Here is a 144,179-nt window from a genome sequence, read left to right as displayed (position 1 = left end):
GGTTCTGCCTTTGGGCTACACAACCCTAGTCATGTGGGGGTAATACATGACAATAGCCAGCTAACCTACCATGAATGTTTTTTTATTATTATTGTTAAATAAGATGAGATATGTTTATGAAAATGCAGTATGTTCTGCAATGTTTTGATGATATATATATATATATATATATATATATATATATGTTTTCCTAGATTTGACAAAATAGTTACTGGAAATGTTATGTATGGTATATGTATAACATGAAATACTCATGTTGCCACACACTGGTATTAGTTTATTTCCCTTACTAAGAGGTCTCACCCCAAAATTCTATAAACTTTTCAGGAGCCCTAATAAGAGAGCGGGTAAAGCCCCACTAGTCTAATACGGTAGAGCTGCCCTTCTAGAAGGGTAAGTATTTTGATAAGGTCAGATGTATTTTTGTGGAAATGGCCCTAAAACATCTTTTTGGGTTGAGTGTTGTGTATATATGCATACAATGATTGTAATAACTCTGGTATTGTGATGTATGATATATATTGAGATGCTTATGATTGTATGTTTCCTACTGGTTAGGCTTCTGTTTTGTGTTCTAGTGTATCCCTAATACCCACTGGTCCAGGTGGATTGTGATCTACTGAGCTGAGATTGGTGATATTGATTTTATTATATATAAAAAATGTGAAAATTAAGTAGGTCATCACAGTGTGGTATTAGATCCTAGGTTGTTAGGTTCTGTAGACTTTAGAATGCAGCAGAAACAATACCAGAGTTTAGGAAATGATTTAAGGTTTTGTTCTATATTCTAGAAGCAGAACTTCTATGATAGTTTCTGTGTTTTTCCTGGGGTGACGATTTCAGGACTTCTGTGGAGCCGTTTCAAGGAGGTGTTCTTCGATAGATACTTCCCAACTTCTGTACGTGATGCGAAGGCAGGTGAGTTTTCTGCTCTGACTCAGGGGAGTATGACGGTGCAGGGGTATGCGGCTCGGTACATAGAGCTATCCCACTTTGCACCATGTTTGATCTCGAGCGAGTATAAGAAGACTCGGAGGTTTGAGAAGGGTTTGAGGAAGGATATCCGCAGACTGGTGGGTATGCTTCAGATCCGCGAGTTCTCAGTGTTGGTGGATAAAGCCATGGTGATTGAGACCGGTATCCGAGAGGACGAGGTGGATCAGGAATCAAGGAACAGGACACTACCTTCTAGTTCTCATACAGGATCTCGTCAGGGATCGTGGAAGAAGAGAAGCAAGGGCTCGGGTTACCATCAGAATACCGAGTGCTAGGATTCTCAGATGAGCCAGACTAGTGGTTGTTGTACCAGATGCCACAGTTGGCACGAGGGTGAGTGCTGGTCATTTGGAGGTAACTGCTACAACTATGGCTAGCCAGGCCACATGTCTCGTGATTGTCGAGCACTGAAGTGAGATGTTCCTGCATTTAGTGGGAACTGAGGGAGCAATCAGATACCTCGGGGAACCATTCAGACGAATACAGTTCTGGCCAGAGTATACTCTCTTACTCCAGCGGACGCTGAGCAGGAAGGGAACATGGTGACAGGTACCTTATTATTGCTTCGAATAAGGCTTCTGTTTTATTTGATTCGCGTGCAACCCACTCCTTCGTATCTGTGAACTTTGTTGGACGGTGTGGGGTTGAGACCCGACACATGAATGAGGTGTTATCCATTACTACGCCATCTAGGAGTGTATCTTTCTGGAGGAAAATGTTGGTAGACTGCCCAGCGGAAATTCAAGGAAAGCTGCTACTGGTAAATCTTATTGTATATGACATGTCGGGGTTCGATGTCATTATGGGGATGGATTGGTTGTTCTCCAGTTATACTGTGATCGATTTTCGTAGGAAATTGGTAGTTTTCAGACCTTTTGGGGAGCTGGAGTACGAATTCTTGGGATCATGTGTGTGTCTAGCACCACAGATTCTATCGGCACTACAGGCGAGGAGGCTACTCTTGAACGGATGTTAGGGGTACCTAGCTTGTATAAAGGAACCGCCATGGGATCAGTTGAGGCTCGAGGACATTCGGGTAGTTAACGAGTTCCTGGATGTATTTCCAGATGATTTACCTGGTTTACCTCTAGATCGTGAGGTGGAGTTTGCGATAGAGTTGTTGCATGGTAAGGCACCGATCTCTAAAGCTCTGTACCGGATGGCTCCAATAGAACTTTGAGAGTTGAAGGATAAATTACAAGAATTTCTGAATAGGGGATTCATTCGACGTAGTGTTTTGCCCTAAGGAGCTCTAGTATTGTTTGTAAAGAAGAAGGACGAGTCGATGCGGATGTGCATTGATTACCGTGAGATTAACAAGGTAACTGTGAAGAATCGCTATCCTTTACCTCGTATAGATGATCTCTTTGACCAGTTGCAGGGAATGCAGATCTTTTCGAATATAGACTTGCGGTCAAGGTATCATCAGGTGAGGGTTAGAGTACAGGATGTAGTGAAGACTGTTTTTCGAACTAGATATGGCCACTATGAGTTTTTGGTCATGCCTTTTGGATTGATGAATACTCTAGCGGTGTTCATGGATCTGATGAACAGGGTTTTCCATGAGTACCTGGATCAGTTCATAGTGGTATTCATTAATGACATTCTGGTATACTCGAGAAGTACGGAAGAGCACGTGGAACATTTTAGGTTAGTGTTACAGATTCTGTGGGAGAAGAAGCTGTATGCTAAACTGAAGAAGTGTGAATTCTGGTTGAGTCAGATTGCGTTCTTAGGCCATGTGGTTACTGGGGATGGTATATCAGTTGATCCTAGTAAGATTGAAGTTGTGGTCGACTGGGTAAGGCCGAAGAATGTGCAGGAGGTTCGGAGTTTTCTGGGACTGGCAGGTTACTATCGTCGCTTCGTATAAGGTTTCTCTAAACTGTCTAGACCTTTAAAATGAAAGAAAAGTTCTCTTTTATACCTAAGGATTCATTGACGAGTCCTGTACACAGTTCGTCGATGAGGAAACCAACTCGTCGAAGAATTTCAATCTATAAAAACCCCTCTCTGTAATTCCTCATCGATGAGACACGTAACCTCGTCGACGAGCTAAGTAGAACATTCGTCGACGATACCAATCCATTCGTCGATGAATGCTTGCTACCACACCCTTTTTCCAACTTATTCCTCCTCCCCTTTTATCTTCTTATAATTTTAAATTATTTAAAATTTCCCAAGTTGTTACACATGTGCCCTCGTCGACAAGACAAAGTAGAATTATGCACAGTATAACTCACACCTATGTGACTTAAAAATATATTTGTAATATCTGAGCTTTCTATTTAATCATACTTCTAGTATTATAATATATATCTTTTATTATCTTGTAAATCTATATATATATATATATATATATATATATATATATCTGTGAAAACTACCCTAAAAAACTGTATATCATGATTTAACCCATCATGATAAGGTTGTGCGGCCCGTAGGCGGGACTTAACTCTGATTGGCCCACCAGGATAAGTCAACTGAAACTATATCAATCATCTACTACAATCCCTCCAAAGGCTCGGTATCTAACCTCTCCCTTGTCAAACCGGCCACCTCAACCCTAATTTCTGGAGAGTCTGCCATCCCTCCAAGGCACTGTTGATGGAAATCCACACACTATCTAAGATATGTGGTTGCACTCTAATATGAAATAGCAATGGTACCGTGCTCTGCTGACTGAATCTAACTGAAATAATTCAATAGAGATCTGATACTGTATAATAATATTCTTTATATATATCTTACTATTTCATTATGATTCCAAAATAATCATAACACTATAAAACTAATATGAAAATACTGTAATATCTTATCTGTAGTATCTAACTGAATAAATTGAAATATTTGATTTGTAATATCTGACTGAATAAACTGTAATATTTAAGTGTTATAGTTTTCAAATTTTGGAAATCATGGTATTCTGCAAATACTTAAAAATATCTGTCTGTAAAATATTAGTATGTAAAATATATGTTTGCATATACACTATAATTCATAATTCTATAAAATCTGGTAAAGCATATTTTTGTGCAAAAACATTGTAAATCATGATATTCTAAAGAACTGTATAAATTCTGACCTGTTCTGATATTAACTCATGCCACACAACTAAATAAATAAAAACCCCTGATAATGAAGATAATTTATACTCTATAGAATTTATCCCAACACACATATATATATTACTAATAAAATTTTAAAAATTCCTAGCATAGCATATTTCCCCTACCTGACAAATTAGGCTCGTTTACTGATTTCTAACTTACGCTGACGGTGTTCATAATTTCACAATCCTGGATTTATACGCATACATATTTTCCTATTAATCAACTGAATTTTTATAATAATTTCCATACATTTAATAAATTTATAAATTATTTATCATTTACCTAGGTTCCTAAGCACACCCACTAAGTTCCCTAACCTGCCTACAATATAAGCCCCAAAACCCTAAATTCACAACACCCAAATTTAATCATCCCAAACATCAGTATAATAACATCTATAACCAAATCTGGATTCAGAAAAACCTACAAGCCAAACAACCCTTAAATAACCTACTTACCCTAATTTTTAAAATGGTTCCCAAACTTCTCAAATCAAAATTCTATTCCAACTAAGTTGTAGAGAATCTCCCCAAGATCATCGTGGTAACTTCTTATCGTCGAACCAGGGAGAAATAGAGCCAGAAATCTATAGAGAAGTGAGAGAAACCGAAAATCTAGTGAGAGAAAGGAGGAAAAATTGTTTCTGCTTGCAGAAATCCCAATTTTGCATATTTATAGGTGACTTGACACGTGGCTTCGTTGACGAGCCATGTATACTCATCGACGAAGGTAAATAACTCATCAATGAACCAATGGGTCTGAAATACACCCTCTTAGTATCTCTTCGTCGATGAGACACTGAACTTCATCCACGAACCGTATAAGGGAGTCGTCGATGAAACCAGGGCATTCGTCAACGAACCCTGCTTTACCTCATTTAAATTTTCCTTTTTCCTCTTTATTTAATTACTATTATTTTTCGGGTCTTTACATTCTCCCCTCCTTATAAAATTTCATCCTAGAAATTTGCTATCTGTTTTGTACACCGTCCTCTGCAGAAAATTGGCTACTTATTTTATTACTTACCCTCACTTATGGCGGAGGAATACCGTGGTTACAACTAGAGTTTTGGGAGATTACAAATATATACCTAAAAAGAAAATTCTCCCAAAACCAAAAACATTACTTATCCTATAGCTTAATATACAACTTGTACATACATCATTATGCTCTACATAAAATAAAACCCAAACTACATAACTAAATTTACTTTACCTGAATTGTTATTGTTCTTTTTGTCTAATACTAGTCCCCACTGAATAGATGTTGGGTATCTCTATCATATCTCTTCCTCTTGCTCCTACGAAGCCTCCTCCACTACGTGATTTCTCCACATGACTTTTACTAATGGAATTCTTTTACTATGTAACTCCTATTCTTTTCTATCTAGAATTTGTACTGCTGTTTTCTCATATGCTAGTGTATCTCTGAGCTCTATCTCCTCATAGTTGATCACATGGGAGGAATTAGAGACATATTTTCTCAACATGGAAACATGAAATACGTCGTGTACCATGGATAGTATTGGTGGTAACCCTAGCTTGTAGACCCCACTCTCTCGAGTATCTTGAATGGACCAATAAACCTAGGGTTCAACTTACCCTTCCTCCCAAAGCTCATTATTCCTCTCAGTGGTACTACTTTCAAAAACACCTGATCTCCTACATCAAACTCTAACTTTCGGTGATGAGTATCTGCGTAGCTTTTCTGTCGACTATGAGCTACACTGATCCTGTCTTTAATTAGTCAGACTATATCGTACGCCTACTGCACTAATTCTAGTTCCAAAACTCGCCTCTTACCCATGTCATCCCAGTATAACGGAGAACAGAACCTCCTACCATACAATGCCTCATAAGTTGCCATCCCGATGGTGGCCTGATAGCTATTATTATACGCAAACTCAACCAACAGCATATATTGGGTCCAACTACCCCCAAAATTCAGAACACATACTCGTAGCATATCTTCAAGTATCTGGATCGTCCTCTTTGCCTACCCATTAGTCTAAGGATGAAAATTTGTTCTGAATGATAAATGAGACCCTAAAGCCTTTTGTAAGCTCTTCTAAAATCATGATGTGAAACGTGGGTCACGAACTGAAACTATGGATACTGGCACTCCAAAGGGTCGTACTATCTCCTAGATGTATATCTCTGCTAGTCTGTTCATAGTATAGCTAACTTTAATAGGTAGGAAGTGGGTAGTCTTCGTCATCCGGTCTACAATCACCCAAATGGCATTCTGTCTAAGTAGCGCCGGTGGTAACCCTCTAACAAAGTCCATAGATATATGGTCCTACTTCCACTCAGGGATATGGAGTGGTTGTAACTGCCCTACTGGCTTCTGGTGCTCAGCCTTTACCTGCTGGCATATCAAACACTACTCCACAAATTTTGCTATCTCTCTCTTCATGCCACTCCACCAGAAGGATTCCCGGAGATCTTGATACATTTTAGTATTGCCAGGATGAAATGTGTATAGGGATCTATGTGCCTCCTCTAAGATAGCCCTTCTAATCTCAACATCTGCAGGTACGCACAGTCTGGTACAAAACTGTAGAGCTCCATCATCTGATATACTAAACTCCTCTCCCTGTCTATCTTGCACCTTCTCTATCAACTCTACTAACTCTACGTCATTTCTCTGAGCAGCTTTAATTCTTTCTTGCAAGGTAGGTCGTATCAACAGATTGGCAATAAATGCCTGGTGACCACTCTCCACTAACTCTACATCGAGCCTCTCTAGGTCCATCTGAATCGGATGTTGTACCTCTACTGCTGAAATTGGTGCTCCCACTAACTTTCGACTTAGCTCATCAACCACCACGTTTGCTTTCCCTGTATAGTAGCTGATCGTACAATCGTAACATTTAATGAGCTCTAACCATCTTATTTGCCTCATATACAATTCTTTCTGGGTAAAGAAATACTTCAAACTTTTATGATCTGTGAAGATTTCGCATTTCCTACCATAAAGGTAGTGCCTTCATATCTTTAGAGCATACACTACGGTAGCTAACTCTAAATCATGTACTAGGTAGTTCTTTTCGTATTATTTAAGCTTCCGAGAAGCATAGGCAATAACTTTCCCATGCTGCATTAACACACACCCGATTCTCTTCTGGGACGCGTCACTATATATCACAAACCCATCCTCTCCTAGTGGTATAGATAACACTGGTGTCGAGACCAACCGCCGCTTTAACTCCTAGAAGCTCTGCTCGCAATCATTGGCCCATTCAAACCTCACATTCTTTCTCGTGAGTCATGTCAATGGATCTGATAATTTGGAAAAACCATCTACAAAGCGTCGGTAGTACCCTGCCAGACCTAGAAAGCTCCTGATCTCTTGAACATTTCCCGGTCCCACCCAATTCACCACTGCTTCTATTTTATTTGGATCAACAGATATGCCATCCCGAAAGATCACATGCCCAAGGAAAGTGACCTGCCTAAGCCAGAATTCACATTTCTTGAATTTAGTATACAAATTCTTTTCTCTCAGCACCTGCAAAACCAACCTTAAATGATTCTCGTGCTCCTCAAAACTCTTCAAGTGGACCAGTATATCATCAATAAATACTACAAAAAACTGATCCAAATACTGATGGAACACCTAATTCATTGAATCCATAAACACAGCCGGTGCATTAGTCAATCCGAATGGCATTACTAGAAACTCGTAGTGCCCATATTTGGTTCAGAATGATGTCTTTGAAATGTCCTCTACTCTAACTTTCACCTAGTGGTAACCCAACCAAAGGTTAATCTTAAATTATACTTGGGTCCCCTAGAGTTGATCAAATAAATCATTAATTTTGGGAAAATGATATTTATTCTTGACTGTCAGTTTGTTTATTTCTCTATATCAATACGCATCCTCATAGTCTCATCTTTCTTTTTCACAAACAGGACTGGTGCTCCCCAAGGTGACACACTAGGTCTGATAAACCCTTTATCCATCAACTCCTGCAATTGATCTTTCAACTCTTTCAGTTCGACTGGAGCCATTCAGTCTGTTTCAATTCTTCTTCTAGCATCTCCTTTATATATGCAACATAACCCTGGCAACCACCCTGAAGTAGCCTCCTTGCCTGAATAGCTGACACCAACTGTGGTGAGGCGTGCACACATGAAACCATAATTATGAATTCTTGCTCACCTAGGGGGGTCTGAAAATCATTTCTTTTCAATAACAATCTATGCTGGCATGGTTAGTAACCAGCCAGTCCATACCCAATATCACATCGAATCTCTGCATATCTAGTAACACGAGATCGGTGGGTAGTACTTTCCCTTGAATGCCCACTGGAAAATTTTTAAGTATCCTTCTACACCTTATTACTGATCCAGTTGGCGTGGCTACTGACAATTCAACATCTAACAATTGTGCCTCAACCCCAACTAATTTAGCATATCCCAATGACACGAAAGAATGAGTGGCACCTGTGTCAAACAAAATAACAACTTTATATGATAAAATAGTAAGAATACCTATCACGACGTCTCCAGCAGCCTCAACATCTCCTAGCATCAATGCATAGACTCTCTCTGGTGCTATGTTCCTCTACTGGCCTCCACGAGGCGCCTGGTAACCACCACGGAACGGTCTGTGAACTGGTGCCTGGGCCAACAGTCTCTGACATGACCAAGCCCTATGACTGGATCTCCCACACCGATAGCAGACGTTCTCTCCCATCCTACATTCACCTAGATGCCTCCGGCCACATCTAGGGCGGATGGGGTAAGCCTGCTTACCTTGAAACCCTCAGTGTCCTGTCAACTGTCTCTGGCCTCCTCTAAACCGGTCTCCTCTCCATGGGCTCTAGCTGGGATCTGAATGGAAATCTGGAGGCATAGGCCTCTTCCTCTGGTTCAATACTCCAATATCTGTCTATTCGTTCTCCTATGCTACTGTGGCTCTATCTACTAACTTAGAGAAGTCATGTATCTTTATAACTACCACCTGCTTATATATATCATGCCTCAGACCTCTTTTAAACTTCCTTTCCTTCTTAACTTCATCTGGCACTATGTATGGAGCAAATCGTGGCAGCTCTATAAATTTTGCTGCAAACTGCTGGACCGTCAGTGGCCCCTAAGTCAAACTTAGAAACTCCTGCACTTTAGCCTCTCTCATAATAGTAGGAAAATATATGTCAAAGAATATCTCTCTGAATCGGCTCCAAGTCATAGGCACTGGTATAGATCTCTACTGCTCCAGTAATCTAGTAGTTATCCACCATATTTCGGCCTCTCCTATCAACTTATTCGTGGAATAGAGGACCCTCTGCTCGTTGGTGCAGTGAAGCATCGTCAGTACTTTCTCTATCTCTTGCATCTAGTTCTTAGCAACTGCAGGATCAGCTGCTCTTGAAAACACTAAAGGGTTCATTTTAGTAAACTTCTCTATCATATAACCTTGGGCTGCAAACAGGCCTCCTTGCTCCATGGAGCTTCATGCAATCTTAGCCATGACTTGCTGAGCTACGCTGCGTAAAACAGCATCTGAGTCTCTGTCGCCCATATTAGAGGGCCCTGCTCCATCATCGCTACTAGTGTGAGCACTACTACCTCCAAGGTCCATCCTGCAATAACACCAAATTATTTTGAGAATCCAAACCTCATAATACTATCCTTACTTCCATCTAAATAAAATACCCTTATACTGCCTATTACTAATCTAAGGTCTAGTCCTACCATATAGAAAAGAAACTAACGATAGTTTATTGTGGTTTTCTTGAATCGTCACCCCAGGAAAAACACAGAAACCACCCCGAAGTTCTTGCTTCCAAACTGCAGAACAGAACCCTAAATTCTCATCTTAATTTCCCAACATTATCTCACTGATATTCTATTCTATGCTTCTCCAAAATTCTATTCCTATATTCAGGTATTATTTTCTGCTATACTCTAGAGTCTTCAAAACTTAGCAACCTAGGTTGAGATACCAAAATGTAACGACCTCAAAATTCATACCATTTTTTAAATAAAATATAAATAGACTGATAATTGTTTCCTCTAATACCTCTGTAATGACTACTGAAATACACCTATGCAGTGGAAAACATAAAGCTGCACAACCATATACACAATACCAAAATTCAGTATCTCCCCAAAATATACATACAAAAAACATAACTCTCCAGTATCATTTATCAAAACTCATGATATCTACCCAAAAATACTTTTCTCCTAGAAACACTTACCCTACAAACAGGGCAATGCAACCGACCTCCCTATCTCCGAGCCTGCTCGTCTAGCTGGATTACCTGAAAAATGTTAAATTATTGGGATGAGACAATGCTCAGTAAGACAAAATATTCTAATACCAGTGCGTGGCAACTGAGTTACATAAATAATTTACTATTAAATAACTAAAACTAAGATAGCCTGTAAAATTATACATTGTATAACTCATACCTATGTGGCTTAAAAATATATCTATAATATCTGAGCTTTCTATTTAATCATACTTCTAGTATTATAATATATATCTGTTGTTATCTTGTAAATCCGTATATATAGCTGGATTACCTGAAAAATGTTAACTTATATTGGGATGAGACAACGCTCAATAAGATGAAATATTCTAATACCAGTGTGTGGCAACTGAGTTACATAAATAATTTACTATTAAATAACTAAAACTAAGATAGCCTATAAAATTATACATTGTATAACTCAAACCTATGTGGCTTAAAAATATATCTATAATATCTGAGCTTTCTATTTAATCATACTTCTAGTATTATAATATATATCTGTTGTTATCTTGTAAATCTGTATATATATACGGATTTACAAGATAACAACAGATATATATTATAATACTAGAAGTATGATTAAACTACCCTAAAAAACTGTATATCATGATTTAATCCCTCATTATAGGGTTGTGTGGCCCCTAGGCGAGACTTAACTCCAATTGGCCCACCAGAATAAGTCAATTGAAACTCTATCAATCATCAGACCGACCATACTGTAATCCCTCTAAAGGCTTGGTATCTGACCTCTCCCTCGTCAAACCAACCACCTCAACCCATATTTCTGGGGAGCCTGCAATCACTCCAAGGCATGGTTGACGGAAATTCACACACTATTTGAGATATATGGTTGCACTCTGATCTAAAATAGCAATGGTACCATACTCTGCTGACTGAATGTGACTGAAATAATTCATCAAGGATCTGATACTGTATAATAATATTCTATATATATATATCTTACTATTTCATCATGATTCCAAAATAACCATAACACTGTAAAACTGATCTTAAAATACTGTAATACCTTATTGAAATAACTGTGATATCTAATTTGTAGTATCTGACTGAATAAACTAAAATATCTTATCTATAATATCTGACTAAATAAACTGTAATATCTGAGTGTTATGGTTTTGAAATTTTGGAAATCATGGTATTCTGTAAATACTGTAAAATATGTTTGTAAAATATCAATCTTTAAAATATCTATTTGCATATACACTGTAATTCATAATTCTGTAAAACCTGGTAAAGCATATTTTTGTGCAAAAATACTGTAAATCATGATATTCTGAAAAAACTATATAAATTTTGAACTGTTTTGATATTAACTCATCTCACACAACTAAATAAATAAAAACCCCTATACTGAAATCTGTATTTTCTAATAATGAAGATAATTTATACTCTATAGAATTTACCCCTAAACACATATATATTACTGATTAAATTTCTAAAATTCCTAACATAGCATATTTCTCTTACTTTATAAACTAGGCTCATCTACTGATTTCTAACTTACACCCACGGCGTTCATAATTTCACAATCCTAAATTTATACACACATATTTTACTGTTAATCAACTGAACTTTTAGAATAATTTCCATACTCATATTTTTTGAATTTATAAATTATTTATCATTTACCTGGGTTCTTGAGCATACCCACTAAGTTCCCTAACCTGCCTGCAGTATAAGCCCCAAAACCCTGAATTCACAACACCTAAATTTAATCATCCCAAACACAAGTATAATAACATCTAACACCAAATTTGGGTTCAAAAAAACCTACAAGACAAATAACCCTTAAATAACCTACTTACCCTGAATTTGGGATGGTTCCCAAACTTCTCAAATTGAAATTCTACTCCAATTAAGTTGCAGAGAAAGATCATTGTGTTAGCTTCTGATCGTTGAACTAGGGAGAAATGGAGCTAGAAATCTAGAGAGAAATGAGAGAAACAGAAAATCTAGTGAGAGAAAGGAGGAAAATTTGTTTATGTTCACTGAAATCCCCATTTTGCATATTTATAGGTGACTTGACACGTAGCTTTGTTGACGAGCCACGTGTACTCATCAACGAGGCGAAGAAGGTAGTTCATCGACAAAGGTAAATAACTCGTCGACGAACCAATGGGTCTAAAATACACCCTCTCGGTATCTCTTCATCAACGAGACACTAAACTTCATCCATGAACTGTATAAGGGAGTTTGTCGACGAAGCCAAGGCATTCGTCAACGAACCCTGCTTTACCTCCTTTAAATTTTCTTTTTTCCTCTTTATTTAATTATTATTATTTTCTAGTTCTTTACATTGTGCGTCAAGGTAGAATTAGCAGTGGGAAGAACCTCTCAAGGCATACATTATTTAAGTTGGAGAAGTCAATACATAGTTGTCATTTCCCTTTTTCTTAAACAACACGACATTGGCTAACCTCTTGGGATAACTTACTTACTTCTTATATAAGCCCAACTCCTATAATATTTTGCCTTATTAGTTTTTCAAGTTAGATCAACTCAATGAGTTGATAATGATCCTTGGGTATATCTTGAACATCTCTTCAGTGGCTCATGCAAAGATATCAGCATTGCTCCATTGGAACCTTATTAACTAGTCCCATACCTCTACCTTTAAGGTCCTTATATGGATCATCTTTCTAAGGATCGACTACTTCATCCAATATGAAGTTTTCTAATATTTTGGTGACTTGAAGTTCATCCTTTTAAGAGGGGGGTTGGAGCTCTTCACGATCATCATCACATCTAGATTTCCTTTCCTTTTCAATGCTATGAAACAACATCAGAAGAAGGCCATGTCTTAGTCTCCATGGAGTTTGCCTATCCCATGAAGAATGGGGAATTTTGTCATCAAGTTGTATATGAAGGCCATAACCTTGACCTGATTTAGGCAAGGTCTATCAATAATAACCTTTTAAGCTAAGGGGATTTTTACCATAAAGAAGTCTACCACTGCAGTAGCTTAGGGCAAGGTTTATCAAGAATAACCTTTTACACTAAAGGGCAAAGAATTCTACCACTGCAGTAGCTCAGGTCAAGGTCTATCAAGAATAACCTTTTACGATAAGGGGATTTTTGCCACAAAGAAGTCTACCACTACAATAACTTTCCATGATTTATTTCCTAAAGATATAGAAGGAATTATCATTTTTCAGGGTTATATAATGTCCCTTGCGAATCTAATCAAAGGCAATTTTACTATTTTTTATTGATTAGAAGTTGTTTTCATCTACTAGAATATGTCCTAGTAGAGGATATCTATTGAGCTCCTATAACAACTAGGATATATTTGATGTTGTGGTTAGGGATGTTATTTGCGACTACCAAGGCATAACCTCATTGCTATTGCAAATAACCTAAGTCCTTGTTGAAAAAAGAGATGTCTAGGTCAGAAAATGAAGGCCTTGTTCTATCTTTTTGGTGCTCATTAACTTTGGAGGTTCTTGAGCAAGTGCCATTCGTATCAAGGTCAAATCCTCTAGAGATCATATGAATAACCTTGTTTTACCTCCTTAGTGTTACAAGCCTTCAGGCTTCTTCGGTTGCTTGGGCAACCTCTCCAAAGTTTGACATCTCTAGCATTCTAAAGTTCTTGTTTAAGGTAGTCCCTTGAGGACTCTCTCATCTTTTTTCAAATCTCCATGAGGCTTATTAGGTCTTCCTTATCCTTTTACCACTGCTAGTGTGACCCATAATTTGGTCACTGACATCCTTGAAGATTGAGATGGAGCTTGCTTTTAGTCCTAAGTGCCAAGTTCAACTTGGCTTCTTTAGGGTGGTGGCAAAGGCTTGACACATAATGGCATTAGAAGCTTCATGGAGAACCATGGTGGCTTGGAAATTCTCCAAGTGACCCAAGGTATCTATTAGTTGTCATATGATTTGATGACTTATGTTTGGAACCTTGTAGGCAAATGCTTATTCATAACTTCTCTGGTCAAAAGAGTTTAATTGTTTTCTTCTTTCCTTTTTTGGTTTCTTGAGGGGTTTGGAATTTATTGGAGCTTTTTGACTACCTTTGATGTTGTCTTCTTCAATAGGGGTCTCAAATGCTCAGTTACGCCATAACATGGTAGGTCTATAGGAGCCAACAAGCTGCCTTGAGCTTCTAGGGTTTAGCTTTTTCATTGAGGTGGAAAGTCTATGGATTATGAGTTGCTTCCTCCCTTGTTGGAGGGTTGTGCTTAATCAGAGTTTGGGCATTCTTCACCAAAGTATTCATCTAATCTTGCATGGCTTGGAACTATTGTTACATTTGGAGAATGTGCCCCAATAGAGCTTAGGGCACATGCTTCTCTAGTTGAACAAGGCGGCCGAGGTAAAAGAACACATAGATATGGTCTTGATTGTCCTCTTGACTGACCTTTGAATTTTTTGCATGGCAAGTGTATATCTACACCATGAATTTTTTACGACTTCTCATAGATGACACCAAAATGGTGAGGCACTTTTAATTCTATATGCCCCAATGGGTGGTTCAAGCTCTCCAAAGGATCTCTTAAGGTATTCCTAGATAACAAGTAAAAAGCACACAAGAGTGTCTAAGGTCATTGTACGAGTCACCGGAAAGACTTCTAAAGCCTAAGTTTGTAAGGGAATATAGATAGCGGAAAAGCTTAGAAATAATGTAGCAAAATGATCTTTTACCTATTCTATTGCCCTTCTTCACTACTTATAAGGAGAATTCAATTACCCCTTTTGGTGGGAAATTATGGATTCTCCCGAGAACGCAGTTGTGCAATTGATCATGTCAAATTGCGGGAGGCTACTATACTTAATTCCTAAGATCTGCCCTTGTTAGGTCAATTGTGATAACGATTACCTTTTTCGGGGTAGGATGTGGTTGACCACATGATCACATTATCAAACATGTGAGATTACATATATTAAACTCATTATAGTTGTTATTGGTGACTTAGGAATAGTTGCATTCTTACCCCCATCATGTTGGGGTTGTCCCACATTGGTTGTGGAAGGGGCTTGGTGGTCAGTTATTAAGTGTGAAGGAAAGCCTCACCCCATGAGCTAACTTTTGGGGTTGAGAAGGGTCAAGACCACCTAACACTAGTATCAAAGCCCATGGTTTCTCCCTGAGATGCCGGGCATGTGGTGCTACCGATTTGGAGCTCGATTCGTAAGGAGTTTGGAGCCTGATGTTTGAGGGAGAGATTGTTGGGGTTGTCCCACATCGGTTGTGGAATGAGCTTAGTAATCATTTAAGTATGAGGGAAAGCCTCACCCCATGAACTAGCTTTTGGGGTTAAGAAGGCCTAAGACCACCCAACACATCACATGTAAAGACATTTAAATTTTAGTATTTTGTAAATTGTAATAAAATCATAAATTGAAAATGATAAATTAAAAATGACTTCATTAAAACCTTTTTTTACCCCCATCAATTTTTTGCATTTTAAAGAAGGAAAATAAGTTGTAATGCCTCGGTCCTTTTTACGAACCTAGAGTGCTACTACACATACTCTGTTATACCAGTATTTGATAAGCATATATTAATAACCCACCCTAAACAGGGACAAACAGGTGTATCTCATACACACACACACACACACACACACACACACATATATATATATATATATATATTTATGCACAGCAGAAAACATAAACATTCTCATTTGGGGTTCTATTAGACATACACCAAAGCTCTATCTGTATTTTTCAGTACACAATATCCATGTTTAAAACATAAACAAATTACATCCTCTTACATTCCACCAAACTAACAACCCATTACTGATACAAAACTTACGTTTACTAACAAGACTTTACGCACCAAAGTCCCTCTAAAAGAACTAAGACCAACGTCCTGTAGGACCTACAACAAAGGTTGTAAGATTGGGGTGAGACACTTCTCAGTAAGGTGGAAGATATTACATCAACACGTGACTACATGAGTTTATTCCAGTTAAAAATAGTTGCATAGTATTACATACACAATACAGTACTATCAGAGATATATAAACATAATACGACATCATTACAAGCGAGAGTCCTTGAGGTTAGGGTAAGGTATAGGCTCATACACTGTACGATTCCCTCCACAATGTACTCAACCTTGTGACTTTGCCCATTTCAGTTTTTAAATCATTTATATAAAAATTTAGGACAATAACCAGCTTTGGAACTTTCAGTAATATGCCTAACTACCCCGTGGCACGGGTTGCGCACTAATAACTCTGATAGAGCCCTGTTCGTGCAGGCACTGTCAAGCATCACAGATATAGTCCAGCTGCCCCACCTGATCAATTATTTCACTAGTGGCCCTATACACTCCTGCAAGCTAACTATCTCAATACCCACACTGATTCACATATGTGGTTGCATTGTACCTCAGTCAGCAACGGAACCGCGCCTCTAGTTCTTTAAAGCCTCAAATAACCTGAAGTATCTTTCAACTCCTTCAGAGTGTCTTTCAACTCCTTTAGTAACAAGTTGTGGTCCCAATCAACCATATATATAATTTACAATAAAACATAACAACCTATGCAGTTCCAATACTTCAACAACCGTAATTATGCAAACTTTCATGCATTTTTCTTTTCTATCAGTCAGTGGTGTTAATCGGCACAAACGCTCTTGGTTCAACCCTTTTTACATTTTAAAACTCAGTGATTAACCAGCACCTGTTTTCCACATTTTCAGATAAAATAATGGAATTTTAGTTTTCACAGTTCATTCACAAATATAACAATTCAGTATGTTCTAGTTCATATCACATGTCACATTCGTTTTGTCAAAAATCGCTTTAATCAGTGTATAACTCGAAAAATACCATTTGAACCGCAAACATGGGTATCAAGCAGTTCCTACTTTAGTTTTAACGCAGTTAGAGTAATTTTGGAAAATTTGGAGTTCATATACCAAAATCCCTATTTTTGCAAAAAACAGTAAAATTGTAAAATCGTAAGAAACAGCATTTATACCCGGTAAAATTTTGCAGATAAGCAGTCAAAATGTACATAAAGGCATAAGTCATCTTTCTAGTTGGTCAGTTTTCTAAAAATACTGATGTAAACAAATTCCCTTACCTTAATCCCGAAAATAGAAATACGAGCGGATCGATAAAAAACAACGACCCGAGATCCCCGAAACCTAAAAATTGAAGAACAATACTTAACTATAATCTCAACCACTACATAACAACCGAATTAGAAACGAAATCAAACCCTTACCTCAATTTTAGGGAAAAACCCAAAAATCCTCATATCGAAAATCTGATCCGCTATAACTATAGAGATTCTCCTCCTAATCCACGTAGTGATGTCAGATTATTGATTCCGAAAATAGACGGCATGGAATCCTAGAGAGAGAGAGTTGGTTCGAGTTCCAGAGAGAGAGAGAGAGAATGAGATAACTTAGCATGGAAGTAATGAATATTCCATTTATAATTAGGTTGACCCGACCAACCTCGTTGATGAGTTGGAGTTCTCGTCGACAAGCCAAAGAAGGTCGCTCATGGCCAAGTAAGTGACCTCGTCAATAAGCATGAGATTTTAGAATCTCTAAAAATCCCTCGGTATCTCCTCGTTGACAAGCAATAGAAGAGACTTCATTGACGAGAAATGGAGCCTCATCGACGAGCTCTACTATTTTATCCTTTTTAATGTCCCTTCTCTTTTCTTTATTTGTTTTCCTGATTTGGGTCCCTACATAAGTAGTAAGCTCCAAAGGATTTTATTTTTCTTTTTTCCTTTTGATCTTCTGAATCTAATAGGCTATATATTTGTTAGTTGTGGCTCTTATACTTCTGTTTTGGTAAAAAAACAAGGAAGAAGGAAAAACATGAAGGGGGCAGCATAGCAAGACTCGTCGACGAAGGGCCTATGCTCATCGATGAGGGAACAACAAAGGTTCATTGACGAAGGTTCTGAAGCTCGTCGACGAATAATTACCGAGAGTAGGAAATTTCAGACTTCTAACTTCGTCAAAGAGAGCCATGTATTCGTCAACCAAGGTTCTTCTTGGTCTCGTTGATGAAGCTCCTATGTTCGTCAATGAGGGGTGCCTGGGCTGCAATAGTTTGTCTGAATTTTTGAATTTTGAACGTTGGGTGGTTGGGCAAATGGGGGCAAACCTCCGAGGAAACTCTATATATTTCATTTGGGCATATTTTTTAAGAGAGAGAGAGAGAGAGAGAGAGAGAGAGAGAGAGAGAGAGAGAGAGATTGTGTGATCATTATTGAAGTGTATTGTGTACATTGTGATTTCCATAGTGAAATTTGTGTGCATTTTACTTCCGTGGATGTAGGCTTTGCTGAACCACATAAATCTTTGTGTTGATGTGCTTATTGGTTGTGTTATTTATTTCATGTTGTTGGTTCCGTTGTGCAATTTCATTATATGATCCATATCTCAACAAAGTGGAATCAAAGCGATTGTTGTTATGGCATCGGGATTGTCTTCTGCAAGATTTAACATTATCAAATTCGATGGAATCGGAAACTTCGATCCATGGAAAATGAGAGTGAAAGACAACCTTGTACAATGAGAAATGGCTAAGGCTCTACTTGATACTCAACTAAAAGGAATGGATGAGGCAACATAGCTAGATTTGAAAGCAAAGGCAACGTCAACAATACGCTTGTGTTTGGCCGACAAAGTTCTCTATTGGGTGATGGAGGAAGATTCTCCAGCGACTATCTAGTGAAAGTTAGAAAGTTGGTACATGTCTAAATCCCTCAATAACAAACTTTTTCTTAAGCAGCATTTATATTGGCTTAAGATGGTAGAAGGATCTAATCTAGATCAACACATCAATGAGTTTAATCAAATCATAAGTGATCTTATGAGAGTTGATGTGAAGTTTGATGAGGATGATAAGGCTTTGATGCTGTCAAATTCTTTGCCTTCAACTTGTACCTATGAAAATCTTGTGACCACTCTTATGTGGGGAAAAGAAACACTTGATTTAGAAGAGTTAACAAGTGCTTTGTTAAATTTTCATCAAAGGTTGAAAATTCATGATAATGGAGAAGGACTTGTGGTAAAGGGTTGTAATCAGCGAGGCAAAGGAAATTTTAAAAATGGGTCTAACCAGAATCCCAGAATCAATCCAAGAAGAAGAAGAAAATTCGGTGTTATAAATGCGTAAAAGGGGGCATGTGAAACCGGAGTGTCTGGATTGGAAGAAAGGAAATGCTAATAAGCATGAGGAGATTTCTAAATCTGTGAATATTGTTCAAGAAGAGGATTCGGAAGATGGTGATGTTCTATCAATATCAGTGGAGTTGGATAATCTAACGAACTTTTGGATACTTGACTCGGCAAGTTCTTATCACATGACTCCAAACAAGGAGTGGTTCAACACTTACAGGTTAGTAAATTCTAGATCAGTTCTTATGGGTAATAATGCTTCTTGTAAGATCGTTGGCATAGGAAATGTAATGATAAAAATGTTTGATGGTGCTGTAAAAACATTGTGTAATGTAAGACATATACCTGAATTGAGAAAGAGTTTGATATCTCTTGGCACTTTGGATTGTAATGGCTTCAATTACAAGTCCAAAGGTGGAATCTTGACGATATGGAAAGGTAATCTGACTGTAATGAAAGGGTAGAAATTGGATGGAAATATTTACACGTTGCAGGGAACTACCGTTGTAGGTGGAGTTGCAGTCGTGGATGCTAAATTTGATGAGACCGTCTTGTGGCATATGTGTCTTGGGCATATGGGAGAACATGGCATGAAAGAACTACACAAGAGAAAATTGTTGAAAGGTTGAAAATGCATCATTTGGAATTTTGTAGGTTTTGTGTTCTTGGAAAACATAACAAAGCAAACTTCATATCAGTTACTCACAATACGAAAGGAATTTTTGACTATGTACATTAAAATGTTTGGGGCCCAATTAAAGTTGCATCAAAGGGTGGACATGTGTACTATGTGAGTTTCATTGATGATTACTCGAGGAAGGTTTGAGTTTACTTCATGCGTCACAAATCTAGTATGTTTGCTAAGTTTAAGATTTGGAAGGCTCAAGTGGAAAACCTAACAGGTAGGAGAATCAAATACTTTAGGTCGAATAATGGAACTGAGTATGCTAATTCTCGATTTATGAAGTTTTGTGTGGAGCAGGGTATCAAGAGACATTCTACTGTTCGTGGGACACCTTAACAAAATGGTGTGGCAAAACAGATGAACTGAACTCTTGCTGATAAGGCTTGGTGTCTCAAATTGAATGCAAGACTACCGAAGAACTTCTGGGCCGAAGCAATTAGTATGACTTGTTTTCTGATTAACTGATCACCAAGGGCATTACTAGCCAATAAAGTGGCAGAAGAGGTTTGGATGGGAAATGCAGTAGACTACTTCGAATTAAAGGTATTTGAGTGTCCAGCCTATGTCCACGTGTCTAGTGAGGAGAGGTCTAAGCTTGACCTGAAGTCTCGTCGTTGCATCTTCTTAGGATATCCAGAGGGTGTAAAGGGGTTTAAGTTGTGGGACCCAGTCGCAAACAAAGTGGTGATCAGTAGAGATGTAGTCTTTGATGAGAAGGCTATGGTGAAGCGTACTCAAGAGTTTGATGAATAGAAACAGGAGCCAAAAAGTTAGGGCAGTGATGAACATGTTGTGCAGGTGGAGTCGGAAGCTCAGGACAACGAAAATGATCATAGTCTTGTGGTTGCAGGGAGCTTTAGCTCGGGAAACCAACAAGTCGATGATATTCCTATACCGAGATCCGAACACACTATCAGGCCTCCATCAAGGTATGGTTTTGATGAGTTAGTATCTTATTCTTATTTTTTGCAACGATCCAACTTCTTTTCAAGAGACAGTGCACGGTCAGGAGAAAGATAGGTAGATGGGAGCAATAATTGAGGAAATGGAATCACTACATAAGAACAAAACTTGGGAGTTGGTGGAGCTTCCAGATGGGAAGAGACTGATAGGTTGCAAATGGGTGTATAGGAAGAAGGAGGAAATTTCAAAAAAGGAAGGAGAGAAATTCAAGGCACGATTGGTGGCAAAAGGATACTCACAAAAGAAGGGGATAGATTATAATGAGATTTTTTTCTCCAGTGGTCCGACATACTTTTATCAAAATTGTGTTCTGGTTGGTAGCTTATTACGATCTTCATTTGGAACAAATGGATGTGAAGACGGCGTTTCTTAATGGTGACTTGGATGAACAAATCTACATGGTACAGCCGGAGGGATTCATTGAACCAAGAAAAGAAAATTTTGTTTACAGGTTAAAGAAATCTCTTTATGGGCTGAATTAGTCTCCAAGGCAATAGTATAAACGGTTTGATTCGTACATGATGAAGATTGGCTACAAACGGTGTGAGTATGATTACTGTGTTTATGTGAATAAACTTAAGGATGGTTATCTTGTTTTCTTGTTATTGTACATCAATAACATGTTGATAGCTACAAAGGATTTAACTAAGGTGAATCAGTTAAAGGACCTGTTGCATAAGGAATTTGACATAAAGGATCTTGGTTCAGCCAAGAAAATACTTGGGATGGAGATTTGCCATGACAGGACAGCAGGGAGATTATGGTTATCTCAGGGCAGTTATGTTCAGAAGGTATTGGAGAGGTTTAGCATGACTGATGCAAGACCAATGTGTACACCTCTAGCAAATCATTTCAAATTGTCTACTGCAGATTGCCCAAGTTCGGATAAAGAAATCTGGGACATGTCAAAGGTCCCCTATGCCAATGTTGTGGGGAGTTTAATGTATGTCATGATATGTACGAGACCAAATTTAGCTCATGTAGTGAACTTGGTGAGCAAGTTCCTCTCTAATCTAGGAAGGCAGCATTGGGAAGCTATAAAATGGATACTTAGATACTTGCGGGGTACATCGGGATATGGCATCATGTTCGGCAAACAACAGGGTTATCCTTTAGTTATGAGATTTGTTGATGTAGATCATACTGGAAATATGGATGACATAAGGTCTACAATAGGATATGTTTACCCTTGTAGGAGAACCGGTATGTTGGAGATCCATGGTACAGTCACTGGTTACATTGTCCACGACTGAGGCGGAATATATGGCAGTTGTCGAAACTGCAAAGGAAGCATTATGAGTTACTGGTTTAATCAGAGAGCTGAGGTTACAACAAGATGGTGTGGTGCTGCATTGTGATAGTCAGAGTGTCATTTACTTGGTGAAAGATCAGGTATACCATGCTAGGACCAAGCACATTGATGTGAGGTTCCATAGGGTTCGGGAATTGATTGCTTCGGGTGAACTTGTGTTGGAGAAAGTTCACACATCTGAAAATACAACGGATATTCTGACGAAATCAATTACTTCAGAGAAGTTCAAGCATTACTTGTACTTACTCTATGTTTCCAAGTGATAGAGGGAAGACATACCCAACCAAGCCTTTTTTTTTTTTTGAATTCAAAATGAAGCAATTCATGTTTTTGAGATTCTTCTAAGGGACGTATAATTGCTAAGGTGGAGATTGCTATTTGAGGTTCTTAAACTTCTGTTTTGATAAGCAAAGAAGGAATGAGGAAAAACATGAAGGGGGCAGCACAGCAAGACTCGTCAAGGCCTTATGCTCGTCGATGAGGGAACAACAGAGGTTCGTCAACGAAGGCTCTGAAGCTCGTCAACGAATAATTACCGAGAGCAGAAAATTTCATATTTCTGGCTTCGTCGACGAGAGCCCTATATTCGTCAACAAAGGATCTTCTTGGTCTCGTTGACAAAGCTCCTATGTTCGTCGACGAGGGGCGCCAGGGTTGCGGCAATTTGTCTGAATTTTTGCATTTTGAACATTGGGTGGTTGGGCAAGTGGGGGGAAACCTCCGAGAAAACTCTATATATGTCATCTGAGCATATTTTGAGAGAGAGAGAGAGAGTGATCATTATTGAAGTGTATTGTATACATTATGATTTTCATAGTGAAATTTGTTTATCTTTTGCTTCCGTGGATGTAAACTTTGTCGAATCACGTAAATCTTTGTGTTGCTGTGTTTATTGATTGTGTTATTTATTTCTTGCTATTGATTCCGCTGTGCAATTTCATTATACGATCCATATCTCAACAATATATTATATTCGTTAATGATATGAAAGAAAAAGATAAAAGAAACATTTTGTGCTCCTTTATCTGGTATTTTATTCTGTACATCATCGTGCATTTATGCAAAGCATACCACATCAGAGTATTAGTTTCTAAACAGAACCTCCTCTGTTCTCAATTATTATTTCTATAAGTGTTAAAACTATTAATGGATCGATAAGCAGGAAGCAATGGTCCCCAGAGGAGGACGTGGTCATTATTCATTCTGTAGGAAGTCCAATCTGAGTCCAGGCTGCATATCCCCCAGCCATGTCAGTTATGCCTGTAAAACCCTGCAGTAAACCATATATGAATCATCAGCTGTCCAGTGTGGTTGGGATGAATTCAAGCTTTGCATGTTTAATTTATGTACATATATTTGATGAAAATACTAAAGTAAACCTTATTAGAGTTGACCTAGTTCCCCAAAAATTCAATTTCAAGCTTATTTCCATAATTAAGCTTGCCTATGCTTAAGGTCCGTTACAGCAGATCTTCAATGTTCTGTAGTTTTCTCAAAGAGTTCCCAACAAAATACATCCGATATTATGAATTTTCCAGGTGTTTTTGAGATGGGAAGTCTGAAGAACACAAGTAGTAAATTGAAGAAAATGCTTCTATGATTTGAATCACATCATATATATACATAATGCTTTCTACTGTTCAAAAAGTATATACACTCACAGCAGATAAAAGATCAGCTGCAGCCATGAGTGATCTTTTCCCACTCTGACATGCCTGCAAATCCAGGAAATGAAACAGCAATTACTACGAAAATCTATCCCTCTAGAAAGCAGGATAAGTGTGATTTCGGAAACAGGCGCTCACAACAATAATCTCATCATCTTTTCCAAATTGCAATAATGTTTCCTCCAAAAAGTGAGGGTTCTTAGTCATCCCTGCATCGGCAAACAAAAGAATAACTACAGCAACAAAGAGAAAAAAATTGATCATTGATATCATCAACATAAAAACCCAAAACAAAAAACAATTAACCTGATCGAGTTTTGAACATGTAAGGAACATTGATAGCGCCAGAGGCATGTCCGGCGCTGAACTCTTCGGCAGTCCTGCAGAACAGAACAACCCCGAATCCAAAGCCAAGAAAATGAATCAAACATACAAAATCACTAAAATATATATATAAATTGTGTCGCAGATAATCAATCAGTCGTACCTGACGTCCAAATATCTGTGCCCAGCTTGTAGAAGCTCACGCGCCACACGCACTGGCACTGACGTCGGATTAACACCTGTCGTCAGAACCTTCTCCTCCACAGCACCCAGTCGACTTCCATATACACATAAACAGAGTCACCATCTTAAAATCGTAAGGCAAATGGCTAACACTTTCTTTGAAAATAATCATATTGGTTTGGGTGATGTACGAGAGAAAAACGCAGTACAGGTTTTGCTTTCGACAAAAATAAAAAGAACTCCGAAAATTTTCTTTGAAGTAAATTAAGTAATTAATTCATACGAACCCCAAATTGTGGAAGTTTGAACTTCTGGTTCTGGCCCCAACGCCACGTCTCTGGGGATTTGTTGTTGACAGCGATTCATAACTGCAAATTAGATTCTACAGATTTTAGCTGGGGAGGAAACTTAATTACCAGAGCGCGCAATAGCTAGAGATCAACTAAGAAGTGACCTGAAATTGACGTTTTGAGGACCAAGAAGTGGGGGAGATAGGCTGTGGTTGAAGCAGGCAGAGGGGGACGCCATGGAAGAAGATGCAGCTGCCATCTCTCTCTCTCTCTCTCTCTCTCTCTCTCTCGTGCTGCGCTATTCTATAAATTTGGTTCAAGGGTGGGGGTGATGGCATGCATGCTTTCTGTTTTTAATGTGTGATCCTCTGCTTCGACCAGTTCGTTTGAGGATAAGCAAGGGGAATCATTTGGGGATGGTGACATGGGTACACGTTTACTGGATAGGGATACAGTTTAATTGGAAGTGAACAACCAGGTTTGAACAGTTGGACTTCTATGGTTCTCATTTCTCCAGTTTCGCTTGGTGGGCTACGAGTGTTTGGATCTAGTGGAAATGGGTTCATTGTAATTCCAACCCCACCGCGGGGGCAACTTTAGGGGTGCTTGAATGGGTTCTTTGTATTGGAATTACACAAAGGGTTAAAGCATTTTGTTGGGCTACCATTACCAATGTTCGGGTCAGTTCCAAATGGGTTCATTATATATACATTCCTTTTTGCTTTAGGGGCTGCTTGAATGGGTTCCTTGTATTGAGGCTTCATAAATGGTTAAGGAATAGATTTTAACAAATTTTATTTTAGGTCCCTCGGTAACTTACTTACAATAAATTAATGCAAGAAGTATAGTCCAAAGAATATGGTTCATTCATTAACTCGGTGGAGTCTTGAACGAGGAAACGATTGAAAAATATTTTTCTTCATTGCATTGTTCTTCTGTACAATCCAATATATAATACAATTACCTAATCTAAATAAGGAAACAATTTCCTATTGAATAATATCAAATCCTCCATAATTACCCACTTTCCTAATTTGTATTTTATTTACAAAGATATTCACGATTGATATTTTAACACTCCCCCTCAAGTTGGATCATAAATATTAATCATCTCCAACTTGCTAATAAGATCATCAAAGCTCTATCGTCCCAACCCTTTAGTGAGGATATCTGTAGTTTGTTTCTTGGTTGGCACATAGGTCATGCATATAATTCTTTCTTCAATTTTTTCTTTGATGAAGTGTCTGTCTACCTCCACATGTTTAGTCCTGTCATGTTGGACCGGATTAAGAGAGATGCTAATAGTTGCCTTATTGTCACTGTAGAGTTTGTAGGAAGGTTCACCGATACTCGTAATTCCTCCAATAGTTTTCGTAACCACAATCCTTCACAAATCCCTTGAGCGACTGCCCTGAATTTAGCTTCAGCACTACTACGAGCCACCACATTCTGTTTTTGCTTCTCCAAGTTATGAGATTTCCCCAGACGAATGTACAATATCCTGTGGTGGACCTTCTATCTTCCACTGATCCTGCCCAATCTGCATCTGTAAAGATCTCTACTTCCTTACTTTCACATTTCTTAAAGAAGAGTCCTCTTCCCGGGGATCCCTTGAGATATCTAAGGATCTTGTATACAGCATCTAAGTGAACTTCCTTTGGTGAATGCATGTGTTGACTTACTACACTGACTGCAAATGCAATGTCTGGTTTAGTATGTGATAGGTAGATCAGCTTGCCAACCAATCTCTAATACCTCTCATTTTCTACTGGTTTTCCACAATCTTCAACCCTCTTTACTGTTTCTATTGGGGTTTCGCTGGGTTTGCACCCTAGCATGCCAGTTTCAACTAGGAGATCGGTAACATACTTTCGCTGAGAAACACTAATTCCCTTTTTCGTTCTTGCCACTTCCATGCCCAAAAAATAGCGCATCTGTCCCAAGTCTTTAACCTCAAATTCAGTAGCTAGAACCTTCTTCAATTTCTCCATTTCTACAGTATCATCACCAGTAAGAATTATATCATCGACATACACTATTAGGATTGTTCTCTTACCTCCTTCAGATTTGTTCGAAGAATAGTGTATGGTCTGATTGTCCTTGTCAATACCCTTGATTCTTTAGTACCTTTACAAATCTGTCGAACCACGCTCTAGGAGATTGTTTGAGGCCATATAACGATTTCTTTAAATTACACACTTTGTTTTCTTCACCTGTTCTACTGAATCCTAGTGGTATAGTCATGTAAACTTCCTCTTCCAATTCTCTATTTAAGAAAGCATTTTAAATATCAAGTTGTTGTAGTGGCCAATCTAAATTGGCTACCAGGCACAAGAGAACCCGAATTGTATTTAAGTTTGCCACTGGTACGAATGTTTCAGTATAGTCAATGCAGTAGGTCTGTGTAAAGCCTTTTGCAACAAGTCTGACTTTATATCTTTCAACTGTTCCATCAGATTTACATTTCACTGTGAAGACCCATTTACAACCCACTAGCTTCTTCCCTTTCGGTAGATCTGTCAACTGCCAAGTTCCATTTTTTTCTAGGGCTCACATTTCTTCCATGACTGCCTCTCTCCATTTTGGTATTTCTAGAGCCTCCTGAATGTTTTTTGGTATTTGCATCCTGTCAAGATTAGAGACAAACGCACGATATCTTGTAGACAAGCTTTTATAAGACATATATTTCGACCAAGGGTATTGAGTACATGACCTGGTTTGTTTTCTAATTGCAATAAGTAAATTGATATCATCAGGTGCAGAATTATCAGAGGAAGAATCAATTACCAGATCAGGATAAGGTGAGGGCTCATGATTATTCAGAGCCATCACCGGTTCCAACGCTCTTGGTGCCTCAGGTATGAGATTCTCCCTCTTCTTTGTTTTTCGCTTTCTTAAGTAAATCAGTATGTCTGCGTTGTTTTGCTCTCTTGCATCTCCCCCTAAGGGTAAGTGTTCAGTTGTGTTTGGCAAGTCGGGAAGTAATGTAATGGAGGACTTAATGGAAGACTCAATAGATGGGTCAGGGAATGGAGTAATTGGAGTAACCGCAGATTCAGTAGTAAAAGGATCAAAGAATCGATCTTCACTCCATGTCTCCCCCTGAAGAGAGGGCTTTGGGAAGTAAGGAGTGGTTTCAAAGAAAGTGACATCAAGACTAACGAACAGTCATTTTGAGATCGGATCATAGCATTTATAGCCTTTTTGTGTAGGTGAATAACCAAGGAAGACACATTTAATGACACGAGGATCCAATTTATCACGATGGTGTGCATGGACATAAACAAAGGTAGTATAACCAAAAATTTTCAGTAGGAGACTGGAAGGAAGTCGAGAGGCAGGAAAGTGTTCTTGAAATTTCTGAAGAGGGGTGACAAATGAGAGTGTTTGACTTGGCATTCGATTAATGAGATGTGTGGTTGTTAAGATGACATCGCCCCAAAAAAATGTTTCATGTGGGTAGTGAACATTAATGCCCGGGCTACTTCAAGTATATGTCTATTTTTTCGTTTAGCAACCCCATTTTGTTGAGGGGTATCCACACAAGAACTTTGATGAACAATCCCATTATCTTGAAGATAAGTTCCCAAGATGGTATTAAAATATTTCGTACCATTATCAGTACGTAGGATCTGAATATGAGTCTGGAATTGTGTATGAATCATGGTATGAAAATTGATGAAAGTGGAGCGGACTTCAGTTTTGTCTTTCAGTTGTAGACCCAACAAAGACGAGTATGGTCATCGATAAAGGTCACAAACCATTTTGTATTGGTGCGATTTAGGGAACGTGAGGGACCCCATACATCATTGAGAAACATACCAAATGGGCGAGATGGTTTGTATATGGATGATGGAAAAGAAGTACGAGGATGTTTAGCAAGCTCACATACTTCACATTGAAACTCAGAAGCCATTTTATTTGAACAAAGAGAAGGAAACAAACGTTTTAAATAGTGGAAATTGGGATGACCCATCCGTGAATGCCATAACAAAAGTTCACTATTTCTAGAAGTAGATGCAGAATCACAAATTGCAGTATTACATAGTTCACTCAAACTTGCCTCCTCAAAGTAGTAGAGTCCCTCATACGCTTTAACAGTGCCAATCGTCTTCCCCGATGATAGGTCCTGAAAAACACAATGAGAGGAAAAAAATTTAGCAGAACAATTCGAATCTTTTGTTAACTGACTGATAGACAACAGATTGCACGATAACTTGGGGACATGTAAGACTGATTGTAAAGTTAAGGAATTAGATATGCAAATACTTCCTTTTCCAGCAACTGGTGAGAGAGAACCATCTACAATTTTTACCCTCAAATTCTCGGCATATGGTGAGTAAGATGAAAAATATTAATAAGACCCAGTCATATGATCGGATGCACCCGAATCAATTATCCAGGGACATTTGGAACAAGATGTGGTTTTTAAAGCTAACAGATGATTACCTCGGTGAGCCAGGGAACTAGAGGAGGACTGACCCGATGTTTGCATTGATGAAATCATCTTATATAACTGATCCAATTGTTCAGGACTGAATGCACTGCTGGACGGGGTATTGTTGTTCGCTCCTTGTGATCTTTCAGTTGATCCGTCAATGCTGGCCTGGTACCCACGATTTTTTTGGTATTTTCTCGTTTCCAATCTGCTGGTTTTCCATGAATCTCCCAGCAGGTATTTTTTGAATGACCTGTTTTTCGGCAATGTTCGCACCATATTTTTCCTCTTTGCGGTCATTGACTAGGTCCCGCTAGGCCTTTTAATATAAAAGCTGAGGACTCCGACCCAGCGTGTAGCCCATCTAATTTTTGGGCAGATACAGGTATAGTTGGGTCCAGCCCAGCAGATCCATTTTGAGGCCACAGCATCACCTGCCTCCTGTTCTCTTCCCTCCTGACCTCTGCGAAGACTTCTCGGATTGAAGGGAGAGGTCACTGACCAAGGATCCGTCCCCTCACGTCATCAAGCTCTCGATTCAGGTCGGCAAGAAACTTGAAGACCCTCTCGTTTTCGAGCCTCCTTCGGTATCGAGTGCTATCGCCGAAGCACTCCCACTCCTCATCGATGCTCAGATCAAGCTCCTTCCAGAGATGACTCATCTCCATGAAATACTAGGTAACACCTCTCTCGCCTTGCCTCATCTGCCACAATCGGGTCTTGAGGTCGAAGATTTGTGAATAGCTTTTGACATCGGAGTACGTCTCACGTACGGCTTCTCAGACTTCCTTCGCTGTCGGCAAGAACAAGTAAATTTTTCCCATTGATGGTTGCATCGAGTTGACGAGCCAGGCCGTGACCATGGAGTTTTCGAACCTCCATCTTTGCAAGGCTATAGCGTCGGAAGGGTTTGGCTTCCTCTGCTCACCGGTAAGATATTCAAGCTTTCCTTTTCCCTCAATCACCAGTTTCATGGACTGAGCCCATTCACAGAAATTTTTTCCGTTTAGTTTTTCCAATGAGAGGGGAAAGACTGTGTTATCCAGTCCTTTTGTAACCCCACCGAACGTAGCCTCTAAGTCACCGATGATGTTTGCAGAGAAGGTAGAGCCTTTGCTGTTAGCCATTGTTTAGGTGGGTTTAAGAAACCCTAACTCTGATACCATGAACGAAGAAACGATTGAAAAATATTTTTCTTCATTGCATTGTTCTTCTGTACAATCTAATATATAATACAATTACCTAATCTAAACAAGGAAACAATTTCCTATTGAATAATATCAAATCCCCCATAATTACCCACTTTCCTAATTTGTATTTTATTTACAAAGATATTCAGGATTGATATTTTAACAAGTCTTAACATGCTCTTCATTCTTCACCGGTGGTTATTAAGATGGCTTTAAAAATCAGAAGTAGATGGGTGGTCCAAGTGGGTTCAACTAGAGTCTATCACTAAACCAGGACAAGTAACACCTGAGCTTCCAAGTGATGTAAATCAAGGTTGATATAACCCATTCAATTGAGACCAAACTAAGTTGGGTTCATTGGTGAATCAATTGATCCCTCAACTCAAAAATGTTTAAGCTGCCCCTGCTTAATCGTATTCAAACTTCATAGGGGATCGGGCAATTAATTATCACTAATAGTGGTAGTTATTTTTTAAAGGCAAAAGACGCTGATTTTCTCTGAAATTTGATAAAAAGACACTGACCTACTCTGAGGTTTCAAAATTTTAGGAATCTCTCTTGAGATTTCAAAATTCCAAGAATATTCCTTAAGATTTTGATAATTCCACAAATCTCCTTTAAAATTTGTCAAAAATTACTAACCTCTCCTTACATTTTTTTAAAAAAAGACAAAAGTCTTGAGGGGTGAAAGTGTCCCAAAAGTCATGTTTATGGAGGTTTGTTGAAAATTTAAAACCTCAAGACAAATTCACGAAATTTTCGAAACCTTGGCGAGGTTAATGTTTTTTTTACTAAACCTCAACAAAGGTTAGTGTGTTTTACCTTTTTTCTTTTCTTTTTCTTTTTTATCGAGCAAATAACATATGTAAATAATAAATAAATAAAGAAGACACGTGCATACCAAAATAAATTTTTAATAGTAAACCCTTCTTTTCTTGAATTTAATATATGTTTGTCTAATAATAATAATAATAATAATAATAAATAAATAAAAACTTCAAGAACAATATTTTTTTAAAATAAAGTAGAACAAAACTCATTTACGTTGTTACCAGTAATTATTTGGTTCTAATTGATTAACTAAGTATTTTAACCAATATTTTTGTACTATTATCTCAAATTAATATATTGTTCTTGTTGTTGCTATTATGTCACGTTAATGTTACTATCAATTCCACTCATAGAGTATTAAGTCACTCTAACCTACCTGATACCTTTATTGACTTAATTGGTTAGTAATCAAAATTTTAAACATTAAAACTATACTTTATAGAATTGGATGTTCAAGCTTTATAAATAAATAAATAAAAGGCAATAATGCAATATTGCATTGATCCCATTTTATATTTTATGAACTCATAGCCCAGAAAAAGGTTGTGTGCTAAGTTTGAGGTAAGAAGCAAGTAGATGGATAACAACATGGTTGGGCCATGCACTCAACCCCAAGCAAGCCAAAGAGTAGAGTAGACAACTCAAGGCTAGGGGAATCTGTAATGGCAGGGTTTTAAGGTTAGTGTGGTGGCTAGTGCTAATAGGGACAGCACAAAAGCACTTGGGAGATAATAACAAATATTAGAATTGACCTTGGCCCTAAACTCCAAAAAAGTTATGAACAGATAATGCCTTAAACTCTTTTATTTATTTTTAAAATTTTTATATACCTCTATTTAAATTTATATTGGACATGTGAAAGCCATAAGAATCTAAGCATGTGGAGCAAGAAAATCAGAGAGAGCAGTGGCTACTATTCAATTATTTTTTGAAAATTCAATGAAAAGGAGCCACAAAAAGAAGAATTTGAACTATTCACACGTGACACAATAATAATAAACAAATTAATAAGAGTTGTCACGATAGTTTGAAGAATTATTGATTTCGAATTTCACATAAATAAGACAAGCAATGTCAAGAGGCAAGATGGTTTGAACATTAAATTTTTAAATTTTTTATCATAAATTTATCCTAATAGTTATGAGCATTAAATTGGGTGTAGCATTGTGAAAGTAGAATGTGAATCTCTCTTGTGATTTGAAAAATATAAAAGAGCTCATTTTTTTTCTTTTTTTCATACTTGGTTATTAAGGAAAGTGGGAAAAAAAATCATTTAGTATATTAAAGTAACACTAATTAGATTTTGCACATAGTTAACATTTGATTTTTAATTTTAAATTATATTGTAATACTTATTATTTTTAATAATATTTGAGATAGTAAAAAAAATAATGAAGTATGTACTTTTTACTTATTTTCCTTTTTTTTTTTGTTTGCCAAAATCTTTCTTGATCTAAATGGAGTTGGAAAGATCTAAATTTGCTTCCGCAGTTATAATATCACTTGTTTAAAGTTTAAGTAACCCTCTTCTTAATTTAAGTAATAGTAAGCCCACTTTTTGGGTCTAAATAAGTTGTAGCCAACTGATGCAAATTCAATTATATTGTGAACCCATAGTTACTTATTTCCATAGCTTCAAGTGATTGAAACATCATTGCTTGTGGAAAAGTGATGTAGGACAGAAATGGTTGACCTATGTCCTACGATTCAACCCTCATACAAGCACATATACTTAAACACTTTAACTTAAGAATTTAATTATCCAAACATAAACACAATAAATCATGTTTCATTTCACATGTTCAAGGATTTTGAAAAGGTGCATGACTTGTCCAACAATTAAGTCTCAATTTTTTTTTCACAAATGAATCAAGTTATATGATGAAAAGTTGTTATTTCAAGATTCAAGAATAAAAGTTCTATGTTATCAAACTAATATTCATACAATTGATTTTAACAAGCAAGTACCAATATTGCAATCTATAAATCAAATAGAATATACAAAGATCTAATTTTAATCTACTAGCAAGGGTTCACAAGATATAGCAAAGGATTCAAACATAAGTACTGAAGTTACTAAAGGATTGATTTAGATGACTTGACGTTGTTCCACACGTACTTAGGTCACACTGTAGGTCCTTTGTACAAGCTTTGAATCACAAGATGAATGCAGCAATGAAGTGTAGATGATGATCATCGTGTGGGTGTATGAAAGTGTGGTCGTGTGGTGTTGATGGGGGCCGTAAGAGTATTAGATGGAAGAGGGGTTGATGGATTCGTTGGATAGTTTAGTGGTCTCTCACTACTTGATCTCCGGAGAAAACGTTGTAGCCTCACACTGCTCACTCACGAGGAGAGGGACAAGCTTTACAAGCTCAAACAAAGAAATGTTTCTTCTATATTCAACTTCAATTTCATATCTTGTTCTTATAATAAGAAGGCTATTTATAGGCATAGCCTGAGAGACAAAGCATTAAACATTTAACAACTCTCAAAAAATTTCAACAACAACTCTCAACAACTATTAACCTAATACAATTAATACTTACAAAAAAAAAACAAGAAACCCCAACTCATAAGCACACAAGTCAAGCTTAGTTGTCTTGCATTATTACAATTCAAATTTGAAATTTAAACATATTCCAAAAGGAAGGCCAAAACCGTGTGGGGCCTATTAGAGCCGTGTGGGGGCCATTGGGCTGTGTGGGGCCTTCATGGGCCTTGAACTTGAACTTGCAATAGTATGTCAACTCAGGTCTTCTTATGTTGAAAATTTTCAAGATACTCCATGTATACCTACAAGAGCTATAAACCAATGTGGACATCGAGTGATCATCCACGTGTCACCATGTCGGCGAAGGAGAAGGGTAAAGGCTGCTAATCCCCATCATCTCTCCCAGGCCCAAGAGAATTCTTTTCCGAAGAATGAGAAGTGAAGTACTAGGAGTATAATTCTGGGTTAAGATGAAGGAGGTCTTCTTTCAGAATCCAGCTTCACTCAGAAAGTGGTTTACCTCTCCACTTGACCAAGAACTTCTAGCATGATCCCGCTCGTGTGAACGTTGTCTTGTCATCCAAGATCTCTTCAATTTCATCACGATTCTTGGGTATGGCTAAAGGTGGAGGTAAAGGCAATTTTGGGTTTTCAGGTTCATTATGTGTTTGGAAAGGAGTGGGATCACCTACAAGGTTAGTATTTGAAGGTTCTACAAAAGAAGATGCTTCAAGAAATGGGGTTAGATCCTCAACATTAAAAACATTGCTAATGCCAAAATTAGCAGGAATATCAAGTATGTAAGCATTAGAACTAATTTTCTTTAAAATTTTGAAGGGACCCATCTTTTTAGCATGCAACTTTCTTACCTTTGCTACAGGAATCCACTTAAGACTAATACAGACCATAACCATATCATCCTCAAAAAACTCTTGTAACTTGCAATGTATGTCAGCACAAGATTTATAATGTTCGTTGTTCAGGTTAATTTTCATTCTTATTTCAAAGTGTAGGGCATGTATGTGCTTAGAAAAAGCATTAACTTGTTCACTCACACGAACCTGTGGAGGTAATGGGACAAGATCTATAGGCTTCCTAGGTTGATATCTCGTGACAACCTGAAAAGGACTCAATCCTATGGTTCTATTCACTGAGTTATTGAACGCAAATTCCGCTATTGGAAGACACAAATTCCATGAGCTCATGTTATTTCCAACAAGGCATCTGAATAGGTCTCCTAGACTCCTATTAACTACCTCCGTTTGGCCATCAGTTTAGGGATGGTAAGCACTCGAGAACTGAAGCTTAGTACCTAGTATTGCCCACGGAGTTTTCCAGAAATAGCTTACAAATTTCGCCAATCAGTGCAAAACTGCAAGTGCACAATATCGTAGTTTTATAGTACAGTGATGAGAAGAGTATTATTGACTCTACGAGTCCAATCCTATTTTGATAATGACAAATCATTTGATATTTGATCTATGCATTTTGTTTGTGAACAAGACTTACACTAAGCATGCACGGAAAGATAACGAGTCATGGACGCCATAAAGTAAAGCTTATACATTTTAGAAAGCACCATGGTACTCAAAGAGTATGAGAATCAAGATGCAAGCGACAAAGTTCAAGAATATTTTGGGAATGGGTATTTAGATCTCATGTACTTATATTTTCGTATGATTTAATTTGAGGCTCAGAACTTAGAATGATTGTTAGGATTCATGCGTTTCATGTACATCATTAGGAAATCTTCATGGACCTAGAAATGTTTGGAAAATCATGAAATATATGTTTTATAAAAGGCCCAAGAAAAAGAGCAAAGCAATTTTTTTTTTAATTAGAAAAAAGGAGGGGACTTCAGTAGCTTGAAGTTAACCTCAGGTGCCTGAAGATTAAGTTTAGTAGCCTGAAGAATTAAATGGGAAAGACAGAACCTGTCAGAGGTACCTCGGTTGCCTGACCCTGGAACCTCAGGCGCCTGAAGTTGCCACCTCAGGAGCCTGAAGTCGAGTTTGGTTGCTTGAACTCGCGGGAAAGCCTAAAAATCAGTTTTTTATTAAAAAGACTCGCGAGCTATCTTATTGATCCAATGGCTGAGATCAATCTTAAAGGTAATATATTATATATTATGAATATCTAAACCCTAGAACACAAGTTAGACACACAAGAAAGAGAAGAACACACTTTGTTGCAAGATCATTGAAAAGTGTCATATGATTGTCTATACATCAATCTAAAATCTTCAAGCTCGAGCAAATCAAATCAGATTTTCAAAGGGAACTTGTTTACTCTACTGGACTTCAATCTAGTATTGAGGTTTGATCTTTCAAGTTATTAGTGTTGTGACTTTTCGTCTCATCTCATTGCTTGTTCTTGACTAAGTATTGAAAAGTTTTGATCTTGAGTGTGCCTATTCATATAAAATATATGTTTGAGAAGATCATTACTTGAGAAAACTTATTTAACTTGCTTGATTGATTTTTTGGTTCAAGTGTGTATTTTCTAAAGGATATATATTTTAGTTATATTACTACTTGATTAAATATCCTTGGTACTTACAACTATACATTTAATTAAGGGATATTTTCTGAAAATTAATATTCTCAGTTTGTGATTAAATACATGAAATAAAGTTTTGTGATTTTGATTGAGTTTGTATTCAAGACAGAAATTTTGTTAACGAGTTCACTTCAAACATACTTTTGCATCTTTACAAAGTGAACCAAGAACCCTAGTTAACTCCAAGGCATTTCAAATAAGTTTTTACTTGGGAGTTTTGATTAAATACAAATTTGTGTGTTGACACATATCATACATCAAACGATTGTATCGTTTTTCATACATTCATAAGCTTCAAGTTATATCATATGTTAATGTGCTCGGAATTTGAATTGTACTCACAAACTTTTGTTAGAAGCATCGTTTTGAGTGTATTTTCCAGATTTTATTGTATACATGGTTCGGAGTGTGAACCGATGTGTGAGAAGAGAGTTGTATCTCTTGTAAGCAGCGGAGTAGGAGGAAGTTGTGCCTCTTGTAAGCAGCGGATTGTATGGGAAGCTTTGTCCCACTTTAAGGAGTAGGGTTTTAGTGAATCCTTGAGTGGTTGCTCAAGGCGAGGACGTAGGCCAAGTCGGCTGAACCTCGTAAAACTATGTTTGTCTTCCCTCTTCCCTTCACTCTTTATTTTCAGCATTGCATTTAATTTGTGTATGTTGCATGGATAAATAGGATAGTCTTGCACTTAAGTAATTGAGTAACAAGAATTTATTGGTAAATTTATAAGAAGAGTGTAAGAGGTAACTAAGTGCCTTACAATTTTTTAAATACCCAATTCACCCCCCTCTTGGGACTACACCTTAATCAACAAGTATCGTCCTCAGGGATTGGTGAATTACTTTTTCCAACTACCAAAATTATACTAATCTTGACTTTATTTAGAAAAGAATTTTAGATTTTTGTAAGTGCAAAAATTGAAATAAACTCAATTTAAAGAAAATATTCAAAGGAGAATGAAAACGTTTGCTCAAGTATCAAACTAATGAGAAAGAAAACTTCTAAGAAATCGATTTCACTTAGTTTTTCACTATACTTTACTAATCTAACTAATAGGAATTAATTTTCTCTATTTGTTAGAAAATCTTAAATTCATCCAAAAGCCTCTTTCGATAGTCAATTGGAAACTATTCTTGTTCATTATTTAACATAAGAGTATGCAAATCAATAAAGTAAGAATGCATTAAGACCCATGATTTAAAAACTACATAAGTTCATACATGTCTCTCGATCTCTATAATTACCTATGCTGAAATACCCAAGATCTATCCTATAATTCCCTCTTTCGATAGCAAATCACATAATTGAAATCATTTAATTAATGGTCAGTTAATCAAAAGCAATAAGCTCACAATAAATCAGACAAACATTGAAGAAAATTATTTCAGAATAGCATAGAAAAGCAAGCATAGTTTGAAACAAGATTACATCGTTTTCCTTGAAATAAGATAATTAGTTCATGCTGAAAATAAAATCCCATATAAACAAATTCACCATATTTTCTTTTCTTATGGGAATGGAATAAAAATCACACAAAGCACAGCCAAAGCCTACTACATTCGTGTTGCGAAGAAAACACCAAGAACTGTTGCGTTCGTGCTTTAAGAAAACACCAAGAACTACTGCCACTTGCTGCGACAAAAACACCAAGAACTGCTGCCCATGTTCCTTCTTCTCCTCCAACGCCGCCCCTTAAAAACCAAAAGCAATCCTTCCTCTCTCTCTCTCTCTCTCTCTCTCTCTCTCTCTCTCTCTCTCTCTCTCTCTCTCTCTCTCTCTCTCTCTCTCTCTCTCTTTTCAACACTGCCTCCCAAAAACAGAAGACCTCTGCCTCCCAGCGCAGCCCCCTTTTAATAAAACCCTAAGTAGCCCCCTTCATTGCATGGCAGGGTCACATCAAGACCTGGCCTCGCCTTTTTTTTTTTTTTTTTTTTCAATTCTAGCACACCACAGGCCCATCTACCTAAGGCCTCTTCCAAGTCCAGCCCTACTTCAAAAGCCAAACCAAGCAAGCCTTCCTTTTAATCAAAGAAAGACCCAGCACCCCTTTTTTTGCATGGCACTATTCACATGCATGCTTGTATTTTGAAGCCACTTGCTTTTCTTTCAATGCCAACCACCAATTTTACTTTTCAAAATTAATCTAAAAACATCTAAAGCACCAAACATACATACATACATACGTACATACATATACATACATATATATATATATATATATATTATTTTTCTTTAAATGTCCAAAATTGCTATTTTTCCAAAATCACACGACTTCTCATATGACCCACGCACAACCTAGCTTCAACACAACTCCATACACATACCCACGAGCTCAAGCCCAGCTTCAAAACACGGTTATGCTTCACATTAAGTCGGATTCTCTTAACACAGCCACAATGCATGACTTTTCGTCTTTCTTTTCTTCAAATCTGAAATAAAATTAAATGACTGCAATGAACCCTAAAATCGGTAAAAATAAATAAAATTAGACCAAAGTTTAAAGTTAAAAAGTGACAATTTATTCTAATATATGCCACTCATCAAACACCCCCAAATTTATAACTTTGTTTGTCCTCAAACAAAAGAAAACAAAATAAAAGACCACTAAAGACAATATCAACTTGACCCCATAGAGTAGTATCATTACTCACCAAGCCACAAAAGCTAAGACCTTGAGTGTGTGTGTGTGATAAAGTCAATTTAACTCCAAAACACCAGCAAATTTAGATAACAGTAAAACAACTGAAACCAGAAGAATTCTCTCAAAACTTAAACCCATAAGTCCAATTTTCAGAAATCCTTTCCACTAATGTAGTCAAACGCCAAAATCCAAGATCAAAAGGTCTTTAATCAAGGTTGTAATGACAGGCCACTGGGTGAGGGCTACGAAAGAAATGGATAAGGAAAATCAAAGCAAACTGGGAAAAATACTTGGTGGAAAGAGCAATCAAAGAGATATCCATAAGATTCAAACAATAACTCTCTCTCTCTCTCTCGACGATATGCTCATACTAATGACCATATTGTTGTTGTAACCAATGAAGTAGTACCAAGTACACCTTTAATAAAATCTAAAGTGATCCATACTCCATTTATTGTGTCTTTCTTTTTTCTTTTCTTTTCCTTTTTTTTTTCTCATCATATATATTTTTTTAAGAAGAAATTTTCTCTTTAAATATAAATTTCCACCAAAGTATTTTCTCAAAATGTAATGGTAAATTCATGGTTTTTCAGGCTTAGACGAGAATGGCTTATGTAGTTAAAAGAACAAATAAAGGCTTATGTAACATGAGGCTCAAGGGGGTTGACTATGAAAATAAACAATGCAATGATGGCATGATAATCAGGATGGTTGGGAAAGCTTTTTCTTTTTTTTTTTGTTATGAAAAAAAAATTTGCCTAGATCGTTTCTCTAATATTTGGTATCAACTAGGATTTCTCCTCAAGGGTTCATCAACAAATTCTAGAGCAAAGTAAGATTGAACTCTTCTGACCCAATCAATTCTACTCATTCTCTGTACAAGCAAAATGGAATAAAGGAAAAAAAAAAAAAAACAAACGACTGTGTGCGCAATTATGTTCAAGGACAAAGATTTAAATCAAAGTACCCACCAAACTCAGCTTGACATAAAAGGATTTTTGAAAATTTTTCTCAATCCCACCCTCAATCACAAATTTTAGAGTCATAGATAATTCAATCATACTCAAATACATGCTTGGTAAAAGAATCCAACAAGTCAAGACTTATAAAATCACAAGTAAAAAAAAAATCATATGAAAAATAAACATAACCAACAATCAAGAAGACCAAATCACACCCCCAAACTTAAACTAAACAATGTCCTTATTATAAATCAAAGGTGAGAAAGATTGAAGAAAAGAAAGAAGCTTCCCTAGTTTCTTGGTGAATCAGTCGAAGAAATAAATTTTCAGCTCTTTATTCGTGCTAAATAAACCTGCATCAAAAATCCAAATTGTTCAAAAATGAATAACTAAACAAATAAAGTAGTAAAAATAAAAGAATAAACGAAAGAAAATTCTTTAGGTTGCCTCCCAGAAGCGCTTGTTTTAACGTCTCCAGCCTGACTTTTCAATCTTCATCAATTAGGATCTCCAAGAGGAATAAATGCGTAGTTCCTCTCCACTTGTTCTCCACAATAGTGCTTCAATCTCTAACCATTAACTCTGAATATATTCTCTATCTTGGCATTCAATTCTATTGCTCCAAAAGGGAAAACTTTGTCAATTCTATAAGAACCTATCCATCTTGACCTTAACTTGCCCGTGAAGAGTTTTAATCTTGAGTTGAAGAGTAAAACATGTTGTCCTAGTGCAAACTCACGCCTAAGAATCTGTTTGTCATGCCACTTCTTCGTCCATTCTTTGTAGATTTTTGCATTTTCATACGCATCACCTGAGAATGCATAGTGAAGATGCTCAGGTAATTGCTTCAACTCTGGAGTTATAGGTTGTTGCATCTTTTCTTTAGAAATTATAGAATACGTCTTTGCTACCATAGGTTCTAGCCTCCCCAATTCATTCCTAAGTGTTGTAACCTGCTGCAAGGATCGTTCTAGGTGATCAACTAGTACATCTTCTGGAAAGGCATCTTCTACACATTGTTGAATGACATCTACCCGAAAGCAAGTGTTTGGATCTTCTAGGAATTTCATGGCTTGGTAGATGTAGAACATAACTTCTTCCTTGTCCACTCTCAATGTTAACTCGCCCTTTTGAACATCAATTAAAGCCCTTCCAATGGCCAAGAATGGTCGGCCAAAAATTAGTGGGACTTCTTGGTCTTCCTCCATATCTAACACTACAAAATCAGCAAGGAAAATGAATTTGTCCACCTTTACCAATACGTATTCTACGATTCCACGTGGATACTTGATGGATTGGTCTACTAGTTGCAAAGAAATGGTTGTTTGTTTCATCTCTCCAAGTCCCAATTTCCTACAAACAGAAAGTGGCATAAGATTAATGCTAGCACCAAGATCAAATAAAACTTTATGGAAAAAAGAATTTCCAATAGTGCTAGGCAAAGTGAACTCCCTGGATCTTTTAATTTTTGAGGTAATTTCTTTTGAAGAATGGCACTGCATCCTTCAGTAAGCTTCACTATTTTGAATTCCTCCAACCTTCTTTTCTTGGAAATGATGTCCTTCAAGAATTTGACATAGTTGGACATTTGTTCCAAGGCATCTGCAAAAAGAATGTTTATGTGAATTTTCTTTAAAATATCCAAAAACTTTGAAAATTGCTTATCTAATTTTTGTTTTTGAAAACGTTGAGGATAAGGAAGTGGAGTAGAGAGAATAAGAGAATTGTCAAGAAATGAAATTACTGGAGGCGTGTCCATCTCTCTTGGTGTATCATCCACAATCTCCTCTTCTTCCACTTTATTCTTGTTTTGGCCATTATTTTCAGCTATAGGTGTGGACATGGTTTCTTATGATGGTGATCTCTCAATTTCTCTTCCACTCCTAAGTGTGATTGTCTTACATTGTTCCTTTGGATTCACTTATGTGTTGCTAGGAAAAGTTCCTCTTTATTGGGCATTTCTGGTTGTGGCCAGTTGCCTAATTCGCATTTCAAGATTCTTCATAATGGCTTTCATATTTCTATAATGAGTCTCAATGTTATCCAACCGTGAATTGGTCTTTTTAAACCTTGCTTTTGTATCTTCAACAAAGGATATCATGGCATCCTCAAGTGACATCTTCTTCTCGCTTTGTTGACTATCAAGTCCTAGAGGAGGTTATAGCACATTCTTTGTATTTCCATAAGACAAATTCTCATGATTTTGAAGCCCTGGATGGTAATATTGTAGCATAGGATTACCACGATAGTTGTAGTTCTGATTGTTGATGTATTGAGTCTATTATTGACTCGCTTCATTGCTCGGATCTATAATACTTGTAGTTGCCACATATTTTGCACTTTGTGTGATCCTTTGGGTTGTCAAAGATGAAATCTGATGGGATTGGGAAGCAACTTAAGCTGAAAGGGCAACAAACGACTCCAAGTCATGAATCCCAACAACTTTCTTAGCCATAGTTCTTTTGATTGGCCATTGATAGTTATTTGAGGTCATTTCTTCCAAAAGAGAAGTAGCACCCTCAACTGTCTTTGACATCAAAGTTCCCCTAAATGCAGCATCAACTAAAGTTTGAGTTTGCCCATTTAACCCATTATAGAACATCTGAATTTACAACCAATCTGGCAACCCATGTTGTGGGCAGCGTCGAATCAAATATCTATACCTTACCCAAGCTTCATAAAGTGATTCAAAATCATTTTGCTTGAATTGACCAATCTAACTCTTGATTTGGGCTATTTTTGTAGGTGGAAAGAATTTAGCTAGAAACTTTTCTGCCATGTCCTGCCACTAGCGATACTTCCCGGTTGTAGAGATTGCAGCCAACCTCTTGCCTTGTCCCTCAAAGAAAAAGGAAACAATCTCAGTCTAATGGTGTCTTTAGTAACACTGTTGATCTTTACAGTGTCGCAAATCTCTATAAACATCACCAAATGAATATTGGGATCATCAAGTGGTAATCCGCTAAATTGGGCTTGTTGCACCATGCTGATCAAGGCGGGTTTGAGTTCAAAGTTGTTGGCATTAATTGTAATGACCCGAAGAATAATGATATTTAAATAATAAAAAGGAAGAGAAATGGGAATAGGGACAGAAGGACGTTGCATTTTGGATGGGATAATCCCAAGAAATTTTCCAGGCCTCGTCGACGAACACAAGGGTTTCATCGACGAGGGTTCTTCAGGATCTCATCGACAAAGTTCCGTCTCGTCGACGAGAAGATACCGAGAGAGGATTTTTGGAAGTCTGCAATTCGTCAACGACGGTTCAGGTTCGTTGACAAGATGATGTGGCTCGTCAACTAGGGTTCAGGTTCGTCGACGAATCCCGCAGTATAAATAGTTTTAAACGTGATTTTTCAGCCCATTTGTGCGTAGGAATCTCTCTCTCTCTCTCTCTCTCTCTCTCTCTCTCTCTCTCTCTCTCTCTCTCTCTCATCCTTCAGTTCCCTACCCTTCTCTCTAAGATCTCGGGTCGATTTTCTGCCAGATCGATGATCTGAGGCCACCACGACGCTTCTGGGAAAGTTCTCTGCAAGTCTGTCAGAGCGGATCGTTGGTGAGGTTGAGTTGGAAACCATCCCAAATCCAGGGTAAGACTTTCTACTTAGTATTTTTCCTATTTTACAGTTGTAGAAAGCGTAGTATGTGTAGTAATACTGAACTTTAGTTCTAGGAAATGTCGTTTTAAAGTGTGGAACGGGGAACCCTGCAAGTGCGGGGCTATTTGTTTTAGGGGCTTTTCAGGACTTAGGTAAGGGGATAAACTAAGCTAGTTATTTTATGAAATTGTATGTATGTTATTACAACATCTAATTTCAGAAAAATAAATATATTTATATATGTTTTATATTTGGAAAATGCTGCTGAAAATGATGGTATGCTAAATACGAAAAACCTATTTCATGTGGCATGAGTTGAAATTAATATGAAATATTGTTTTCTAATAATATGATAAAGATATGGATTTTTATAATGGAAAATTGGCGTATGGGTTGAGATTTTTATATGTTTTCCGGTGTACGAGCCGAGCTATGTGTATGATTTTCCGGTGTACGGGCCAGGCTATGGATATGTTTGCCAGCGTACGGGTCGTGTTATTGATATGTTTGCCGGCATACGAGCCGTTCTATGGATATGTTTGCCGGCGTATGGGCTGCGCTATTGATATGTTTGCCGGCGTACGGGCTGCGCTATTGATATGTTTGCCGGCGTACAGGTTATGCTATTGATATGTTTGTCAGCGTACGGGCAGAGCTATGGAAAAATATGAAATACCAGCGTACGGGCCGATGATTTTCATGATGATATATATATACATGCAAACTGATGTGATGATATTGATTTGGAAATGAATAGTATAAATATTCTTGTATCATAGTTTCATTATATGTTATATGTTATCAGAACCTAGTTGGCTTGATCTAGGCTAGCACTTACACGATACCAATGCTATGTGTTCATGATTTATCATGATATTTGTGTTAACGCCGCTGTACGGAATGGTGTGAGATTGGATGGTCGATGTGCTTTTAAGAAGTGTGTGAGCGCCCCTAGTGTACGGACCAGGTATGGCAAACCCATCAGACTTACAGACTGTACTCTTGACTTGGTAGTGGTTGGCCAACCATTGTCAGGTCCCACCTTCGGGCCACACAACCTAGTCATGTGGGGGTAATACATGACAACAGCCAGCTAACCTACTAGGAATGTTTTTATATTATTATTATATGAGATGAGTTATGCTATAAGAATACAGTATGTTCTATCATGTTATGATTATACATGTTTTCCCAGAAATATATACACAGTTTTACTAGTTATGTTCATGATTATATATGTATATATATATATATATATATATATATCTCATAGAAATGCTCATGTTGTCACACACTAGTGTTAGTTTATTTCCCTTACTGAGAGGTGTCTCACCCCGAACTTTATAAACATTTTAGGAGCCTCTGATAGGAGAGTAGGTAAAGCTCCGCTGATTTAGTACTATTGATCTGCCCTCTCTGAAGGGTAAGTTTTGGTAGGGACAGTTGGATTTTGTGAAAATGTCCCTAGATCTTTCTTTTGGGATGTATATACTTAAATACAGTGGATGTAGTGACTCTAGTATTATGATGGATGATTTTGTATTTATGATATTATGATTGTATGTTTCCTACTGCTTAGGCTTTTGTTATGTGTTCTAATGTATCCCTGGTACCCACCGGTCCAGGTGGATTATGATCTGCTGAGTTTTGTGATATTTGTTTTATTATATTATATAAAAAAATATGTGGAAATAAAGCAGGTTGTCACATTAATGGTCTGACGTCTAATACCCGAGTAGTTGTCATTCACAATTGGCTGTACATAATCCTTCAAGGTGTGTGGCTGCACGTTCTCTTGTCCGTTCTCCATGGCTAGTACTGTCTTCTTTCTTAGTGCTCTAAGAGTTCTTTCAACCTCCGAATAAAAAAGAGTAATGTCACGGGTTCTAGCACGGTGCATCCAACATCAAAAGCACACCTGAAATAAAAATAAAAATAAAAAGAAATTTTTAAATAAAAAAAATAAAAAATAAAATTCCAAATTAAAATCAAGATTACTTTGTATCGATATTGGAAAAAATAAGAAGAAATCAATCTCCGGCAACGGCGCCAAAAACTTGATCGATGAAAAACTAGAAGTGCACAGCGTCGTAGTTTTATAGTACAGTGATAAGAAGAGTATCGTCCTCAGGGATTGGTGACTTACTTTTGCCAAGTACCAAAATTATATTAATCTTGACTTTATTTAGAAAAAAATTTAGATTTGTGTAAGTGCAAAAATTGAAATAAACTCAATTTAAAGAAAATATTCAAAGGAGAATGAAAATGTTTGCTCAAGTATCAAATTAATGAGAAAGAAAACTTCTAGGAAATCGATTTCACCTAGTTTCTCACTATACTTTACTAATCTAACTAATAGGAATTAATTTTCTCTATTTGTTAGCAAATCTTAAATTCATCCAAAAGCCTCTTTCGATAGTCAATTGGAAACTATTATTGTTCATTATTTAACATAAGATTATGCAAATCAATAAAGTAAGAATGCATTAAGACCTACGATTTTAATACTACATAGGTTCACACAAGTCTTTCAATCTCTATATTTACCTATGCCAAAATACACAAGATCTATCCTATAATTCCCTCTTTCTATAGCAAATCACAAGATTGACATCATTAATTAGTGGCCAGTTAATCAAATGCAATAAGCTTAGAATAAATCAGACAAACATAGAAGAAAATTATTTCAGACTAGCATAGAAAAGCAAGCATAGTTTGAAACCAGATGACATCGTTTTCCTAGAAATAAGGTAATTAGTTCATGTTGAAAATAAAATCCCACATAAACGAATTCACTATATTTTCTTTTCTCATGGAAATGGAAGAAAAATCACACAAAGTGCAGCCAAAGCCTGCTGCATTTGTATTGCGAAGAAAACACCAAGAACTGCTGCGTTCATGTTTCAAGAAAACACCAATAACTGCTAACAGTGTTCCTTCTTCTCCTCCAGCTCCGCCACTCAAAAACTAAAAAGCAAGCCTCTCTCTCTCTCTCTCTCTCTCTCTCTCCTTTTGTTAGCGTTGCCTCCCAAAAATAGAAGACCTCCGCCTCCCAGTGTAGCCCCTTTTTAATAAAACCCTAAGTAGCCCCCTTTCATTGCATAGCCGGGTCACATCAAGACCCGACCTCACCTTTTTTTTTTTTTTTCAATTCCAACGCACCACGGGCCCATCTACCTGAGGTCTCTTCCAAGTCCAGCCCTACTTCAAAAGCCAAACCAAGCAAGCCTTCCTTTTAATCAAAGAAAGACCCAGCACCCCTCTTTTTGCATGGCATTATTCACATGCATGCTTATATTTTGAAGCCCACTTGCTTTTCTCTCAATTCTAGCCACCAATTTTGACTTTTCAAAATTAATCTTAAAACATCTAAAGCACCAAATATACATACATACATACATTTATATATATATATATATATATATATATATATACATACATACATACATATATATATATTTTTCTTTTTGATTTTTCTTTAAATGTCCAAAATTGCTATTATTCCAAAATCACACGGCTTCTCATATGGCCCATGCACAACCCAGCTTCAACACAACTCCATACGTATGCCCCACAAGCTCAAGCCCATCTTTAAACACAGTTACACTTCACGTCAAGTTAGATGCTCTTAACACGACCACAATGCACGACTTTGGGTCTTTCTTTTCTTCGAATCTGAAATAAAATTAAATGACTTCAGTGAAGCCTAAAATTGGAAAAAATAAATAAAATTAGACCAAAGTTTAAAGTTAATAAGTGATAATTTATTTTAATTTATGCCACTCATCATTCACATCCCTATCTGAAACAATGGTCTTGGGAAGACCATGCAATCTCACCACTTCCCTAAAAAAGATGGAGGCAACCTTTGAACCATCATGTGTTTTGTTGTGTGGAATGAAATGAGACATTTTAGAGAACCTATCCACAACAACAAACACGGATTCATTCTTCCTAGCATTCCTAGGGAGTCCTAACACAAAATTCATACTAATTTCTTGCTAAGGGGTGTGTGGTACAGGTAAAGGAGTATAAAGATCAGTATTCTGCTTTCTCCCCTTTGCAGATTGGCAAGTTCCACAATGTGAAACAACTCTTGCTACATCCCTCTTGAGTCTAGGCCAAAAGAACCTATCCTCTACCATACCGATGGTCTTGTCCCTACCAAAGTGACCTACAACACCGCCTGCATGCAACTCCCATATCAATTGGTCATGAAGGGACGTAAAGGGGATACACAATTGGGTTCCTCTGAATAGGAATCCTCCATGGATCACATAGTCTGGATGGGATCCGGGTAGTCCTTGTAACAAATTAGAAAAAATGTCGCAGAAGTTTGTACATTGGGAGTACTTATTTTTTATGCTCTCAAAACCTATGACTTTCACTTCCAATGTTTGTAAAGTGACTACTACTTGGCTCAAAGCATCAGCAGCTTTATTTTCAACACCGGTGTGGTGTTTAAGCACAAAGGTATACTGTTGGATATATTTGATCCACTTTACATGTCTATGGTTAAGCTTCTTTTGTGTGCTTAGGTACCTAAGGGCCTAGTGATCTGAAAAGAGGACAAACTCCTGAGGGAGTAAGAAGTGTCTCCAGTGCCTTAAGGATTGCACCACAACTTAAAACTCCTTATCATAGGTTGAGTAACGTTGCTTAGCATCATTTAACTTTTCATTGAAGAAGGCTACAGGGTGGCCCTCTTGACTCAACACCCCTCCTATGCCAACACCGGAGGCATCACAAGCCACTTCAAACACTTTTTGAAAATCTGGGAGGTGTAGCATAGGAGCTTTGGTCATCCGGTCTTTTATGTCTAAGAAAGCTTTGGTTGCAGTCTTAGGCCACACAAATTCTTCTTTCTTTAGACAATTGGTTATGGGTGCGATGATGGTGCTGAAATTCCTAATGAATCTCCTATAGAATGTGGCTAACCCATGGAAGCTTTGGGCCTCATGAATGTTTCTAGGAGTAGGCCAATCTTGGATGGCCTTGACCTTCTCGGGGTCAACAGCAACTCCGCTCTCAGATACTACATATCCTAAGAAAATTACGTGAGGATTCATGAAGGTGCACTTATTCATATTTGCACACATCTTTTGCTTTCTTAGGACTTCAAACACTTTCCTTAGGTGATCCAAGTGTTCTTTCCTTGTTTGACTGTAAATCAAAATGTCATCAAAGTAGACAACAAGGAAATGCCCAATGAAGGGTCTCAAAATCTGGGTCATCACCCTCATGAAAGTGCTTGGTGCATTGGTGATACCAAAAGACATCACTAGCCACTCATACAAGCCGTCCTTAGTCTTAAAGGTTGTTTTCCATTCATCTCCAAATCTAATCCTAATTTGGTGGTATCCACTTTTAAGATCAATTTTGGAAAATATTTTGGAGCCAATCATTTGATCCAACACATTGTCTAACCTAGGTATAGGAAACCTATATTTGATGGTTATCTTGTTAATGGCTCTATTATCAATGCACATTATCCACGTGCCATCTTTCTTTGGAGTGAGAAGGGTGGGACATGCACATGGGCCCATACTCTCTTGAATAAATCCCTTACTTCTCAACTCGTCTACTTGCCTTTTTAGTTCATTATGTTCTTTAGGGTTCATCCTATAGTGAAGCAAGTTAGGCAAAGGGGCTCCTGGAACTAAATCTATAGCATGCTGAATATCTCTCATTGGTGGTAATTCATTTGGAGGCTCAAAGATAACATCACTAAATTCAGCAAGTATAGGTGACACTTTAAGTGGTGTCTCAGGTCCTAGAGTAGAGGAGTCATTTTCTTTGGTCACTACGATGTAAACAACTTGAGTCTCCTTACTCTCTTATTCGAATTGCTTCTTGCTTAGGATATGCAAGGAAGTTCCAGATCTCTCTTTTCTTTTCGAACATTTCTTCTCCTTGCCTTGTTTGTCCTTCTTAGGCTCTAGAGGACTCAAGACAATTTTCTTGCCATTACACCTAAAAGTATAGGTATTGACTCTACCATTGTGTGCAACATCAAGATCATATAGCCAAGGTCTACTTAAAAGAATGTGAGCAACATACATAGGAAGGACATCACACCATATTTTATCCTCATAATATGCAATCTTAATAGGGACTAGGCACCTATGGCTAATGGGCATGGTTGCAACATTTACCCAAACAACTTTGTAGGGTTTGGGATGAGGTTCAACTTTCAGATTCAATTTTTCTGAAGCTGATTTTGTAATTACATTCATGCAGCTTCCACCATCGATGATCATCTTGCAGCTCTTATTCCCACACTTGATGTAAGTATGGAAAATAGAAGCGCGACGCCAATCTTTTTGTTCTTGAGGAGTCACCATGATGCATCCCATAATATTCAAATTAGAATTTTCATCTTCTTCGATGGACAACTCATCCTCATTTACTACTTCCTCAGGGATATAGGGTTGTTCTTCTCCCGAATCTTCCTCTTTATTCATTCTTTCAATTGCCAAATTTCTAGTTGGGCATTTCTTAGCAAAGAGACCTTTCTTGTGACACTTGTAGCACACATCATTCCCAGAATTTTGCTTTGAGGGCCTATTTATAGGTGCCTTTCCTATGTCCAATGGTTGTTGGACGGTGCGATTGCTACCTCTAGAAGTTACTAGACCCGTGTTTGTGGGTCTTGTTTTCTTATATGATGTGGCCTTTCTTGGGTAAGTGTCATTGGAGGTGTTTCCAAATTTTCTTCCCATTTGAGCTTTACTCATTTGCTCATAGTCATGTTCTAAATTAAAGGCATGTTCAAGGGAATCAATATGATGTGGAAACAACTCCTTCCTCAACTCAGGTTTCAAGACAATCCTAAAACGAGAAATTTGTTGGCTAATGCTTTCTTCCACACCAAACCTAATGGAAAGTTCGTCAAACTTGCTTATGTATTCGGTCACACTCATACTACCTTGCCTAAGGCTATAGATCTGATCCGCACGACGTTCCCTATAAGAAATTGGGACATACTTTTCTTTCATCAAATCTCAATGTTCTATAGGTCTATGGCCAAGGTGAGCTTCTCGTCTTTCGGCATTCACCTTATGAAGCTTTGCTTGCCCTGTTAATCTCATCTTTGCAAATCTCACTTGATGTGGGTCATTCATCTTATACTGGTCAAAGTATGAATCCATTTCAGCTAACAAATCCTGAAAAAGTTTTGGATCCATTTGACCATCATATGTAAGGGCTTCAATTTTTACTCTTTTCATCACATTCATATCCAGATCATGATTTTCCCTACGATATGGTCTCCTTGGTTGGAATCCTTCTTCATCATAATCCTCATTATTCCAATGTGGAAAATAAGGATCATGACGTTGGAACCTTCTAGGAACATTTGGTCTTTTCAGGGGAGCAATGAGAGGTTATTCTTGAGGTCGTGTCCTTTCTCTTGGAGGATGGTTTTGCTCCTTAGAATGATGGGAAGCAAGCTCATTGTCAACCTCAAGGGGCTATCCTGAGTTTTATATAGGTGGGTGTTAGCTTTGGTGCATTCCCAAGAGGGGGATGAATTGAAATTTTAAAATTTCTTCCTAGGTTCAAGTAATCCAACAACCAGTATTTCGCAAACCTAGGGTCTGTCTATGTAGTTCCAATATGCGCAGATAAATATACCACGCGTAAATTAAATCATGTGCTACATTCACAATATAACATACACATGCAAAAATATAAATTGCAAAAATATAAACAGAGCACAAACGATATGTTATCGGGGTTCGGCCAACCGTGCCTACATCCCCACCTCTATCTCGCAAGCTCGAGGATTCTACTAAAGCTCACTTATCGGGTGGAGTGGCACCGATTACAATCAGGTAAATTCAAGGGGCTGACCTCAACCAACACGCCTTACTAGGATGGTGTACCTAGCTTTCCTAACAGGGTATAAGCTAGTCCGAGACTATTTACTAGGGCTAGTCTCCCTCTCCAAGCCCATGCCTAGAATATAACCAATGTATATAAAATTTTGCGTACAAGGAAATGCTTCTTACACTAAGCCGATGTGTACTAATAAGCTTAATTTAATCAATGCACCTCAATGATGTATGAACCATAAGCTCGATGCTTTAAGTGTGCAATCAACACTTAGAATAATGACTTTATCTAATCAAGCACAAGAGTATATTCTAGAACTATCTTTGAAACTATATATAGTTATATCTCAATCACAAACTTAGGGTTTCAAAGATTACTACCAAAGGTATTCTAAATATCTCTAAACAATACTTTCTCAATATTCAAGCACAAGGAGATATTTAAAAATAATCTAGTAAAAAAATTTTTGCATACACAAAATAAAAGCCCAAATGAGTCTTTTAATAACAATGCAAAGACCCACTTAGCTATAGGATTTGTCCCACACAAGATTTATTAAATTAAATCGTTGGAGAAATCCTTGTTTAACCTTCAATATGAAAATCAAATATCTCAAACAAGATTTTCAAAAGTTCAAGCACAAGAGATATTTTTGAAAAATAAGCTTTGTCAAAAATATTTTTCTTCACAATACAAGACAAGCTTTTGAGTCTTGCAATGAGAATGCAAAGACTCACAAGCTTAAGAAGGTTTCTCACAGATGAATTTATGAATTAAATCACTAGGAACACCTCTAGGCTTACTCTCAATAAAATAAAAAATGAATGCACTTATATGAGAGTATAAGCACGTAGGAACTATATGGAACAACTCAAAATACTCTCTCTCAAAAGGGTTTTGCAATAGAATGATCAATGGAAGAGTATATGGCTTTAAGTGTGAAGAATATGGAAGTAGGGAAGATTTTGGCCAATAAAATTTTCAGAGAATTTTTGGCTAATCTAAAGCCCTAATCACCCCTTAATTTTGCAAATGAATGGCTATATATAGAAATGGGATAAATTATAGTCGTTGGGGACATACAGGGAATTATTATAATTGTTTTAAAACATTTTAACCCAATTAACCCTATTTAAATATTTTAATTGCGGTAAAAATAATAAGGCAACTCGAGAGCACCAGTTGACCGAAGGTGAGGTCAGTTGACCGAGTGTACAAGTTCGGTCAACCGGGTGAGATTTGAACTAGAAGTTCGGTTGACCGGTCAACAAGGTTCCAAGGCGATTTTTTCTTTTCCGCGTGGTTCGGTCAATCGTGAGGTTTTGAACTAAGTAGTTCGGTCGACTAGACCATTGGCCAAACACACATGGGAACTCGGTCGACTAGGTAGTTGGCTTAAGATTTGGGCTCGGTCGACCGTATAGTCAAATGGTTGACTTGGAGGGAGTTCGGTCGATCAGGTAGAATGAACTAGGCATGGCTCGGTCGACCAGGCAATGGTTTTACTATTGACTTGATCACTGGTTTGGTCGATCGACAGATTTTCATTGTGAAGGTACAGTCGACCGAACATGCATTTTTAATGCATTTCAGTTCTATTCCCTATGTATATTAACCATATTCATATAATGATTAATGTTTAATACTATATGGCATATTTTTATAAATTATAGGGAGTCCTAAGGTCAGTTTAGGTCTTCTTTAGGACACCGAAAAAATTCGGCGTCGGTCAACCGAAGGTCGACCGAAGGGTGATCCTTAAGGTCTTCCTAAGGTCATGATTCTGTGTAGGGATCTGGAATCGTTCTAAGGTCTTTGAGCTTGTAGTTCCTACATTCATGATATGCATTAAATATTACAGACCTTTCCTATGTTACTATTACAGACCCGAATTAAATGATAATATAAATTACAACATCAACTAATCTTTAGGGTCTTCAGGTTTCAAGCTTTCACGTGCCATCAAATATAAACTTGCTAATAAGAACCTACACACAAACTTGAAAGCCATCAAACACAAAGAGTATTTGTCATTATCAAAACTGGGAATGACTCATATGGTCAACAATCTCTCCCTTTTTTATGATGACAAATACTTGTCTACTTCTCCCCCTTTTGGCAACAACAAAAAGGATCTAAATAAACATTTAAGTATATAGGCAAATAATCATCTAAATACAAGATATGTTTGGGAAAAGGTTTTAGAAAATTCGGCAGTATGCCGTTTGAAAACATAACATTTTTCCCAAAAACACATGTATACAAGTGACCTGATTGAGTAATATATTGATACTATATCCACAACAACTTACTCAAACAGTCTAGTATTCTTAACACATAAAATAGAGGTATAACTTTTAGTCATTCAAGAAATGTAATAGTTATACAATGCAAAAAGAATGACAAAGATAACCTCAGTAGTTAAGCACACAAACAATATAACTGGTCATTTAAATCATTTAAATGTCATGAAAACAAGGTTAGACCATAAGTATAGACAAACCATTTGCAATTGAAACATATCATAAGACCTGTGGAAGATTTGAGTTAAAGGCACATGACATATGAGCATAAAAGCAGTCTAACAAGTTCGCATACATTTTCATATGAAATTACCGAACCAATTGTAATTTTAAAATCACAACGTATATTTGTTTAAGTGTGATAAGCCTATGTCTACCTCTTTTCTTATAATATTTCAATACGTGAGAGAGGCTCGAGCTAGAATGGCTTTCTACTTAAAATTGCACATGCATAGGTCTACTTGAATTTTATACATTTATCTAGATTGAGACCTAGGTGATCATATTAGTCATTCAACTCATCTCTAAGTACATAAAGCTCTAAAGGATATGACTTAATGATTTGAGAGCTTGTGAAGGGAAGATAAATATATACTCTTTGAAAATTTAAATCACTAATGGGTACAGAAGAGTATTTAGGATAGGCAAGACATTTCTCAAAATATTTCTATGATGGTGATCATATCCATGCATAGGCAAAGAGCATATAGGATATGTGAATGTTGTGAACAATGCTCTTTGATGATTGGAAAGTATGCTTTAGATATTATCACAATTTGGAACAAGGATACAAACCAAGGAAAGGATGAATCTATACCTGATATGATCGTGGTTTGGTAAAGATTTCCTATGGAGTGATTAAACCAAAATTAAAGGATTTACAATTTAAACTCAAAGGGACCAATCCCCTAGTGGATGCCTCTAATTTGGTTATAGCTATGAGAAACACTCAATATATATTAGTCATTTATGATCAATAGTGTTTTAAGCCTAAAGTGATGACTTGATTTTGATTTAGACTTTTCATATTCAAAAGTGAGCTTAGGGTATAGTGATATATGATATAAGATAGAACCCTAACACTCAATTTTGTGCAGTGGACAACAATTGCTTAACTTTGTGATTTTCATGTTAGCATGGGTTAAGCATTTAGAATTAAGTACTAGGCATAAAAGCCATGTCCATTTGGAAGCGGATAAAGAGCCTTAGTATAACAAGATAGTTTAATGAGTGTGTATACTAAGATTTTCATTTTAAGCAACAATCACTTCCCAAACCTACAGTCATCACAACCCCCTAAACCTAAACCTAGGATCTAAGAAAGCGTTAAATAGTTAAGTAAAATTAATTTAAATTCATTTTCCCTAGGTCCTATGGGATTCACCTTCATGATCACCCACATCATTTCTTTGTCAATACCGTTGGCATTTCTAAGTTGGATACACCCTTTCATTTTACAAGACAAGCAAATGTTATATGCATGTGATAGATTATGCTTGCTTGTTTTATTTTTATTTGACGAGGTATGATGGTGGGATTTGTGATATAAAACCTTTTTGAATGATTTACTTCCTTTGTCTCTTAAGGGTTTATTATGATTATCCTTTCCATATTTTACTTTGGGTGAAACTCTAGAATAATCACTTACTTCTTTCCTTAAGCAGATGATTTTCAATATCTTTTTAATTTTTCCCTTCTCCAGAACAACATGATAATCTTTTAATTCTTTCAATTGTATTGCTATCCTTTTGTTTTGATTTTTTAGAAAAGTTTTATGATATGACATTCTAACTAGAAACTTATGAATTTTAAATGAATCCCTTTCTAGTTGTCTATTGAATGATATGCTTTCATCATAAACTCATTGTATGATTCAACACAAGATTTATCTTTATAACTATCACATGAATCCATGCATATAGTACCATTATCCGAAATAATTGATGATTCATTATAAGATATATCACAGTTATTGCATGAATCATTGCATGTTATGTCAATAGTAATATCACAACATTCAATAGATGATTCATCAAGTAATGTGTTGCAGGGATCAACAGATGAATCATCACATGCAATATTAATTAAGCCAGAAGGAGAAACATATACCTCCTTGTTGGTTATTGCAGTATGATCATGATCTGCCACTACCCGATCATTAAGAATTGGAGCATTTGGAGTGGCAATCTCCTTTTCCTGGGATTCTCCATATTTCTTTTTAAGTTCATCATAGATTTCCTGTGCACTATGATATGCCACAAACTCAACAAAAACATTAGAATCTATCGCAAGAAATAACATGTCCATGGCATATGAATTTGCATGCATCAAATTAATATCATTTTCTGCTGGTATACAAATTCCCTTATCAATCACCTACTAGGCCCTCCATTTCATAGATTTTAAAAATACGCTCATTCAAATTTTTCAATAGGTGTAATTGACACCACAAAATAATGGAGGACTGGAAGGTAACTATCCCTCGCCAAATGGGGATACACCAATTTGAGCCTTACGATCTTTTTGCAAAAACATTTAAGTCTAGTGCAATGAGTCTTTGATACCAATTGTTAGCTTTGGTGTATTCCTAAGAGGGGGGGGGGGGTGAATTGGAATTTTAAAATTTCTTTTTAGGTTCAAGTAATCCAACAACCAATATTACACAAACCTAGGGTCTGTCTATGCAGTTCCAATATGCGCAGATAAATATACCATGCTTAAATTAAATCATGTGCTACATTCACAATATAACATACGCATGCGGAAATATAATTTGCGAAAATATAAATAGAACACATACGATATGTTATCGGGGTTCGGCCAACTGTGCCTACGTCCCTGCCTCTAGCTCATAAGCCCGAGGATTCCACTAAAGCTCACTTAATGGGTGGAGCGACATCGATTACAACCAAGTCAATTCAAGGGGCTGACCTCAACCAACATGTCTTACCAGGATTACACACCTAGCTTTCCTAACTAGGTCTAAGCCAATCCGAGACTATTTACTAGGGTTAGTCTCCTTCTTCAGACCCATGCCTAGAATACAAACAATGTATAGAAAATTTTGCATACAAGGAAATGCTTCTTACACTAAGCTGATATGTACTAATAAGCTCAATTTAATCAGTGCACCTCAATGATGTATGAACTATAAGCTCGGTGCTCTATGTGTGTAATCAATACTTAGAATAATGACTTTATCTAATCAAGCACAAGAGTGTATTCTAGAACTATCTTTGAAACTATGTATTGCTATATCTCAGTCACAAGCTTAGGGTTTCAAAGATTACTACCAAAGGTATTCTAAATATCTCTAAACAATACTTTCTCAATATTCAAGCACAAGGAGATATTTAAAAATAATCTAGTAAAAAGTTTTTTGTACACACAAAATACAAGCCCAAATGAGTCTTGCAATAACAATGCAAAGACCCACTTAGCTATAGGATTTTTCCCACACAAGATTTATCAAATTAAATTGTTGGAGAAATCCTTGCTTAACCTTCAATATGAAAATCAAATATCTCAAACAAGATTTTCAAAAGTTCAAGCACAAGAGATATTTTTAAAAAATAAGCTTTGTCAAAAATATTTTTCTTCACAACACAAGACAAGCTTTTGAGTCTTGCAATAAGAATGCAAAGACTCACAAGCTTAAGAAGGTTTCTCACAGATGAATTTATGAATTAAATCACCGGGAACACCTCTAGGCTTACTCTTAATAAAATCAAAAATCAATGCACTTATATGAGAGTATATGTAATAACTCGAGGAATTTTTCAGCATCTCTTCGATGAACACAGGGGATTCGTTGACGATGATATAAGAGAAGCTCATCAACGAGGACAGGTTTCGTCGACGAGAAAATACCGAGAGAGGTTTTTGGGGCAGTCTGAAATTCATCGACGAGGGGGGAAGTTCATCGACGAGGGGGGAAGTTCATCGATGAAATTCCTTAAGGATTCGTTGATGAGATGATGTGTCTCATCGACGAATCTGGGGCTATAAATAATGAAAACTCAAATTTTTTAGCAGAAAACTGGAACAAAAACTTCCTCTCTCTCTCTCTTAAACGTCTCCCACTCCTTCTCTCTTAGATTTCGGGTCCGATTCTCGCCGGATTGAAGATCTGAGGCCACCAGAACGCTCATAATGAAGTTCTTTGCAAGTGTGCTGGAGTTGATCATTGGTGGAGTTAGTTTGGAATTCATTCCAAATTCATGGTAAGGTGTTTATTTAGAATATGCTTTCCTTGCAGTTATAAGAAATGTTGTATGCAGGAAAATATTGATGTTTTGTTCTGGGGGATGTCGTTTTTAGGGTGTTGAGGGGAGAACCCTGCGGGTTTAGGGTCAGAGTTCAGTGAAGGCTTTTCAGAAACTAGGTAAGGAAAATATGCTATGCTAGGAAATTTAAATATACTAATAGAAATTTTACAAACATACATGTATACCAGTATTTATGTAGTTTTTACAAAATATGTGATTTTAAAGTATGTGTGGCCTGAGTAGATATTATTTGATATGGAGTTTTATATAGTTTTTCAGTATATCAAGTTGTACTGATATAGTTAGATATTTATAGATTTTATACAGACATAATGTGTATACATATACAATTTTTATTCAAATGATTACACAGACACAGACACATATATATATATATGATAGTATACAGATGTTTATTCAGATCATTATATATAGTATTTATAGAATGTTATGTTTTTCCTAAATGTCATAACACTCAGAGTATACAGATAGAAGATAAAGACAGATTATACAGTTATAGCATCAAGATGCTACATATATTATAATATTACAGTACAAAAATATAGTGTTATTGTTATTTTGGGAACATGATGAAAACAATAAAAGAGTATATATGTAAATATAAGGTATCAGATCCCTGTGAAAAGATTACAGACAGATACAGATACAGATACAGATACAAAATATAGAGCACGGTACCATTGCTAATACAGATAGAGTACAATCACATATCTCAGATAGTGTGTGGGTACCGTCAACTGTACTTGGAGAGTATGCAGCTCCCCAGTTCGCTGGGTTGAGGGGGCCAGTTTGACGAGGTAGCAACCAGTCCCGCGCCTAGGAGAGGATGCAGTTTGGTCGGGTTGAGATAGTGTAGAGTATAGTGACTTTCCTGGAGGGCCGACCGGGTTAAGTCTCGCCTACAGGTCGCACAACCCTGTCATGAGGGGTCAAATCATGACATACAGAGTTTCAGGGATGAAACACAGTTATCTCTATGTAACACAGTTTTACAATATTTGATAATATAGTACGATATTTAACAGTGTGAAAAGCAGAAAACTCAGATGATATAGTTATGTTTTAAACTGCGAAAAATGTAAGATATGCTTTACAGAGATATCCTTTATTACAACTCAGATGTTATTTAAAGTATATGTAACTTAGTCACCATATACTAGTAATAGCATATTTCCACTTACTGAGCGTCGACTCAACCCATGACTTTAACATTTTTTTAGGTGAGTCAGTTAGGCGAGCAGATCAAGCTCGCGCATAGAGATTTCTTGATTACCCTTGTTATAGGGTAAGATGGTGTAAAGTTTTGAATTTTTTAGATACATTTTACTGGGAAAAGATGTATTTTGTGACCATGTGATGGAAATACTGAGTTCTGGTATTGTATGATATATATGGTTGTGTGATTTATGTTTCCGCTGCATAGGTATAATATTGTATACAGTAATACCCTAATGCCCTTGAGGCTTGAGTTTTCCATAGCAGGGATATCAAATGACATTAGCAATGGTCATATTGTGCTGCCATTTTTTATGAGTGTTGATGATTCTCAATTAGTGAGGGTTCATAACTATTTTAGCCCTTTTAAAGTTAATAAAGTTTATTTATTTTTCAAATTGATCTTGGAAATAAACAATTGATCATTCTTATTATGCTTGAAAAAGAGTTCCTTATTACCGAAAGTGGATATGGAGGTAGATGTTACTACCTCAAACAAATAACAAAATTACTATTATTTGTTTATTAAGTTGATTAAGATCACATATTACTAATTAATAATTATTAGCCACTTTTGTCTTTTTTTTGGATTACGCACCGGGTATCCACGTGTTCGTTTTACGGTCCACGTGACTAATCTTACGCCCCTTGAAGTTGACCCCACAACTCCAAAGAGAGAGTAAATTCAGGAATTCAGGGGCGACAATGAACCCAAGAGGGTTTGAACACCTGACCTCGTGAAAGGCACTCCCGTAGTCCACACTACAACCTGAACCATACCCTGGGGGTTAGCTACTACTTTTGTCTCTTCTATGAACATTAGGCGGCTAAAATTGCTTCGCTTTTGTGAACATTAGGTGACTAAAGTGTTTTTTTTTTTTTTGAGTACATATTTAGTATACAAGAAAGATTAGATCTAATTGGAACTACAACTGTTGTATATGTATGTGTTACCTACATTTGAAATCCTCTCTTAAATCATGGTTCGAGAGAGATATAATGAGAGAGAGAGAGAGAGAGTATATATTTTGTATTCTACTATTCTTTAAGAATTATTCTTTTAATTATTCTGTTGCTTGGATTAATCATATCTATTTTATTTTATTTTATTTATTATGAATATATAAGCCCTTTGATAGAATAAATATTGTACTTCAATAATTGCTAGACTTTTACAATGTATATATATTTGTTGGTGTATGATTTGTAACAACATGGTAGATGATGGAGCTAACAAAAAAATATAATTGATTTACCATGATTATAAACCAATTAAATAAATTGATTTGTTCAAATATTGTTATTACTAAACCTAATATTTTGTGATATTAAAGATTATCATTGATTGGATGGTAATTAAGTATTTATAATTATTCAAACCATGGTATATCATGCTACTTTTGGATTGTTGTATCCTTCACGTTTATAATAAATCAACATTCTTATCATTCTTATTTGCTTTTAGTAATGAGTATTATTTTACTAGAAATTTAATTTGTCTCGTTGTGTAGCGCAAGCCTTTTACTAGTTGGACAAGATTTTCGAAAACTAGTGCAGTCATGGGTGTTTATCATGCCCTCCTCCCCGATATGCTCCCTTGGTTCATTATCCTTGCATGCGCTCTAAGTGTTTTTACCCTCATTAATTCTATATTTTAAAAATAATTTTTTGTTTCTCTTTTATTTAGATAGAAAAAAGAGAGTTTCTTTTTCCCTTATTTAGTTTTTCCTCCTTATCTCTTTCCCATTTTAATAATTTTTAATAGTTATTTTATGTAAGCTAATAAAATGCAAATAGATTTTATTAATTTTCTCTTCTGAGTATCACATATAAGAGACACTTGACTCAACTTAACTTATGAGAATTTTTTTGCCTCGTTAATGTTTAACATAACATGATTGTTCTAATGTTATTTTACCAAAATTAGTAAAATATTCTTAAAGTTGTAGTCACAATAATATTACATATATCATTATTTTTTAATTACATAGGAACTCCAACCACCAACGAGCCATTTCGAAAATAATAAAAACAAAAACAACATCAACAACAACATATTCAATGTTGAGAATATTTTTATTACACAAAGTTATTTTTTTTATAAAAAATCCAAAATTATCTAAAGGTGAATTATAAATACTAATATTATGTAAATCTCTTGTATTCTCTAAAAATTCAAAACACCCATCATGTAAAATATTCTAATTATCCAGTCAAGACTATCCCACCAAAAAAGAAACATTTCACAATTATATATATCAAAATTCTTTTAACTCTGCATTTGAAAACACAATTTCTCACTCTTAATTTTTTTATTTTTTCGCAATTTAAGTGAAATATGATATAAAATTATTTTAAGTTTCTTGGAAATTGAAATCCAAAACCCAAAATTGATTCAATACAAACGCGTCATAGGTAAAAACTTGAAACCATATTCCCCACGATTCACGAAGGTCTGGTGTGTAAAATTAGTTTCTTCGAATTATCCAGGTTGTGGCTTTGCATCCTTAGTGCGGCCGGGGACTGAGTGGATGGCCACCTTCGTCGGCATCAGCATACCATCATCTTCTACCTTTTTCTCGTCTCCAACTCCTCCTCATCCCTCTCCTCCACCCCTCAATGTTTCTTCCGTGCTCCAATTCCAGGTTCTTGAAAAAATAGCTTTCCCACGAACCCCGCTCTCTGTCTCTGTCTCTGTCTCTGTCTCTCTGTATTTTTGATACGATTTTATCGATATCTTGCAGAGCGGGTGTGCGGGGAGAGTGCTAATGCATCCCGTGAAGTGCTTATCGAGGCCAAGTCCTGGCCCTGAGACGGAGGTTAAGACAAAGGCGTCGTCGTCTGGAGCAAGCATTTCTACATATAGATGGTGTGCGGCGCTCGGGGGTTTGGGGTTTCTTGAAACGACGTACTTAACTTACCTCAAACTCACCAATTCCGAGGCCTTTTGCCCTATCGGTGGTGGCAGTTGCGGCGATGTCCTCAGCAGTGATTACGCCGTCGTTTTTGGTATTGTCTTCATCCTTCGTTTTCTCTAACCAGTGTACTGGGAAAATTTTTATGTATTTGTCAGCTAAATACAGCTAAGAAAAAAAATGAATGAATGAATAAATGATCGTGTCTTCTCTTGACCCTAAATAGCTCAATTTATAAAATCTACTTATACACATGGATAGCATGGTTTAATCCATAGAAGATAGGTATTTACATGTATGAGTCATATGTGTTAATTCATATAAGTTAGGTACATATGTCACATGGGTAAATTTATATAAGGTAGGTATGTATACATGGATGTATTACACACACAATGTATCTTGCTAACATCTCCTCTCAAACTCAAGAAGGTAAAGAGACCAACTTGAGTTTGGGAACTAAGTGCTGAAAATGACTAGGATAGGATGTGAAAATGTCAGCTGGTTGTTTAGAGGGGGGAAGATGACTTAGGAAGCAATGTTGCAAGGTGGAGCGTGGCCGTTCATGATCATTGTAGTTTGCAGATTTAAGGTCAGAGAGATGCATGTAGAGCTAGGTAGATTACGAGCAGATTTAAGCTTGGAGAGGGGAGCAAGGAGCTAAGAGCATATCTAAACCCAAAAAGGGGAGCAAAGAGTTAGGAACATATCTAAACTTGCAGAGGTTAGCAAGAAGTTAGGAACATGTCTAAGTGTAACGGTCTTGGACCCAACTCTGGTGAGTTATTGTCCGCGTTGGCCCATTGGCCTCATGGTTTTGTTCCATAAAAGTTGCCTCACATAGTTGGAGTCCAAACCATCCTTATAAATTTAAGATCCCCCTAGTACACATTCGATGTGAGACTGTGACAACCTCTCATGTCCGATCCTTAACGCCCTTGTCAGAGTGGTTTACACCTTTGTGTAGGATCCACCCACATGATAGTACCCTCATGGTGGCTCTGATACAAAAATGTAATGTATTGGGCCCAAATCTAGTGAGGTATTGTCTGCTTTGGCCCACTGGCCTCATAGTTTTGTCTTATAAAATGCGCCTCACATGGTTGGAGTCTAAACCATCCTTATGAACCCAAGATCTCCCTAATACACACTTGATGTGAGACTGTGACATTGAGCCTGGAGAGGTGAATAAAAAGTTAGGAGCAAATTTGAACACGGAGAGGGGAGCAAGGAGCATATCTAAGCCTGAAGAGGTGAGCAAGGAACTAAGAGAAAATCTGAGGAAGGAGAGGGGAGCAAGGAGTTATGTGCAGATCTAATCCTAGAGAGATGAGTGAGGAGCTAGGAGCAAAGAGTTTGGTTGTCTATGATGACATGTGCGAGCAATGTTGATGGGGTGCATGAGAGGTGGTGTTGGTGTGCACTGGCGATGGTCGAAAGAGAGATCCTGTGTTTGGTGGGAGCTCTTTGCTGGTTGTGGAGCGCCAGTGATGATAGAGGACCAACGATGACAAGTAGCGACGTGGGGGAGCACCAATCGTGGTGGAGGATTGGCACCATGAATTTAATATCATGTTAGCTAAACATAGTTAAGAAAAAATGAATGAATGATTAAATGGCCGTGTCTTCTAAATGATTATCTCTTCTCTTGGTCCTAAAGTGCTCAATTTATATAATGTACTTATGTGGGTCACATGGTTTAATCCATAGAAGATAGGTACTTACCCACATGTATCACACGCATTAGTTCTTACAAAGTAGGTGTTGAATCATGGGGTAAAATGGAAGACCTAAACTTAATGATAGGTCTCTCCCTTTATTTATAATATATTTCAAGTACAATCAGAGTGCCCATAATACCCTTACTAACTGACACTTATTACAAGCCAAAAACAATTCATAATAATGCTAAATAACTAAATAACCATTAACACTCCCCTTCAATCTGGAGCATAAATATCATATGCTCTACCTCCAAAGGCATTAGTGAACAAATCAGCAAGTTGAAACTCGGACTTCACATGGGTGGTTGTACTGAACTTCTGTACAAGTTTCTCTCGAATAAAACAACAATCAACTTCAATGTGCTTTGTTCGCTCATGGAAGACAAGGTTAGAGGCAATATGAATAGCGGCTTGATTATCACAAATCAACTCCATAGATTGAGAATGTGGAAAACCTAGTTTTTTGAACATGTATTTCAGCCAAACAAGTTCACATGTAGTGTGCGCCATAGCCCTGTATTCTGACTCAACACTCAACCTGGCCACCGTAGTTCGTTTCTTACTTTCAGAGACACCAAATTACCGTTGATAAAGATACAATACCCGATTGTGGATCTTCGGTCAGAAGATGACCCAACCCAATCAGAATCTGTGTATCCCTGAATATGGATGTGACCTTGATCCTAATGTAAAAGATCTCTCCCTGCTGGACCTTTGAGATGTCTTAAAATGCGAATTCTTGCATCCTAGTGACTTGTTCTTGGGGAATCGAGAAACTAACTCACAACACTTGTTGCGAAGGATATATCTGGTCAAGTGACTGTGAGATAATTCAACTTTCCAACAACTCTCCTGTACCAATCTGGGTTAGATAACAAATCACCAATATCTGACACTAAATTAGTATTGGGATCCATGGGTATATCAATAGGGTTTGGATCCCAATAGCCCCATCTCATCTAAAAGATCAAGAACATACTTCTTAGTGATAATATAGTTTCTGTATGAGATCTTGATACTTATATATCCAAGAAGTACTTCATTAGTCCCAAGTCCTTGGTCTGAAACTTACTATGTAGGAAAAATTTTAGGTCTTGGATGCCTTGATCATCATCATCGGGGATCACAATGTCATCCACATACACAATAAGAAAATTGTGCTAGATGGAGTATGACGATAAAAAACAGTGATCTACTGCACACCAATGAAGGCCAAACTCAAGTACTACAACACTAAAATGGTCAAACCATGCCCTTGGAGATTGTTTTAATCTATACAATGATTTCTTAACTCGACATACTGAGCCTGACTCCACCTGAACAATAAATCCAGGTGGTTGCTTCATATATACCTCCTTATGAAGATCATCATGTAGGAAAGCATTCTTCACATCTAATTGATGTAAAGGCCAATGACAAATGGTAGCTAAAGAAATGAACTAACATACTAAGGCAAGTTTAGCAACCGGAGAGAATGTGTTTGAATAATCCAAATCATACACTTGAGTATACCCCTTAGCAACAAGGCAGACCTTCAAATGAGCCACAAAACCATCAGGATTGACTTTCACAGTCGACAACCAACCATAGACTTATTAGGAGGAAGAGGTACTAAATCCCAAGTATCATTATCATGTTGTGCACGCATCTCCTCAACCATTGTTGTCCTCCACCTAGAATGGGATAGGGTTTCAAATATAGATTTTGGAAGAGCAACGGAAGACATAATACTAACAAAATAGTAAGAAGGTGACAAGAAATCATAACAAACAAAATTAGAGATCGGATGTTGGGTACAAGTGTGTTTACCTTTTCGAATAGCTATAGGAGGATCAACATCATGGAAAATAAGATCATTCGACGGAGGAACTAAAGGCACAGTAGTAGCTGGAGGAGGCGCTTCCCCCTTTAGTCACTGTGTGTATACCTACAAATTGGGATGATCCAAGCAACGAGAAGGAGTCAACTGGATGAAGATGTAGGAGGATTGGGCATAGATACTAGGTTTGGATCTTGAAGGCAAGGTTGAGGAAGAGACTCATTAAGATCAACAAAACTCAAGGAATCAGAGTAGTATGGTGTAGACTCAAAGAAGATGACATTAGCAGAGACAAAAAATCGATGTAAAGTAAAATTACAACATCGATATCCTTTTTGAGTTTAGGAATAGCCCAAAAAGATACATTTTATAACACGAGGATCCAATTTATCCCTTCCTGGAGTCAACTGATGGGCAAAGGACACGCAGCCGAATATACGAGGAGGAAGGGAGAACAAAGGAACCTTAGGGAAGATAATTAAATATGAAATTTTGCTGCCAAGGTTAGAGGATGACATTTTATTGATAAAGGAGCAAGCTGTGAGCACAACATCATTCTGAAAAACTTTGGGGACATTCATTTGATACAATAGGGTACGAGTGACTTCAAGAATATGTTTGTTTTTCCACTTTGCAACTCCGTTTTGTTGTGGAGTATGGGCACAATAGGACTGATAGATCATACCAGAGCTAGTCATATAAGTATTAAATTGGGTATTGAAGTACTCCTTTGCATTATCACTACGAAGTATCCTGACTGGTATATTAAATTGAGTCTTTATTTGGGAACAAAAGACACAAAAGATATCAAACAACTCGCAACGATCTTTCATTAAATATAATCAAGTCATCCCAGAGTAGTCATCAACAAATGTAGCAAAGTATCGAAACCCTAGCTTTGATGTGACACGACTAGGACCCCAAATATCGAAATGGACTAGCATTAAAGGACTAACCACTTGTCTGTCGACCCGGGAAGCAAAGGGAACAAGATGATGTTTGCCTAATTGACATGACTCACACTTAAGATTAGACAAAGAACTCAATGTAGGAACCAACTATTTCAACTTGTCTAAGGACGGATGACCTAGACGACAATTGATTTGAAGTGATGTAGCTTCGACTGTGTACCATGTGTGGAGAAGGCGACTCAAAGTAGTAAAGTCTACGAGCCTGACGTCTTGTGCCAATTATCTTTCTTGTCTTCAGATCCTGAATAACCACATAATCAAGAAAGAATGTGATAGAACAATTTAGTGACTTTGTAAGCTTACTAACTGACATGAGATTGAAAGGAGGTTTAGGAATGCATAAGGCAGAAGAAAGAGAGATGGAAGGAGTAGGATTTACTATTCCTATCCTCTTAACAGCAATAGTGGACCCATCAGTAAGGGTAACTTGAGGTAGATTTTTAGGATAGTGGAGATGAAAAAAAATTGGTTGCACCTGTTATATGGCCGGTGGCAGCAGTATCGATAACCCGAGGACTAGTAGGAAGGATACCATATGACATACAAACTATAGGATTACCTTTCTGGGCAAAAGACGCAATGTGAGATGATGCTTGTTGAGATGACTGATATTGTAGAAACCTTGAATACTCCTCCTTTGATATAGTCACAGTACGCGGTTTACTCAAACAAGTGATTAACAAAGGTACCATACTTTTGGGATTTGCAAACTCGATCCCAACATTCACAAACTCAGACCAATGACCATAAGATTAATTGTTGGAACAATCGGAATAACCATGAACAAGGTGACGAACCACAAACAAGTAATAAATAAATCAGTACAAGACTGCCACAGCACCAAGGAACTCAAACACACCCCCAAGAAAGCAACTCACAACACTGAAACAATTGGAGAAGTGAACAATTGAAACTACCATGGAGAAATCACTAACTTATATAATGCTGCCTTAGCCTCAGAAAAAACAGCTTATGAGCACTGTCATTGCTCATAAGCTCAATAACCATTGATAAGCTGCTTCACAAAGCATCAAACAACCATTCCTTGGGGTGCAACACTTGAGCCATTAAAAAAGGTGAGATCTTTGGGCAATAAACATCACGAAAAGCTCCAAAAACATGTTAATAGAGAGATTGGATCACTGCTGGATCATTTCAGGTCAAAACCATGCCTGAAAGTGGCTTCACGCACCAGCGCATGGGGTCGGCCCTGGCAGCCTTCGTCCGGCATGTGAGGGCGTGTGGGACACTTCCTGGAGGTGGGATTTCAGTGGGGGGCAGATCGGCAGTGTCTGTGGGTGACTATGGTGTTGGTTTTGACAAATCTATGGTCGGTTTGATGTTCTTGAATTGGCAGTGTTGCCCAGAAAATTCCAGCCATTGGTCTGACTTTCTGCTGCTGCTGGCTGTTTTCTAGGGTTATAGTATCGCTGAAAAATCTTCTATGTTGATGGACATGCAGCAGATTTTGGATTTCTGGCTTCAGTTTGATGGTGGTGGTAACACTTAGGGGTTAGGTTTCTGAATCATGCGCTGGTACCATGTTGAATAATTGGGTAAAATGGAAGGCCTAAACTCAATGATAGGTCTCTCCTTCTATTTAAAATATATTGCAAGTACAATAGGGATGACCATAATACATTACAAACCAAACCATAACAATTAAAGCTTGATTTGCATTGTTGCCCCACAACCTAATAGTTTAAGCTTTTAGGTAAAGTGGTAATCTAACATGGTATTAGAGCCGGTTACCAGGAGGTCTTGGGTTCTCGTCTTGTTGTCCGTGTTTACTATGTGGTATTTAAAAAAAATTATTGTGTTCCCTATCATGGGTGCGTGTAGGGGAGTGTTAAAGCTTGTTATACATTGTTTGCCCACAACCTAACAACTTAAGCTTCTAGGTAAAGTGGTAATCTGACAGTAGGTATATCTGTCACAAGGGTAAATTTATACATATTTATATGAATTAAAACATGTGATCCATGTGTTTAAGTACCTTACTTTAGTGGATTAAACCATGTGATCCATGTATGTAAGTACATTGTATAAATTGATCCCTTTAGGGCAAGAGAAGCGGCAATTGTAAAAAATCCCAAGTGTCTTGGAGTGATTTAGGGGATATTTATGTAGAGAATTGTCTGTTATTGAGAGAGATTATTTTAGGAGATCGTTTCCATCTTTAGCGTACTCAATTGTATTATAAGTATAATGTATCGGCTTGTACAAATTTTCATTAAAAGAAATACAAAAAACGTATTATGATTTCATGGTATCAGAGCTAGGGTTTCTATAATCCTAGTTAACGATGTCATAAGGAGCCATCAACAGCAGAGGGTCGAGCACCTCTGAAGCTCTCGACGGTGAGACTGAAGCCACGTCCACCTTGAATTCGAATGGGCTAGACAACTCGTTCTTCCCACTCTCGGTGGAGAGACTGAATGGAAACAATTTCCGTGAATGGGCTTAGTCAATCAAACTCGTGATTGACAGCAAAGGAAAGTTAGGCTACCTTACCGGCGAGAAGAAGTAGCCCACATCAACCAACGTTGCAGCTCTGCAAAAGTGGAAGTCGGAGAACTCCATGGTGACTGCGTGGCTGGTGAACTCCATGAAACCTTCAATCGGCAAGACCTATCTGTTCCTACCGTCAGGGAAGGGCATCTGGGATGCCATCCGAGAGACATACTCTAACGTTGAAAGCTACTCTCAAATCTTTGAGATAAAAACTCGGCTATGGTAGATGCGGCAAGGAGAAAGAGAAGTCACACACTACTATGTGGAGATGACGAATATTTGGCAAGAACTCGACTTGAGCAATGAGGAAGAATGGGAATGCCCTGGAGACAGTGCCCGATACAAGAAAAGACTCAAGAATGAACAAGTTTTGAATTTTTGGCCGGATTCAATTGAGACTTGGACGAGGTTTGAGGGAGGATTCTTGGCCGACGTCCTTAGCCTTCAACTCGGGAAGTTTTCTTAGAGGTTTGGCGAGAGGAGAACCGACGCAAAGTGATGTTGAAGGAGCCGATTCTAATCGGAAACAATGGGCTCGAAATGTCTGCCCTTATTTCAAGAGGAACTCCTGCTGGGACAAGAAAAAAAAAAAACGCAGAAAGGAAGACATTGGTGTGAGCACTGCTGTAAGTGGGGCCACTCAATAGATAATTGTTGGGAAATACATGGGAAGCCCGTAGATTGGAAGCCAAGACAGAATCCCAAAAACCGTGGCTACCAAGTTGCAATTGATAACCCAGCCGAGAAACCACAAGGTGAGAAAAATAATAATTCCACTTCAAGTGGCGCATTCAATCCAGAACAGTTGGAGCAACTCTATAAAATGTTCTCTACCATTCAAGCATCTGGTCAGTCTTCCACACATATTCCTTTTGGTTCTTTAGCCCACCGAGGTAATTTTTTGATAGTCTTAATACCATCTCTCATTACAAATCACCATGGATAATTGATTCTAGTGCCTCTGATCATATGACCGATTCCTATCATTTGTTCTCATCTTATTCACCTTATGCTGGAAATTTGAAAGTTAAAATTGCAAATGGATCACTCTTATCTGTTGCAGGCAAAGGGAGTATTCAAATCTTTGACTCTATAACTCTAGAATTTGTCCTACACGTCCCTAGGCTATCTTGCAATTTGTTATCCATTAGCCAGTTGACAAAAAATTCCAATTGCTCTGCTAAATTCATTTCCTCTCACTGTGTTTCCAAGACCTATCATCAGGGAAGACAATTGGCAGTGCTAAGGAGTGTGAGGGACTCTACTACTTTGAGGAGGCGAATATGAGGGAACAATGTCAAACTGCTATTTGTGATTCTACATCTATTTCTAGGGATAGTGAAATTTTGTTATGGTATTCTAGGATGGGTCATCCAAAATTTCAATACTTAAGACGTTTATTCTCTTCCATTTGTTCAAATAAGTTGTCTTCTGATTTTCAGTGTGAGATTTGTGAACTTGCAAAACACCAACGTAATTCCTTTCCAAAATCCACATACAAACCATCCAAACCTTTTACTATGATTCACAGTGATTTATGGGGGCCCTCACGCTCTCTTAATTGCACTCACACGAAATGGTTTGTTACTTTTATTGATGATCACACTTGTATTTGTTGGGTTTATTTGTTGAAAGATAAAACTGAAGTCCGTTATATTTTTATCAATTTCCACTCCATGATTCAAACACAATTCCAAACTCACATTCAAATCTTGCGTACTGATAGTGGTAGAAAATATTTCAATAATATCTTGGGAAATTATGTTCAAGAAAATGGAATCATCCATCAAAGTACTTGTGTGGATACCCCTCAACAAAATGGGGTTGTCGAATGCAAAAATAGGCATATTCTTGAAGTAGCGCGAGCATTGATGTTCACTACAAATATGAAAAAATATTTTTGGGGCGATGCTATTTTAACAGCTACATATCTCATTAATAAAATACCTAGTCGAGTTCTTTCTTTTGCCACTCCTCTCCAAAAATTCCAAGAATGTTTTCCCAATTCTTGGCTCAACTCCAATCTCTCCATAAAAATTTTTGGGTGTACTGCATTTGTACATGTTCATGCTCACAATAGGGATAAATTGGAACCTCGCGCCATTAAGTGCGTTTTTATTGGTTACTCTCCCACTCAGAAAGGCTACAAATGTTATGATCCTGTCACAAAAAAATTGTTTGTTAGCCTTGATGTCACGTTCTTTGAAACCACTCCTTATTCCCAAAAGCCCTTTCTTCAAGGGGAGAATTGGAGTAAAGATTGGTTCTTTGATTTCTCTGTTGATGAATCTGTGCCATACACTGAGTCTGTCAAGATCATTGTCATTACCCCATTCCCTGATCTATCATGTACAAAAGACCACTTAAACTCAGGGGGAGATGCAGAAAAACAAAATAACAAGGAGATACTTGTTTACTTAAGGAAGCCAAAATCAAAGAATAGGGAGAATCTCATACCTGAGGCACCAAGAGAGTTGGAACTGGTGATAACTTCGAGCAACCATGAGTCCACGCCCAATCCCAATCAGGTAATAGATCCAAATGGCCACGAGCTTTCTTCTGATAAGTCTGCACCTGATGACATCAATTTACCCATTGCTCTTAGAAAACAAACTAGGTCATGTACTCTCCATCCCATTTCAAAATTCATGTCTTATAAAACTCTGTGTACAGGGTGTCGTGCTTTTACCTCTAACCTTGACAAGATAAAAATTCCAAAGAATATCCAGGAAGCCTTGGAGAATCCTGAATGGAGGGAAGCCTTCATGGAGGAAATGTGGGCCCTGGAAAAGAATGGAACTTGAGATGTTATAAATTTTCTGAGAGGGAAGAAGCTAGTAAGCTGCAAATGGGTCTTCATTGTGAAATATAGAGCTGATGGGACAATTGAATGGTATAAAATCCGTTTTGTTGCAAAAGGGTTTACACAGACCTATGACATTGACTACACGAAGATGTTTGCACTGGTGGCAAAATTGAATGTAGTTGGGTTTCTCTTGTCCTTGGCAGCCAACTTAGATTAGCCACTTCAGCAACTCGACATTAAGAATGCATTTCTAAATGGCGAGTTAGAAGAAGAAGTCTACATGACAATACCACTAGGTTTCAGTAAGAAAGGAGAAGAAAACAGAGTATATAAACTCAAGAAGTCCCTGTATGGACTCAAGCAATCTCCTAGAGCATGGTTCGACAGATTTGCAAAGGTGATAAAGAACCAAGGATATCGACAAGGGCAATTAGATCACATTATGTTTTTCCAACAGACTGAAAGTAGGAAGAAAACAATTCTGATTGTGTATGTTGATGATATAATCCTAACTGGAGATGATACAGTGGAGATGGAAATATTAAAGAAAATCCTAGCTGCTGAGTTTGAAGTTAAAGACTTGGGACAAATGCGGTACTTCTTGGGAATGGAAGTTGCTAGATCAAAAAAGGGTATCAGTGTCTCTCAGCGAAAGTATATCCTTGATCTCCTAATTGAAATTGGCATGCTTGGATGCAAACCTAATGAAACCCCCATTGAAGCAGTAAAGAGAGTTAAAGACTGCGGAATATTGATTGAAAAGGAGAGATATCAGAGATTGGTTGGTAAACTAATCTATCTATCACATACCAGACCCGAAATTGCATTTGCAGTAAGTATGGTAAGCCAACACATGCATTCACCAAAGGAGACTCACCTAGAGGTTGTGTACAAGATTCTTAGGTATCGCAAGGGTTCTTCGGGCAAAGGACTCTTCTTCAAGAAGTGTGAAAGCAAGGAAATAGAAGTTTTCACAGATGCTGATTATGCAGGATCAGTGGAAGATAGAAGGTCTACCATCGAATATTGCACCTTTGTGGGGGGAAATTTGGTGACTTGGAGGAGTTAAAAATAGAATGTAGTGGCTCAAAGTAGTGTTTAAGCTGAGTTCAGGGTAGTTGCACAAGGGATATGTGAAGGACTGTGGTTACAAAAACTTTTGGAAGAACTACAAATCACGGTGAAATTCCCTATCAAACTCTACTGTGATAACAAAGCAGTCATCAGTGTCTCACTCAATCCAGTTCAACATGACAGGACTAAGCATGTAGAAGTGGAATGAAACTTTATCAAAGAAAAGGTTGAAGAAGGAACCATTTGTATGACTTATGTTCCTACCAAGGAACAAACAACAGACATCTTTACCAAAGGGTTAGCTCGACAGAGTTTTGATGATTTCATATGCAAGTTGGATATGATCAATATCTATGATCCAACTTGAGGGGGAGTGTAGAAATCTCGAGTGTCTTGGAGTGATTTAGGGAATATTTATGTAGATAATTGTCTATTTTTGAGAGAGATTATTTTAGGAGATTGTTTCCATTTTTAACATACCTGATTGTATTATAAGTATGATGTATCGGCTTGTACAAATTTTCATTAAAAGAATTACAGAAAACCTATTCTGATTTCAACAATCATTTAGAAGATATAGTCATTCATTCATTCTTTCCAAACCATGTTCAACTAACAATATTAAACTGAATATCTCATGTAAATAAATAAGCAATACAAATATTATAGTACAAGCTCTCCTCTGAGTCATAGTGAATTTCTACCCTAATAGTATCACCTCCCTACAGTTGGTGCTGGCAAACTTTGTAAAACCTAGTCTTATGCAAGTATTGGCCTAGGTTGGACTCCAATCTTTGAACCAATAGTCATTTAGTATCCGCTGCTGCACCTGCAACCATGAAACAAAAGAAGAGCTTGGGAGATTCTTGGTGGCCTTTAGGGCCTTCTTTGATACTTGAGAGTTAGTGCTAGAGATATGGTATAATTGATATCACAAACAGTTTGTTATGAGAATACCCACGTCCCTCTCCCCCTAGCTTGCTTTATATAGGCTTGTTTTGAGGGAGTTTAATGCTTAAGGGGAGTTTCTCTTGATCTTGTAAGGAAATTACATCTCCATAATGGGGAGGTTACTATGCAATAATTATGTGAAACTCACTCATGAATAATTATGTGGATGTTACACCTCCATACTAGGTTGCATTTATGGGTTTAGGGGTGCCTCCCACTAATTATTAAGTCAATGGATATTTTCCCCTTATAAGTAGCCCTTCCACTCTTAGACCTAAAGGGGTTTTGGTCTTAGGAGTAGTTTTCTTGGCCTTCCTTTCATTTTTGAGCTTATGCCTATTAGGGCTCATGCCATATTGGGCTTATACGTGTACTTGGCTTATGCCTACAATGGGCTCATGTCCATATTGGCTCTTGGGCTAGTGCCATATCAGGCTAATGCCCATATATTGAGCTTATGCCCACGCGAGGTGCCTGTACTGAGCGGCTAATGGCTGTACCAAATTCATACCCAAACCAATATCATGCTTGTGTTGAGCTCTTCCATTCCATGTTCATGCCATGCTGAGCTAATGTCCATACTGTGCCATACTGGGTTCATGCCATACCATGCTCATGCCCATCTACTAAGCTTATGCCATACCAATCTTATGCCCATACTATGTTCATACGAAGTTAGACTTATGCCTATATACTGGGTTATGTCATATTGGGCCCATGCCCATATTTTGGATTCATACAAACTGAGCTCCTACAATACAAGGCTCATGCCCATTGGAGGCTTATGCCTATACAGGGCTAATGCTCACATTGGGCTAATGCCGACACTAGGCTCATGCCCATGCCAGTCTAATGCCTAGGGAATTTGAAGAGGGTTTATAGGCCTTAATTAAGATGAACGGTATATATTCGAGCTAGTTGATCTTATAGTGATTTTTTATGCCTTGTTGGGCTCTTGGCCCGTAGGATATTTTAGACAACTTAGATGCTTCAATTAACCTGAACCATACATATCTAGGCTTGTTGCCCTTATGGTATTTTTCTTGGGACTTTTGCCCAAGCTTTTCAAGTAGTTGGGGTTTTTTTGCCTGTGGTAGTTTGAGCTGCCATTGATGAAACTCACGTCTCCAATTTGATCGTTGCCACGTTGTACTTTGCTAGGAGTCCTTGCTCGTTGCCATGTCATGTGTTAGCAAGGAGCCCTCGCTTATGGTGGGAGGCTGATTTGATTTTCGCCACATCACATTTTAGTAGAGTGCATTCCAGCAAATATTACTTTATAGCTGTTAGAATACGTGTAGTTTTAAATAACGACTGCGACCAACATTACGTAACGGTTTTTTGGGTCCCTGGTAATGTTACACATCACAAAATTGGTGGGAAAAAAAATCAGTCATAGCAGCAGTTACAAACTGTGACCATTACGTATATGCCGTTACGGCTGTTATGTAACTAATACAGGGTTGTTACGCCAAAAAAAATTATTGTATTTTTTACTTTTTCCTCTCACTTTTGTTTTTTCCCCCCTTTTCATAAATCATTCTCAGTATATACTATGTGGCGAGAGGGGGAAAAGATTATAATGAGGGTGATAATGATACAAAATTTACTATTTTTTTTTTAAATACTCACAAGAGATGCATTAATTAACAATTTGAAAAGTACTAACTTGTTAGGAAAATATTTTATTTTGATAATATTAGCAATCTGATATTTATGTTCTATATTTTTTAACTTAACCTCCTTTCTTCTTTCTAGTTATTGTATATTTTTATTATTCATGCCATATGTGTCTAATAGATCAATGGAGTGTATAATGTATTTTTTTTAATTAATTAATTTATCACACATAAGAATTTGTCATCCATAGGAGCAATGAGAAAGTATAAATATACACATAATTTTTCTATCAATGGTGGTTTAAAACAAATGTAAACTTTTTGCCCTTACCAAACAACTTAGTTGAATTGAAGGATCCAAAATACACTAAAACTCTTAATAAGAAGGGTTAAAAGCTTAAAACATGCAAATAACACTAATATGCGCAAAGTTATGCCTGCTTGATTCACGATTGTTACACCCGCTTCATGTTATGTAACATTTGCTACTCTCGCTTCCTGTTACACCCGTTACCATTACATTATTGTTGGAATTGGTGTGATCCGAATTGGGTTTTAAAACATTTTGGCTAAATTAAACATTTACGCCGATTCACCACATATCATATCCCATTCATAATACAAACGTGTATATAAAATAATTAAACTGTGAGTGCAGACATACACGTGTACAGTATATCTCATTTAATTTAAATGTGTGCATGCAAATAAATATGACAGTAAATAAATAGGCATACACATACTGAATTTATAGTGCAGTAATTTAAATGAGATAGGGAGAGAGAAAGACAAGATATTTTTTATCGAGGTTCGGCCAAACTAGCCTACGTCCTCGCCTTGGGCATATCATCCCCCAAGGATTACACTATCCTTGCTCACTTAAACGGGTGGAGCAGAAGCCGTTTTCATCCTCTCCTTATGGGGTAAGGAAAATCCCAGTTCAATTTTCGGGCTGAACTGAATCGATATCACTTAGGGGGCTGAGACTCCCAAGTTTAATTCCAGGTTGAACCGAATCGGTCTCACTTACGAGGCTGAGACTCCTCGGTTCAATTTTGGGCTGAACCCAACCAATACAATAAAAACCATTTTTGTACATGATAAAATGCTTCCAAATACAAGCAGAGATGTACAACGTTTAAGCTCTAAATACATGCACTCTAATATGATATGAAATATGCTCAGTAGAGTAAGGGTACTATCAAATAATTTTGCGCATATAAAATGTATATGAAAAATAAGTATTATTGTTCTCCTATAAATATTTTTGCAAATAAAGAATATTTGGAGAATTTAGGAATTTAAGCTCAAGAAAATATTTGTGTTGTAAATAATTTTCTCCCAAAAATACTTATCAAAGAAATAACCAGGAGAAAACCTAAGCAAATACTCTCAAAAATGTTTTTCAAAGATAAAGCTATGTGAGAGTAAAAGCAAATAAAATGCCCTGAATAAAACACTCTCCTCAAAAATGATTTTGAAATTAATGCATGAAAGAGAGTTGGAGAGATTTGTATAAAAGATTTGGCCCCAAAAGAATAATTTTATCAATAAAAATTAGTTTTGGGGGAACTTTGATTAATAAAGGTTTAGAGAGAATTTGGAGTTGATCAAAGTTGCTAATCAAAGCAAATGAGAGGGTATTTATAGAGTTTACGAAAATTATGACCATTGGAGACACGCTCGGTATTTTGGAAAAGTTTAATTAAAAGTTAATGACGCTTAAGTGCTTTTAAAAAATTCAAACCCGAGAGTTTTGGTCGACCATATCACTAAGTTCGGTCAACCAGGGCATTTTTGAACTAAGTTTTGGTCGACCATATTATGGCGATTTTGAACCCTCTGAGGTTCGGTCGACTAGGGCAAGTTCGATTGACCAAATTTTGAGGTTCGGTCGACCAGGTCAAAAAACAACTAGAGGTTCGGTTGACCAGGGCGTTAGGAATCAACCATGTGCCAGTTAGGTCGATCGGGCAAGCTCATTTAAAAATGGTCAACCGAATGGTCAACAATTGACCCTAGGAGGATCGGTCGATTGAACCCGAATTTAAAAATGGTCGACCGAATGGTCAACAGTTGACCCTAGGAGGTTCGGTCGACCGAAGCTTCTATGAAGGTTCGGGTTCGATTGACCGAACACACTAAAAGTGTGCATTTCAGTCCTGATTGACATTTAAAGTCACCCTATTCACATAATTATAATTTCTAAGTTATAGGGGACTTTTGATGTAATGTTTAGGAACCTAAAATCAATCTATGGTCTTTGAGAGTTAACCCTAAATATCCGACATCGGGAAGATGAACCCTAAGGTCAGTTTACGGTCCTGTGGCTCCCTATGGTCAATCTATGGTCCTGTATGAGCAAATAACCATATCATGCAGATGCACGCATTATTACATACCAAATAATAAAAATAAATGCAATACAAATTAAAATCAAAATGTCTTTTTCTTTTGCTCTTCATTTTCCATGGAATTCGTCGGGAGTGTGTGAGCTTTATGTCCCTGCTGGCTCCCATTTTGCGCTATTTTATGTTCGTTGTGAAATGATGACCTGTTTACACACTAAATGCACACATAAGATATTGGTGGTGGGTCGACATCAAAACAGAGATCGGACTCAAAAAGCCAACAATTATGCTACCCGCTACTGCGATTCAAAAACAGCCTAGTACAGAAATTCCTATAAAAAGGGGAAATGTCTTACCTTTGTGTGCGGCTTGAACTATTGATTTACGTAAGTGGAAGTAACCAATTAGGTTTAAAATGACACCTAGAAATCGATCACTGATCCAATTTGAGTACCTTTACGGGATAGACCTTAATAGATTAAATGTCTAATCTTATCTTAGGAATGCAAATTGTCAAATTTTTTGGCACGTCATGGGTGGCCAATGTTAGAGAACCATCCCTTGCTTTAGAAGTGACATTTGAGAAGTTGATGACCACCCCAAGATTCATTGATCTTGTCGTTATTATGTCACATTCCAGCAAGGCGTCCCTACTCCTGAAGGGTAGGCGGATTTGATTGCTACGATGCCATACTTTGGCAAGGATACCTTGCTCATGAAGGTACTAGATATCATTGTTGCCACGTCGCCCTCCAACAAAGGGAACTTTCTCACAAAGGGCTGGCGAATCTAATCGTTATCATGCTGCACTTGTCTTTGCTCGCGGAGGCATTAATTTTAACTTTTCTTGGAGGGGGATCAGAGCAAATCCTGTACTTTTGAGAATGAATTGCCCATAGACAGCTCCAAAATGTTGATGCAAAAATTGGCTCGAGTTAGTTGGAATTGTCTGCTCATTGCACCTGCAGCCGTTGAATAGTGGCCTTCAGGGGCTTTCTCCTATGCTTAAGTCAGAGATAGGGCACAATTGTTATTGCATATGGTTTGGGTGTGAGAATATTCACCTTTCCTCTCCCCTTAGTTTCCCTTTTTATAGGCTTGTTCAAAGGGAGGTTAGTGTTCAATAATTATGGGAAAGTTACTCCTAAATAATTATGTGGAGGCCGTACCTCCATAATGGGTTCCATTTATGGGTTTAGGGTTGCCCTTGATCCCTCACCAATTGCCAAGTCAATGGGTATTTCCCCCTTATCACCTAGGTTTGTTTGCAGAACTCTCATGTATATCTAGAAATAGGGTGAATAGTCTAGATGCCCAAATAATAAAATAAATTAGTTAGAAAGTGGAGGAAGAAGAACACTCTATGGAGTGAAGAAGAGAGGAAGGAGATGCTGTTTGTTGTCCATTTTAAGAGAGGTGATGATGTTTTTTGTAGTGTGTGTTTAACATATGAACATTATTTCCTTATATAGCGATAAAGATGCCTCTTTATCAACGAAGACATCTCTTAGAAGACATCTATCATTAATAGATTTCTTGTATGAAATGAGATAACTCTTAAATGATATGTATAGAAATAAATACCTCTTAGAGTATGAATAAAATTGTAGAAATTAAAAGAGGAGTATTTTTGAGAAGTTTTGAAACTTATCATAAAATATGAATTATCACCTACAAGTTCCAAAATTTTGAAAATCAATAATACATGGGTATGTATATTTGAGAAAATAGTACTAGTGGGCAATAAATATTGTGCAATGGGCATAGGTGTGATTTGACTCAAATCTTGATTTGTGCTGACCATTTCCAATTTCATGGAACCATACTGGACGAGGCTTGAATTAGGTCCCTCGATCAAACTATAATGATTAATATACATAGATAGGACTTGCTCACGGGTTACATGACATTATTAAAGGCCATGTGCTTAGTCTTAGTTTTCATGATAGTCTTTAGGGAAAAAGCACAATCCTACAGTTGTGGCCTCATGATCACTACCATGGGTTGAGTCCTTAAAAGGATACATTTGACCATGGGTTTAAAGGACAGTAATGGTCTAAGGTGTAATGTTTGTGGCCATTGCGGATGTTACAAAATAGGTAACAGACACTGTACTTGTAAATTCATTCTTTGCACTAAAAAACTTGTTAAAAACATATAGATTAACATGTTTTGATCCCAAAACCCAACGTACTAGTGCTTTTAGTGGTTTTTAGTAAATTTTAGTCAATTTAAATATAACATATAGTACAAGTATTGGATGTCACCTTGGTTGCTTTAGTTGCTATTGGCAAGAAGAAGCATGCATTTGCAACTTTTCGCTAATTTATTGATTGTAACTGAAAGTTAAACTATGATGTCATAAATATATAGAAATATAAAATATGTGCTCTTTGTCTTTAATGTAATTTTGTTGTCTAAAAAATAAAATGAAGAATGTTTACATATTAAACGTGAACAAAAATGCATGGTGTAATAGTTCTGGACCCAACTCTAGTGTGGTATTGTTCGCTTTGGCCCATTCTCCTCACAGGTTTGTCCTATAAAAGGCGCCTCACATAGTTGGAGTCCAAACCATCCTTATAAGCCCAAGATCTTCCTAGTACACACTTGATGTGGGACTGTGACACATGGCAATATAATGCATTTTGTCTCTATATTAGGTCTAAGAAAAACAGCGGAAAAAAGAATGTAGAATATGAAATTAATAAGAGAAAAAAGTTAGGTTTATTTGAATGCTTGTTATTAAAAAAATACATACCATATTTAAAAAAAAAACCCAAAATGATTTTTTTATAAAAAATTTACGAAGTAAAATAGACCAACTTAAAATTGAGTTTCCATGTTTCAATAAAGGGTAAAGAGGGTAAGAATGAAAAAAGGGACTTAAAAGTCTATTTTAGTTAATCCCAGCTAGTCTAATAGTGAAACGGTCCATAAAGGTTTATGACAACAGTTACGTAAAAGTGTTATGATTGTGAATTAGATGACGTATGAGATATCACCTTGTAGTAGTGTCGGAAGCCACTAATACCATTATGTAAACGGTTGGTGCACATAAATTTTTAAAATTAAGTGTTTGACAATACCTCGCAAGAATTTTGCCTTAGGTTCCTTCCTTATTGCCACACTACAAGCACAATCACTATAAAAATATGGAGGACATGATCTCTGATAATAAATAGTTCTTGTTTCTACCATTGAACCTCCTTGATATGATCTCAAATCACAGAGAATCAATCATGCCCTTTTTGGGCTCTTGCAGTTGGCAGCCTCTTATATACTCGGAAATGTTTATAATTTCTCAATAGTGTCCATTTTGGACTATTTGTAGTTAGAAGCCTCTTGATTATCTATTAGAAACTGCTCATAATTTCCAAAATACTACATGTTCAAAAGTGCAACTCTGACATTTTCAAGAATCATATATCACGGACCTCAAAATATATAATTATATGCAAAATGTGTTTGAGATAAAACATCTTAGAATGGCCCTCATATTTATAAAATTTATCTTTTATACAACCTCCATATTTGTAAGAATTATGCCTTATGAATACTAGTATAATACAATTCATCATTATGCACAAAACATATTTTGGATAAACAGATGAGCATACCCCATATTTCCAAAATTTTCATCTCATGAAGATCAAATATGGTTGACATAGTATGCCTAAAATGATGATAAACAATAACACATTTAATTTATACAAAAATGTCTATAACTCTCTTTGCATTAACATATGCAAAAAGTTAAACCCTAAAGACAAAAGATTTAAAAAGTATTTAGTCCATTTATATAAATTTTTAGTGAATTAAATTAAAGCACTTAATCCAATTAATTAAAAATATTATAAATAATCTTAGCCAGAATGAAAGTGAAAATAGATTAATGCACAATAAGTTTTTATAATTTATAGATGCTAAAATGCACAAAATATCAAGAAGATTAATGGGCATGACACAGGTAAGTTTGCAGATATATATTAAAAGTAGAATGCAAGATGAACATAATAATTAAAAAAAAAAGTAATGTAAAGCAAACTAAGAAAAAGTAGACAAGTAGTGCGGATCATTGTAGGGATTTTGCACTTACCCTGCCTCTCGGATGAGAACATCATCTGTAGGGATTTCGTACTTACCCTAACTCGAATGAGAACAAATTGGATCTTCCATAAGGATTTCGTACTTATCTTATCTCAAATAAAAATCAAACAGAATCATCAATAGGGATTTTGTATTCACCGTACCTTAGATGGATTCCAAAAACAAAAACTAGACGACCGAGATATGGTAGGTGAAGAGGATAAGGATTTACGTGCTCGTGCACAACCTAGATTGAAGCGTGAAAGGATTTGGTGCCCTTAAACTGACTTGTCCTTAAGGGTTTGACAGCCTTGAATTGACTTGTCCTCAAGGGTTTGGTGATCTTGAATTGGCTTGTACTCTAGGATTTGTGACATCGAATTGATTTGTTCTCAAAGGTTTGACAACCTCGAACTAAGTTGTTCCAAGGGTTTCGTGACTTCGAATTGACTTGTTCTCTAGTGTTTGGTGACCTCGAACTGACTTGTCATCAAGGGGTTGGTGACATCAAACTGACTTGTCCTCAAGGGTTTGGCGGTTTCGAATTGACTTGTCAAGGGTTTAGTGAACTCAAATTGACCTGTCCTAAAGGGTTTGGTGACCAAAAATTGACTTATGTCTTTGAAAGGCAAAAGATAGACCTTAAGGGTTTGACTTATCTACATGAAAGATGGGAAACTTGAGAGATTTGAACCGACTTACCAAAGAAAGATTAAAATAAGGCCTAATAGATTTGATGACTCCTAATTGACTTTCCCACTTGAAAAGGTAAAGGATAGGCCTCCAGGATTTGATGACCTAGAATTGACATATCCCTAAAGGGAAGGTAATAGAACTCTGAGGTTGGATGACTCTGAATTGACTTATCCTAAAAGTTACACCTCAAGGATTTGATGACCTCGAATTGACTTGAAATAACAGTAGTGTGCAGTGCTAGTGATAAAACAAACTAAAGGTTAAAACAAAGAGGTGTAATGCTTACCCAAGAAAGTCATCAGTCATTGCTTAAAACCTCATCATTACCTATGCTCATGGTCTTAAATTTCCATGAGGTTGTCGAAATTTCTGATTTTTGCCACCCTTGAAATCAAAATGGCAGTCGATTTCTGTTTTACATAATTTTCGTCAAACTTTGAACAAATCATTTGATTGAAATCTCGAAATTTTAGCAAAATTTGGCGAAATTTTAACTATAGAATGAAATTTTCCTCAGAATTCAAATGAGAGATTTAGGAGTGAAGTGAAATTTATCTCTTAATTTTTTTTTATTGAAACAAAAAGATCATTAGAAGGGATTTTGAAATTATATGAAAAAATAAACTTGCAATAACATTTTTTATCTAAGCATTCATGTCTAATTTATCATTATTTGCATAATAAATAATATTTAAATAATTTGGGAATATCATTTGCACTAACTGAATATTTTTAATGCACATTATCTTATACACAAATTATATTACAACTTTTTCACCTCATACACAACATAGATGTATTTAACTTGTAATATATTAATCCTAAAACTTATGTTACTGTCTATTAACCATTTCCAAAGTTTCATAAAAGAATTCCATGATTTACTACTGATTCCCATTATTTTTTTCTAATTGAAATTCAAATTGACATTGAAGTCGAATTTTTCATACTTTTGGAGCTTCAAAATTTTAGTCGAAATAAAATTTAAGACCTTGCCTATGCTTGTGAATTGCCAATTCCTTTAGTTGTGCTAAACTGTGAGGGCTTAGTAGAACATCCTGATTGAACATGTAAAGGCTTGATTCAATGTTTCCTTTGCATTTCTGGAAAACTCTGAACCTTTGGAGATTATATTGCCATTATCTGAAAAATCAGAACCCTAAATTAATTGCCCTAGTTATACCATTAGGTGAGTGTCAATTGTGAGCTTGAATCTAATAAAAAATAACGATTTTGTTTTTTTCTTTTCAAAATAGAATGAGAAAATACGCTATGAGAATCGGTTCAGAAAGTATGTCAAGCTAGCAGTTTGGGATAAACCTATGTAAGAGGGGGTTAGGGTACTCATAGGTAAAAATTGATTGCAATAATATCACCCTTCCTCAATCCCATAGCAAGGAAGGAGAGTAGTCAGAGATCACTACCATAGTCTTTGTAAAATCAGATTTGAAAAACAAACTGCCCCAATATTTGCATTGCCAGTCTTTGACAGCAGTTGTCTTGATGTGATGAATATCGGGTATGACTGAACTGATTCGATTCACCTTAAAAAAAAGCTGCTCTAGTGTCATGGTGCCCACTGTTCTTCTTGCTTTCACTTTTTTTTTTTCCTTGAATGCCCATATCCCCTCTTGGTGCCATCTTTGGTTTTCACCAATAGTTGGCTTGTGCCTGCACAATGCTTTATGATTCCAAAACTTGATCGTATGATAAACATGTTGAATTTACTGTAGAAAAATATGAGTCTTTGGATAGACTTTCAATAGGATAAACTGTGGTTAAAGGCTACAAAATTCTCAGCAATGAAAGGATGATAAGCTAAAAAACTCACTAATGTTCATGTGCTCCAATGCTCTTAGACAATGATAATTTGGACTGAACCTGTTGTTTAGTAATAAGTTGCCTATAGTCTTGACGTAGTTTGTTCTAGATTTAATTGGGAAAAAAGATGATGAAACCAACAAAGAAGACTTTGTTTTTGTTTGTAATGAGGATAGGGTTTGGGGTAGAAGCTTTACTAGAAATTCAACTTCTTCCCACCCACCACGGAAAGATTCAAGGTTCCATTATTATAATCAGTATTATCCTATAGGGTGTGAGGTGACAATCATGTAGAAAAGAGGACTGAAAAAGCGTACATGCTATAGAGAAGAACAATCACATGACACAATTCCAACGAGATAGGCAAACAAATAACAATTGAGGCACTCTTGGATTCCAATGGAAAGAAAAAACATTTGGCTCATTCAATTGTAAAAAGAAAAAGAAAAAGAAAATGCTTGCATATTAAATCAATAAATTCACTTAGGGCCACAGGCTTAGCCATTAGTGACAAAAATAGTTTATAGTTGAACAACCACTTAAAGTGTAACATAGCAAAGGTAACTAGATCAGACTTTCTTTCATTGAGACCATTACGCCATCTCCAGACTATTCAGAAAAGGGTCCCCATGATTCATTAGCATATTGGTCTTGACGTTGGGATTTTTTCCTTCCTTAGTCTTGGATTAGGTAATGAAGGGATTGTGTGTAATGAACTGATCTCTCCTTGAGCACGAAATTTTGCCTAAAGTAAGAGGAAAAGACAAAAGGAATATACAAGGATCAAGAATCAAAGTTAGTACATATATTCACATTCAACAACCGTACCTGTGAAAAAAAAAACCATTATTTTTATAAGGTTACACCATCATTTGAGTTATTGAATTCGTGGTCCATGTGAGGGCTTTCACCCTACAGGGATCATACTACTTTTGCTTCATGAAATTGAAAATGAGGGGTTCACTACTAAATCTTCTGCATCACTCATCCAATTGAGTCATGATGTGACCTCAAAGCGTATTAGGCCCACAGTTAGCAAACATGATGTAACTCCTAATGTCCTAGCAATATGGGGTTGTATGATTCATCGAGTTGCTGATGAAGGTTCTATCCTAGGATAAGCTGGATACAAAATGACAGCAATAGAACATAATAAATTAAAAAACACTAGGTCTGCTATAAGAAATCTATTCAATTAAAGGAGCGGCTTGTCTCTCTAAGTGTTCCTAGCGGAGTTGCCAAGCTATCGATATCGGATTCTGTTCAAGGGTGTCGACGAATGGTAGTTGCATGGCGATCTCCAAATAAGAAAACCTAAATAAGACAAAGACTCTAATTACAAGATATTAATGATTAAAAAGCAGAGCTGCCACCCCCCCCCCCCCCTCTTTTTTTTTAAAGGGAAAACGAAGGAAAAATCCTAAGAAATCTACAAATCATAGAAAAGGGTTTGGGAGTACAGTTGTGCATAGAGAAGGTGATTGACCAACCATTCTAAGGGAGATTGATCAACCAACACCCCTATCGACACCTATTCTAAGAATAATTACCACTGAGTTTGTGTTTATTTGCCTTCAAGAAAAGAGAACAAAAAAGGAAGAAAGAATTCCCTTTCAGTCATCCGATGAAGGGTCATCGTCCAAGAGTCAACATGATAGGGTTAAAAACCCTAATATATTCTTGTTTGAAAAAGGGTTGACCTTAGGAAACCCTAAAGGTTGAAGTTTGAAAAAAAATGGGGAAGGATTAAAAAAGATTTGATTGACAGCAATCAATGAGTTCAATGATGATCAATTTTCAAAATTGAATTGTTTAAAAAAAAAGGAAAATAAAGAAATTTGATTTGCGATCAAATTCAAGATGAGGTTTGACACTATTGAAGATGATTGGATTTAAAAAAAAAACTTTTTTCTAGAAAGATGAATGCGATGGCAACCAAATAAAAGGTTTTGATTTGATTTGATTTGAATTTAGGGATTGACAATGGTTGGAATTGAAATCCTTTGATTAAAATCAGGGATTGAATGATTGATATGAGAATCCATTAATTGAAGTTAGGGATTAATGGTTATTGAGATTTGAAATCCATTGATCGAGATTAAGGATTAAGGATAATTGATATGAAAATCCATTGATTTGAGTTAAGGATTAATGGTGATTGAGATTAGAAATCCATTGATTAAGATCAAGGATTAAGGATGATTTGTATGAAAATCCATTGATTGGAATCGATGATTAATGATGATTGAGATTTGAAATCCTTGATTGAAATCAAGGTTAAATGACGATTGGGATTAAAATCCGCTTATAGCGATCAATGATTCAATGATGATTGGGAGTATATCCACTGATTAAAATCAATGCTTTAATGATGATTAAGATGAGGATCCACTAATTGAAATCAATGATTTAATGATGATTAGGGTGAGAATTCATTGATTGAAATCCATGATTTAATATTGGGAGTAAATCCATTGATTGAAATGCATGATTTGATGATGATTGGAAGTGAAACCATTGATTGAAGTTAATGCTTTGATGATGATTGGGAGTGAAAGTATTGATTGAAATCAATGCTTTAATGATGAATGGGTGTGAATTTTGATTTGCTATCAATTAGAGGGAGGATGAATTAAAAGAGAAGATATTTGATTGGATGTGGAATCCAAAAATGGAATGTTTTTATGAAGTGAGAATCTTTGCAATTTAAAAAAAAAAAAAGAAAAACTAGGGCTTCATCATTGGCCCTAAAAGGAAAACAATTCCCAATCAAATTTGACGAGTTTTTTTTTTTTTGGAAAAGTAGCATTTTGAGAAATGAAGGATTCCAAGTTTGTCCTTTGCACCTTAAACCGTGGTGCAAGAACTTACTCCCATTCACCTATATAGGCTTAAGGGAGAGTACTTGTGCCACGCCTAGGGAGGGAAAAGAGAAAGTCACCATACGGTGGAATTCTCTCTCCCATCCCATCATAAGCTGGGATGATATCATATGCAGGTTAACAAGGAGATGTCCTAATTTCTAAGATGAGCCCAAGAATGCATTTAGAGTTCCCCAATTTTCATGTATAAAATAAGTAAGCAACTAAGGCTATTAAACACGGAAATCAATCTACACTAAGTGCAAGTCAATGCTCTCTTTTGCTTTCCAAAATATATCCTGCCATTCCTTTTTTTTTTTTTTAAATTTTATGGCTCTTTCTATTTTTCTTGTTTTTGGAATTTCAAGGATTTACCTTTTTTTTTTTTTTTTTTTTTGATTTTTAAGATTTATACAAAAAAACAAAACCTCTATAAGTGTGCAACACTTTTTGCATTTTAAACATATGCAAAAAGTTAAACCTTGAAGGCAAAATATGTAAAACGTATGTAGTCCATTCGCGTAAATTTTCAAAGAATTAAATTAAAGCACTTAATCCAATTAATTAAAAATGTTATAAATAATCTTAGCCAAAATGAAAGTGAAAATAGATTAATGAAACTTTAAGTATTTGTAGTTTACAAATGTTAAAATGCACGAAATATTAAGAAGATCAATGGGCATGAGATAGACAAGTCGTCAAATATATATTAAAAGTAGAATGCAAGATGAACATAATAATGAAAAAGAAAAAAAATGTAATATAAAGCAAACTAAGAAAAATTGGACGAATGCAATGTAGTACAAATATTTTTATAGAAATTTGTAAATATTTTTTCAAAAGAGTTTAAAATGAAAAAACATTTATAGGGTCAGTTTAGTTGCTGAAAAAAAGTTGTCATTTTCCATTTTAGCTTTCAAAAAATTACAAAAAATTTAGCTAATTTTTCATTTTTACAGCATTTGTATGAATTAGATGAACAACAAGAAACAATTTTGGCACTATTTGCTTGTGGAAACATTTATTTTTTTCATTTCTAATTTTTCAAATGATTACAAAAGTGCCACTTGTTTTCCAATTTTCCAAATTTATATAGAAAAGTTGGAAAACATCTCTTCATTATTTTTCTAGTTTTTTGACTCTTACTGTGCGTATGGGAGCATTGAATTTGGATCTTGGACTTTAATCTGTGCGGATTATGTACAGAGTTTCTTCTAAATTCACACAAATCTGAATTTAAACCCCAAATTCCATGATTCCAAATATTTCCTTATATAAATTTTGGGAAATTGGAAAACAAGTTGTCTTTTTTGTGGCTATTTTGAAATCTAGAACTGAAAAATGAAAAATTATTTCTCACATTTAAAAAACTTTATTTTCTGCATTTTTAACTTGAATCTTGAAAAATTTAAAAATAAGCTAAAATTTTTATAATTCTTTGGAAAACTAAAAATTGGAAATGAAAAATGTTTTCCACAACTAGGTGGGCCCTTAATTATTATTTTTTTTTGGATTTTGTTTTTGTTCTTTTTGGATAGCAGAACAAGTCTCTTCATAAGAAGATAATTACAATGGACGGAGGATAGGAAATCTTCCCAGAAAGAAGCAGAAAACAAGCAAACTCAATACAATTACATCAAATCTGCCTTCCAATCCCTTTGGATATTGGACATTATTAGACACCAAAACCCAAAAGAATGTGCCTAAAAAGAAGCAGAAAAAAAAAAAAAAAAAAAAAAAAAATCTCCCTAAGCAAATTTGGAGAAATCTTCTGATCTTTGAAGATTCTAGCATTCCTTTCAAGCCAAAGCAATCACAACATCGTAAAAACTGTGGAGTCCCAAAAGATCCGTCCACTTTTATTCTTCCCAAAACCTCAAAACTTCAACATCAGAAAGTCATGAGTAGTTTCTGAAGCCACCAATCCTATCCAAAATACCCCAAAACTTTACCATCAGAAAGTCATGAGTAGTTTCTGAAGCAACCAATCCTATCCAAAATATGAAAACAGATGTTCCACATGTATCTTGCTACCTCACAATGAAAAAGATATATGGCTAGAAGTCTTGTTTGACTCGCAGCACAGCATGCTAATGTCTGGATTAAGGGCTTTGTAGGGCCTCCTTACATGTAGCATGTCCTTTGTATTGATCTTGTTCAGAATTGGAGTTCAGATGAAAACCTGGATTTAAAATGGAACCTTTGCTTTCTAAACAGCTTTGTTTTGAAAGGAAGGACTAGGATTTGGTAAGATTAGAAAAAAAAAAAAGACTTTGAAGAGAAAGACCCTAAGCCTTGTGTCCCGAATTTGGCAAGAAAGAATCCAGCAAAGTTATTTTATTTGGTTTTTTTGTTTAGCATATTATCTTGTAGTTTCTTGTCTTGATTGAAATGTCTGTTCTTCTGCAAATTAGTTTTAGTTGTTTATCCATATCCTGTTTTTTTATTTATTTGGACTGCATTTAGTTAGTTTATACCTTGCAGATAATTCCTACTGGATATTATCTTGCCATTTCTTCTCCTCCGATGCAAACTCCTCTGGAAGAGAAAAAAAAATTCTATTTTCTAAACAGATTCATGGAACTGGAGTCTGTGAAACCAACTGAATTCCTTTCCTAGAAATCAGATCAGTAGTACCTGAATTTTGCCTTATTGGATTTACAAGGCCATTGAAGCTAGCAAGAAATGTGTCGTTTAAGTGATATGTCTGCGCCTTTGCTTCGTACTGTGATTCAATCCTCATCTCTTTGACCATTTTTTGGATTGAATAGTCCTACATTTGGTTTGCATTCTGTTTAATTTGATTGAAATATCTACACATATGTTGCATTTCAACTTTCATTAATATATATTTTGCTTCTTTTTTTCCCTTTTTATTTATTATTTTTGAGATTGTTGGGAAAATTGATATAAATCAATTTTTATATCTCATATGTAGTAAAATCAGCAGAATATATAAATACAGGAAAAATAATATAGTGTGGGCTGGGCTGTGAGTCGTGGTAAATCTGTTGTAAAGACGGTGTCGCCTCCCTACTTGCGGTTGATGCCAGTGGACTTTGTCCCAATCAAACCTAGGTTCACTTATAACAGTCTCGTTCTATCGGCACATTGAATGAGGCAGGGTGAATAGTCCAGTGAATGCCCAAATAATGATAGCAAAATTAATAATAACGAGGAAGAAGAAGGCATTTTGGTGAGAAGAAGAGAATAGAGTTGATATCATTCGTTGTGTGCATGTTTAACGTACAAACAGTATGTCCTTATACAGATAGGGACACCTTTTTATGAAACGAGACATATCTTAAAAGACACTATTATTTAATACTGTTTATGCATATCTCATCCTCCTATTAGAAATAGATATCTTTCAGAGTATGCCTAAAATTATCAAAATTAAAAGGGGTACTTATGAGAAATTTTGATCTAATACCAATCTTTTAACTGGGTTAAGTTGAATATTGGTATTAAGTTCTGAACCATTTGTTAGAGGAATGATATATCTCTTTGTGTGGGGTGCAGAGTTTCCCGTTTATTATTAAAATCCTTGCTGGGCGAAATGATTTCAATACACCTTTTTCTTGCATCTGTTTCTGATAGTGACACTGTCCTTAGTGGTTTATGTCAGTTGGGTGAACAAAATTTTAATGACATTTTTATCTTAATAAAGCTATCTGAAATGTGATCATTTGCTGAAAAAACAAGTTAAAATGATTCACAGTGAAGATAGAATCAATAACTGTGTAGCTTAGTTTTGTTCTATTGTCCACAGACTAGCTTGGATTTCAAAGCAGAGGCTAGTTTTGATTATCTAATGATTAATGCCATTATGATGCGGGTTGTTTCTTTAAAATATCTGTATGGAGTTTATTGAATCTCTCTCTCTCTCTCTCCTCTTTTTATTTTGTTACACTTCAGCCTGTATGTATTGATGCCCTGTTGTTTCTTGTATGCATTTTCCTTTTGAATCAATTAAATGCCTATTTGACTAGAAAATTTTTACTAATCCCATTGCAGGAGATGCCTTTTGAAAGAGGATTTTAGTGTTAATCTTTTTGCATTTGCTAGGTGTTCCTCTCCCATTGATAGGAATGGTTGCATATGGGTTTGTTGCAACACTTGGTCTACAGTTGGCTGGGAAGAATTTGCCTTTTGGAGTTGATGAAACTAGTGGGCGTTTAATCCTACTTGAAAGCACTACCTCCATGGCAGCTGCCAGTGCATACTTTTTGTACATTTTAAGCACGAAATTTTCTGGAGCATCCTGCTCATACTGTTTAATGTCAGCCATATTGTCCTTAAGCTTATTTTTCATCACTCTAAAGGTGCTTGTTTTTTCCTTTCTTTTAGCCTGTTGGTAAGAAACATTGCTATTCTTGGTATCATGTAGTGTGTTTTTAACTAATGTATTTATTTTTGAATTTTCTGCAGGACTTTGGGTTACAGGAATTGCAGAAAGTGCTGGTTCTACAGTTATGTGTAATTAGTTTGGTGGTTGCTGCTTTAAGCATCTCATATAGAACTTCTCAACCTGTTCCCACAAGGTGATCAAAGCTTCTGCATAGATCATGGTAGTTTTGTTTCACTTGCTTGAGCATGATCTTTTGGTAGCTTTTAATCTTTTATGCAACGATTATTTAAAGGACATAATCTGAGCACCATCCCCCTCTTGATGGACTCTGTTGATGTCATTCATTCAAATGAGCCATTTTTTTGAAAAATGCAAGGAAATCCAGTCATGTGGCATGCTTCCTATGACTGCTTTGCTAAAGTAAAATTGTTTTGTCATCTGCCAGAGCTTTAAGCCTGTTTTTGTTATAATTGGCTTCCATTTTCTAATGTGACTTATTTAGTTTTCTCCATGATCTGTTTTTTTTTTCACCAAATGATTGAATGAAACATAAAGTTTGGATCTTAAGTAAAAGAACTGGACAAACATAAAAAACAAAATAATAATTATTAAGACTAGGAAATTGATCAATAGGAACTGTTATTGGTTATTTAGTACTATTAACTATGTAGTAACTAGGAGTTAGTGAGGGTCCCATAGTTTTAAATCGCGGTAGTGGGTAGCGTAACGCAACGGTAACGGGTGTAGCGGGAAGCTGGAGTAGCGGATGTTACATAATGGGAAGCGGGTGTGTAATGACCATGAATTTTTTGCAAGCATGCACAACCTTGTGCATATTAGTGTATTTGCATGTTTTCAGCTTTTAACTCTTCTTAGAAAGAGTTTTAGTGTATTTTGGATCCTTTAGTTAAACTAAGTTGTTTGGTGAGGGCAAGAAATTTTCATGTTTCAACCCACCATTGACAGAAGAATTATGTCCATGTGTGTATTTATACTTTCTCATTATTCTTATGCATGATAATTCTTATGTGTGATAAATTAATTTATAAAATACATTCCATTAATCCATTAGACAAATAAGATGTATGAAGAATACAAATATACAAGAACTAGAAAAGAAAAGAAGGTTGCAGTTGAAAAATATAGATCATAAATATAAAATAGCTAATATTATTAAAAAAAATATTTTCTTAACAAGTTGGTATTTTCAAATTGTTGATTAATGCATCTCTTGTGTGTTTTTAAGAAAATAGTAAATTTTGTATCATTATCATCCTCATTATAATGTTTTCCTCCCTCTTGCCAAATAGTATTTTGAGAATGATTTATGAAAGAGGGGAAAAACCAAAAGTGAGAAGAAAAAGTAATAAATAAAATATATGTATTTTTTGGCGTAACAGTTTTGTAGTGGTTATATTACACAGCTGTAGTGGCCTTTACTTAATGGCCATGGTCCATAATGGTTGCTATGGCCGTGATTTTTTTTCCAACCGATCTCACGGTGTGCAATGGTATCGGGAACCCAAAAAATCGGTACTTAACAGCGTTATGTAACGGTTGCAATGCGAACCAAAAGCAAACTGTTTCAAATGGTTAACTGAATTCAGTTAACCAGTTTTTAGCCAGTATCTAATGGTTAACTGAACTTTGGATCCAATTTAAAATTTTAAAGCTGCTACAAATCAATATTTTTCCTCCATTATAAAATTGACATGTAAATTTAAAAATTTAATCCCTAAAATTCAAACCTCAATAAGAAGTCATAAATTTTTAAACTTAAACTTAACATCCAGCGTAAGCTTAAAAACATTCAGCCATGAATTGAACATGAACAAAATTGATAATCCAAGTTCTAATTCTTGAAAAATTAACATAAAAGTAACCAATCCAAGTCCTAAATTTTTTATTCAAACTCCACTCATCTTGTTCAATTGTTCCAAGTATGTCATTTGACATAATAAATATCCACTGATTATTTATGCACACTTTGTCCATATTAAAAAGATGCCCACTTTCAGTCTTGATCAATTGAATCTAAAGATTGCATCATCTGTTTGCACTTGCACAGGGGAATTAATCCAACTAAGAAAGGATAAGCATAAACAAAGGCAAAAAGTAGTTTATAAAATATTCAAATAATTAACAAGTTTATGAGGAAATAAAAGAAAGTGTGTAACATTTAACACATCCAATCTCTTGGACCAAGACTCTTCAGTTTTGAGGACAGGAAAAATGGAAGCTATGGCCCAAATCCTAAGACGGACACCCCAATCCCCATGACTCCCTACCACACATCATCCCTCAAAGCTCCCTCCACAGAACCTCTTCTGCATTTTCAAATTTCAACAAGCTAAATCTAACCCTACTGGGGAATGTGGTGGATTTGGTGGTGACAGTTTGGGTGCAGGATGATGCTGGGGTTTGGGTAGAAGGGGTTTGGGGAAATAGGGGAAAGGGAATAGAATCTGGGAGATACTAGAAGGGGGCATTATGGGACTTTTGTGACTGTCGGATGAAAGCTGAAAATGGAATACACTCAATACAGTACAACTGTATGTTTTTTTCTTTTACAATTAAAATTTAAAATTATTAAAATATGATATTATATAATTATGTAATATATATTTTTTTGTTTACAAAATATTTCAGTTCATTTTGGTTAACAGTGGTTATTGAGGTGCAAACTGAGTCCAAACTGTTAACCAAATAAAAAAAATAAAAAATGATAACTTCGAACAGAAATTGAACTGGGAAAATGGTTAATCGATTTTTCAGTTCAATTTGGTCCATAAATGTGGTTTGGTGCAGCTTTCGATTTTTCTTGCCCACTCTTAGGGGAGACCTATTGCTGTGATTAGATCTTCCAATTTTCACAACACTTTAATGTGGCAGTAAAGCATCATCTCAAGACCTAAACCTAGGTTATGCAGCCACTGCCAAGCCAACCTAAACCTCATGACCCTCTGTATGTTTGCCATTGTAGGAGGGCATCACACCACCAAAGCCCTGACACAACTCCACCAGTTGTCAGAAAACACAATAGTTGCCAAAAATTCTGGATGCCACTGCCAATTCAGAACTGTAAGAATCTCTTTAGATTTTGCAAAACCAACTTCACAGTTAGTCACAGACCTTGGTGACTAGAACCCCTTGAAATTTTATCTTAGAGGACCATTCACATGCCAGTTGACTTTTACTGCTCCGATGCCACGCGCCAGTGCATGAAGCTTCATTAAGCCCTATTTTTGCCTTTGTCTGTTCCTCCACATGGATTGGATCCCTCTAGAACCCATAACATCAAGTTGTCTGTCATGTCTTTATTTCAAGGATCCAACTTTTTCTTGTTGGTTGCTCACACACAATACTTTGTTAATGGTTGTTCTATATTGTTACAGTTGCATGTGAGTGTTATCTGTGTTCGTTGGGGCTGTTTCAGTCTTATGTTAGTTTATTCGTGACTCATTTGTGGTAATTTGAGTTGTTCACCTTGTTTGTGGTTATTCCAATTGTTCGCTTTGTTCATGGTTGTCCTGGTCATTGACCTTTCTGTTGGGATGGAGTCCATGAATCCCAGAAGTATATTCCTTTTATCACTGCTGCAGATAACAGCTAAGAAGTTGATGCAAATAATTATGTGTAGTGGTCTAAGGTTCTCAAGATCTTTTTAACAAGCTTAAACAATGGTGAACACTTCAGTGATGGCAAAAGAAAAAAGGTATGGGCTCAAGAAGATGCATTTATTGTCTCCCTCTTGTGGGCTTGATGCAACCCTAAATTGCATGGGTGTGCATCTAGATGTATACAAGGAGATTTTGAATTATATCAAGCCCTTGTTTTCTGGTGACATTACTCATATCATCATATGTATGATCTTTTCTTGGAGTACTTTCAATTACCACAAGGAGATAGGCGTGTCATGGAGCACTTTGCAGAGATGAAGCACATAACATCGCGCGACCTATATGTACGTGACATGCAAAAGAAGAGGGAGCAGATTTTGGGATCTTCATGGTAAACCTCCACAAATAGCAAATGCAGCCACCACATGTTACACTCTTCCCAATTTTGCAAATAAGAAGAATATTGTATCTTGAAGAGTATTCAAAGTTCTTTAGTGTCACACATCCCCACAAGCTTCTCTTCCCATTGCATCTTTTGATAAGATAGGTAACTATATAGCTAGTTTGTTGTTTGGTATTTTTTGCACTAGTTCTTTTGTTTCAACTTCAGATTCTACTAATCATATGACAAGTATAGCCAATTTCTTTTCCACCCTCCATATTATGAGAACTTACCTTATGTTACATTGGTTGATGGATTTACTGGTATTGTGAAGGGAATAGGGATAGTAAATCCTACTCTGTTGTCTCTCTCTTCTCTGTTTTATATATTTCTAAGTTGACTTTAATCTTATGTCAGCTAGCGAAATTACAAAATGGCAACTAAGAACTTGGATGTGAAGGATTATGTGCAGTGTACCAAGGTTGTCAAGATCATTTTAGGAGGCTTAAGCAAAAGCTAATTTCTTTTCCACCCTCCATATTATGAGAAGTTACCTTATGTTATATTGGTTGATGGATCCACTGGTGTTGTGAAGGGAATAGCGATAGTAAATCCTACTATGTTGTCTCTCTCTTCTCTGTTTTGTATATTTCTAAATTGACTTTAATCTTATGTCAGCTAGGGAAATTACAAAATAGCAACTAAGAACTTGGATGTGAAGGATTATGTGCAGTGTTCCAAGGTTGTCAAGATCATTTTAGTAGGCTTAAGCAATTGTGAACGCCTGTTCCAATCTTGGGCAGTGATGACAAAAGAAAAAGTGTATGTGCTTAGGAAAATACATTGATTGTCTATTGTGGGCTTGATGCAAACCCAAATTGCACGAACAGGCATGCATCAAGATCTATGAAGGAGATTTCGAATTATATCTAGCTCTTGTATTCTAGTGACTTTACTCATATGTATGATCTCTCCCTAGAGTACTTCCAGTCACAACAAGGAGACAGGAGTGTCACAGAGTGCTTAGCAGAGATGAAGTACTTTCACTTAAACATCAAGCAACCTGCATGTACAAACAACAAAACAACAACAAACCTCAAGTTCCACTAGGTGGGGTTGGCTACATAAATTATTTTCTGCTAGTTTACCCGATTGAGAGCATTTTCCTTCTCTGAATTAAGAGCTATTAAATCCTTCCTCACTACCTCATTCCAGGTTATTTCAGGTCTAACCCTACACTTTTTAGTACTAGAAACAATAACTAACTCACTCCTCCTCATAGGTGAGCAACTAGGTCTGCGTTTGCAATGCCCAAACCATCTAAGCCACCCCTCATTGTCTTGTCTTTGACCAGTGCTATGCTTAGTTTATTGTGTATATGTTTGTTCCTTAAATTTATCTTTTATGCTATTCCACTCATCTACCTTAACATTCGCATTTCAGCTACTTTTGCTTTTTGTACATGTTGATTCTTAGTTGCCCAACATTTTGATCCATAAAGCATAGCTAGCTTTATAGCTGTCTTATAGAACTTTCCTTTTAATTTTAAGGGTATTCTACGATAATACGCCTTATGCACTCTTTCATTTTATCCAACTTGTTTTAATTCTATGTATTACATCCTCTTCAATTTACCATTTCACTTGCATAATAGATCCAAGATATCGAGATCTACTTGTGCTATTAATTTCTTGATTATCAATTTTAATCTTCTCTCCAATAGTCTCCCTTATGTTACTTAAATTACATTTCATATATTTTGTCTTATTCCTACTTATCCTAAAACCTTATACTCTAAAATAGTTTTCCAAAGTTCTAACTTAGATTTCACACTATTCCTACTTTCATCAATCTAGATAATATCATTTGCAAACAACATGCGCGAAGGGATCTTGTTTTGGCTTTCCTGTAGTAACACTAGGCATTACTATATCATACATATCCTTAATGACCTCAGTATATCTACTACATACTCCTTTCTTTTCTAAAACCCACTAAAGAGCTTCCTTAGGTACTCTATCATAGTCTTTCTCTAGGTCAATAAAAACCCTCATCTTTTCCCCAAAACTTTTCCATTAATCTTCTTAAAAGATAGATAACATTTGTTGTCAATCTCATAGGTATAAAACCACATTGATTCTCTGAAAATCTCATTTTTAATTTTTTCTTTGTTCAATTACCCCTTCCCATGACTCATAACCTTAATTTTGCGATATTTATTATAATTTTGAATATTGCCTTTGTTTTGGTTTACAGGTATTAATGTGCTTTTCATCCATTCCTTTGGAATTTTCTTGGTTTTCATCCTTCTTAAAACCATCTTAACTTCAAAGACTCTAATTTTTCGAATAAATCTCCTATTTTTAGTCTTTTCCTCATTCATCACTTCCAAGCCCAAGCTTTTTGTTTGGTTTTCATTAAACGACTTATTAAAGTATCTCCCACCCTCTCTTTTATGCCTTCTTCTTTGATTAAGACATATCATTCTCGTTCTTTATACATTTTATATTACCTAATTTTTTGCATTTTCTTTTTTCTGGCTTTAGCAAGTTTATAAATGTATTTTTCTCCTTTTGTATCTTGTCTAGTACCTTCTTTTGCATTTTTTCTTGCCTCTTTATATTTTTCAAGATTTTCTATATTTTCTACAACTTTGCCATGTTTGGTACTAGTTTATTTTGTCTTTGTGGCTTTTTGGACATTTTGATCCCATCGCCAACTTTCTATATTGCTCGAGTAGAGATTCACCTAAAACCTTTTTTGCTATCTTTATGATAGAGTTAGCCATTATATTTGACATAGTATTTGCATCTGCCTGATCCCCTATTGTCGAATCACTCTCTTTAATAATTGTATCTTTGAATTTTACTATATTTTCACCCTTCAAGCTCCACAACCTAGTCCTCTTACATTGATTTATGTTGCTCTTTCTCTTCCATTTTTAACTATATATAGCTCCACCACCTAGTCCTCTTGCATTGATTTATGTTGCTCATTCTCTTCCATTTTAAGTGTGTGTGTCTATATATATATCTAACACTAGGACTGAGGACTCTATGTTGTGTAGTCAAACTTTTACTTCGGATAACTTTACAATCTTTCATGATAGATGATCCCCATTCCTAGTTAAGAAAAAATCTATTTGACTTTTATTTTATCGCTCTTGAAAGTTATTAAATGTTCTTCTCTTTTTATAAAGTAGGTATTCAATATAACCAAATTCTCAAACATGCAAAATTGAAAATTGTATCACCGGTCTCATTTTTGTCTCTATATCCATAGCCTCCATATATCCTTTTATAACCTATATTGTCCTTTCCAATGTATCGATCCAATCAGCTTCTATAAATGTCTTTTTAGATGTTAGTACCCTTTTTTCTTCCCAAAATTGTCTTTTAAAGTCTTTTGTGAAGCTTATTTGGGGAGCATATGCACTATTGACATTTACCATCTCAAGGCCTAGAGTTATCTTGATTTTTTATGATCATATGCCCTATTCTTTTAACATCTACTACATTATCTTTTAGATCTTGACCTACAATGATTCCCATCCCATTTTTATGTTTATTTATTTTTCAGGGCATCAAAGTTTAAATCCTGAATTCTCAATTTCTCTTGCTTTCCCCTGCTCGTTCCTTCTCTTGAAGGCATGTTAAGTTAATTTTCATTCTAATAGTTGTATCCACCATCTCCATGCTTTTTCCTGTATGTGTCACTATATTCCAAGTTGCTAATCAAATTCTAGCCTCCTTTGCTAACTTCTTAGCCCTCTCCCATCTAGACCTGGTCAACCCCACCCTTGTTCATTTCTTGCTGCACCTCGTTAGTATAAATGTGAAGTGTCACTTGTAATAACGCCCTAGTGAAATTAATAATATGTTATAATGATCTAACAAGTTTTATGTTGGCTGTCAGTTACCTATTGCAACCTTGCTCCTTTATCCGAGCTTGGGACCGGCTGTGTGAAGATAATTACAAAGGTGAAGCGCAAGAATCAACAATTTTGTTTTGTTTTTTTGTTTTTGTTTTTAATGAAAACTTATTTCACAAAGTAAAAAAAGAAAAAAACTAAAAACCCACACAACTTACCTAAGCAATCTAAACTAAAAAAAACTAGTCTAAGCTAAAAAAGTCTACTAAAATCCTACACTATGTCCAATTCACAATTTTCTAGAGCACACTGTTGAACCAGATCTCAAAACCCCAAGTACATCACAATGAACTTAATATCTAAAGCATGCACTAAAATCAAAAGCTCATACAATATTACTTTTGAAAATTTTTTGTATAATCCAAGAGGTGCAAAAGATTTTTGTTTTGAGATCCGAAAAATGAGAAACTAAATGCATATGTTAATCCTACAAATCCAAAAACACAGAACTTACTGTACTAGCTAGCAATTAGGAACAATTTGATAAAAAAAAAAAAAGAAAAAGAAAAAAGAAATAGATCAAGAGAGGGAGAAGATCTCATTGGCGGCCATAAAAAAGAAACTAAAAAAAATCTGATCGTGACGAGTAAAAGAAATGTTTCGATTGAAAATCCTAGATAACCTTTGCATGAATCCAATTCAAAACTTGGATCCCAAGCAAAAGAGCCGTTGGGCTGATGTATGAAATCCTTGAGGTCAATTTTAGGCAAAGTTGGATGCCCTGATATAATGCTGATGACAGCCTGCTGAGAAATACAGCAGGAAGTACCCTTTGAAGCCAGTAAATTTAAAGCCAACAAAATAAAAAAATAAAAAAAAATTCACACCAAAAACAATCGATAAAAATAAAAATGAAAAGTAATGATGAGTTGCAAGAAATTTTCAATCGAAAAATTAAGATTCGGCGATGGATTTGAGGAACCACTGCTTGTTGAACTGATCGAAAGAGGGAGGGAGGGAGGAGTTGAGGAATTGCTGCTTGCTGAACCGATCGAGGGAAGAAGGGGGGGTTGATTTTAAAGAAATTGGCTATAGGAGGAAAAGAATAGGAAAAGAAATTGGCTATACTTGTCGTATGGTTAGTAGCGGATGAATTTGAAGGGAGGGAGGAGGAAGAGAAAATCGCTATACTTGTCATATGGTTAGTAGTGACTGAATTTAAATCAAAATATCCAGTGGGAAAAATACTAGATGACAAGCCAGCTATATGGTTAAGAAAGAGATACAATATGCTCCATGTGATTGGGAATCCCTCTCTCTCTCTCTCTCTCCGTCCCTAGACTTGTTGATGGGTCCACTACTGTTGTTAAGGGAATATTTAAAATCAAAATAACCAGTGGGAAAAATATTAGATGACAAGCCAGCTATATGGTTAAGCAAGAGATACAATATGCTCCACGAGATTGGGAATCCCTCTCTCTCTCTTTCTCCATCCCTAGATTTTTTTATGGATCCACTATTGTTGTTAAGGGAACAGGGATATTATATCCTACTCTTTTGTCTCTCTCTCCTTTTTTTTTGGTATATTTTTAAGTTGTCCTTAATCTTATGTCAGTGAGCAAAATTACAAAATCTATGAATGGTTTTGTAGCATTCTTTCCCTCACTTTGTTGTTATTTATGATTTGTGGACAAGGAAGACGATTGTTGATGGATCTGAGGCTATGGACTTTAATACTTCTCGTTATCTCCTTCCTACACCATTGCTACTACACCACTTCAAACCCATTATCATCTTGGTTATCCTTTGGACAAGTTAAAACAATTGGTTCCTACTTTGAGTTTTGAGTCCAATTTGAGTGCAAGTCTCATTAGTTGGAAAAGTTATCATTATGTTTATTTGGTTTATGTGTCCTCATAATGACAATTTGAAGGAGTACATCAGTACCCAACTCACTTCTTGTATGACTAAATCTGCTATGATTCACTAGTCATCTTGTGCTCACACTACTCAAAAGAATGAAGTTTCGGAGAATAAATAAACATATCCTTGGAGTCACTCATATCCTACTATATTAGACAAACATCCCTAAAGTGTTTTGGAGTGATGTGCTTATTGCCAGCTCTCTTATCAATAAAATGCCATCTTGCGTTCTTGATACAAAATTCTGAATGTTAGTTTATTCCCCTTACCTCATATATTCTGGCGTGTCCTTTGTCCATCACTTAACTCTAGTGATGGATAAGTTGGAACCTTGTGCTATTAAATGTATTTTTCTAGGCTACTCATGTACTTAAAAGGGACATGGTTAGTATAATTCTACCTTGCATTTGAAGCTAGCTTTGATTCTACACCATACTATTTTGGTTCCTTGAGTCCTAATGATCTTAATGAGTCCTTTCCTTTGCTAGCCTTCTAGTTTCTATGCACATAACAACTCAAGGGAGGAGAGCATTCTTTAGATTTCACTGTTATGCCTTTGGTGATGATCCAATTTCCCAAGATGTTGATCTTCCAATACTTGTTAGAAAGGTAAATGCATATGCACCCAACATCGAATCTCAAATTTCGCTTGTTATGATTTCTTGTTACCCTTATATCATTGTTTTGTTAGTACTTTTCCATTGTTGCTCTTAGGGGTGGGCATGGTTCGATTAACCGAACCATTACCCCCAAGAACTGAAGTTTTGGTTCGTTAGAAAATGCGAACCGAAACCGAACCATTTAAAATAGTTAACTGAAATTTTGTTAACCGGTTTTTGGACCAATATCCAATGGTTAACCAAACCGAACTGTTAAAGTATAATTCAAAATTTTAAAGTTACTAAAAATAATGTTCTTTAATAATAATCAACATGTAAATTTTAAATATTTAAAATTAAAATTAAGCATGAATATTAGATTAATACAACTTTTTAAATTTAAATTATTAAAATTTTATATGATATTATATATAATATGTATTTTATATGTATATTTATAGTATATCAATTCGGTTTGGTTAATTGTGGTTATTGAATGGGTCGAACCGAAATCGAACCGATAATAAAAAAAATTAAGAACTCTGAATCGAAAAATTGGTTAACCAATTGTCGGTTCGGTTTGGTTTGGTTTTGTGGTTTGGTTTGATTTTTCAATTTTTTGATTTTTCTTGCCTACCCCTAGTTGCTCTTCCTAAATTTGTTTGTGTAGCTTTATCCCATTATGGGTGGAGAACAACAATGGTTGAAGAGATGTGTCTATTACACAATGACACTTGGGAACTGGTATCTCATCCTGCTCATAAATGTGTGGTTGATTGTCTTTGGGTATATACCATGAAGGTCAATTGTCATTATTCCTTGGTTTGTTTAGAAAGCTTGTCTCGTTGCTGAAGGATATAATTAGGTGTACGGTTGTTACTCTTGACACATTCTCCCCTACAAAACTTGCTTCATGCGATCTTTTACACACCGTTTGTCATTTGCCGTCTGCACCAGTTTAATGTGAAGAATGCCTTCCTAAATGGTGATCTTCAGGAGGAGGTCTATGTGGAGCAACTACTTTGGGTTTTGTTGCTTTGGGAAAGTTAGCTTTGGTGTGTCATCTAAAGAAATCCTTATATCATCTCAACTCTTAAGCAATATCCTAGAGCATTGTTTGGTAGGTTTAGTATGGTGGCGTGCTTTTGCCTTCAGAGATGCGCATTGTATCACTCTGTATGCTCTGTATTCTATCGCAATTCTGTCGCTAATAGGATTTTGCTGATTGTGTATGTAGATGACATTGTAATTACTAGTAATGATGATCAAGGTTTTCAGAGTTTGAAGCTCTTTCTCTAGACAAAGTTTCAGACTAAAGATTTGAGTCAATTGAAATCCTTTTTGGATATAGAAGTATCCAAGCTTGTATTCGGACCCTTTTGTCACAGAAGAAGTATGTTCCATATCTTTAAGATGACTCTGCTGTTGGATCAAAGCATGCCAGTATGCCTATGGATCCTAACAGAAAATCATTACCAGATGAGGGTGATTTGTAGGCTGAAGCCAGCATGATCTGTTTATGCCATCTTTACTTGTACTGGGACCCTTTTGTCACCAAAAAGTATGTTCTAGATCTTTAAGATTAGACTGTGCTATTGGATCCTAGTGCACTGATACACCAATGAATACTAACAGAAAATTATTACCAAATAAGGGTGATTTCTTGGCTAATGCGGAAATGATATCTATTTTGCCATCTTTGTGCACCCTTTAACATGGAGGCTGATTAATCTGCCATGTAACACTGAGAAACATAGTCATCAAATTGAGATTCAAATTGTGAATCTATATCCTAATTTCATGAATTGAGAATCAAGAATCAAATCAAATTGTAAGAGTTATACAAAATTTCTAAAATTGATTCCAAATGACATGCACATGTGTATAAGTGTATAACAAACGTAATAGTAAAATAAATTGAAATTTCAATCAATATGGATTGATGCACTAAAAGCTTAAGCCTATGTTTGGTTCATGGAATGTCTATTCTTAAGAATAAATTAGTTAAAATAAGTTTGTTATAATTAGTTATACAAAAAATTATGTTGATACCATAAAACAAATAACAATGTGAAACATTTTCTAAGTCCATGACAAGGAATTGACAAGGAATATTCGCAAATTTCACCATGAAAATGTCTACTCCTTTCTTATTACATGAATGAAATAAAAAGGAATGTATAAGGAGAAGCTTTTGCCTACATTTTCAAAATTTTCATTACATTCAGAGTCAAAACAAAAGCGCTAAGTCTAAGAGTTTAAGATTCACTAAAAGAATACGACAAGGATTCAAGATAGATTTTGAAAAAATAAACTCAATGTTTGTGGTGCAAGTGTAATGCATTTTAACAGTTAAAAAAAAAAAAAAACTCATTTATATGCTTTTTTTTTTTAAAAAAAAATATAGAAAAGGGGACAAATCAATAAAAGACAATAAAAAGTTGAACTTTATGGTTTTTTAAGGGAATTAGTCTACAAAAAATAGTAAAAATTTGAAATTTGTGGTTTTTAGTAAGAAAACCCATTTTTTATGCGTGGGCTTTATCTAACAACTAAAACAAGGAAAAAAAGTATATAAAAAAAAAAAGAAGCAACTTAAACTGGAGAAGGCAAGCAGAAGAATCATCCATCCTGGTTGACAAGCTTTCTTCTTAATGGTAGATGGATGGGCTGGCTTCTCCTTTCGTCATGTCTTCTCCTCAACGGCAGTCTCAGCAGAAAACATATATGCAGAATGAGAAGGTTAGACCTTTTCTCATCTTCTGAATTCACTTAAACAACAAATGGAATGTCATCATGCCAAAAAAAAAAAAAATAATAATAATAATGAAAGGCTTTTGGGTGGGTTTTCAAGTAGTCGGATTTGACTGGATCAAGGACAAATTGAATTCGATTTGATTGCACAATTCACCTATGATTTATGAGTTTCTATTTGATTTGAGCCTTAATACTAACAACTATGCTGAGAATGGTTGCATATTAAGGTCGAGATGTTGCCTGTCAAGTGCATGAAGAATGCTAAAAGCTCAGCCACAACCTGAACACATATTATAGCTAACCAAGATTTGGTTGCAAGATTACATTGATTTCTGAAAAGGTTTTGTTTTGTGTTGCTTTTGCTATTATGGACTCTTTGGCTTGAAAGGAACACCAGGATTTTCAGAGTAGAAGACTCTAATGCATTTGATTTGGGAAACAGCTTCATTTTTGGCTGCATTTTGGGCTCACTCTTTTGAGGTTTTTAAGGGTATTTCAATGTCCAATATCCAGAGGGATTGGAAGGCAGCATTAACATAAATACTTTTTTTGTAGTGAAGGAGGTTGGCTTGTCTTTTTTTCCTGTAATTGTTTCTTCCTTCTTGCGTTAATGAAGTTTTTGTTATCTAAAAAAATTACATTGATTTTTGGGAGGATCCACAAATTGCAAGTACCAAATCAAGCAGAGATTGTGCTGGACTTTGTGGAAGATTGCAAGTTTGAGGGTCAACTTGTGACATATGGGTTCCAAAATTGTAATAATGGCAAAATCTTTGAGGATTAGGCGATTTAGGTAGCTATAGGTTTGAATTTGAGGGAGATGGTTGACCTAGTTACCTATCAATATGCATGAAACAAAGAAGTGAAGGAGCCATCTGCTCGAACATTTACAAAATGTGACAAATACATAGATTTTGGCCTCTGCACCACCTTATCTTCTTCTCTTCCCCTACTTTCCTACTCTCCTCATTTATAATCTCTCTCTCTCTCTCTCTCTCTCTCTCTCTCTCTCTCTCTCATCTATTCCAATATATTTTCAGCCACCTCCTCCCTTTCTCCCTCATTTTGCGATTTCTACTTTTTCTTCTTTCACATAAATTTTACCCTTATTTAGTGTGGTACTCCCTTATATGGTAGGGCACCCCGCATTTCTAAAGGGGGTGACTTAAGTTCCCACACTACTCACTGAAAATTCCCAATTCCCACTTCGGGAACTATTTATTGGAAACAATAAATTTTCCAATAAATTGGCACGTCTAGTGAAACCCTTCATGCTGCCAGTTATTAGAGACGCAAAATATATTATCAATGGAAATACTATGCTGCCAACACTAGTCAGACTCACCAATACTGATTTGGTGGTGATTCAGGGATAAATAGCTAAAAAGAGTCATGATGTGGATACCCACACCTTGTGGAAGGTTGTGAAAGTGATGCCGTCAATTATTGAAAATGTGAAAGAGGAGATGTGATCTTGGATGGAGAAAATGTTTGGTAGTGTTGCATTCACACCAGACCATGAAAGCTTCTTCCGCAGCTCACCTCTATCTTCCCATGGATGTGGTCAAACTACCGCCACAATTATAGTGAGCCATGGGGTTTTGGCCAACTTGCTTAACTTCAGCAGACACTACGTCTCAAGTGCCACTCCATGGTCTCCTCATGGTCGAACCATTGCTTATGATGATTTCGTCCAGAATTAAGGGGGGCATCCAAGTCCATCAGACAACATCATTGCTAGTTGATTACATAGAAGTGGACGATGCCAATGCATTAGGTATTTGATTGTTCTCTCTCGGCCAATGCTCAAATTCTATTTTCTTGAGTTCTTATGACATTTTCAAATGAATCTTTGACATGGATCAATTTGGGGCCCCTCACTCATTCTCCTTTCAACTAATAAATGACCAAAGATGAGTCTCCTTTACTCTCAACTTCTTAATTTTTCGCTCAAAAGCAGCTTATAGCCACAAGATGCAAGAGCCTAAGCCCACTATTGATGAAAGTTTGGGGGACTTTAGGGGCCGATTGTACAAAGGACGACAACTCTTAACCCTGTCGAGTATGATGAATTCAAAAACTTCTTGTTGATTGAGGATTTGAAGCTTGCTGATGATGAAGACTTTAATGATCTTGAGAGCCAACATACTTTGTGGGGTGGGCACCGTTTATAGTTTGACCAAGAAATTGTTTGGCCTAGGAAGACAATGAAGGTACGGCTGTATGGTATGACATTTATTTCAAGGAGATGAAGATGTTGAAGTTAAATACATATTTCATAGACGAGAGGGGTACAAAAGAATAAAGGCCAATGCTCAAGCCATATGATGTTTGTTCAAATTCTCTTCTATATGCTTACGACTTTGTTTACATCAAAATTGATTCTTAGTAGGTGAGTTGATTGTTCTATTAGACTTTGTAATTGGATAATGGTTGGGAAGTTACAGATGCTCATTTATTAGTGTTAAATGCAACTAAATGGAGTAGTTGTGTGGGGCATTATGCTATCATTGTGGCACCCACTAATTTGGGGGCTGGTTGATCAGCCGTATGGTGTGTAGAATGGTTTGAATGGTTGCATATCAAGGTGAGGATGTCGCCTCACCAATGCTTAAGGAATGTGAAACAACCTGAACATGGGAAATGGCATAGGTTCGAGAAGCCATATGTCACCTAAGGAAAAATTTTCATCCAAGCATTGTAGTTACTAATACCAACCAAGATTTGGTTGCAAAGATTACATTGATTTCTGGGAGGGCAGAAATTACAAGAACCAATCCTAGTAGAGATGGTGGTGTTAGACTTTGTGGAAGACTGCAAGCTTGATAGTCAACTTCTGGCATGTGGGATTTAAAATTGTAATAATGGAAAGTTCTTTGGATTTGGCCATTTGGGTTGCTATAGGTTTGAATTTGAATTGATGAGATAAGAGAATATGATCATAAATTACCTAAAAATCAAGGAGATGGTTGATCTAGTTTCTTATAAATAGGCATGTAACAAAGAAGTGAAGGGGTCATCTCTTCAAACTTTCTCACAATGTCACAATGCACCAATTTTGGCCTCTACAACACCTTATCTTTATTTTCTTCCCGTCCTCTCCTGCTATCCTCATCTATAATCTCCGTCTCTTTTTCTCTCTCTCCCCTGATCTCTTCTAATTTATTTCTAGTCACCTCCCCCCTTTCTACCTTATTCTACAAATTCCATTTTTTCTATGATTCTCATAATTTTTACCCTAATATAGTTAAGTATTCCCTTTTGTGGTAGGGCTCCTTGCATTTTTGAAGGGGACAACTTGAGTTTCCACACTGAAAATTCCCAATTACTACTCTGGGAACTATTTATTGGAAACAATATCAGAGACTTGTTCGGAAGATAAATTACCTAACAATCACAAGAATATACATATCTTTGCAACAAGTGTTGTGAGCAAGGAACATTCTCACCAAATGAGCCACTAGGATGTTATCATTCATATCTTGCAACACCTCATAAGTGCATTAGAAAGAGGCCTCTCGCATTAGGATCAGGATCACACTCGTATTTAGGGCTATATAAGATGCAGTCATGTAAGGTCTAGGTCATCACCTAGGAGATCCACAACTGAATACTATGTGTTTGTTGGTGGTAACCTAGTATGCTAGAAGAGTAAGAAACAAACTTTAGTGGCTTGATCGAGTTCCAAGATTGAAATAGGGCCATAGCACATGCTATATGTGTATGGATTGACTTGCAAGAATTTTGGTATCATATTCTCAACTTATGTAGTTGATGTGTGATAATGATATGGGTATTCACATTGCTTCTAATCTAGTCTTCCATTATAGAACAAATTATGTAGACACCCCATTATGTCTAGGGCTTTATATAGCAAAAATCGGATCATTCCATTCAATGCATATTCATTTGTACAAATTCAAATAAAAAAAAAGACTAAATACATGGAAAATGAAAGGAAAAAGAAATGAAAAATGAAGAAAAAATAAAATCTTGTGGGCCAACATCTTCATGCTTACACTTGCACATACATAAAGAAGATTTCAATCAGAAATGGGGTAATTGCAAATCAAAGTTAAAGCAAACAAAAATCAATCAATCTAGTTTAAATTTGATTGATCAATCAAATACTGATTGATCAATCGAAATTAATAGGGGTTACTCTCCTCTGGGCCTATAAATAGGGATTTTCGGAAGGTTGATAGAGAAAAAAAATCAAGGAGAAATAGGAGAAAGAATTGTTCCCTGAAGAAAGAAAAATTAGGAAAGAGGCTGAGTGATTGAAATGAAGGGATTGAAGAAAGACTGAAGACCAAAGGGCTCAAGTTGTAGAGAGTGGAAAAAGCTTGGCAGTGGAAACTTAGAAGAGTTCGAGCAAAGAAGAAGCAGGTTTTCAGATGGGGGGATTAAAAAATAGAGGTCGGTTCTTTAAATTTTGTATTAATTCGTTTAATTCTCTTTAAATTTCTAGCATGTTCAAAATTGTTGAATTTAAAATTCAAGACTTTGTAAATTAAGTTCAAATTTGAACAAAATTTTGAATAGAATCCAACTTTGGCCTATTAAACCCGAGAATTCCTCAAGAATACTCCAAACAAGCTCAGGTTTTTGATCCAAATTCGGAAAAGCTAAACTCGAAAAGCCGAATATCCATATCCTGTAACTCGGGTTTGATTACCTTAAATCCGACTTGGGAACTCAAGTCAACTTAACTCGGGTCCAAGACAACCGAATTGTGTACCTTAGACCCAGGTCAACCTTTGACCTAGGTCAATTGACCTTTTAGCCCAAATTAGCTCAGACCCATTCCATTTCTACTCAAGACTAGGCCTAATTTTGCTGGATTTAAATTACCCCAAGTTGAAATGGAATCCTAAGGGCCAAGCCCAATTAAATTAGACTAAAACCAAACTGAGCCTGGCCCATTTAGACCTAACCTAGCCTAAGCCCAATTTAGCTTACCAAACTGAGCCTAGACTAAAACCCAATTTAGCCCAAAGGCCTCCAGACCAATACTCTCAAACCCTACTCATCTGGATTTAAACCCTTATTTAACTTAACTTACGTTAATCTAATATGTGCCTCTAGGTCCTTTTGGTTCCCAGGAAAATTAGAGAAGCTTCAAGAAAATCCACAAATCGGCCCAAATGACTCAGAAAAATGCCATGAAAATTGAAGAAAAAATTTTAAAAAAAATGAGGAGAAGAGAGATCTTATCTTCAGGATGACTGATTCAAGTTTGGATATGAAAGCAGAGAGCTGAAGGCTCTCTACTTGTGTTTCTTTTCTTTTGAGACCTGCAAAAAAAGGCAAAATGAGAGAGAGAGAGAGAGAGAGTTAAAAAGGGGAAGAAAGAGAGATGTATAGAGAGAGAGGGATTCGATAAAATTGTGAGAAAAGAAAGAAGGGGAAAAAATGAAAAAAAAAAAACAATATATATTAAATTTTCAAAAGAAAAAAAATTAATGGGACACATGTCATCGTGCAAAATGGTGACACATGATGCAATTAGGACCGGGCCTTTTGGGGGCGATGTGGCACAATCCTGCCCCCCAGATTGTATTTTCTATTGACAGCCTGATCACTGCTATGTCAGCGATCCGTTCCCAATTACCAGCGCATCATTCTCTGTCATGTGGTGATGACGTCATGCTAACGTTAACTTGCCACGGGTCGCTGAATGTTTTTAAAAAAAAGTCTTAGTCGCTACATGTCGCCAGTGGCTGACATGTGGTAGACCTTCCCTAAACTGGGTCAACCCTGTTTGACCGTTAATTGGTTCAAATCGGTTGAACCGATATTGAACTGCCCTATTTTATTTTAGAATTTTAAAATTAATTTTTTAATTTTTAAAAATGCGAAAAAATAATTTAAAAAATCAGAAAAAATTGAAAAAGTTGTTAAAAATAAAAAAAAATAAACAAAAATTATTTGAGTCATTTTGACTCCGATAACCAAAAAAAAAAAAAGTAGTAAAATTCCAAGAATAAATAAAAATGGAGAAATTTTCTTTAAAAATCCTAGAAAATTGCAGGAAAATACTAAAAAATTTGAAAAATTCTTGAAAAATTTTGGAACCCTGGGAATGTTTTAAAGATTCATTGTTTGACTTTGATACATTTTTTTATCATTTCATGTATTAAATGTCTATGTATTTTATTTGATGTGTGTGTACATCCCGATGATAAAAACAAAGGGTAAAGAAGTATTTTAGACCTCACATATATTAGTTCTAAGGGAGAGTTTATCTAAGAAAATCCTCTCCTTTAGAAGTTTTATTAGGCAAACCTAAATCGCACCTTATTTGTATTTTCTTTTTTAAAATTTAACTTTTATTTTCTCTATTAGGGAGTTAATTGAGAACTATTCGATTCAATTTAGGGATAATTCATAATTAATTAGGTACCGTTTGTAGAACGGGGTGTAGGGGGTGCTAATACTTTCCCCGTATATAGCTGTGCTCTTGATCCCCGTATATAACTAATTCTTTGATGTTATGATTTTTCTATAGACCAATTAACGGGTAGTAATGAGATTAATTAACCACACCTAGGCAAATAACAAGTTAGTGACGACTTCATTGAACCGTTATTATTATCATCCCTCGCAACGTCCAACTGTCACAATGTCCTGGAGAAGGGTCCGAAATTATGAGGGATGATAATAATAATGTTTCGATGGTGTTGTCACTAACCTGTTATTTGCTTAGGTGTGGTTAGTTCACCTAATTACTATTCACTGATTAGTCTCTAGACTAATTCTAAGGCTAAATAACTAGTAGTCACAGTCTATTTTTACCAAAGTTGGGATTGAGAATATAGTTATGTGAGGGGAAGGTATTAGCACAACCTACAAACCCGTTCTACGAATGATACCTAATTAATTATGAATTATCCTTAAATTGTATCGAATGGTTCTTAATTAACTCCTTAATAGACAAATTAAAGGTAGAAATTAAAAAAAAAAAAATGTAAAATAAGGTTCGATTCAAGAATGTCTAATAAGACCTCCAAAGGAGGGGATATTATTAGATAAACCCCCTTAGAACTGATATAGGTGAGATCTAGAACACCTCTTTACCCTTTATTTTATCATCGGGGACGCGCAAACACCAAATAAAATACATACAGATATTTAATACATGAAATGATAAAAAAATTTATCAAACTAAAAAAAAAGTCTTTAAAACATTCCCTGATTTTCAAGAAATTTTTGAAAATTTCTGGTATTTTTGTTCAATTTTATAAGATTTTTAAATAAAATTTCTCCATATTATTTTTTTGGGTATTTTTTAATATATTTTTTGTTATCTGAGTAAAAAATGACTCAAATAGTTGTTTTTTGATTTTTTTTCTAATTTTTTACTATTTTTTCCAATTTCATAAAATTTTAAAGTAATTTAAAAGTGCAAAAATAAAACAGGGTGGTTTAGGACCGGTTTGAACCGGTCAACTATTAAACTAGGTTGATCCGGTTTAGGGAAGGTTTGCCACATGTTAGCTGCGGGCGATGACATGTGGCGGCTAACTCTTTTTTTTTTTTTTTAAATTAGTCGACGGCACGTGGCAGAGAATGATGTGTTATGAATTGGGAAAGGATCGTTGATGTAGCAGCGATCCGACCGCTTAAAGAAAACACAATTTGGACGGTCAGGATTGCGCCACATCACCCCCAAAAAGGCGCGGTCCTCATTGCACCATGTGTCACCATAGAACAATACAGTGACACATGTCCCACTATTTTTTTTTTTTTCTTTAGAAAATTTAATATATTTTTTTTTTTTTTTTTTTTTTTTTTTCATTTTTCCCCTTCTCCCTTCTTTTCTCTAAATTTCTCAAATGCCTCTCTTTCTTCTCTCTCTTCTTGCCCTCTCCTTCCTCTCACAATCCTCTCTCTCTCCCCTCCTCACAGCCCTGTCTCTCTTTTCTTGCAACCCTCTCTCTTTGCTCTCTCTTACCCTTCACATCTCTTCCTCTTTCTATCTCTATTTACAAATCTCTCTTTCTCTGTATTGACAAATTTCTCCTCTTCTCTCTTTTAACTCTCCCTCTCATTTTCCTTTTTTTGCATGTCTTAAAAGAAAGAGAGACATGAGCAAAGAGCCTTGAGCTCTCTGCTTTCAAATTCAAACTTGGATCAGTCATCTCAAAGGTAAGATCTCTTTCCTCCTCATTTTTTTTCTTCTTTTTTCATTGCATTTTCCTGAATCATTTGGGCTGATTTATGGATTTTCTTGAGGTTTCTCTGATTTTCCTAGGAACCAAACAGACCTTGAGGCTCATATTAGATTAACCTAACCTAGGTTAAGTTAAATTATGGTTTAGATCTAGATGAGTTGGGTTTGAGGGTATTGGTCTTGAGGCCTTTGAAGTGAATTGGGTTTTGGGCTGGGCTCAGTTGGTAAGCTGAATTGGGCTTAGGTTAGGTCTAAATGGGCTGAACTTAGTTTGGTTTAGCCTAATTCGGGTTTGGCCAATTGGGCCGAGCCTAATAGGCTTCCATTTTTGCTTGGGCTAATTTAGATCAAGCCTAATTGGGCCTAGTCTGGGTAGAAATGGAATGGGTTTGGGCTTATTTGGGCTAAAGGGTCAATTGACCTTGGTCAAAGGTTGACTTGGGTCTAAGGTATACGGGTTGAAAATAAGGTAATCAGACCAGGGTTATTGGATATGGATGTTCGGGTTTGGCCTTTACAAATCTAGATCAAAAACCTAAGCTTGATTGGAGTGTTGTAGAGGAATTCTCAGGTTTAATAGGTTAAAGTTGGATTTTGTTCAAAGCTCTGTTCAAATTTGAACTTAAATTACAAAGTCTTGAATTTTAAAATTCAACAATTTTGAACATGCTATAAATTTAAAGAGAATTAAACTAATTAATACAAAATTTAAAGAACCAACCTCTGTTTTTGAATCCCCTAATCTGCAAACCTGCTTCTTTTTGCCTGAACTCTTCCAAGTCTCCATTGCCTAGCTTTTTCCACTCTTTGCAACGCAAGCCCTTTGGTCTTCAATCTGTCTCCAATCCCTCAATTTCAATCACTCGGCCCCTTTCCTATTTTTTTCTTTCTTTAGGGATCAATTCTTTTTCGTATTTCTCCTTCATTTTTTTTTTTCTGTCAACTTTTTGAAAATCCCTATTTGCCAAAGGAGAGTAACCCCTATTAATTATGATTGATTGATCAATCAAATTTAAGCTAGATTGATTGTTTTTTTGTTTGCTTTAACTTTAATTTGCAATTTCCCCATTTCTAATTGAAATCTTCTTTATGTGTGCGCTAGTGTAAGCATGAAGATGCTAGCCCATTAGATTTTATTTTTTCTTCATTTTTCTGTTTTTTCCCTTCATTTTTTATGTAATCAGTGTTTTTTTTTTTTTTTTTTAATTTGAATTTGTACAAATGAATATTCATTGAATTGTCCGGTTGTTTCTATATAAAGCCTCGGACAAAATGGGGTGTCTACAGCCACCCCTCTTTATAGATTTGTTGCTTAGGATGACAGGAAGACTTTTCTATTGGCATCCTACAATAATGAATCTATAAAGATAGGAGACAAATTTTGGACTAGGCGTTCTATAGCAAAATCCTAACAAAAGAGAATGTATGGATTTACGAAGGTGCATGAAATTTAGGTCAATTCAACAAGCTTACAGAGTAAGGTGTAAATTGCCCTAATTTATAAAGAGATCACTACCATGGATTTGGGGATTATGCCACATGCCTCCAAGGTAGATAAATTATCACAACTTGAAAATGACTACTTGGATAGTTGGACTTGAGAGCTAATGCCTTCGTACCTCCAAGGTAGACAAATGATCATAACTTGAAAATGACTACTTGAGAACTGATGCCTTATACCTCCAAGGTAGACAAATCATCACAACTTGAAAATGACTGCTTGAATTCAAGACTCTAAGACAGCCAAAACATCACAAATTGAAAATCACAACTTGAAAACGACTATTTTGATTTGGGAACTAATGCCACATGCCTCCGAAACAGCCAAAACATTGCAGCTTGAAAATCACAACTTGAAAAGTGACTACTTGAATCTCCAAGGTAGACATCACAACTTGAAAGTGATTACTCGGATTTGGAAACTAATGTCACATGCATCCAAAGTAGACATCACAACTTGAAAGCGACTACTTGGATTTGGAAACCAATGTCACACGCATCCGAAGTATACATCACAACTTGAAAGTGACTACTCGAATTTGGGAACTAATTTCACATCATAACTTGAAAGCGACTACTCGAATTTGGGAAATGTCACATGCATAAGAGGTACACAAAACATCACAACTTGAAAAATGACTACCTATATTTTCGAGGTAGACATCACAACTTGAAAACCGACTAACCGGATTTTCAATGTAGACAAATAAGATTTAAGAAAAATGACTACTTGATTTGGGGAGAATCGATCCTTATACCTTAAGTAAAACACAGACCATTCCGATGTAAGGAAGGTAATGAATTGAAGGCGTGAGAACTGTAATGAACACTATTTATAAAATCTACGAAAAAAATTTGTATGAACATTATGATGCATTGACATGAGGACACCTCCTAATTTTGCTCATATAATGATAAAATTTTATAGAATGTATATGAAATGCTTCCTATCACTATTGATGCTATGCATGCAATGCATGAAGATACACAAATACCCTCTTCATGAATGCTTGTGAACCAATGTCTATTCAATCAATACACGAGATTCTGAAACCAATCCTTGTCATATCTCAATTCTATCTTGATAGTCTTCAAATTCCAGCCTGTGGAGAGGAGGGTTCATGCTTTGTCCATGATGTATTAACGACTTTCAGGGGAACTATACTCTTTAAGTAGAAGAAATCACCATTGTTGCTTGACTTGACTGCCTCTGGCTCTGGGCTTTTACAAGTGTTTAGAAACTTGGCATGACATTTGCCCCAGACCACTTGGAACCAAGTTACTCAAGTTTATAGTTTGACCTGTTAGTCTAAAGAATGCTGATTATTAACCAATGCTTCCCTGAATTTTTTTGATGACGACACCCATTTAGGGACTATACTCTCAATGTTTAAATCATTTTGAAGTTAAATGAATAAACATGCACTCAGATAACACAATCTCATTTGGATTATGAATGAAATATTCAAACCTGTCTATTTGCATAGTTTTCGTGCCTGTTTAACAAGAGATTACTTTACTAGTACTCTTAACGTTGCGCAGCCTTAATGTTTACTTAAAGAATCAAATCATTGAGCAAACGCCTTTGAGTTTTCCCCCCTACTCTAGACTCACTGACGACCTCCTTTTTCTACTTGCAGGACAAAAATAGGAACTGACGCTGCCCATCTACTGCACCCACTTCTTCATTATTCCACTATAAATTTGATGCCTACTTCCAATAGTGCCTTTTTGATTTGTGTCCTCGAGCTCATTTCAGCATTTCCATCATGAATTATGATTAGTGTCTTATCGGGTGTTTTAATCAATATTTCAACCTCAATGTAGACTTTAAGACATTGAACGTAACGTAGGCTAAGGTATGAGTTTCTAAAAGAATAGGGAAACTAAAGTTAAAAAATTCTCCCCAAAATGACATTTCTGCCCTTAGTGGTGCAAAAAGTTGACTGAACTTGTTCATCTAAACAAGCTGCTTACATACCTTATTAGGATCAGGTCATATCGTAGTTCAAAAATTATTGAACTTGGCAATTGATTTGAGGTACTAGCACATACCAATTAGGGCAGGATTTTCTTTTTGGATTGTAATATAAACTGAGGGTATGGGCTAAAGAAGGAAATGATTTAATAAGGCTCAAAGTCATGAATTTTGTCGGGGTAACATTTGTCAAGGATTACCTATGAAGTATGCCACTGATCATTCCATCTTATTTTTTCTATTTTTGTTATTTTGCTAAATCTTTTATGTTTTCTTTTTCAAGAGATCTTAATTCTCCTTTTCATTTGAGCTCTCCCCTTTTTCTTGGAATCCTTAGGTGGCTTTATGTTAATCTTCTTGAAATTGCCTCAGTGTGGGGGGTAATCCTTTGACGGTGTATTCAAGAAATAAATTTTTCAAGCTCAATTAGAAAATGATTTGATTTTCCTTTTGGATAGCTGAAAGATGACCTGCCATCCTTTTGGCGGTAACCACTGCCTCAAATGAATTTCTAGACACTAGGAGCTCCAAACCCAAAGTGAATTTTTGGGTAAATTGACTTTAAGAAAAATTGGTTTAAGAGTAAGGCCCAAGTGAGTTACCAAGTGGTAAGCCAATGCATTATTTGATCCTTTTAGTTATACTAGCCAGTCAGAGATGGCCAACCATCATTTGACATTACACCTGTGAGATCACAATTACACGATTAAAAAGCAAGAATACTTACTGATTTCATTAAAAAAGTACATATTACATCACGCAAAATATATTTTTACAGCATCTGAATTGATAGGGTTTGGCAAGTCATGCCCATCTATATCAGCTCACAACAATTCCCCTCCTAAAAATGTCTTATTTACAACATAAAGCCTCTCATAATTTGGAGTCCACTTCCCACAGGGATCATTATGGATTGGCAAGATCTTCTTGAAAATTAATTCTCCTTGAAGTTGTCGAGGGCGCACTTTACCCAATTTGATTGTTGAAGTGGGATCTTTACTGGACACCATTTGTTTTCTCGTAACATTCTTAATATTTCATGAGGGTTTTATTCTTTATTTTTTTATTTTTTCTTATGCCCCATTGACTGGATTTTCAAAGCCAATTATCGGCTGTGTCTTTCGTACTAGTAAAACTATTTCCTGTACCCTTGCACGAAGCATAAGCAAAATAAAACAAGACTTGACAAAAGTGATAGGCAAAGGATGACGTAATGAGATGAAACTTAAATGCATTTTATTTAATTCAAGCTCAAAATGATCTAAACAAAAAGAACTTATGGTCTTACTGAAAAGACAAGAATGAAAGAATTCATAAACATCCCCAAGATTGCATTGATTCCATCACCATTGGGTACTCAAACACATGCCAATTATTTAATTCAGTATCTGTTGGGGTAGGATAATCCTAATTTTCCACTGTCTCTTTTGTGCCAGATTGATCCACTGCCGAAATTGACAACAAATCAATTTTACGACTCAGCGTGGAATTCTACCAAGTGAACATTCATTAATTTCTTCAAGAATTCATGGAACATACCACACTCTTGTACTGAAAAAACTGATCTCTCTTGGTAACAACAGTGTGATCTTGCATCGCTGAGTGCGCCTTCTTTCAACATTCCCACTTGATGTAATTATTTAAAAACCTTTTTTGGTGAGATTCAGACTTGTCCTATCCTCACTGTTTTCCTTTCCTATGGCATTTACTGCAGCCTCACCATGGTTGGGTAGTGGATTACCATGCACATTGGGTCCCTCTTCATCATCAAAGGTCAACCATCCTGTATTCCTCAAGGCTTGTGCTTTATATTTAAATGACCAACACCTTTCAAACGAATGACCTAGCGCCCCAACGTGATATTCACATCGGGCATTAGGATCATACCCTTTTGGGTAAGGAAGTTACATTGGTACTCTTGGTATAGGAGTAATTAGCTTACTTTTTACCAGTTGCGGGAACAATTTTGTTTAAGTTATTGGGATGGGCTGAATTTCTAGTCTTGTCTCCCTTGGAAATCTTCTTTCCGGGGCCTAAACATTTTGCTGCCTAAGAGTTGATGAAGAACCCAAAGAAATATCTATGGTAGTGCATTCTGCTAAACTACACTGTTTATTGTGGGATTGAATACTGTGTTATCATTAGTCCATCTGACATTACTTTCTTTATAGGAGCAACCTTGTATTGCTTCTACTTCTGCATCCTTCTTTTTGCCCATTCCTTTGCCCATCCTTCCCATCTTAAATGTTCCTTCAATTCTTTCTCCAGTGGTTACGAAGTCCGCAAAACTTTGGGGAGTGCTTCCAATGAGATGACTGAAGTATGGATATTTTAGGGTGTTCACAAATAAAGAGATCACCTCTTTACTGGAGGATGCGCTTGTGTTGTTGCTTCCCTCCATCAATAGACATCACTTGTGTTGTTGCTTCCCTCCATCAATAGACATACTCTTTGAATGACTCGCTCGATTTCTTCTCCGTACTTTGTAAAGTCTACTTGTATGGAGCCATTTCAATTACATGTCTGTGCTATGCTATGAAGGCATGAGCCAAATCCTTCTAAGTATGAATTCTTGTACACTATAGCTGGATATATACCATTTCATGGCTGCCCCCAATCAAGCTATCCTGAAAGTAATGGATAAGGAGCTTGTCATCATTGGATTAAGTAGTCATCTTTTGACAATATATTTTCAAATAAGTGATTGGACATCTGGATCCACTGAAGTTTTCAAAATTCAAGACTTTACACTTTGGTGACAAAACCACATTGGGCACTAGACAACATCCATTGATCCAAACAGGTTTGTACCTTCTACAACTCGTAAGTGTTCCTCTAATACCCCATATTTATAATTCACCTCAAAGCTAGGGGCTTGTTCTCTAGCAATTTCTTCGGTTATTCCATTTTCCTTTGTATTAATAATTATGATTGGTTGTGCTCGCATATTTTCATTTATAGTTTGTTGGGTGCGGGCTTGGTTCCGAGCCAACCGTCACATTCATTGGTTGTGAGGGAGGGTGTCCATTGGCCGGTGTAAAGCTCGGCGAAAATAAGGGATCATCCTCAGCGGCTGGTTCTGGTGGCTATAGAACCTTCCCTTTGCTCATAGCAATGAACATTTTCATCAACTTATTCATTGATCTTTGACCTCTCGGACATATTGACTGATTTCTTCATAACTTTGCTCAAGTCCCAACATTCGGCTTTCCAAATGCTTGCCTATAATTTTGACTCTTCGTCGAGTATTATATGAGTGCAAGGAAATTGTTTTGTTCTGCTCAATGTTGAAACCCCAAAATTTCAATTTATCTCAGTGGTTTTCCCTGCATTGCAACTCTAATACACTAATTCTGTAGGCAAATGGGATGTGAGCATCGTCCCAATGGCAATACTTATGATGTTGATGTAAGTATGACTATGCATGAATGCTTATGATTGCAATGCAACCTGAAATAACCACTTGGCAAAATTCTTAGAGAAACCCTATGCCACATATTTCATTACATAAAGTCTGAGAAAAATACAAAAAGGAAGTTCATTTTCAATTTTTTACTTCTTTATTGTTTTTTTTGTTTTTATTTTATTTTTTATTTTTTGCAATTAATTTCATTATAGCAGTAAACAAAAATGACCCAAGTTCTTGGTGTATATCATGTATAATTTTTGTTGTTTTTGGATCAAACTGTTTGGGATACATTCTATGCTCAACCTGCTTCATTTTCTCACCATGGCTCTCACCCTGCTAACGACTCCCTGAGCTTGAAGAGTCATCTCAAATGCCTAGTGATCTAGTGTCTGAAACTCGGCCTCCCAATGTCTTGCTTTTTGTACCTAAGGCACCACTTCTTGATATTTGACTTGAAACTATCCCAACTTTACAACTCGACTTCAAGCTCCTGCAGGACTTGGAATTTTTCCTCATTCTCAATCTCAAGGGTTTTCAATAGTTCCTTGTTCAGCTTGGCTTCTACTTGGGAGTTCATTTCTCTTCTTTCTCAAAGCTATCAGATCTTCCTCAACTTGCAAGTACATTTCTTTCCTCTGTTTAACGGCCCCTAAGAATTATCCCTACTCTTTTCACTTCATCTGGTGAGCACTCAATTCAGCTCTTGATGGCTCTTTCCTCTATTAAGTGAAGTCTTTCCTGCACCTTTACCTTTGCCTATAGTCATACTATTCCTTGAACTTCCATTCCTTTTTGAAGCTGAGGCGAAATCCTAGCAACCGAAGGCCCTGTTTGAAGAGTGGGAGCTATTTGAGGAAAAAGTGGTTGGAAATTGTTGTAAAGTTTCAAAATTTATCTAGTCAACTCTCCTTGATTATAGGAGAAATTTCTATAATTATGTAAATCTACTCTCCTTGATTATAGGAGAAATTTTTGTAATTATGTAAATAATCTTAGGGGATACTCTAGGATATATTCTTAGGAGATATTCTAGGTGATTTGTTAGCAATTTTCATTCCTTCCTTTTTCCTACTCTTTCCTTTTAGATTGTCCTTGTAGTCTATAAGAAATTCAGATTGTACCTTATTTTATAATAATAAGAAATACTATTTCAATTCTTCTCCACTTCTAGATGGTATCAGAGCTTGGTTTTCTTTTACTTTCGGCAGTCATAGCCTCTAAAACCTAGGCCTCACTGTCTTTACTCTGTTCAGCCTCCATCATGTCTGAAATTTCCGAAACTTTCAACATGGTTAGAGTTGAACTTGTGGTCAACACCAGAATTGAAACCAAGGTAGCCCATACTGAACCCCATTTAGTCCAAATCACAAATATCCGTCTCAATGAAGCCAACTTCTTGAGATGGTCTCAGTCAGTTTGAATGTATATCTGCGGGAGAGGTAAGATTGGGTACCTTACTGAAGCCAAGGCCCCTGACAGAGCAGACCCATCATATGCTATATAGGATGCTGAAAATTCCATGATTATGGCTTAGCTTGTGAATGCAATGGATGAAGATATTAGTGCTAATTACATGTGCTATCCCACTGCAAAAGAATTTTGGGATAATGTTAGTCAGATGTATTCTAACCTTGGAAAATTATTCCTAGATTTATAAATTGTAGCAAAAAATTGGCAAGACCCAACAAGGGGAAGATAGTTTGACTAAGTATTTCAATGTCCTTAAGGGACTGTGGCAGGACTTGGATCTATTCAATATTTATGAATGGAAGAGCCCTGATGATTGCAACTACAACAAGAAGATGGTGGAAAATTTAAGAATTTTAAAATTCTTGGCTGGACTCAATGATGAGTTTGATGAGGTCAAGGGGAGGATTCTTGGGAGACTGCCTCTGCCTCCAATTGGAGAGGTATTTTTTGAAGTGAGACGTGAAGATTGTCGTCGGAATGTTATACTAAAGAAAAAAGGAGCTGATGGAACAATTGAGAACTCAACTTTGGTTGCTGCTAATCCTACTATTTTGACTGCTGCTAATGCCTCTTTATAGCGGTCATATCCCAATAAAAAATCTCGAGTATGGTGTGACTATTGTAATAAGCCACGCCATACCCAAGAAACCTGCTGGAAACTACATGGAAAACCAGCAAATTGGAAGAGCAGCAAACCTGGACCTGGAAACAACCAAGTGATTCCTAGAGCAAATGAAGCCCAGACCAATGTTCTAAGTTCTGAGCAGATGGATCAACTTCTTCAACTGCTGAAATCCAATCTGATATCCGGTACTTCTATTGGTTCCTTGGCCCAAACATGTAATATGTCAAGTGCCTATTCCAGCTCTTTAACCTTTGCACCATGGATTATTGATTCAGGTGCATCCGACCATATGACGAGTATATCTCAATTGTTTCAATCTTATTATCCTTGTCCGAGTAATAAAAAGGTTAGGATTGCAGATGGGAGATTTTCATCCATTGTAGGAGCAAGTTCAATTAGAAATTCTAGAAAAATATAATTAAAATATGCCCTTCATCTTCCTAAAGTTGCAATCTTCTTTCTGTTAGTAGATTATCCCGTGATTGTAACTGTCGTATCATATTCTTTGATTCTCATTGTGAATTTCAGGACCAGAACTCGGGAGCGATGATTGGTAGTGCTAGGATGATCGATGGCCTTTATTATTTTGATGATACCCTATTTAGCAATAAACAAGCTCAGGGCTTGAGTGATAGTACTAGTTCAATCCCTGTGCGTGATCAAATAATCCTTTGGCATCTTAGATGAGGGCATTCTAGTTTTTCTTATTTAAAATATTTGTTGCCTAATCTATTTAAAAATTTGAATTGTACTTCTCTTCATTGTGACGTGTGTTATTTATCAAGAAATCATCGAGTTCCTTATATTTCAAATGGCTATTGTGCATCAAAACCTTTTTATTTGATTCATAGTGATGTTTGGGGTCCCTCTAAGGTTACTACTTTATCTGGGAAAAAAATGGTTTGTGACTTTTATAGATGATCATACTCAGATTTTTTGGGTATATTTGATGAATGGAAAATCTGAAGTTGAAATATTATTCAAGAATTTTTATTGTATGATCAAAAATCAATTTCACACAAAAATAAGCATACTTCGTACGGATATGGTACAAAATATTTCAACCTAGTTTTGAGAAATTTTTTGAAAGAAAGAGGGATTCAACATCAATCCACTTGTCGTGACACCCCACAACAAAATGACATCGTTGAAAGAAAAAAATTGTCATTTACTTGAGGTTGCACAGGCTTTAATGTTTTCAATGCATATTCCAAAATATTTGTGGGGGGAATTCTATTCTAACTGCTTGTTACCTTATTAATAGAATGTCTGCCCATGTGATGCAGTATCACTCCTTTGGCGTGCCTAAAAAAATCCTTTCCTGATAATAGGATAATTTTTTATCTGCCTCTAAAAGTATTTGGATGCACTGTTTTTGTTCATTTTCCAGCTCACCTTAGATCTAAACTTGATCCGAAGGCTGAAAAATGTGTGTTTCTTGGACATGCTCCCAATAAGAGAGGGTATAAATGTTTGAATCTAAAAACAAAAAAATTCACATCAGTATGGATGTTGTTTTTGTTGAAAATCAATCTTACTTTAACCAAACTAATCTTTAGGGGGAGAAAGAGAGCAGTGAAGATCAGTTTTGGCAAACTTCTATACCAATGCCTAATGTTTTCTTTGACATTGACATCCCTCTACAAAACATTCAAGGAACTGAAATTTTAAATAGTGAAAAAAATGGAAATCCCAATTTGCCTGTACAAAGCATAAGGGAATCACAAACAGGGGGAGAATTGCTATAGAATAATCCCTCTTCTGAGCTTCGTGTTTATACTAGAGGCAGGTATCGTTCTAACACTAAGGATCATCCCACAATTTTAGAGCAGAATCAATCATCACCTCCAAAAACTGGTCATTTGGAAATCCCAGGTAATCCTTCTACTACACTTCCATTTGATCAATCTATTGACCTTAATGTACCTATAGCCATTAGGAAAGGAGTTAGAACCTGTACCACACACCCTATTGCCAAATATTTATCATACCATAAACTCTCATAATCAAAGGCCTCTACGTCCAATATTTCTCACCTATTTGTTCCAAGGACCATTTAGGAAGCTATGGATCATCCGGATTGGAAGTTAGCAGTTCTAGAAGAGATGAATGCACTACAGAACAACAGTACTTGGGAAATTGTTGATTTACCAAAGGAAAAGAAAATTGTAGGTTGCAAGTGGGTGTTTACAGTTAGATTCAAGGCTAACAGTAATATAGAGAGATATAAGGCAAGACTCATTGCAAAAGGATTTACACAAACATACGAAATTGACTGTCAAGAAACTTTTGCTCCAGTGGCCAAGATAAACTCAATCTGAGTATTACTCTCCTTACCTGTACATTCTAACTGGCCCTTACACCAGTTGGATGTAAAGAATGCCTTTTTAAATGGAGATCTAGAGGATGAAGTGTTTATGGAATTACCATTAGGTTTTGAAGGTAATCTTGGCAGAGATAAGGTGTATAAATTGAAAAAATCATTGTATGGGCTCCAGCAATCTCCGAGAGCTTGGTTTGAACGCTTTGGGAAGGCTGTAAAAGGTCATGGTTACAGCCAAGGTCAAGCTGTAACACCATGTTCTATAAGCACTCAAGTGAAGGGAAGGTTGCTATTCTAATTTTCTATGTTGACGATATTATTTTGATAGGTAATTGTTGACTTTTTGAGTCCTATCCCATTTTTATAATGACAAATCACAGCATGTACATGCATGAGTCTTTGATTTGCCGTGAAGCTCTCATAGGTGACCTTAGTTGGACCCTTGGCATTCTATATTTCATGGAAAATCATTTTATAAATGTGCAAATCATTTTTGGAATGAAAAACTTCAAAATAGGTTTTTCAAAATCCTTTTCATGTTTCTGCTGTCGCATTGATAAGCAATTTTCTCGATCGATTAGTTCTCATCTTAAAATATATTCAACATGAAAGTTGTGGGATTCTCTCTTAGCTTTCTTTTGATACTAAGAACGTCCCATTTGGACTTTTTTAGAAAAAGTAATGCGCAAAATATTGAAAGATGTCTGCAGCAGAAAATTCCCTTCATGTTTTTTCCGTCGCATTGATGAGCGATTTTCACAATCAATTAGTTCTCATCTTAAAATATGTTCAACATGAAAGTTGTGGATTTTCTCTTAGCTTTCTTTTGATACCAACAACGTCTCATTTTGAGTTTTCTAGAAAAAGTTATGGTCGAAATACTGAAGGGTGTTCGCAGAAAACCCAGATTTAGTCAACCCAATGTTAAGTCCAGTTGACCGAAGTTCATCATTTTATGATCCCGTCGACTGGATCATTGATGAGTTGACCGAATCTCACGAATGTGGGAAATCGCCTTGGGTTTAGTCAACCAAACCTCAGTTCTGTCGACCGGATGTCTCAAGCAAGTCCAAGAATGCCCAGAAAATGGTTATAATTTTGAAATATAATATTATTTTAAAGCCCCAATGGTCATATAATGGCCATATTTGAAATTTTCCTATATATACCAAGCTTAAACACTTGGAGAATGCTTCTTGATCTATATTGAAATACTCTTGAATCCTTAAGCTTATTTTATACTCAAATTCTTCATCTATCTTGAATATCATTTGATTCTTTAGCATTATTGAAACTCATTTTCACATCATTCTCAAAGTTCTCCTACCCTTGTTTTTGAAAACACATTTGGAGAAAACATTTTGAAATACTCTTAAAGTTTTGAGCATCTTTTATATTCACATTTATCACATCAAAGCTCTTTTACTTTTGATATTTCAAAAGTCCATTTTGAGAAAATCATTTCCATACTCAATTGAGCTTCATCTTCAAATCATTTGAGAGTGCTTTAGAAAGATTTGTATTTGTACTTATCAGTCTTGAAGGAGCATCCATTGTACACAAACCGTATTTTCATTCTTTTCTTTGCGGTTCGGGTTTTGAATCATGCCATGTGAGGGTATATCACTTGGAGAGGTATCTCTGCCTATAAGGAGGGATTACGGGTTTGAACCATACCGAGCGAGGGTATATCGCTTGGAGGGGTGTCTCCGCCTATAAGGAGGGATTGTAGTGGTAGCTCTGCCCTGGTTTAAAGGAGCAAGATAGTGGAAATCTTCAAGTGGTTGTCTTGAGGTAAGAACGTAGGCGGGTATAGCAGAACCTTGTAAATCACGGTGTCATTCTCTCTATCCCTACTCTCTTTAAATTTCCGCACGTGCATGTTTATATTTATATTTATATTTCTACTGTTGTGATTGTTGTACATGCTTTAAATTTGTTATTGATATTGATTGGGAATCAGCTAAATAGTCTTTAAATTTTTAAATACCCAATTCACCCCCACTCTTGGGATAATACCTATCCTAATAGTAATGATAACAAGGAACTTGAGAAATTAAAATAGATGCTTGCTAATGAATTTGAGATTAAAGACTTGGGTGACTTGAAGTATTTTTTCGGTATGGAATTTGCAAGGTCAAGAAAAGGTATTTTTGTTTCACAAAGAAAATACGTGTTTGACTTGCTTGGAGAAACAGGTTTACTAGGGTGTAAAGCAGCTGAGACACCTATAGAGCCTAATCTTAAACTGCAACCTACCAAGGTTGAAGAGGTAACCAATAGAGACTAGTACCAAAGATTGGTTGGAAGGCTACTTTATCTATCACATACACGTCCTGACATAGCCTTTGCTGTCAGTATGGTAAGCCAATTCATGCACTCACTAGGGCCTGACCACTTTGATGCAATTTATAGAATCTTGAGATATTTAAAGGGTACTTCATAGAAAGGTCTATTGTTTGAAGACCATAGACACCTACAAGTTGAGTTATACATTGATGCAGATTGGGCTAGGAGTATAACCTATCGAAGATCAACTTCTGGTTATTGTGCCTTTGTTGGTGGACATTTGGTTACATGGCGAAGTAAAAAAAAAATGTGGTAGCTAGGAGTAGTGCAAAGGCAGAATTTAGAGCAGTTGCTTGTGGAGTTTGTGAAGTGTTGTGAATTAAAAAATTATTGAAAGAATTGAAAGTCACTAATCCGTTACCTATAAGACTGTATTGCGATAACAAATCTGCCATAGTCATTGCTCACAATCCAGTGCTTCATGATAGAACAAAACATGTTGAGGTCGACAAGCATTTTATAGAGGAGAAGCTAGATAGTGGACTGATTTGTTTACCCTATATCTCTACTACTGAACAGGTAGTAGATATACTTACAAAAGGACTACCAAAGAAGCAATTTGTAAATTTTATCGGCAAACTGACTATAAAAGACATCTTCAAACCAGCTTGAGGGGGAGTGTTGTAAAGTTTCAAAATTTATCTAGTCAACTCTCCTTGATTATAGGAGAGATTTTTTAATTATGTAAATAATCTTAGGAGATAGTCTAGGATATATTCTTAGGAGATATTCTTGGAGATTTTTTAGCAATTGCCATTCCTTCCTTTTTTTCTATTCTTTCCTTTATTATTTTTTCCTTTTAGATTGTCCTTGTAGTCTATGAGACATTCAGATTGTACCTTATTTTATAATAATAAGAAATACTATTTCAATTCTTCTCCACTTCTAGAGAAATCCATGACCCAAGGATTAACCTGATTAGCGCACCAACCTAACCAGATTGCCCCTTAACTCCTTTTGAAAATTTGATCAAGGATCATCTTCAATCCGAGTTGGCGACGTCACATCAATTCCTTTAATCAAATTGTCTCCTTAATGACTTTGTTGGCCTTCTGAATACCGCCATACTTCTGTTTCTTCTTCTTTGTACACTACTATTGAGTCATTTATGGAGTAGTTTAGGGTTAATCCATAATTTTGGAAAAGTTGTGCGTATGCCTAAAATGAATGCAATAGAATGTAGTTGACAATATTAAATGTACCACAAAAGGGAACTCAAAATAACAAAAGACCAAGTCTGCAAAGAAGGATGAAGCTCCTGTCCCAACCCAAGTGGATTCATTGACTATGGGTTTTTCGAGGCTCTATCCTTGCATAGGAAATTAGAGTCAAGTACGTGTGGTTCAAGCTCTATTTCTATCCATAATAGGTCCTTAGAATGTCCCTTATCCTTACCCAATGGGTTTGGACAAAGTACAAACTAAGCGGAGTGATTCATACGCTCTTGAAGACTTATGCCTCATAAAAGTTAACGCTACAACACCCCCTATCTATTCCTAAGAGGGTAAAGCCCAAGTATAAGGCTTGTCAAAGTGCGTGTGCTTACGCAAGGTTGAAAGCCCAAACCCCCATTCCATCATATCATCAACCTTGTATATACTTATCCATCAATTCACAACATTTATACAAACTGATATTCAGAAGAAAGATATTTAGATAAACACAACAATTTTTCATATTTATAGATAAAATATCATGGAGTAATCAAAAGGACCATTAAATTCATATTTGGTATAATTCATAATTAATTAATGGCTTGACTCTCTAGGGTCCCCAGTGGAGTCGCCATGCTGTCTCAATGTCCCAGAGAAGGGTCCGAAATTGTTAGGGATGATAATAATAACAATGGTTCGACGGAGTCACCACTAGCCTGTTGTTTGTCTAGATGTAATTAGTTCACCTAATTACTACCCGTTGATTGATCTTTAGACTAATCCTAGAATCAGTAGTCTCGGTCTATTTTTACCAAAGTTAGTATTGGGAGTAGAGTTATGTAAGGGGAAGGTATTAGTACCCCCTACACACCCTTTCTACGAATGGTACCTAATTAATTATGAATTATCCATAAATTGAATTGAATGGTTCTCAATTTGTCTCTCTTGTTGATTCAATTTAGGGATAATTCATAATTAATTAGGTACCGTTCGTAGAATGGGTGTGTAGGGAATGCTAATATCTTTCCCTCACATGACTGTACTTTCGATCCCAAATTTGATAAAAGGAGACCGAGACTATTGATTATTTGGCCTTAGGATTAGTTTAGAAACCAATCAATAGGTAGTAATTTGGTGAATTAACCACACCTACACAAATAATAGGTTAGTGGAAACTCCATCGAACCATTATTATTATCATCCCTCACAATTCCGGACCCTTCTTTGGGATGTTTTGACAAAGTATATCAAAGTTGACTATTCTTTTCCCTAGGAGAAACTTGTGTGGAGCACTATATCATTAAATGTTTAGGGATTTTTTGTTGGGGGGGGGGAGAGAACGGGGAGGGAGGCTTGGGTTAAATAAATTTATGACAAGCCTAGAGGGTATGATATCTATGCTCCAGCTTGATGGGGAGTGTTATTACTTGTTTAGTATTGACTATGTTAGTGACTAAGAGTTAGTGAGTGTATTATGGCCATTATGTTAGTATTAACTATATTATAAATAGGGCAGAGACCTATTGCTGTGATTAGGCCTTCCAATTTACGCAACACATTAATTGGAACCAAATATTGGGTTGATTGGAAGGTTACTTGATACAAAAGAAACAAAAATGGTTAAACTGAAGAATATCTGAATAAATGATCAGCTATCAGTCAGTCACTTGGTCAGATGCTTACAATTTTCCTTCGACAATATTAAATTATTTATGGTTTGGTTATGATTTATTTGGTGGCTGATTTTTTGAAATAGATTCATTTGATGCTTATACCTCTCAATTTTAAGGAATACTTGATCTGTAGTTTGACAATTTTGTATCTTCATTTAAAGCCCCACACCTTCCCATCATTTTTCCCACCGCCATGTTAACAATTCCAAACCTGCTATCTTGTTTGATTGTCACTCATTTTCATGTAATCCGCCTATGAGCTAAAGTAGCGTGCATGCACTTTGATCTAGAGGAAGCAGTTGTTCTGATACATATATGTTTCCTTTTGTGTTCATTCTTAATCAGCTTGGCTGAAGTTGAACTGCAACCTTTTACAACTGATATTACTACAGAGTCAAGTCCTTTGGCACTTTCTCTTGCGGGGCATCTGCGCTCTATAGGGGCTAAAATGTATGGGGCTTTCTGGTGTTCACATTGTTTAGAACAAAAACAGGTACAAATCATGAGTCCCACATTGAAGTTTTTTCTGTGACCCAAGGATATATGTGTGTTTGTGATGCTTTCCTGTTCACTGTAGCTCTCTCCATGGTCTAAAAAAATTCCTGAATTCTGAGAAGAATTCTAATAGATGGGTTGGCAATCATGAGTAGTGTTTCCATATGGCAATAAACAAATGGGGATCATTAATGATCTATATAGATTTTGGTATGCTCAATAAACATGGATGTATGCTTATATATTAATGTATCAGTTAATCAGATCACAGTGCAATTTTTGGAATTGTTTGAGGAAAATGAAAGATAGTACAAAGAAGGGCTGAGAAATTTCTATTACTACAAAAAATCAGGCATCTAATGAATTTAATGTCATGGGCACAAGGGATTTGAAATACCGAGAATGATTGTTTTCTGAATTTTACATGTCTCGCTGTTTTTTTTAGAAAAAGAAATTAGTGTTTTTTCTTTTTGTAAAAAACACATTTGATGATAGATTATTTATTTATTTTTGTGGAAACAAGTGGTCAAAATGGAAACGTTTCAGACGTGAACCAACTGTTTTGGACAAGAGTTGCTTGATGATATTTCCAAACAAAAGTTGATTCTGTACCTGATTTCTGTACAATTGAGATAACCTTCACTTGACAAGTTAATTACTCAGGACACTATTGGCTGGACTAAAAATCTCCCTTGAATATTCCAGTGTCAACATGGACGTCCCATCATTGTTTGGAACCTTTGCTCCATTGGTCATTAAATATCTCTAAGCATTACCTATAACCATCAGTTTCTTTTGTAAACAATTCCTTGTGATTAAATCCAAGGTTAAGAGACCTTAATGGAAAAGAGAGCAAAAGCCCTCACATTTAAAAAAATTTCCTGTTTAAAATTTTCTGGTTTCAGCAGATTCTTGGTTGTGTGAAGTTAAGCTACATAATCCATTGGGTCAGTTTCTCCACCAAGCAATGGTCTTAGCAAGAGGTTCATGGCTGGACCCTCTTTTGCCACCAAGGCTCCTCAGGAATTTGGCATCAATTAATAGATATTTAACACCGGCCTGTCATAAAGTAAGACATTGATTCATCATGATTACAATCATAAAGGCAGCCAAAAGCTCAGTTAAGACTATCAGGCTTGTTTGTTATCATTGATGAGGACATTAAGCACATATACCTACAGCTGATAAGGTGGCTGACTGGTGATCTCGAATTTAACTTGCTACGGTATATATTGCTTTCCAAAAAAATAAAAATAAAATTTAACATCATTCAATCCCTTTCTTCCTTTTTTTCTACTCATTTTCTTTTCTAAAAATAATAATAATAATTTTGGTTTGCAGATTCAGCTGAAAAGTCAATCCCCCAGTGCCATTTTAGGTTCTGTTGTATGTGCACTTGGTAAAATATTTTGCCTACAAAAAATTAAAATTATTAACATCGTGTTGTGCTTTTTTTTTTATTAGAAAATAATCATGGTTTTTCTAATTCAACTGAGAACTTTGCCAGCCAGTGCTGTATTGTTTCTGTTGTGTGTGTGTGTGCATGCACACAGTTTTTTTTTTTTTTTGGTTATATGGAAATTTTGCTCCATTGAGAATAATCTAAATGACTTGAGTGTGGACATCCTATTATAGGTTCCAGTTTGAAACCTTGGTAAGGGGTGGGATGGGGGAAGGGCTACCCTTGTTTTATAGCCTGAACCCTATGGGCTTCAATATAAACCAAAATAGTTAGAAAGGCTGAGATGTGGAATAGATTCCTAGCTACAACATGTTTGGGACAAAACCAAACAGGATGATACTGTTGGCATTTGGTTGGTTTTTGTTTGTCCATTCAGAAAATATTGTGTTGCAGAATGCATTTGAAGTTTTGAGTTCATATGAAATTTTTTTGGCAGTCCCATTGACAAGGAAAACATACCAGTGATAATAGGTATGGAATAAGCAAATAACTACCTTCATTTTCTCCTTTTTCTTTTCTTTATTTTTTTCAGGTATTACTGGGAACCTGGGGTGGCTGGTTGGACCCTTACCTCCACCAAACAACTACCTGTGCTCTTGCTCATTAGTATTCACATGTGTTTAGTTTTCCATTCCTAAAATATCTCGCTGGCCATGTGCTTAGGTTAAATCATCAAATAACTACCTCAGTTCTCTTGCTCATCAGTATTCATATATGTTTATTTTTTCCCTTCCTAAAATATCTCACTGGCCATGTGCTTAGGTTAAATCATCAAACAACTACCTGTATTTTCTTGCTCATTAGTATTCACTATTCACAATGTTCCATTCCTAAAATATCTCACTGGCCAAAGTTGCTCGGTGTTTTTGTGCCATCAATGCAGATGTTTGGACGCGAGGCAGCAAAGCTGCTAGACTATGTAGAATGCTTCCCAGATGGATATACGAAAGGTGTTAAAATAGCCAAGGCATGTGCAGATGCCAGAATTGAGGGTTTTCCAACTTGGGTGATTAATGGTCAGGTGCGGAAGCTCTTCCATTGTGATTCATTCCTTCTTATTTTTCTATTGTGGTTAGAATTATTCAAACCTACTTTTGTTCCTGCAACATTTGTTCTAAATTGGTTGTGTTGGAAGTACGACAGATTATGCATATGCACAGAAAATGGAAAGAAAGTCTATTATATTATAAATTACGTGGTTCAATTGTGTGCTTACTTACTTGGAGCCCTTTTGAAAATCCCTATTATATTATAAATAATCTGCTTTAGAGTTTCAACCCTTAACCATAGTACCATACTACTGAAAATCCTAAAATACTCTTACCTGTCGTTTGGGAGCATGGATTTCTTGAATAAAATTGTGTTGAGTTTTATTCAAATCCACACAAATCCAAATCCAAGACCTAAAAATCCACCCTTTACCTTATATAATAATATATTGGCATTACATTGGGCTCAAAATACTTTACCATATTTACAGACTAGTCTGCCAGTGGACCCCACTCCAAATATAGTAATTCAACACAGCAGTAAAAAATTCTTCCAAAATTGTTAGGGTGGTTAGAGAGAGAGAGAGAGACAGAATTTTTCCAGGGCTAATGAATGAAAAGTAGAAACTGTTCGTTTGATTCTTTTCTGTTTTTATTGCAGGCTTTGAGTGGAGAGCAAGAGTTTTCAGAGCTTGCAAGAGCATCTGGCTTTAATTTGGAAGCTCTGAATAAATCTAATTAGATTTCTGTTCATTTTGTATTATAGTGCATGTACAGCTCCTAGTATTCCCTTGTAATTATTAAGGCAAAAACGAGCTAAGTTCATGATTGAGCCTTAATTATTTTACAAACTAATTGATTATGACAAATTTAGCTAGATATACAAATAATAATTATTCTTCTTTTTGTAAAAAGTATTATTAATAGCAAAGTGTTTATAATAATTTTTATGTTACCAAACCACTGCACTCAGAAAAAATGGTCTATCAATAGTGTTAGGAACATTATAAATTTATCCTATTATTCTGAGTGTGTTAGAAAATGGTTAATCTCATCTTTGGAAGTTTAGATTTCAAATCTTTAATGTGAACTTATATGGATTTAGACAAAGATAATATAAAATAGTGTCTAGCTTTGTGTGTACTCACAGATATATATTTAAGACTTGAAATGCATACTCTTGGGCACTATCCTAATATATTTATATCTGTTTCATTAATTTAATTAATAGTATATAATATATTGTGTGATCATAAGCAGGTCAAAGCTTGCAATGAACATATCATAAGTTATTTAATTTTTGGATTATGTTCAGTTAGTAAAATAGAATTAGATAGAAATAAAATAATTTTTAGCTAACAATATAAATAAAAAAGAATTTGGTATTTTAAAGTTAAGGTATACAGGTTGCACTATTTGATTTATGAAACTAGGGGCAGAATAAGATTAAAATATTATTTTCATCTGTGATATTCTAGTGAAATTTTCATTTTCTTGACTTAGAAGAAAATTTCAAAGAGAACACAAGCTTATTTCTCTCTCTGCTACTATTGATGATGATAACGAATAATAATTAATAACGTACAAACCACACAAAAAAGTGAAAAAAGCAATAAGTTTAAAAATTTTGAAAAAATTTAAGGTAAGGCAAAAACTTTTAATAAAATGAAAATGAATTAAACTCATGTATTTTAAAGATTAATATTGTATTAGGAAACTTTTGAAAAATGTATTTTTTTTTTCATTCTATTGTAACAAATATTAAAAAATATCAAAAATTGTGACTAACCTACTTTAATTCTTTTCCAACTTCAACGTAAGAGTCAAATGTAATGTGAGCAATATAAAATACAAAAGAAAACATTCACCAATAAATTTTAAAAATAGACATTTCTTATCTATTTTTTGTTCATTGAATCATTCTAACTTTTGTATGAGAATTTGCTCATAAATTTTATCTTAAAATTTTGGATACTTGAATAGTTTTATCCTACTAATTTAATGGTTTTTGTATAATAATTTATTTTTTCCCCATGAAGTATACTCAAGGGTTGGGATCATTTAACACTAGAATAAAGTCTTGAAATAAATTTACAAATTCAGAAATTTTCTATTGTTGAGGAGTGTTTTTTGGTTCACATTTAACACTAGAATAAAGTCTTGAAATAAATTTACAAGTTCATAAATTTTCTATTGTTGAGGAGAGTGTTTTTTGGTTCACATACACCTCTTGTATTTGCTTGAAAATTAATCTACATCGTATAGAAAATTCTCAACTAGAATTGTGGTGCAAGACATTGTCAAAACTAAGCCAAACAGGAAGTGACAAGTTTCCTCTGACCCATACTTCTGCATAGTATTCATCCTCATGACAATAACTTCAAATAAACTCCAATACCAAATGGAAAGAAAAGAAAAAAAAACAATTCTAATAGTAAAAGCAGAATACAGAAGCAATCAACAAAAATGGATAACAAATAATGAAAATAATCACACACAGAGGATTTATGGTGGTTTAGTCCCAGATGGCTTACATCCACTGAAGAAAATTTTTTGGGTGTTCAACTAGTAAATCAACTAGTGCAAGTGCACCCAGCACAAGGAGGTCTTCAATTCGATATAACAGACGAATATTCAATTTAGTGGATGTTTAATACAATAAATACTCGATATTAAGACACCAAAATAAATTTCAAACAAAGAAGATACTCATGTAGCACTTGAGATTAAGTGTCAAAGCTCTTGATGTATGCATGACTTAAAATCTAATGCAGTACTGGCATGTTGTTGTCTCATGAGTTGTTGCATGGGTTAGCTTATGAGGCTACTTGTGCAATTAAGATGTTTTGAATGAGCCAACTAATTAATCTACTTGTGCACTAAACATACAAAAAAAATCAAGAAGTTCAAATCTAGCTTTTAGCACTCTCTTACAAAGCAACTTCTGTCACTGCTTTTACAGTGAAGATCATTAATCATCACTCTTAATGAAACAAAAAGCTAGTCATTTTTTTTTTTTTTTTTTATTTTAGAGACACAATCCTTTGTAACTTGATTGAAACCAATCTCAAAACAAAACATCTCTAGTATTACTCTACCTGAGTTGGCTTATGCTTTGCTCGACTCACCATAAGTCAGATCATGCTCTATATGGATATTTTTTGTAGCCCGTATCTATTTGGCGAAAGAATGGTGAAGAAAGGCCCAAGGATGAAGGTGTCTTAGGTGGTGAGTAGAGAGTGGTGTTTTGATCCTAAGTCATAGGTCATAAACTTGGCAACTAACTCTTCAGTTGTCAAGCCCTCACTAGAAGTGACCTCTTTAGTAGGGACCTTAGGTCCCAATATACATGTCAATTCCTTCATTAGTAAGGTGGAGCTCTTGGGTGATGTCTTTCAATGTTGACTCGACAAGGGAGTCAACTAAACATGGTTCAACAATGACAAGGTAAGGACGTATAAGCTACCATACGAATGGTGAAGAGCAAAGTAGTGGAATCAAATTCAACAAAAACCTAAGAGGTAAAGCATACGATATTTGAATAGACAAAGAAAAGAGGAAGTTGAAAGATCACAAATAAAGAAAGATGAAAGATTATGGATGGAGGAAAAAGTTAAAGGTAGAAAGCTAAGAGTTGTAACATTAATGGTGTGATGACCTGATTTTTCTACCCTTTTTTTTTAATACAATAATAAACATTAATCAATCATCTGTCAAAAATTTCTGATACCATATATCAATATGACCCGACTCGAAGTCGGGTACTGGGAAATCTGTCCATTAAAACATACTATCCATACAGCGGAATTGTAACACCCCGAACCCAAAACTTGGGTCCGGAGTGTTATTGAAATAAATCTTTGATACCTCCTCGTAACGCCCCGAACCCACCAAGTAGGGCTTGGGTGCCACGTGTTCTATTACTTGTACCTGGCTTTATATCAATTACACAGCGGAATAAATAACAAGTCCTAAAAAATATACCAGAGTTTCTACATCTATATACATCTCAAAACATAATCTAACATCCAATATTCACAAACATCCATAAACATCTCTGAAAATATAGATATATTACAACCCCAAAATTATAACCATAGTTTATACCCTCTATTTCAAAATGCTACAACAATCCCTGAGCTTTCTAAGCTCGATCCCGCGAAAACCTTGAAAAGATGAAATTCAACTATCGGGTGAGACACATCTCAGTAAGGAAGGAAATACATTAAAGCAGTGTGTGGCCAACATGAGATTTGTGTACAATATACATATATATTCATTATTTTCAAATGAAACCATAATTATAAAACCATTCTCTACTCCTAATCATACACAAGCAAGGTATTTTACCAACAAAAGTTCTCAAGGATTGGGGTGATTACCCGCTTATACAACTAGCACCCCTCTGCTCCGATACTTAATGCAACCTACGGTCCTATCTAAAGCATATCAGGGCATTTACCTTACTCAGTAAGCCCTCGGGTGGATAGTTTATCCCGTACTCACACATTCACACAAAGGTTTATTGGCAGAAGTTTCCGAGAATAGGGAAGATTACCCGTCCTTACAAGTAGCTTCCCTTTGCCCTAATACATTATGTAGCCCGCAACTACATCTGATACCTATCAGGGTACTCGCCTTTCTTAGCAAGCCCTCTGATAAAGAGTATACCCCGCCCCAAATACATGTAATAATACAATATATAATACATTTCTTTTTTTACTCTGTATCGTTCATTACATTCATATTCATATTCCATACTCTTATAATTTGTTTCCATATCATTTCCATTTGCCAATTTCCATATCCGTTGTTCTCATATCTACCATTTTCTATATCATCCATGGTTAAAATAACAATTATGCATTTAACATTCTCTATACCAATTATATCATAGTCATGCTTCCGCCCCATGACGGGTTGTGCGGCCCGAAGGCTGGACTTAACTCTGGTAAGCCCACTAGAGCTAAATCAATCACATTCTACTGTTTATAGGTCCGACTGGTTGCTCCCACACTAGTCTAGACTCCAAGGGGACACTACCCTTCCCAACACAACCGACCATCCCATCTCCACACTCTATCTAAGACGTGTGGGTGCACTAGCTCCGCCAAATACATCCGTAACAATATTGTACCCATTTTCCAGTTTACCAGTTTCCAGTATACCAAAGTTCTCAAACCATGCATTGTCATTTAACAATTCCAAGCATATGCAAAATAAACCATATCACATTTTTATTCTCAATACATTTCTAGTATTTCTTGCATCTCATACATATATCATAGTTCAACACAAAAATTCCATTTTACTCATGCCACATAATTTATCAACATAATTCATACATTTGCCGTAAAATAAGCTAACCCACATTCTTCATTAATATACTAAAAATATACCTTTAATTTCTTGCACAATTATCTAGAAAATCTGCCATTTTATCCTTCCTTTTCGCAAATAATAACTAGCAACACAGTCTTACGCTCAGAAATTTACATTTTAAATAGTTGGCTTTTCAGAACCCACATGAAAATCATATACATATATACATAATATTTCCATTTTTCACTAGTTATTTCCTTAAAAATTCTTGATTTAATATATTCTTCTTACCTAATTTCTTGAACTACGCCAACAGGAACCCCAAAATGATACCTATGGCACTCACCCAAACCCTGGATAAAAAGCCCTAGTTTAATCAAATAAACACCAAATAACCTACTATTTCAGCATTTTCTCAACCCAAAAATCTCAAATAAACCTTTTAAATCCAAAAAACTGGGAATCCTAACCCTTACCTCAACTTTGGAGCGTTTCCCGAAAAGCCTAGTTTAGAAATTTACTCTGCTAGATGTGTAGAGAATCTCCCCTAGAACACCATAGCAGTTTTTGTTTGTCGATTTGGGCTGAATTCGTGACGAATTTGAAGAGAGAAGGCAAGGGAAACCATCCTAGAAAGAGAAAATCGAAGGAAAATGAGTTTATTCGTGAAGAAGCAACTTTGGACCCTTTTATACACAATGTTGCCACGTGACTTCGTCGACGAGAAGACATGATTCGTCGATAAGTCACAGAAAGGAATTTGTCAACAAGAGGGTGCATTCATCGACGAAACTTAAAATCTGAAATTTGCTCATTGAGGATCTCTTTGTCGACGAGGGACTAAACTTCGTCGGCGATCTCTAGAAGAACACTCGTCGATGAAGACAAGAAATTCGTCGACAAAGACAGGAAATTCATCGACGAGGTATGTTGTTCTCCTTTCAAAATTCCCCTTTTTTCCCTTATTCTTTATTTATCTATTCCATTTATTATTTTTCCTAATTATTTTAATAGTTATAATTTTTCAGATCTCTACAGGAATACATACAGTGTTAGTCCAAAATACAATACCAAAGTGCTATAACCTCCGTACATATACATACATTACCCCAAAAATTCACAAAATACTATAGGGGTTATACAAAACATATCCCCAACTCCAAACACTTACCTTGAATACTAGGGTAACAAGATTTCCTTTACCTCAAAGCTCTCTCCACTTGTCTATCCTGATTTCTTTAAATGTTTAAATTATGGGTGAGATACCTCTCAGTAAGACGGAATAAATTATTGACAGTGTGTGACAACATGAGTTTTGTTATATCATAACACATTCATTTAAATAATTATATCAACTGAGAAAAACATACAGATGTATTCATAATCATATATATATATATATATATATATATATATATATATATATATATATATATCATAGTTTCATAAGCTTTCACTTCTCAGAATCATATTCTAGCTCATGAGTATCCACCAGCATATAGCATGACGCGTCTGTAACTCATGACTATTCATTTTTTATTTCATTTCTTATATTCATATTCTAACCCGTGAGTATCCACCAGCATATAACACAATGCGTCTGTAACTTATGGCTGTTCATTTTTCATTTCATTTCTCATATTCATATTCTAGCCCATGAGTATCCACCAGCATATAGCACAACACGTTTGTAACTCATGACTGTTCATTTTTCGTTTGATTTCTCATATTCATATTCTAGCCCATGAGTATCCACCAGCATATAGCACAATGCATATGTAACTCATGGTTGTTCATTAAATTTGTAACATACATTTATCACGTCTATAATGAGGAACCATCCTGAGGACATTCATATCACATCGTTATGTATTCACCCCAACATGACCGGGTTATGTGGCTTGAAGGCGAGACCTAACCATGGTTGACCTATCAGGTTAGATCAAAACTGTATGTGTCTGTAGTACGATTGGCTTACCCAATCCTGCTCTGGGCCTCAGGGGGTAACTTTACTCTTCACAGGCCTAATCAACTATCTTTGCCACACTTTATCTAAGACGTGTAGTTGTACTACCATATATGCTAGCAACGGTACCGTGCTCTTTGTACATCTTTAGTCCGTCAGGGTACTCATTTCCACATTTCTATATTCATATTTCATCATGTCTGTATAATTCTCATCATATCTATATACATTTCATTTCATCACATATGTATAACACATATTTGTGTATATTTCAAATCATCATATCTATATCAAACATGTCTGTATAGTTCACATATCGTCATTTCCATATAAAACATATCTATGTATCACATTTCATCATTTATGTGTAAAACATATCTGTATGTCTCATTTCATCATTTCTGTAAAACATATATGTGTATCACATATATCATTTTTCTGTGTAAAACATATCTGTATTTCTTATATCTTTATATTTACATATCAGTATATCTCATATTATCACATTTGTATAAAAACATATCTGTATATCTCATAACTTCATTACTGTATAAAATCATATTTGTATAAAAACATATCTGTATATCTCATAACTTAATTACTGTGTAAAAATCATATCCATGTTTCTTATAACATCATTTCTCAGTACAAATCATATATTTCAGTATCAATCAAATTCTCAGTATAAAATTGTTATTTCATATTCCTCATGCCATACAATTTTAGACTGATAATCATAATATAATAATCACAGGGAAAATATCCATATCATAGTTTTCCAGAACCATATACAGTATTCTCAATTTTACATACTTTCAGTCAACCAGTTAATTTCTCAAAAATATCTGTTATAATTTATTCCCCTTACCTACTTACTGAGAGAATTCTTGCGAAGATCCAAAACCCACGCCCACGAAGTTCGGAGTTCAAAACCCTAAACTCATTTTTTTCCCAATTCAGTCAACTCAACCCTAGAATTATAATCATATTCACATTTCCTAGGCCCACACACTCCAATAACTAGTTAAATTGTAAAACAATTAATAATTCATCTCCCTTACCTCAACCTTGGAGTGGTGCCTAGAATGCCTAAATCAAAAATTTGCTCCAATTAACTTGCTAAGGATCGCTCCTAGGACCCCGTGGTAGTATCTAATCGCAAATCGGGCTGTAATCGGAGAGAAATCAAAGAGAGAAGGGAGAGGGTTTCATAGGTTGAGAGAGAGAGAGAGAGAGAGAGAGATTTATTTTTGTTTACTAGAAATGGCTTGCAGAATCTCCTATATTTAGCTTTGGCAGGCGAAACCGTCAACAGTTTGGGAGAGAGAGATTTATTTTTGTTTACAAGAAATGAATTGCATGATCTCCTTTATTCAGCTCTACCAGACAAAATCGTTGATGGTTTGGGTTTTTAACCCCCCTGTTTTTCACCGTTTTACCATTATTGGGTTGCGGTTAAACAAAACCATCGACGGTTTTTTGGCCTCTCACCAAACCATCGACGATTTGGTCTACACCAAACCAAATTTCCTTCTTTTCTTTATTTTCTCATTAATTCAATTTTTTGGATCTCTACATTCTCCCCTCCTTACAAAAATTTCATCCTCGAAATTTGCTATCTATCACATTTTCCAACCTTAAGGAAAAACATCGCAATTTTATTAATTACTCTCACTTATGGCGAAGGAATATTGTAGAAACCTAAACCCATAAAATAAAGGAAATTTTAAAAAGGGAATTTCGGTGAGCTTCGTCGATGAATCCCCTATTTTCATCGATGAAAGTTCTTTTGTGGTTCGTTGACCAAGTTTAGAGCGTCGTTGATGAAGAGATCTCGAACAACTGAAATTTCAGGCTTAAGGTTCACCGACGAAACCTTTCCTTTGGCGACGAACGCCCTTCTGCAATTCGTCGACGAATGTGCCGATTTGTCAACGAAGGTGACTAGGTCAACGACTTATAAAAGGATTTTTGGGTAGCTTAATCATTAAGAAACTTATTTTTCTCACTCTCTCTCTCTCTTTCTCTAGCCGGTGCCTCACTCTCTCTTTCCTCAATTTCTTTGTTGTTCATCGCCCGAATTGGCAATTGGAAGTTACCACAAGGATCAGGGGGAAATTCTCTACAAGTCTAGCAAAGTAGATTCTTGAATGGAGTCTTTCTAGGCACCACTTCAAAACCAGGGTAAGTAGGTATTATGGAGTTTTAATGTTATTTTGAAGTATAGGGGGGCCTAGGGAGTGTTTAATGAAAAGTACTCTGTGGGTTGGGATGATTAATTTGGGGAAAATGTATTTCAGGGTTTGAGCTTTGAATGCCGTAGAGCGTCGATTAAGGGTGTCATAAGGCTTTACTTTAAGACAGGTAAGGAAATTAAGTTAAGTCAGAAGTTTCTTTAAAGTTAAGCCTAATAAAATGCTATATATGTATATTTATGTTCTCAGTTGTTATTTCGAAAACCACTTGTTCAAATGGTCTTTTCAAACTTAGGATATATGATATGATATTTACAGTAAAAATGAACGGTGGGAAGTATTATTTGACGTTATAAATAAGATATACTGTATATGGAAAATTGTGTGGCAGATGGATAAATTAATTGTGAAATACTAGAATTATTTGTTAAATACTGGAATTGTTTGTGGAAATGCAGGAAACTTTATATGATGACCACGAGGGCCTAGTTTTATATGATGGCCGCGAGGGCCTAGTTTTTATATGATGACTGCGAGGGCCTAGTTTTATATGATGGCCGTGAGGGCCTAGTTTTATATGATGACCGCAAGGGCTAAGTTTTATAAAATGACAAGTTTTATATGAAATGATTAGAAATACTATTTTTATTACTTAAATTGCATGAAATGCTTTACGAACCCTAAGGACTAGTTATGTTATGTACGGTACCATTGCCAGAGTTTTAGTACTAGACCATGTGCGCCCACACTGTTCACGAGGTGTAGGGTGGTCTCAGCCAATTAGCCTCAGTAGGGGGTACCTTCCCTAGAAGTTCAGACTTTCAGGATGTGGTAGGGTAATTGGATTCCCGCAAGCAAGTTGTAGATGCCTGCCTAGTCAGAGATGTAGATGTATGTTTTGACTTAGTCTAGCTTGATATCCCCCCAGGGCATAAGTCCAGCATTCGGACCGCACAACCCGTGCCATGGGAGAAGTAAATGACGTTAGTCCTAGGGAGTGTCTTTTATGCATATGTGTAGATTTATGTAAATGATATTATTTGATTACTAACCTGTTTATACCATGGAAACGTGATGAATATTTTCAGCAGTATAGAGTGAATATAATGTATAAATGCTATGTTCAGTTAAATGAAATATGAATGGTTTCTGTAAACATGGTAGCATGCTAACCACACACTGATATTAACTTAACCTTCCTTATAGAGAGGTATCTCACCCCATTATGCAAATTATCTTTTTAATACCATCTCGAAATCGAGGTTACTAAATTCTGGGGCGGTTTTTAGCCAATTAGGTTTTTGTGAATGTTAGTAAGAACACTTTTGTAATTAAGTTGGGTTGAAGGTCAGAGTATGTATTATGGGTGTATATACTAATTTAGTTCTTGTATTGTACTATGGTTTGTATTATGAGTTTAGAGAGACTTTGATGTATACTAATAGTATAGATATCTAGTAAAATATTGTGAAGACTATTTCATTTATTTTCGCTACAGTTATATAATGATTATGGTAGCAGGTACATAGATGTCACTTAAGTGGCACCCCGAGCCCATATGGCGGGTCGGGGCACTACAAATACCATGGTTACAAGGGAGGATTCTAGGAGTTTACAATCATTTACATAAAAATAAAAGCTCTCCCAAAACCATTCAGAACCAAAACCAAAAATACTAAGTATCCTACAATGTACAAGTCAATAAACATACATTGTCATTTACTTTTACTAGCTCAACTCTGGGCTCCACTAAATAGGTGTGGATATCTCTGGCGTATCTTATCCTCCAATTCCTATGAAGCTTCTTCAATTGTGTGATTGCATTAGAGTACTTTTACTAGTGGGATATTTTTAGTAAGTGATTCTTGTTCCTTCAGATCCAATATCTACACTGACACTTCTTCGTATGACAGGGCATCCTTAAGCTCCAATGCCTTATAGCTGATTACATGTGAGAGACCGGGGATGTACTTCATCAACATAGATACATGGAATACCTCGTGAATTTTGGACAACACTGGTGGTAATGCTAACCTGTAGGCAACTGGACCCACTCTTTCCAATTTCTTAAATGGTCCAATAAACCTAGGGC

General features: G+C 36.2%; 2 protein-coding genes across 2 annotated transcripts; one reads left to right on the top strand and one right to left on the bottom strand.

Moving 5' to 3' along the window:
* Positions 1-23,454: 23,454 nt before the first annotated feature.
* LOC131154269 (thiosulfate sulfurtransferase 16, chloroplastic-like) lies at positions 23,455-25,409 on the bottom strand. The gene is made up of 7 exons (XM_058106940.1): positions 25,098-25,409; positions 24,931-25,011; positions 24,624-24,737; positions 24,443-24,516; positions 24,275-24,345; positions 24,131-24,184; positions 23,455-23,739 (listed from the first exon to the last, which is right to left on the bottom strand). Exons 1-7 carry the CDS (start codon positions 25,190-25,192, stop codon positions 23,668-23,670), a joined length of 561 nt encoding a protein of 186 aa, XP_057962923.1. The 5' UTR covers positions 25,193-25,409; the 3' UTR covers positions 23,455-23,667.
* A 36,315-nt stretch (positions 25,410-61,724) lies between these two features.
* LOC131154261 (thiol-disulfide oxidoreductase LTO1) lies at positions 61,725-133,548 on the top strand. The gene is made up of 7 exons (XM_058106928.1): positions 61,725-61,932; positions 62,032-62,296; positions 91,567-91,823; positions 91,930-92,042; positions 130,004-130,151; positions 132,499-132,636; positions 133,266-133,548. The coding sequence occupies exons 1-7, from the start codon at positions 61,819-61,821 to the stop codon at positions 133,344-133,346; spliced, it is 1,116 nt and encodes a 371-aa protein (XP_057962911.1). The 5' UTR covers positions 61,725-61,818; the 3' UTR covers positions 133,347-133,548.
* Positions 133,549-144,179: the final 10,631 nt, after the last annotated feature.

Source organism: Malania oleifera, chromosome 1 (assembly GCF_029873635.1).
Source record: "Malania oleifera isolate guangnan ecotype guangnan chromosome 1, ASM2987363v1, whole genome shotgun sequence".
Lineage (NCBI taxonomy): Eukaryota > Viridiplantae > Streptophyta > Magnoliopsida > Santalales > Ximeniaceae > Malania > Malania oleifera.
Note: the sequence above shows the minus strand (reverse complement) of the source record. Positions and strands in the feature narration are given on the sequence as shown.

Excerpts from the sequence above, each read along its gene's own strand:
- LOC131154269 (XM_058106940.1), bottom strand. The coding sequence starts at position 25,192 with ATGGCAGCTGCATCTTCTTCCATGGCGTCCCCCTCTGCCTGCTTCAAC. Across the intron at positions 24,346-24,442 it reads CATGTTCAAAACTCGATCAG|GGATGACTAAGAACCCTCAC; the intron begins GTTAATTGTTTT and ends TTGCCGATGCAG. Across the intron at positions 23,740-24,130 it reads CAGCTGATCTTTTATCTGCT|GGTTTTACAGGCATAACTGA; the intron begins GTGAGTGTATAT and ends GGTTTACTGCAG.
- LOC131154261 (XM_058106928.1), top strand. The coding sequence starts at position 61,819 with ATGGCCACCTTCGTCGGCATCAGCATACCATCATCTTCTACCTTTTTC. Across the intron at positions 91,824-91,929 it reads TATTTTTCATCACTCTAAAG|GACTTTGGGTTACAGGAATT; the intron begins GTGCTTGTTTTT and ends AATTTTCTGCAG. Across the intron at positions 130,152-132,498 it reads ATTGTTTAGAACAAAAACAG|ATGTTTGGACGCGAGGCAGC; the intron begins GTACAAATCATG and ends CCATCAATGCAG.